This window comes from Aquarana catesbeiana, linkage group LG12, assembly GCF_042186555.1.
Source record: "Aquarana catesbeiana isolate 2022-GZ linkage group LG12, ASM4218655v1, whole genome shotgun sequence".
Classification (NCBI taxonomy): domain Eukaryota; kingdom Metazoa; phylum Chordata; class Amphibia; order Anura; family Ranidae; genus Aquarana; species Aquarana catesbeiana.
The window spans coordinates 56814284-56950777 of NC_133335.1; the positions used below are offsets into that span (position 1 = coordinate 56814284).

The following is a 136494-nucleotide window of genomic DNA, read 5'->3' on the forward strand; positions in this document are numbered from 1 at the left end:
GCTTAGAAAAGATTTTTTGGCTAGAGCTAAACACGTTAAAAATGTTCAAAATTACAAACAGATTCTACTTAACAACAAACCTACAGTCTCTGTCTTGTTTGCACCGCCTGTATACTGCTGTTCAGAGTATATAGGGCCTGGTGGCCCCACACCTTTCCTTATTTTAATTTGGGTGCGGGGTTCCCCTTAATATCCATACAAGACCCAAAGGGCCTGGTAATGGACTGGGTGGTACCCATGCCGTTTGTCTCACTGATTTTCATCCATATTGCCATGACCCGACATGACATTAAACCCGCAAGCAGTTTTAAATGAGATTTTTTCCTTTAAAAATGACATTTGGTGCAGGGACTGTTCTAAACATGGGAAACACGCGTCACTTTACAGGCATACTATAGACACCCCCCAGGTACGATATTTAAAGGAATATTTCACTTTTTTTTTTTTTTACTTTAAGCATCATTAAAATCACTGCTCCCGAAAAAACGGCCGTTTTTAAAAGTTTTTTTTGCATTGATACATGTCCCCTGGGGTAGGACCCGGGTCCCCAAACCCTTTTTAGGACAATACCATGCAAATTAGCCTTTAAAATGAGCACTTTTGATTTCGAACGTTCGAGTCCCATAGACGTCAATGGGGTTCTAACGTTCGTGCGAACTTTCGGTCCGTTCGCGGGTTCTGGTGCGAACCGAACCGGGGGGTGTTCGGCTCATCCCTAGTTGCAACATATTAAAAATGTCCATACTCCCAAAATTCCTCTACCTTATGCAAGCCTTACCTGTAAACATACCTGCAGCTTATTTTAAGAAAGTGCAGTCATTATTCACGGAATTTGTATGGGCCAAACGAAGACCACGACTTACAAACAAATTACTTGTCCTCCCCAAACAATTAGGTGGTCTGGCACTTCCAGATGTACGCGCCTACTATCAGGCAGTACATCTGAGGTGGTTGATAGATTGGTGTCGTCATCAAGACACCAAGCTTTGGACCCAACTAGAACAAAACCAAAGTATAGACCCCTTACGGAGAGCTCCATGGTGCCACTCTGCCCTACCGGTGGGGATTAAGCGCCATCGATTGATAGGAAATACCACACAAATTTGTGCCTGGCTTTTTTCTCGGGGAAATATATCCTCATCAAACTCCCCTCTATACCCTATATTGGGAAACCCGCTGTTCACACCGCGTATACAGGATGCGATCTTTGGGGGCCTGGGTGAGGCGGGTCTACACCAAGCCTCCCACTTTAGTTCTGGTGGGCGTTGGAAAACGACTACAGAACTCTCTGATCCCACGGGCCCGTTCCGCCTGGACTTCCTGAGATCGCTACAGCTGAGCCATTTCCTTACCTCTATCCAACCTCCCACAGGCAATAACCAACCGCTAACCACTCTAGAAGAGCTATGCTCGGCCTCGGGGATACTACCACATACACTCTCCCAAACCTACAAACTCTTAAATACACCCCCAACAGATTTCATGCCACCGGGCCTACTTAAGTGGGAGAGAGAACTAGACTGTAGATTTAACACATCCAGGAGACAACAAATCGTCAGATTCACGCATAAATCCTCTATATGTGCCAAAACCCAGGAGACAAATTACAAAATTTTATCAAGATGGTACAGAACCCCAGTATTGTTACACAAATTCTTCCCGACGACATCGGACCTTTGTTGGCGTTGCCACTCAGAAAATGGGACGTTATTACATATTTTTTGGACATGCCCTCGATTGACGAACTTCTGGCAAACAATCTGGAAGACAGTGCAGAATTTCACGGACCACAACATCACTGATGATCCAGCTTTCTTCCTCCTGCACGCATCAGACTCTGTGATCCGACGCCTTCTAGATGCAGCTAAAGCCTGTATCCCATTACATTGGAAATCCCCAACCCCACCAACCATAGATTTATGGATCAAAAAAGTAGAGGAAATCAAAAAGATGGAAGACCTGGGGGCAGGAGGCGGAGCCTAGCAGAGCAGACATGCATTGTTAGAGCTCCACACCGCTGAGGAGAGAAGAGAAGGACAAAGCGGAGCCTGCAGGCTCAAAAGGTATCCATTTGAACCTTTTTGCCCCAGGGAACAAACTGTGAAAGTTTGGGCAGGAAATATGGTACTGGGAGGAAACCGTGGCAGAAATAAAAATCACCTCACAAAGAGCTCACAGGCACTCACTGCAGCTGAAGCAGCTCCAGTCACCTCACAATATACAGCATCAGGGCGCTCTCACAGACAGAAAATGTCACAGCAAGACTCTCCATTTGAGTCAGATACAGAACAAATCCTCTCACAAACTTCTCCACAAGCCTCCTCAGCATCCCCAGTAATATTATTACAATTTGAAAAGATGCTTCATAAGGCTTTAAAACAAACCTCAGACCAAATAACAAAAAGCCTAACCAAAGAAATAAGAGAGCTGGGAAACCACACCGCAGCCTTAGAAATAAAAATGGATGAAATTGAAATTACAACCCAAGAAAATATAACAGAATTGGAACAATTAAAAAAAGAGAATTTAATACTTCAAACTAAGCTCGAAGATTACGAAAATAGAGCCAGACGTTCAAACTTGCGCATAAGGGGAATACCTGAAACTGTGACAGACCTGCAATCTACTATTACTGCTCTATTACAAGAACTAAAGCCAGATATCCCTATTGAACGTTTAGAACTGGACAGAGTACACAGAGCCCTCACAGCCAAAAAGAAAGATGGACCCCCACGTGATATAATCACAAAATTTCATTATTACAGAACGAAAGAACAAATACTAATTGCTGCAAGAGAAAAAAAGGAACTTAATTTTCAAGGACACAATTATCAAATTTTTGCTGACCTATCCCAACTTACTATTACTAAAAGACGATCCATGAAACCCCAACTAATGGAACTGCAACGCCACAACATTATGTATCAATGGGGCTTCCCCTTTTCAGTCAGATTTAACTACCAAGGTACAATTTACAGAAGCAGATCAGCAGATGAACTACAACAAACCCTTTTAAAATTAAATCTGACAGAACCCACAAGCAGCAACACTCCCACACGCAGAAGAATGGCATCATCTTCACCTTCAGGCAGCACCCAGAAAATTTCAGAACAAAATGGGAATCATCATTCTCACAAAAGAGGCCGTTATGCCACATCATCCATGGACCAAGAAGATTCAATGGACTGACATCCTAATTCCTGATATCTCTTCATTTATTATACTAAGAGGTGGTTCTCTATAAAAAACCTGTATTTATAACTGAATGTAACTGCATTCTGATAGTCACACACTGTGTGGGATCATGTTACATTCCAGTTATATTTCTTATTACTTCTGATTCATATAGCCTTAGAATATATAAGTGAAATAAGGAAATTCTTGTTCAGTTATATATTATCAGGTAATAACAATAGATTTATTACTTTTTAGGACAAATATGTTCAATAATCCAGAAGTAATGGAAGCTTTTTCTTTCTTTTCTTAAAACAAATATATTATTACCTAACTAGTTCCTAGAATTATGTTTTTGTTTATTCTAATCTGAAGCAACACAACTTCAATTTTATGAGTTAACATATCTAAACAGTTACATATGAATAAAATATGTAATTGTTTATTCTAAAAGGGTTAAAATCCCAAAATAATTCAAACTATCTTCATCAATACCAAAGTTATTAACAGTACCTTTCTAACTGAATTATTTAGCCTAGGGCAAGACTAACCATATACAACCACCCTGGAATAAATAATTTCAACAAAAACTATATTCTGCACTCCAATTAATGAAACATCATTTTGATGTCTTTTGACATAGCACTTCTCTCCTGTAAGCGGAAGATCCGTGTACCCCCATTAGCCCTCCTCATTCTCCCAACCATATTATGTGGGAGTGTGACGAAGGCACTTATTCCCCTGAGAGAGATATTTATTCTCTTTCACGGGTAAATTGTGATTACTTGCAAAAAATAATTTATACAATGTATCATCTAATCTCATATGTTTTTTATTTACTCTTTACTCCAGAATTCACTGGTTTCTTTTCTATCTATTCATCTCTTCAGTCCACACAGGTTGATCTGCGCAGTCAGCTCTGCATAACAAAAAGTAAGTCAAAACTATTTGATCTATTGCCATGGCACCACTGAATATACTTTCCCTGAATGTTCAGGGAATAAATGTCCCTCAAAAAAGGACCAAAGCCTTCCGTACTTTCCATAACAAAAAGGCTCACATAGTATGCCTCCAAGAAACACACTTCACCAAAGATTCTACTCCAAAATATATTTCTCCTTTTTATCAACAAATTTACACGGCTTCTGCCTGTACCAAGCAAAGGGGAACTCTAATTGCATTTCACCGATCCACACCATTCACCTTATCATCAGAAATTAAAGACCCAGAAGGTAGATACCTGATACTCATGGGTTATATAATGGATACAGCAATCACGGTGATTTCCTACTACGCTCCTAACAAACAACCTACACCATTCCTCTCACATATATTACAAGTGATTAATACACACAAAATAGGAACAGTGATAATGTGTGGGGATTCGAACCAGGTCCTCCTCCCATTTCTAGATAAATCACCTTTTACACCATCCAAAATAACCTCTAGATTACCTTTTTCTCAACTTCTTTCCAAATACAATCTGGTAGATTTGTGGAGAGAAAGTAACCCAATGAAAAAGAAATTCACTTATTTCTCGCACCCTCATCAAACCTTCACCAGAATAGATCATATTTTTCTAACAATAGGAATGATACCAGAAATTATTGCATCAGATATAATTCCGATTCCGTGGTCTGACCATAATGCAGTATACACTACTATAGCCTCAGCCATACCAAAAGCGCATGACCCAACGTGGTACTTACCGGACATAATGCTCAAACACCCACTACATCAGATGGCCATTGAACAAGCTTTAAAGGAATACATATCAATTAATAATACAACAGACATCTCCCCAATAACACTGTGGGAAGTTCATAAGCCTGTCTTGCGTGGTTCAATACAAAGACAAATGGCACTATTTAAACGGGAACGCAAAAATCTAGCAAAAAAACTAGAACTCAATTTTAATGCAGCCTACATATCATTTCAAGATAATCCATCTCAGAGTACAAAATCTCATCTGGAAAAATCTAGATTGGAATACGATCTATTTCTCACTGAGTCAGTTGATAAATCCCTCAGTTATCGTCCAATCTCCCTACTCAATACCGATCTCAAGTTATTTACCAAAATAAAAGCCTCCAGACTACAACTGCACCTTCCACACTTAATACATTTAGACCAGGTGGGATTTGTCCCAACCAGGGAAGCACGGGACAACACCACCAAAGTCCAGAACCTGCTTTACACGGCCAATCTCACAAAAACACCAAGTGTCTTCGTAAGCACCGACGCCGAAAAAGCATTTGATCGCGTGAACTGGCCCTTTATGTTTGAAACGCTTCGACACGTGGGGATAGGCAGCAATATGATGAGATGGATAATGGCAGCCTACACAACTCCGACAGGCAGGATTCGGGCCAACGCAGTGCTATCAGACCTATTCCCAATCACCAATGGAACGAGGCAGGGGTGCCCTCTCTCACCCCTCCTCTTTGCATTATCCCTTGAACCCTTTCTGTGCCACGTCAGACCAAATCCCAACATCTCCGGAATAGTGATAAACCAAACTCAATATAAGGTGTCCGCGTACGTGGATGACCTTATGTTCTCAATCACAAAACCCACAATATCCCTCCCAATCCTGCTACGGGAATTTGAAGTATACGGTGCCCTCTCTAATCTGAGGATCAACCTGTCTAAATCAGAAGCGATGAGTGTAGGAATACCACAGTCACAGCTTGCAAACCTCCAATCCAGCTTTAACCTGAAATGGACCAATACGTCCCTGAACTATCTAGGGACATGGATCCCCCAAACATTCTCAAGACTTTATGAATTACATTTTCCATCACTACTGAAGTCTGTCAAAACATTACTAAACAATTGGACCACTGGTCTACATTCCTGGTTGGGGCGTTGCAACTAGGGATGAGCTTCGTGTTCGAGTCGAACCCATGTTCGACTCGAACATCGGCTGTTCGCCCGTTCGCCGAATTGCGAACGATATGGGCCGTTCGCGCTAAATTCGTGTGGCGCGTCACGGCCCATAATTCACTGCGGCATCGCAGTGCATTGCTGGCTGACGATTGGCCAAGCATGCACTATGACCCGCATGCTTGGCCAATCACAGCGCCGTCAGTAGAGAGAGCTGTAATTGGCCAAAGCCAGGGTGGCTTTGGCCAATTATGGCTCAGGGGATTTAGTACACACCCCACACTATATAAGGCCGCCTGCACGGCGGCCCTGTGTAGTGTGTGTTCCGGTGTGCTGAGAGATAGAGAGAGAGAGAGACAGTGTCATTTGATTTGAGTTAGATAGATTAGGCAGAACAGTCAGTCAGTTAGCTGCACTTACAGTGTATTGTGTATATATATGCATCCCAGGTGTTGCATATATATATATACACTGTATTCAGTTTAGCTAGATCCGTTCCTGTTATCTTCTATCTAGACTATTTACATTTAATGCAGTGCGTCCTGCTCACAGTGTTCAGCTAGATCCGTTCCTGCTATTTACATTTAGTGCAGTGCGTCCTGCTCACAGTGTTCAGCTAGATCCGTTCCTGTTATCTTCTCGACTATTTACATTTAGTGCAGTGCGTCCTGCTCACAGTGTTCAGCTAGATCCGTTCCTGCAATTTACATTTAGTGCAGTGCGTCCTGCTCACAGTGTTCAGCTAGATCCGTTCCTGCTATTTACATTTAGTGCAGTGCGTCCTGCTTACAGTGTTCAGCTAGATCCGTTCCTGCTATTTACATTTAGTGCAGTGCGTCCTGCTCACAGTGTTCAGCTAGATCCGTTCCTGTTATTTACATTTAGTGCAGTGCGTCCTGCTCACAGTGTTCAGCTAGATCCGTTCCTGCTATTTACATTTAGTGCAGTGCGTCCTGCTCACAGTGTTCAGCTAGATCCGTTCCTGCTATTTACATTTAGTGCAGTGCGTCCTGCTCACAGTGTTCAGCTAGATCCGTTCCTGCTATTTACATTTAGTGCAGTGCGTCCTGCTCACAGTGTTCAGCTAGATCCGTTCCTGTTATCTTCTAGACTATTTACATTTAGTGCAGTGCGTCCTGCTCACAGTGTTCAGCTAGATCCGTTCCTGTTATTTACATTTAGTGCAGTGCGTCCTGCTCACAGTGTTCAGCTAGATCCGTTCCTGCTATTTACATTTAGTGCAGTGCGTCCTGCTCACAGTGTTCAGCTAGAGCCGTTCCTGCTATTTACATTTAGTGCAGTGCGTCCTGCTCACAGTGTTCAGCTAGATCCGTTCCTGTTATCTTCTAGACTATTTACATTTAGTGCAGTGCGTCCTGCTCACAGTGTTCAGCTAGATCCGTTCCTGCTATTTACATTTAGTGCAGTGCGTCCTGCTCACAGTGTTCAGCTAGATCCGTTCCTGTTATCTTCTAGACTATTTACATTTAGTGCAGTGCGTCCTGCTCACAGTGTTCAGCTAGATCCGTTCCTGTTATCTTCTAGACTATTTACATTTAGTGCAGTGCGTCCTGCTCACAGTGTTCAGCTAGATCCGTTCCTGTTATCTTCTAGACTATTTACATTTAGTGCAGTGCGTCCTGCTCACAGTGTTCAGCTAGATCCGTTCCTGTTATCTTCTAGACTATTTACATTTAGTGCAGTGCGTCCTGCTCACAGTGTTCAGCTAGATCCGTTCCTGTTATCTTCCTACTGACAGGCAGGCTTGTCTGGTTACAGTATATAAAGCTACCTGAAGAAAATTACAGGTGTTCTATTTGATCCTATTAGTACCACGGTCAGGCAGCTAGACTATTTACATTTAGTACAGTGCGTCCTGCTCACAGTGTTCAGCTAGATCCGTTCCTGTTATCTTCCTACTGACAGGCAGGCTTGTCTGGTTACAGTATATAAAGCTACCTGAAGAAAATTACAGGTGTTCTATTTGATCCTATTAGTACCACGGTCAGGCAGCTAGACTATTTACATTTAGTACAGTGCGTCCTGCTCACAGTGTTCAGCTAGATCCGTTCCTGTTATCTTCCTACTGACAGGCAGGCTTGTCTGGTTACAGTATATAAAGCTACCTGAAGAAAATTACAGGTGTTCTATCCCAGCTTAGTGCAGCTACAGGCCATTAGTATGTCTGGAAGGCCAAGAAGGAGAGGCAGACAGTCACAAGCCAATAAGAGAGGGCAAGCAGGCTCTGTGTCTAGTGCTGGTCGTGGAGACGGTGCATCCTCATCAGCACGTGGCCATGGGACACGCTTGGCCTTTTTTTCGGCAGCTGGCTGTGTTGAGCCGCAACATGCGGAAGACTTGGTCGAGTGGATGACCAAGCCGTCCTCATCCTCCTCATCCTCTCTCACCCATGCCCAGGGTGCTTTGTCTGGCAAAGCAGCGGCCTCTTCCCTCAGCTCAATGTCATCAGTGACTCCTTCCCTAGCTCCACCATGTCCTCATGAGGATTCCCTCGAACTGTTTGACCACAGTGTTGGGTACATGCTCCAGGAGGATGCCCAGCGTTTGGAAGGCTCTGATAACGATACTGAGCTCGATGAAGGCAGTAACATGAGCACGGACAGAGGGGGTGCCCAAGAAGGACAGCAATCTGGCAGTCATGCTCCCCCTGCTGCAGCATACTGCCAGGTTTGCTCCAGTGATGAGGAGGGAGGGGATGATGAGGTCACTGACTCAACGTGGGTGCCTGATAGGAGAGAGGAGGAGGAGGAGGCGGCGGCACATCACCAACGAGGCAGGATGCCCTCCAGGGGCCAGCCTAAGGGCAGCACATTGACTGCATCACACCCCAAAGCTCCACATGTGCAGGGCGCTGCAGTCTCTGCGCGTTATTCAAAAAGTTCTTTGGTGTGGGCCTTTTTTGAGACGAGTGCATCAGATCGCACCGCTGCTATTTGCAACATATGTCTCAAGCGTATCTCGCGTGGCCAAAACATCTCCTGCTTGGGTACCACATGCTTGACCAGACATATGTTGACCTGCCATGCAGTTCGTTGGCAAGCGTATCTAAAAGACCCACACCAAAGAACAAAGAGGATCTCTCCTTGCTCCTCATCAGCTGAGATTTCCAACCCCACTAGACCTTCAGTCCTCTCTGAGACCTGCAGTGAGAGGAATGAAGGTGTAGAATTAGGTGTGTCACAGCCAAGTACTTGTGGGCAATCTGCTTTTGGTACACCGACGTCAGATTGTACCAGGCAAATTTCCCTGCCCCAGCTGCTGCACCGCCGAAAGAAGTTTGCTCCCAGCCATCCACATGCCCAGCGGTTGAATGCTAGCTTGGCAAAATTGCTAGCACTTCAACTGCTGCCTTTTCAGTTGGTAGACTCTGCCCCCTTCCGTGAGTTTGTGGAATGTGCGGTTCCTCAGTGGCAGGTACCCAAACGCCACTTTTTCTCACGGAAGGCGATTCCGGCTCTCTACCGGCATGTGGAAGGCAATGTCCATGCCTCGCTGGACAGGGCGGTCAGCGGTAAGGTGCATATTACCGCTGACTCATGGTCCAGCAGGCATGGACAGGGACGTTACCTAAGTTTCACGGCGCATTGGGTGACTCTGCTGGCAGCTGGGAAGGATGCAGGACAAGGTGCAGTAGTGTTGGAGGTTGTTCCTCCACCACGCCTCCAAAATGCTGATTGTGACACACCTCTCTCCTCCACCCCCTCCTCTTCTTCCTCCATGGCCTCTTCCTCGGAACCAGCGGTGCTCCGTAGGCGTTCAAGGGGCTACGCAAGTACGCAGGCCAAAAGATGCCATGCGGTGCTTGAGCTGGTGTGCTTGGGGGACAGGAACCACACTGGGGCAGAGGTTCTGTCAGCTCTGCAGGGGCAGGTTCAGAGGTGGTTGACGCCACGCCAACTTAAGGCAGGAATGGTGGTTTGCGACAATGGCACCAACCTCCTCTCTGCCCTCCGACAGGGACAAATGACCCATGTGCCCTGTTTGGCTCAAGTCCTTAACTTGGTGGTGCAGCGGTTCTTGGGCAGGTACCCGGGCTTACAGGATGTCCTGAGGCAGGCCAGGAAAGTCTGTGTGCATTTCCGCCGGTCATATAATGCCAGTGCTCGGCTGACGGACCTCCAAAAGGAGTTTAACCTGCCCAAGAACCGCCTAATCTGTGACATGCCCACCAGGTGGAACTCAACGTTGGCCATGCTGCAGCGGCTGCACACGCAGCAGAGGGCCATCAATGAGTACCTGTGCGACTATGGCACCAGGACAGGGTCAGGGGAGCTTGTTTTTTTTTCCCCACGCCAGTGGGCCATGATCAGGGATGCATGCACTGTCCTGTCACCATTCGAGGAGGCCACGAGGATGGTGAGCAGTGACAGTGCATGCATCAGTGACACTGTCCCCCTTGTCCACCTGTTGGAGCACACGCTGCGTGGAATAATGGACAGGGCACTTGAGGCAGAACAGAGGCAGGAAGAGGAGGACTTCCTTAGCTCTCAAGGCCCCCTTTATCCAGACAGTGTTCCTGCGTGCCCGCCGATCACACAGGAAGAGGACGAGGAGGAAGAGGAGGAGGAGGAAGATTGTGTCAGTATGGAGGTGGAGCCTGGCACTCAGCATCAGCAGCAGTCTTTAAGGGATCAGTCCCAAGAAACACATGGACTTGTACGTGGCTGGGAGGAGGTGGCTGCGGACCATGTCGTTCTTAGTGACCCAGAGGACTCCGGACCGAATGCCTCAGCAAACCTACGCTGCATGGCCTCCCTGATCCTACAAAGCCTGCGTAAGGATCCTCGTATTCGTGGTATCAAGGAGAAGGACCAATACTGGCTGGCAACCCTCCTTGATCCACGTTACAAGGGTAAGGTTGCGGACCTTATCTTGCCATCGCAGAGGGAGCAGAGGATGAAACATCTTCGGGAGGCCTTGCAGAAAGGTCTGTGCAACGCGTTCCCAGAGACTGGGAGGTTACAAACTCCTGTTTCTGGACAACGTGTTGCTGAGGCTTCGGTCAGTCAAAGAAGGAGCGGTGGAGAAGGTGGCCGTCTGACCGATGCGTTCAGACAATTTTTTGGTCCGCAGCCCCAAGGTATGATCGGTTCCAGCAACCATCGCCAGCGTCTGTTTTACATGGTGCAGGAATACCTAGGGGCAAGATCAGACTTGGACACCTTTCCCACCGAAAATCCTCTGGGTTACTGGGTCTTGAGGATGGATCACTGGCCAGGGCTTGCACAGTATGCAATTGAGCTACTGGCCTGTCCTGCATCCAGCGTTCTTTCGGAACGCACATTCAGTGCTGCTGGAGGCGTGGTAACCGATCACAGGGTGCGTCTGTCCACCGACTCGGTCGATCGGCTGACCTTCATAAAAATGAATGAGTCTTGGATCACCACCAGCTACCAAGCACCTGATGCTGATGTAACCGAATAATTTTTTTTGAAATCTCAGATCCCTTCAAAGACTGCCTATGCTGATGCTGAGTGACTATCCCTGAGTAATTATCCTCTTCCTCCTCAATCATCACGCTGATAGCTTGTAAGAACATTTTTGGTTCTGGGCGCCACCACCAGTGCCTAAGGCACAATTTTTCAGCCCCTGTTTAACAGGGGCGTGTAATTACAATTTTTGATGTAATACTTTGCAGCAGGGCTCGTTCCTGCATTCCAACTAGAGTGTCTGTGAGGGGTTGCAGTGTTGTGGCACCAGCACCAGTGCCTAAGGCCCAATTTTTCTGCCCCTGTCTAACAGGGGCGTGTAATTACAATTTTTGATGCAATACTTTGCAGCAGGGCTCGTTCCTGCGTTCCAACTAGAGTGTCTGTGAGGGGTTGCAGTGTTGTGGCACCAGCACCAGTGCCTAAGGCCCAATTTTTCTGCCCCTGTCTAACAGGGGCGTGTAATTACAATTTTTGAAGCAATACTTTGCAGCAGGGCTCGTTCCTGCGTTCCAACTAGAGTGTCTGTGAGGGGTTGCAGTGTTGTGGCACCAGCACCAGTGCCTAAGGCCTAATTTTTCAGCTCCTGTTCAACAGGGGCATGTAATTACAATTCTTGATCTAATATTTCACAGCAGGGCCCTGTGAGGGCTTACAGTGTTGTGGCCACAGCAACACCTAAGGCCCAAATTTCTGCTGAGTATATAGGGCAGGACCCTACTTTCAAACATCTAACTTACAAACGACTCCTACTTGCAAACGGAAGGAGACAACAGGAAGTGAGATGAAATCTACCCCTAGGAAGGGAAATTCTCTCCTGTAAGAGTTAATATGGGAAAACAATTTCTCCTTTCCACTGATGCTTTCCAATCCTTGTTCCACAAAAAAACCCAAATTTTCAAAAAACATTTTTCATTGGGACAAAAAAGTGAGGTGAAATCTTCTGAAGAGGAGGAAAGACAGCAAAACAAATGTCACAGGGGTGATAACCCTTCCCTATGTTTTCCAAAAAGCTTAGAAAAGATTTTTTGGCTGGAGCTAAACACGTTAAAAATGTTCAAAATTACAAACAGATTCTACTTAACAACAAACCTACAGTCCCTGTCTTGTTTGCACCGCCTGTATACTGCTGTTCAGAGTATATAGGGCCTGGTGGCCCCACACCTTTCCTTATTTTAATTTGGGTGCGGGGTTCCCCTTAATATCCATACAAGACCCAAAGGGCCTGGTAATGGACTGGGGGGTACCCATGCCGTTTGTCTCACTGATTTTCATCCATATTGCCATGACCCGACATGACATTAAACCCGCAAGCAGTTTTAAATGAGATTTTTTCCTTTAAAAATGACATTTGGTGCAGGGACTGTTCTAAACATGGGAAACACGCGTCACTTTACAGGCATACTATAGACACCCCCCAGGTACGATATTTAAAGGAATATTTCACTTTTTTTTTTTTTTACTTTAAGCATCATTAAAATCACTGCTCCCGAAAAAACGGCCGTTTTTAAAAGTTTTTTTTGCATTGATACATGTCCCCTGGGGAAGGACCCGGGTCCCCAAACCCTTTTTAGGACAATACCATGCAAATTAGCCTTTAAAATGAGCACTTTTGATTTCGAACGTTCGAGTCCCATAGACGTCAATGGGGTTCTAACGTTCGTGCGAACTTTCGGTCCGTTCGCGGGTTCTGGTGCGAACCGAACCGGGGGGTGTTCGGCTCATCCCTAGTTGCAACATATTAAAAATGTCCATACTCCCAAAATTCCTCTACCTTATGCAAGCCTTACCTGTAAACATACCTGCAGCTTATTTTAAGAAAGTGCAGTCATTATTCACGGAATTTGTATGGGCCAAACGAAGACCACGACTTACAAACAAATTACTTGTCCTCCCCAAACAATTAGGTGGTCTGGCACTTCCAGATGTACGCGCCTACTATCAGGCAGTACATCTGAGGTGGTTGATAGATTGGTGTCGTCATCAAGACACCAAGCTTTGGACCCAACTAGAACAAAACCAAAGTATAGACCCCTTACGGAGAGCTCCATGGTGCCACTCTGCCCTACCGGTGGGGATTAAGCGCCATTGATTGATAGGAAATACCACACAAATTTGTGCCTGGCTTTTTTCTTGGGGAAATATATCCTCATCAAACTCCCCTCTATACCCTATATTGGGAAACCCGCTGTTCACACCGCGTATACAGGATGCGATCTTTGGGGGCCTGGGTGAGGCGGGTCTACACCAAGCCTCCCACTTTAGTTCTGGTGGGCGTTGGAAAACGACTACAGAACTCTCTGATCCCACGGGCCCGTTCCGCCTGGACTTCCTGAGATCGCTACAGCTGAGCCATTTCCTTACCTCTATCCAACCTCCCACGGGCAATAACCAACCGCTAACCACTCTAGAAGAGCTATGCTCGGCCTCGGGGATACTACCACATACACTCTCCCAAACCTACAAACTCTTAAATACACTCCCAACAGATTTCATGCCACCGGGCCTACTTAAGTGGGAGAGAGAACTAGACTGTAGATTTAACACATCCAGGAGACAACAAATCGTCAGATTCACGCATAAATCCTCTATATGTGCCAAAACCCAGGAGACAAATTACAAAATTTTATCAAGATGGTACAGAACCCCAGTATTGTTACACAAATTCTTCCCGACGACATCGGACCTTTGTTGGCGTTGCCACTCAGAAAATGGGACGTTATTACATATTTTTTGGACATGCCCTCGATTGACGAACTTCTGGCAAACAATCTGGAAGACAGTGCAGAATTTCACGGACCACAACATCACTGATGATTCAGCTTTCTTCCTCCTGCACGCATCAGACTCTGTGATCCGACGCCTTCTAGACGCAGCTAAAGCCTGTATCCCATTACATTGGAAATCCCCAACCCCACCAACCATAGCTTTATGGATCAAAAAAGTAGAGGAAATCAAAAAGATGGAAGACCTGGGGGCAGGAGGCGGAGCCTAGCAGAGCAGACATGCATTGTTAGAGCTCCACACCGCTGAGGAGAGAAGAGAAGGACAAAGCGGAGCCTGCAGGCTCAAAAGGTATCCATTTGAACCTTTTTGCCCCAGGGAACAAACTGTGAAAGTTTGGGCAGGAAATATGGTACTGGGAGGAAACCGTGGCAGAAATAAAAATCACCTCACAAAGAGCTCACAGGCACTCACTGCAGCTGAAGCAGCTCCAGTCACCTCACAATATACAGCATCAGGGCGCTCTCACAGACAGAAAATGTCACAGCAAGACTCTCCATTTGAGTCAGATACAGAACAAATCCTCTCACAAACTTCTCCACAAGCCTCCTCAGCATCCCCAGTAATATTATTACAATTTGAAAAGATGCTTCATAAGGCTTTAAAACAAACCTCAGACCAAATAACAAAAAGCCTAACCAAAGAAATAAGAGAGCTGGGAAACCACACCGCAGCCTTAGAAATAAAAATGGATGAAATTGAAATTACAACCCAAGAAAATATAACAGAATTGGAACAATTAAAAAAAGAGAATTTAATACTTCAAACTAAGCTCGAAGATTACGAAAATAGAGCCAGACGTTCAAACTTGCGCATAAGGGGAATACCTGAAACTGTGACAGACCTGCAATCTACTATTACTGCTCTATTACAAGAACTAAAGCCAGATATCCCTATTGAACGTTTAGAACTGGACAGAGTACACAGAGCCCTCACAGCCAAAAAGAAAGATGGACCCCCACGTGATATAATCACAAAATTTCATTATTACAGAACGAAAGAACAAATACTAATTGCTGCAAGAGAAAAAAAGGAACTTAATTTTCAAGGACACAATTATCAAATTTTTGCTGACCTATCCCAACTTACTATTACTAAAAGACGATCCATGAAACCCCAACTAATGGAACTGCAACGCCACAACATTATGTATCAATGGGGCTTCCCCTTTTCAGTCAGATTTAACTACCAAGGTACAATTTACAGAAGCAGATCAGCAGATGAACTACAACAAACCCTTTTAAAATTAAATCTGACAGAACCCACAAGCAGCAACACTCCCACACGCAGAAGAATGGCATCATCTTCACCTTCAGGCAGCACCCAGAAAATTTCAGAACAAAATGGGAATCATCATTCTCACAAAAGAGGCCGTTATGCCACATCATCCATGGACCAAGAAGATTCAATGGACTGACATCCTAATTCCTGATATCTCTTCATTTATTATACTAAGAGATGGTTCTCTATAAAAAACCTGTATTTATAACTGAATGTAACTGCATTCTGATAGTCACACACTGTGTGGGATCATGTTACATTCCAGTTATATTTCTTATTACTTCTGATTCATATAGCCTTAGAATATATAAGTGAAATAAGGAAATTCTTGTTCAGTTATATATTATCAGGTAATAACAATAGATTTATTACTTTTTAGGACAAATATGTTCAATAATCCAGAAGTAATGGAAGCTTTTTCTTTCTTTTCTTAAAACAAATATATTATTACCTAACTAGTTCCTAGAATTATGTTTTTGTTTATTCTAATCTGAAGCAATACAACTTCAATTTTATGAGTTAACATATCTAAACAGTTACATATGAATAAAATATGTAATTGTTTATTCTAAAAGGGTTAAAATCCCAAAATAATTCAAACTATCTTCATCAATACCAAAGTTATTAACAGTACCTTTCTAACTGAATTATTTAGCCTAGGGCAAGACTAACCATATACAACCACCCTGGAATAAATAATTTCAACAAAAACTATATTCTGCACTCCAATTAATGAAACATCATTTTGATGTCTTTTGACATAGCACTTCTCTCCTGTAAGCGGAAGATCCGTGTACCCCCATTAGCCCTCCTCATTCTCCCAACCATATTATGTGGGAGTGTGACGAAGGCACTTATTCCCCTGAGAGAGATATTTATTCTCTTTCACGGGTAAATTGTGATTACTTGCAAAAAATAATTTATACAATGTATCATCTAATCTCATATGTTTTTTATTTACTCTTTACTCCAGAATTCACTGGTTTCTTTTCTATCTATTCATCTCTTCAGTCCACACAGGTTGATCTGCGCAGTCAGCTCTGCATAACAAAAAGTAAGTCAAAACTATTTGATCTATTGCCATGGCACCACTGAATATACTTTCCCTGAATGTTCAGGGAATAAATGTCCCTCAAAAAAGGACCAAAGCCTTCCGTACTTTCCATAACAAAAAGGCTCACATAGTATGCCTCCAAGAAACACACTTCACCAAAGATTCTACTCCAAAATATATTTCTCCTTTTTATCAACAAATTTACACGGCTTCTGCCTGTACCAAGCAAAGGGGAACTCTAATTGCATTTCACCGATCCACACCATTCACCTTATCATCAGAAATTAAAGACCCAGAAGGTAGATACCTGATACTCATGGGTTATATAATGGATACAGCAATCACGGTGATTTCCTACTACGCTCCTAACAAACAACCTACACCATTCCTCTCACATATATTACAAGTGATTAATACACACAAAATAGGAACAGTGATAATGTGTGGGGATTCGAACCAGGTCCTCCTCCCATTTCTAGATAAATCACCTTTTACACCATCCAAAATAACCTCTAGATTACCTTTTTCTCAACTTCTTTCCAAATACAATCTGGTAGATTTGTGGAGAGAAAGTAACCCAATGAAAAAGAAATTCACTTATTTCTCGCACCCTCATCAAACCTTCACCAGAATAGATCATATTTTTCTAACAATAGGAATGATACCAGAAATTATTGCATCAGATATAATTCCGATTCCGTGGTCTGACCATAATGCAGTATACACTACTATAGCCTCAGCCATACCAAAAGCGCATGACCCAACGTGTCACTTACCGGACATAATGCTCAAACACCCACTACATCAGATGGCCATTGAACAAGCTTTAAAGGAATACATATCAATTAATAATACAACAGACATCTCCCCAATAACACTGTGGGAAGTTCATAAGCCTGTCTTGCGTGGTTCAATACAAAGACAAATGGCACTATTTAAATGGGAACGCAAAAATCTAGCAAAAAAACTAGAACTCAATTTTAATGCAGCCTACATATCATTTCAAGATAATCCATCTCAGAGTACAAAATCTCATCTGGAAAAATCTAGATTGGAATACGATCTATTTCTCACTGAGTCAGTTGATAAATCCCTCAAACACTCCAAACACAATTTCTACATGAATACAAACAAACCAGGTACATATTTGGCTCGGGCATTAAATTCAACTAACAAATCTTTCAAACCAATACGTTTGAAATTATCAAAAAATGTTTACACTTGTAATCCAGTTAAAATAGTCCATAAATTTCACTCACATCTCGCAACTTTATACAAGACAAACAATGAATTTAATCCTACAGAGGCTGAATCCTTCTTCTCAAAAATAACCTTACCTGAGTTATCTCAGAATCAAAAAAGCAGTTTGGATGAGCCTATAACTATAGATGAAGTTGCTAACGCCATAAAAGACCTAAAACTTAACAAAAGACCAGGCCCAGACGGCTACTCGGCTTTATACTATAAAACATTCTCAGAAATACTCTCTCCCATTCTCACTGAAGCTTTTAACAAACTTCTAGATGGACATTCTTTTCGGCAAGAAACACTAATGGCAATTGTTTGTATGATCCCAAAACCCCTTTCTGATGATACTTCCTGTGTGAATTATCGGCCTATCTCTCTGTTAAACCTCGATATTAAATTATTAGCAAAAATAATAGCAAAACGCCTCAATAGCATTATAGGAAAATTAATACATAGAGATCAAGTAGGCTTCATGCCAAATAGACAGGCAGGCGATAATATACGCAGGGCAGTGTTATTGGCACATACTGCTAAAAAACGGAAAATCCCTTTATGTTTTCTATCTCTCGATATTAAGAGGGCATTTGACACAGTATCCTGGCAATATATGCAATATTCATTACAAAAATGGGGTTTTGGACCCCACTTTTTAACATGGATCAAAGCATTATATAATAAACCCAAAGCCTATATAAAATATGCTGGATACAAATCTGAAGCCTTTAATATCGAAAGAGGTACCCGACAGGGTTGCCCATTATCTCCCTTATTATTTGCCCTTATACTCGAACCCATGGCCCAATACATCAGAACAAACCAAACTATAACTGGCATTGAAGTAGGAGGTATTACACACAAATTATGTATATTTGCAGACGATATATTACTTTTTCTATCATCACCACAGGTCTCTGGTCCTAACTTAATACCAGCTCTTGATGGATTTGCAGCCCTATCCGGCCTTATGATTAATCCTAAGAAATGCCTAGTGCTTAATATTTCACTCACAAACATGGAGTTGATCCCGGCTAGGGCTGCACTCCCATTCACATGGGCAGAAAAATCAATCCCATATCTTGGAATTCATTTAACAGCATCTCATTCTGACTTATTCTCAACCAATTATCCTCCTGTATTAAGACAGATCACAAATCTAATAAAACAATGGTCACAACTTCCTTTATCCTGGATAGGGAAGATTAATGCAATCAAAATGACTATTCTACCCAAATTGCTTTATCTATTCAGAGTCCTCCTTATTCCAATTCCTTCCTATTTTTTGAGAATAGTACAAAAAAGAGCAACTTCGTTTATATGGGGCTCTTCTAAACCACGTATACCTATACACACCCTACATCTTCCCAAAAATAAAGGAGGCCTTGGATACCCTAATTTTACCAACTACTACAGAGCAGCACATTTGGCCAGTCTGTCCAAATACCATGCAAAACAGGAAATCCCATTATGGGTATTTATAGAGGCTTCAGAAAATGACCCTCTATTAATATCAAATTTATTATGGCTTGATCCTAAAGACCGCTTTAAAATTCATAATCCCATAACTAAACACTTCTTATCTCTCTGGGATAAACTAAAAAACAAATATCAGTTACAATCTCCACACAATCCTCTCCTTTCTTTTATCAGAAATCCGGCCTTTTATCCGGCATGGATCTACCCAAATTCTTTTAAAGCTTGGACAACATCAGGCATTCAGACACTAAATGACTTCATAGCATCTAAATCATTCCTTTCATTCCCATCGCTTAGAGAAAAATATGATCTACCAAACTCTGAGATATTTAGATATCTCCAAATCAAAAATTTCTATACACCATTCCTAAAGGGGGATACACCATTATCCCAATTATCCATTTTTGAATCAATCTGTACAAAAGATCCATTTGCTAAAGGTACAATTTCATCACTTTATAATCAATTATATGGAGTAGCAAATCTTAATAGACCCTCTTACGTTCAGAGGTGGGAGGAGGACCTGGGACGAACTTTAGAAGACACGGACTGGTCTAACATATGGCTCACATCTTAGTCATCTTCACCCAACATCTTAGCACTGGAGACAAATTATAAAGTCCTAACTCGCTGGTACCTTGTACCCGCTAGAGTGGCAAAATATTCACCTAATACCTCAGCTCTTTGTTTTCGAGGATGCCCAGAAATAGGCACATATTTACACATATGGTGGACGTGCCCAGTAATCCAAACCTTCTGGAAGGAAGTCTTCGTGATTGCATCTAAAATATTTAAAAAAATAATACAACCAGATCCATATTTAACTTTACTTAATCTAAAACCGGAATGGTTAACACTCTCTCAATTCAAACTTATGATCCAACTAATAACGGCTGCAAAACAAACAGTGGCCAAAGCATGGAAATCTCCTACATTGGTACTAGCAGAAACAATTCACAGAATGAATAATACAATGTCCCACGCTAAGATGGTAGCCATCGATCAAAATCAAATTCCAAAATTTGAAAAACTTTGGCATCCTTGGATAAAACAACAGTTCCTGTCAAACTTCAATGACTCTGTCCTGTTGCCATGGTAACAGATTAAATGACTTACAGAGACACCCATTCTAAGGCTTCAAAGAGAACTAAAAAGAATAATAAACTGACGTGCGGGACAACCTTGTGGACCATACCTCTACCTTTCAACCCTTTTTCTTCTTTCTCTTTCCTTTTCTCCACCTTACGATTAAAGCTCATTATCAGAATTTATTTGACCTATATACACTCTACTTGTAAACAATATGTATAGTAGGTATAAATCATTTAAATACCTACAAAAGTAACTAAGGAAATGATATATATCTTTAATTTAGGTTTACGTGAACCCAATGTTTAATATTTGAAATTTCATGATATTTACCTCTATAATCCCTACTGTAAAACAATGAGCTTACTTTATAGATCCTTGTAAACTTACTTTATGTATCTTTATAACATTGTATACCCCTTTCATGACTAAGCCTATTTTTGAAATTTGGTGTTTACAAGTTAAAATCCATATTTTTTGCTAGAAAATTACTTAGAACCCCCAAACATTATATATATTTTTTTAGCAGAGAATCTAGAGAATAAAATGACGATTGTTGCAATATTTTTTATCACACGGTATTTGTGCAGCGGTGTTTTAAACGCAAATTTTTGGAAAAGTGACACTTTCATGAATTTTAAAAAATCCAAACAGTAAAGTTACCCCAATTTTTTTGTATAATGTGAAAGATGATGTTACGCCGAGTAAATAGATACCAAACATGTCACCCTTTATAATTGCACGCACTCGTGGAATGTCGACGAACTACGGTACCTTTGAATTTCCATAGGCGACGCTTTAAAATTTTTTTACGGTTACCAGGTTTGAGCTACAGAGGAGGTCTAGGGCTAGAATTATTGCTCTCGCTCTGACGATCGCGGCGATACCTCACATGTGTGGTTTGAACACCGTTTACATATGCGGGCGCGACTTCCATATGCGTTTTCTTCGCTGCGCGAGCTCGCGGGGACAGGGGCACTTTAAAAAATTTTTTTTTTTTTTTTATTTATTTTTGTACTTTAGAAATTGTGTTTAAATTTTTTTTTTTTTTTTTACTTTTATTGCTGTCACAAGCAATGTAAACATCCCTTGTGACAGTAATAGGTGGTGACAGGTACTCTTTATGGAGGGATGGGGGGGTCTAAAAGACCCCCCATCCCTCCTTTACACTTCAAAGTATTCAGATCGCCGAAAACGGCGATTCTGAATACTGTGTACTTTTTTAAATTCGGCGCCATTGGCAGCCGAGTAAACGGGAAGTGACGTCATGACGTCGCTTCCGCGTTTACAGCAAGAAGGCTGGAACGAAGCCGCTCGCAGCTTCGTTCCAGTCCGCCCCCAGCCGCCGAAGGCAGCGGAACGGACACCGGGCCTCCCGATCGCACGGGAGGCCCGGTAACAGCGGCGGGAGGCGGCGGGAGGGGGGGGATGTCCCCTCCCGCTCCTCCGGTATAACAACCGAGCGGCTTTTAGCCGCATCGGTTGTTATACTCGGGTAGCCGATCGCCCGCTGAAAACAACGGTACTGGGATGATGCCTGCAGCTGCGGGCATCATCCCGGTATAACCCCGGAAAGCCGAGTACGCATATATGCGTTCGGTCGGCGGGAAGGGGATACTCAATAAACTTCTTTTGACAAGGAAAGATGGAAGACCTCATTCACACAGCACAAAACAGACAAGAGAAGTTTTCCAAAACGTGGCAGCTGTGGAACATTTTCATATACTCAGCTGAAGGTCAGGCCTTACGTGAACCTATAATAAGTGGTTAAACACCCACATCACAAATTAAATTATAGATGTACTCTAATCTGTCTCCTCCACACACTCCATGATCGCGGGGACCCTCCTTCCCACCTACTTCCCTTCAGCTCCTCCTCTCATTCCCTTTCCCACCCTTTCTTCTTTCCCCTGCCGTGGGATACTCCTACGCTACTTGGGGGGGAAAAAAAAAAAAAAAAGGAAAAAAGCAGGGATGGCGCTCATGGGACCACACTACTCCAACACACCGCACTTTTAGGAGGTACAGTTGCCCTCCTCTAAAATGGAGGGTCAATTGATAATACAATACACGAATCCTAGATGTAACCACAGTACCGCCGCATAGCGAGCGAGAATTATAATTGTATAAAAACTTCAATGGTATCTAACGTGATGTAAACATATTCTAAAAACGATGTAAAAAAGTCATGTGGTTGTATTACAAATTTGTTGGATGATGGTGTGATGTGTTATGTATCACCTTGTATTATTATTTTGGTCCATGTGGGCACCTTTCTTATTATAAATAAAAAATTAAAAAATATATATATACACACACATATATATACATATATATATATAACAATTTGGATATCTAAATTTTAAAAACGCTTTTTAATTGATTGATTTTTTTGTTCCTTGACTGCTTTTATGTACATGCTATTTAGTACTGTCCATTCCCTTGAGTTATACTCCCCTTCCCCCTCCCTTGTTCACTCCCTTTAAAATGATCATGACTGGTTCCCTCATTGAAGTCCGTTGAGAAAGGAGCGCGGCTTTCCGGAATATCGCAGCGCGCATGCTCACGAAACGCGTCCATTAGTAGTGACGTCATCCATTGCTGCCATCCCTGCCTTGCGTTCCATGCCTCGTTCTGAGTTCCGAGTTCCTCCACAACAGCCGGCCTTCCATCTGCAACGGGGGATACTCACACAGACAGCGTCAGATCGTTGAAGATCGAGGGAGCAGAAAATAGGAGCGTCACCAGGACTCACCCTTGCTGGGGCCGATATGCTTGTTACCATCACTTAAATGTGAGTTCATAAATTGTATGCCTTATTAAAGTTTTAAAACGTCTACACTTAGAGGCGCTTCTCACCTTGTGTTTTTCTGAGATGATAAAAAGGCAACAGTAATTTAAATAACCATTCGTTACAACCAAGGTATGCAGAATACCATCTCTGAATGCACAACACATAAAACCTTGAAGCAGATGGGCTACAGCAGCAGAAGCCCGGGTGCCACTCCTGTCAGCTAAGGACAGGAAACTGAGGCTACAATTCGCACAGGCTCACCAAAATTGGACAATAGAAGATTGGAAAAAACATTGCCTGGTTTGCTAAGTCTCTATTTCAGCTGCGACATTCAGATGGTAGGGTCAGAATTTGGCCTAAATAACATGAAAGCATGGATCCATCCTGCCTTGTGTAATTGTGTGGGGAATATATTATTGGCACGCTTTGGGCCCCTTAGTAATAATTGAGCATCACTTAAACCCCACGGCCTACCTTGAGTATTATTGCTGACCATGTCCATCCCTTTATGTCTACAGTGCCCCCATCTTCTGATGGCTCCTTCCAGCAGGATAATGCACCATGTCACAAAGATCAGATCATCTCACCACTGGTTTCTTGAACATGACAATGAGTTCACTGTACTCCAATGGCCTCCACAGTCACCAGATCTCAATCCAAAAGAGCAGCTTTGGGATGTGGTGGAACGGGAGATTCACATCATGGATGTGCAGCCGACAAATCTGCAGCAACTGTGTGATGTTATCATATCAATATGGACCAAAATCTCTGAGGAATGTTTCCAACACCTTGTTGAATCCATGCCACAAAGAATAAGGGCAGTTCTGGAGGAAAAAGGGGGTCTAACCCGATACTAGCAAGGTGTACCTAATAAAGTGGCCAGTGAATAAATATAATTTTTACTCCCCCCCCCCTCTTTCCACCCCCCTCTCCTGCAGTCCCCCACCTGTGCTCCTGGCTCCTCCCCTTTCTATGGGGGCACACATGCAGGCTCCCTCCCAAGCTGGCTCTGTGTGTCCAGAGACACACAGAGCGGGGCTTGGCCCCACCTCCACGTCACTAGCTGTGATTGACAGCAGCAGGAACCATTGGTTTCCACTGTTATCTCCGAGCCAATGAGGAGGGAGAGAGCCTCTGCTATCGTGCACATCTCTGGATCAAGATCCGGCTCAGGTAAGTATAAGGGGGGGGGGGGTCTGGGGGAAGGGAGCTGCATGCAGAAGGTTTTTTATCTTAATGCATAGAAGGCAATAAGGTAAAAAAACCTTCAGCCCTTACAACCTCCCTTCCATCAGGATCTCCATCAGAAGAGAAGACCTGATCTGAATCCTCATTGCACTGAGTCTGAGGATATGAGGATATGTGCCACTGACCATACCTGTGGACTGGCATTGGACTATGGGTCAAAGTTTGGAGACTGCTGGTCTAGGGAACAGCTTCAACTCTTCTGGGAAGGCTGTCCACAAGGTTTAGGAGTGTGTCTATGGGAAGCTGCTGACTTTTAATTTTTCGTGGGGTGGGGGGGGGGGCTGGACCTCCTCTTTAACCACTTCAGCCCTGGAAGATTTGGCTGCTCAATGACCAGAGCATTTTTTGTGATACAGCACTGCGTCGCTTTAACTGACAATTGCGCAGTCGTGCGACATTGTACCCAAACAAAATTGACGTCCCTTTTTTTCCCACAAATAGAGCTTTCTTTTGGTGGTATTTGATCATCTCTGCGGTTTTTATTTTTTGTGCTATAAACAAAAAAAATAGCTACAATTTTGAAAAAAACAATATTTTGTACTTTTTGCTGTACTAAATATCCCCAAATTTTTTTTTTAAAAATGTTTTTTTCTCACTTTAGGATGATATATATTCTTCTACATATTTTTGGTAATAAAAATCGCAGTAAGCGTATATTGATTGGTTTGCGCAAAAGTTATAGTGACTACAAAATAGGCATTTTTATCATTATTTATTTTACTAGTAATGGCCGCGATCTGCGACATTATGGTGGACACATCGGACACTTTTGACACCTTTTTGAATGATTGACAATTATACAGCGATCGGTGCTATAAAAATGCACTGATTACTGTATAAATGTCACTGGCAGAGAAGGGGTTAACACTAGGGGGCGATCAAGGGGTTAACTGTGTTCCCTGACTGTGTGTTCTCACTGTAGGGGGAGCAATGTCCCTCTGTCCCTCATTCCTGATTATTTGTCCCTCATTTGGGTCTGATCTATATAGTTGTATATAAAATGCACTTTGTATCTATCAAAAAGTGTTTTCCAGCACTAAACCTTTCATCTGAATTCTAAATCGCTGTATTTGTAAATTCCAAAAGCCAATATAAAGGAATAGTTGTGGTAAAATAAGCACTTGTGGGTTTAACCAATCATATTTTTTTGTACAATTCTCCTTTAAGGGGGCGTGGTAAAAGGTGTGTCCTATGCCTGCATACTTTTGCTGATAGGTGTCCCTCATTCCCATCTCAGTAAGTTGGGAGGTATGCTTGTAGGGGCCCCAGTGCATTACTTTGCCCAGGGGCCCATGATGCTGTTAGAGCTCTTGCACACTGGGGCGGTTTGCAGGCGCTATTGCGCTAATAATAGCGCCTGCAAACCGCCCCGAAAGTGCCGCTGCTTTCATTCCAGTGTGGAAGCCAGGAGGGCTTGCACACTGGAGCGATGCGCTGGCAGGACGGTAAAAAAAGTCCTGCTAGCAGCATCTTCGGAGCGGTGAAGGAGCGGAGTGTATACCGCTCCTTTACCGCTCCTGCCCATTGAAATCAATGGGACGGCGCGGCTATACCGCCGGCAAAGCGCCTCTGCAGAGGCGCTTTGCGGTGGTATTTAACCCTTTCTCGGCCGCTAGCGGGGGGTAAAACCGCCCCGCTAGCGGCCGCATACCGACGGTAAAACGCCGCTAATAATAGCGGCGTTTTACCGCTGACGCCGCCCCCTGCCCCAGTGTGCAAGGGCTCTTAAGGCGGCCATGATCAGAGTGGCTAACTAGCCACTTAAATGCTATTTCAAGCAGCAGAAGTGGATGTCCCCCCCCAGCTCTCTTGGGCTCTCCCGTCTCACTGGGAGATCTGAGCTACCAGCTGGCACATCCACCGGCTGACCCATACAATGCCGGAATCGGCTTTGATTGGGTCACCGCTATGGTAATCCAGAAGTGTTGACATGCCATCACTTTCAGTTTACGTGGCTGTCAACGGCGCCACTTTTTGAAAACTCAAAGTATTCAAAAACATTGATCTTGGCGTTTTGAATGCTTTCAAGTGCAAAGGAAGGATTTGGGGTCTTATAGATCCCAGATCCAGCCATAAAGAGTACCTGTCACTTGCCTATTACTGTCACAAGGATGCTTACATTCCTTCTGACAGCAATAAAAGTGATATAAAAAAAAAGAAAATTAAAGCAACAGTGTAAAAGTAAAAAAATAAATAAATAAAATAAATTAATAATAAAAAAAATAAAAAAGAAAGAGCCCCCATCCTAGAGCACAAAGGTGAGCACGTTTGTCAGTCCCGCACGCGCGCAAACAGAGATCGTCCTACACATGTGAGGTATGGACGCGAACGTCAGATCATGAGCAGCCTGTAAAGGCTTTTACAGCATTACCTATGGAAAGTAAAATTGACATTGTTTGTTGCCGCTGCGTAGGCGTGTGCAATTTTAAAGCGTGACATGTTTGGTATCTATTTACTCGGTGTGACATCATCTTTTATATTTTAGCAAAAAAAAAAAAAAAAATTGGGTTATGTCAGTTTTTTTTGTATAAAAATTTTTAAAAGTGTATTTTTCCCCCAAAAATTGCATTTGAAAAACCGCTGCGCAAATACCGTGAGATAAAAAAAATTGCAAAATCCGCCAATTTATTCTCCAAGGCCTTTGCTTTAAAAAAAATATATAATGTTTGGGGATCTAAGTAAATTACTAGCAAAATAAAAGTGTTCACCGGTATGAGAGCTGACGCGCTCTTTACAATCTACCGTTTTTTCAACTTTAGCACAAAATTAGCAATCTGCATGTGATGGAAAAATGTTCAACCTTTTCTACACTTTCCGTGGACAGTTCCTTATGTACTTAAACTGTACTTTTTCTCCCTTTGAGCATTCTAATCCCATCATGCAACGGGCCAGGATCTCCGTAATCTGTCAGACTGGAATGTGTTCTTTCTCCTTGTGTCCCAGATAAGAACTGGAATGTGGGAATGGAGGAAACCAACCACAAAAAGGTGAGCTTCACCGTTTTATTTCATTTTACTGCCGCTCTCAGCGACTCTCGGTAGCCCTGCAAACCTTTTTATGAACCGAGAATGTTCATAAAAGGTACAAATTTACTATGAAATAGTCCTTATTGAGGATAAATGTGGTTGTGTTTAAAGTCCGGATTGGGGGAAGGGGGTGATTGATCCGATTTTTTTTTTTTTTTCTTCTTGAACTTCACAAGAGGTTTAGCAGACTTTTCGTTGTGTTAAAATGTTTTCCCGCTTGACTTGGATGTTATTTTAAAGCTTAAAAAAAAATGGGACATGTGGAGTGAACATAAAAGAAAAGAGTGGACATAAAAGTAAAGAGGCTCACTTCTGAAAAACCTGGTCCACTATATTAATTAATAATAATCATGCAATATGATTTGTATTTTATTGGTTTGTAAATGTGGGGTTTTGACCATTGTTTGCATAGGAATAAAGGTCATTTTAATATTTTTGTACATAACAATTGAATGTCTATGTTCACGAGTTGTGTATCTCTATTAAATAGTAGAAGGAAACATTACATTATTATTATTATTATTATATTATTATTATTATATTATTCATATTATTTAATAATTATTTTAAAGCTTAAATATTTCTGTTTTCATCCATTGAGACTCTTTTAATGTTATACTTTCTTTCTTTTTTTTTTTTTTTTGTATTGTTAGCTAGGTTTTCTTTGTTCTTTATAAGGTTAAACAAGACAGGCAATTTTTTATTTTTTTTTTTTACCACTTCAGCAAACTATGTCGAGAGACTTACTCAACTTTACATTCATTTACTGTCTCCATCTCGGTTTCACATCATTGTGGTATTTTTCCCAAAACTTTATTCATTGTTCAGTTTCTTCTATTATCAAACTATTCAAAAATGTATATTAAAATCTTGGTCAATAGCGTTACCCTCTATAACACAGACATTTTTTATGCCATTTTATTTTATTTTTTTAATTGATTTTATATTGTATAATATAACAACAAAAATAATATATAAAAAAATAATATATAATAATAATAAATAGTATAAAAATAATATATTATAATAGAATATAAAGATAATCTACTAAAATATAATATTAACATAATATAATAAAATATAAAAATAATGTAATATAATATAATATAAAAATATAATAATAATGTAAAACTAATGAAATATAATAAAATATAACATATAAATAATATAATTAAGTATAATATAAAAATAATATATAATATATATTATAATAAAATAAATCTTAGTTTAACATTAGTATTGTTAGCTAGGCTTTCTTTGCTCTTTATAAGGTTAAATATAAGGTTACGCCATTTTATTATTTATTTTTTATTATTATTTATTTATTTATTTTATTGATTTTATATTGTATAATATAGCAACAACAGCAACAAAATATATAAAAATAATGGAATATAATATAAATACGTATATAAATATGAAAATACACAAATACATTTGTGAGTTGTGCATCTCTATTAAATAGTAGAGAGGAACATTACATTATTATTTTAAAGCTTAAATATTTCTGTTTTCATCCATTGAGGCTCTTTTAATGTTATATATATATATATATATATATATATATATATATTTTTTTTTTTTTTTTTTTTTTTTTTTCTTTTTTTTTTTTTTTAATTTATTTTCATTTTATTATTTTTTAATTGATTTTATATTATATAATATAACAACAAAAACATAGTATAAAAATAATATAATATAATAATAATAATAATAATATAAAAAATACATTATTATTTTAAAGCTTAAATATTTCTGTTTTCATCCATTGAGGCTCTTTTAATGTTGTTTTTTTTATTTTAATTTATTTTCATTTTATTATTTTTTAATTGATTTTATATTGTATAATATAACAACAAAAAATATATATAAAAATAATGTAATATAATATAACATAAAAATACTATAATAAAATATAATATAAAAATAAAATATAAAAATAATGAAAATATATAAATTATATATATATATATATATATATATATATATATATATATATATATATATATATATATATATATATATATATATTAGTATTGCTAGCTAGGCTTTCTTTGTTTTTTTATAAGGTTAAACAAACATAAGGTTACACCATTTTATTATTTTTTTTTTATTTTATAATTTTTTTAATTGATTTTATATTGTATAATATAGCAACAACAGGGAAAAAATAATATAAAAATAATGTCTTATAATTTAAATATGAAAATAATATTATAAAATATAATATAAAAATAATAAAATATACAATTAAATGTAATATAATAATTATAAAATGAAATATAATATAAAATAAATATATAATATATTATAATAAAATAAATCTTAGTTGAAAATTAGGATTGTTAGCTAGGCTTTCTTTGTTCTTTATAAGGTTAAACAACACAGTCAGTTTTTACACCATTTTATAATTTTTTTAATTGATTTTATATAGTATAATATAACAACAACAACAACAAAATGTATCTAAAAATAATGTAGTATAATCTAATCTAAAAATAATATAATAAAATAAAACATAAACATAATATAATAAAATCTAAAAACAATGTAATATAATCTAATCTAAAAAGAATATAATAAAATCTAAAAATAATATAATAAAATATAATATAAACATAATATTATAAAATATAATCTAAAAATAATATAATAAAATATACAAATAAAGTAATATAATATAAAAATGATATAATAAAATAAATAATATATTATAATAAAATAAATCTTAGTTGAACATTTCGATTGTTAGCTAGGCTTTCTTTGTTCATTATACATATTATACATATTATACATATTACATAAACATAATATAATAACATCTAAAAACAATGTTATATAATAAAATATAAAAATAATATAATAAAATATAAAAACAATATAATAAAATATAAAAAAATAATATAATAACATATAATATAAAACTAATATATAATATTTTATAATAAAATAAATCTTAGTTGAATATTTATATGGCAATAAGGCTTTCTTCGTGTCAGCATGGGTTGGGAAAAAATCCTCTGATTTAATTGAAAATAAAAATTAAAAAAATAAAAATGTCCCACGATGTCCATTCATCTTCTTCTTCATGCAGCGACGGACAGAAAAAGAAATCCGCCACCGATCCTCCTCTATCCGTTGGCGGAGCAATATAAGAAGATGAATGGACATCGTGGGACATTTTTATTTTTTTATTTTTTAATAAAGGACTTGTCCCCAAGCTGTGTCTTGTCGTTTTTAACATTTTGACACTTTTTTTGTGAAATGGTAGGTACCATTTCACACAGGGGGGAGGCTGGGATCTGGGGGTCCCCTTGTTAAAAGGGGCTTTCAGATTCCGATAAGCCCCCCGCCCGCAGACCCCCACAACCACTGGGCAAGGTTTGTGGGAATGAGGCCCTTGTCCCCATCAACATGGGGACAAGGTGCTTTGGGGGCTACCCCAAAGCACCCTCCCCATGTTAAGGGAATGTGGCCTGGTATGGTTCAGGAGGAGGGAGCAGTCTCTCGTCCCCCCTCTTTTCCTGCGGCCTGCCAGGTTGCGTGCTCGGATAAGAGTCTCATATGGATTTTGAGGGGGGCCCCTATTCCAATTTTTTTTAAATTTTGGCACAGGGTTCCCCTTAAAATCCATACCATTCAGGTCTGGTATTGATTTGGGGGGGGGGGCTACACCATTTTTTTTTTAATTTGGCGCAGGGTTCCCCTTAATTTCCATATCAGACCCGAAGGGCCTGATATGGATTTTAGGGGGACCCCATGCAATTTTTTTTTATTTTGGTTTGGGGTTCCCCTTAATATTCCCCTTAATATTCATACCAGACCCAAAAGGCCTGGTAATGGACTTGGGGGGGGGGGGACCCATGCTGTTTTTTTCAATGAGTTTTGACTATATTGCCGAGACCCGACAATTGATTATAGCCGCGATCAGTTTTAAATGACAATTTTTCCTTTAGAAAGGTCATTTTGTTGTCGTACTGTTCTAAACATGGGAAACATGCACCACTTTACAGGCATACTATAGACACCCCCCAGGTATGAAATTTAAAGAATATTTCATTTTTATTGTTTCACTTTAAGCATTAAAAAAAGCACTGCTCCGGAAAAAACGTCCGGTTTTTAAAAATTTTTTTGCATTGATCCATGTCCCATGGGGCAGGACCCAGGTCCCCAAACACTTTTTATGACAATAACTGTCATATAAGCCTTTAAAATGAGCACTTTTGATTTTTTATGTTAGTGTCCCATTCCGGCGGCTTTCGAATTTGCCCCGAACACCGCATATTGTTTCGGTGTTCGCAGAACATCCGAACAACCAAAGTTCGGCCGAACTTATGCTCGGGCTGAGCCGTTCGCCCATCCCTAGTTGTCACCAGAACTAGCATCACCATTTGAAGATTTCTCCGCTGTTTCTGTTTTGGTGATCACTTGAAATTTGGAATTTTCTTTCATTTCACTCTCAGTGATAAAAGTAAGCAGGACAAATAGAGAGGGTGAATGTCCCTAATGGGAGCACAGACAGCAAAACTGACAGGTGTTCTAATCCCTCTGCACTCTATCCAAAACTAAAAAAAGTTTTACCTGTAGTCATACTTGCAGCTTGTTATTGCCAGGGATGAGCTTGGTTTGGTCCAAACCCAGAAGTTAGCTGTCATTATTGAGACAATGACCTGGAGGTGGAAGATTCCGCACCCTGCAGCTGCACTTATACAAAGTGACAGGAATGCTTGTAACAAAATTGACCTAATGTGGGCACTTGGCTATTTTAGGTCATAGACATTGATCTAATATGTAAATAGGAAGAACCGCGCTAACACAAAAACATATAAGCAGCAGCATATAGTGCGATCACACCAAAATCTAGAGTCCTGTAAAAAGCTGCGCTAAAATTATTAAAAGTTCATATAAATGACATCAAGGGGATTTCTCCAAGTCCTTATTTCAAAGTAAAAACACCACCACCGTGCATTGATCTAATATGTTGGCTTCCTACAGCTGGTCTTTTCCCCATTACTGACTTACCTTCTTCTGCATTGTACAGTGGGGGAAATAATTTAATCCCCTGCAGATTTCGTAAGTTTGTCTACTTACAAAGAAATGAAGGGTCTATAAATGTTATCATAGGTGTATTTTAAATGATAGAAACAGAATATCAACCAAAAATCTAGAAGAACACATGATACAAATGTTATAAATTGAGTTACAGTTTAGTGAATAGAATAAGTATTTGATCCCCAAGCAAAACATGACTTAGTACTTGGTGGAGAAACCCTTATTGGCAAGCACAGAGATAAGACGTTTCTTGTAGTTGGTTACCAGGTTTGCACACATCTCAGGAGGGATTTTGGTCCACTCTTCTTTACAGGTCTTCTTTAAATCCTTAAGGTTTCTTGGCTTGTCGCTTGGCAACTTGAAGTTTCAACTCCCTCCATACATTTAGGATTAAGGTCTGGAGCCTGGCTAGGCCACTTTATGACCTTAATGTGCTTCTTCTTGAGTGGCTCCTTTTTTGTCTTGGCAGTATGTTTTGGGTCATTGACATGCTAGAAGATCCATCCACAACCCATCTTCAGTGTTCTGGCTGAGGGAAGAAAGTTTCCATCCAAGATCTTACAATACATGGCACGTCCATTGGCCCATCAATGCGGCAAAGTCGGCCTGTACCTTTAGCAGAGAAACAGCCCCAAAGCATAATAGATGCAACTCCGTGCTTAACTGTAGGGATGGTGTTCTTAGGGTCATAGTCAGCATTTTTCTTCCTCCAAACACGGCGAGTCAAGCTAATGCCAAAGAACTCAATTTTGGTCTCATCTGACCACTGCACTTTCTCCCAATCATTCTCTGAATCATTTAGATGTTCACTGGCAAACTTCAGATGGGCCTGTACATGTGCCTTCTTGAGGAGAGAGACCTTGCAGGCGCTGCAGGATTTCCATCCATGGCAGTGTATTGTGTTACCAATGATTTGTTTGGTGACTGTGGTCCCAACTGCCTTGAGATCACTCACAAGCTTCTCATGTGTAGTTCTGGACTAATCCCTCACTTTTCTTACGATCGTCCTTACCTCATGGGGTGAAATCTTGCATGGAGATCCAGACCGAGGGCAACCGATGGTTATTTTGTATATCTTACATTTGCAAATAATCACGCCAACAGTTGTCTCCTTCTCACCAAGCTTTTTGCTGATGGTCTTGTAGCCCATTCCAGCCTTGTGCAGGCCCTGACGTCCTTTGACAGCTCTATGGTCTTGCCCATGATGGTGAGTTTTTAATGTTGTTGTGTTAAAGTCTAAAATCATGTAGTACGCGCTACCAGTCATGTCATACGAATACCAGAAATGGGCTTCTTCAGGATCCACTTAATTTTACAAGCTCTCTAGTTGGTAGATAATACAGGCAATACATTATTCCAACATAGTGTAAAGGGGGGGGGGGGCAGGAGAGTTGAGGAGGGATGAGTCTTAGGAGAGCCAAGGAGAGCTGCAGAGCTGGAGGGGGCTGGATGAGGGTGGAGATAACAGGAGACTGCAGAGATCCAGCTGTAGTCATCAAGAGAGGAGAAATATGCAGGCAAGCAGTGGTGTGAGTGTATGTGTCTGTATATGTGTGTGTCTGTAAATACAGTATATGTATGTGTGTCTGTGTGCTTCTGTGTGTCTGTGTAAATCCAGGAACTGAACAGGCAGCAGCTTCAGCTGCCCACAGTTAAAATGGCTGCAGCTCAGTGGAGGTAGATTTCTGCAGCATATTTGGCAAGTATAGAACCGCAGTATATATAAAATACTATATATATAAAATAATATGCAAAGAATGGCAGAGATGTTTTTATTACAAAATATGTGAGCAGACTGTAGTTCCTCTTTAAGGTTCATACAGTCACTTTAAAGTGGTTGTAAAGGCAGAAGGTCTGTGTACAGCACCCCCCCCTCACCCCCCCCCCCTCCCCATCCTAATACTTACCTGAGGTCCATCTAGATCCAGCGATGTTGCAGCAGTGTCTTGGCTGCCCCTGACTACCCTCCTCATTGGCGGAGACAACAGCGTGGCGACATTGGCTCGCGTTGCTGTCAATCAAAGTCAGTTAGTCAATGAGGAGAGAAAGGGGGGGTGGGGCCAGGCCGCGGTTCTGTGTCTGAATGGACGCACAGAGCTGCAACTCAGCTCGTGTGCCCCCATAGCAAGCTGCTTGCTGTGGGGGCAATCAACAGGAGGGAGGGGCCAGGAGCGCCGCAGAGGGACCAGAGAAGAGGAGGATCTGAGCTGCTCTGTGCAAATCCACTGGACAGGGCAAGTAAGTATAACATGTTTGTTATTTTTAATGAAAAAAAAAACCCAGAGACTTGGGTATCACTTTAATCACTTGTCGACCACAATACCTACAGCAGGGACGGAAAGTATTCAGACCCCCTTAAATTTTTCACTGTGTTATATTGCAGCCATTTGCTAAAATCATTTAAGTTCATTTTTTTTTTCTCATTAATGTACACACAGCACCCCATATTGACAGAAAAACACAGAATTGTTGACATTTTTGCAGATTTATTAAAAATGAAAAACTGAAATATCACATGGTCCTAAGTATTCAGACCCTTTGCTCAGTATTTAGTAGAAGCACCCTTTTGATCTAATACAGCCATGAGTCTTTTTGGGAAAGATGCAACAAGTTTTTCACACCTGGATTTGGGGATCCTCTGCCATTCCTCCTTGCAGATCCTCTCCAGTTCTGTCAGGTTGGATGGTAAACGTTGGTGAACAGCCATTTTTAGGTCTCTCCAGAGATGCTCAATTGGGTTTAAGTCAGGGCTCTGGCTGGCCCATTCAAGAACAGTCACGGAGTTGTTGTGAAGCCACTCCTTTCTTATTTTAGCTGTGTGCTTAGGGTCATTGTCTTGTTGGAAGGTAAACCTTCGGCCCAGTCTGAGGCCCTGAGCACTCTGGAGAAGGTTTTCATCCAGGATATCCCTGTACTTGGCCGCATTCATCTTTCCCTCGATTGCAACCAGTCGTCCTGTCCCTGCAGCTGAAAAACACCCCCACAGCATAATGCTGCCACCACCATGCTTCACTGTTGGGACTGTATTGGACAGGTGATGAGCAGTGCCTGGTTTTCCTCAAACATACCGCTTAGAATTAAGGCAAAAAGTTCTATCTTGGTCTCATCAGACCAGAGAATCTTATTTCTCACCATCTTGGAGTCCTTCAGGTGTTTTTTAGCAAACTCCATGCGGGCTTTCATGTGTCTTGCACTGAGGAGAGGCTTCCATCAGGCCACTCTGCCATAAGGCCCTGACTGGTGGAGGGCTGCAGTGATGGTTGACTTTCTACAACTTTCTCCCATCTCCTGACTGCATCTCTGGAGCTCAGCCACAGTGATCTTTGGGTTCTTCTTTACCTCTCTCACCAAGGCTCTTCTCCCCCGATAGCTCAGTTTGGCCGGATGGCCAGCTCTAGGAAGGGTTCTGGTCATCCCAAACGTCTTCCATTTAAGGATCATGGAGGTCACTGTGCTCTTAGGAACCTTCAGTGCAGCAGAAATTTTTTTGTAACCTTGGCCAGATCTGTGCCTTGCCACAATTCTGTCTCTGAGCTCTTTAGGCAGTTCCTTTGACCTCATGGTTCTCATTTGCTCTGACATGCACTGTGAGCTGTAAGGTCTTATATAGACAGGTGTGCGGCTTTCCTAATCAAGTCCAATCAGTATAATCAAACACAGCTGGACTCAAATGAAGGTGTAGAACCATCTCAAGGATGATCAGAAGAAATGGACAGCACCTGAGTTAAATATGAGTGTCACAGCAAAGGGTCCGAATACTTAGCACCATGTGACATTTCAGTTTTTATTTTTTAATAAATCTGCAAAAATGTCAACAGTTCTGTGTTTTTCTGTCAATACGGGGTACTGTGTGTACATTAATGAGGAAAAAAATGAACTTAAATGATTTTAGCAAATGGCTGCAATATAACAAAGAGTGAAAAATGTAAGGGGGTCTGAATACTTTCCGTCCCCACTGTATATATACGTTTATAAGTGTAGATAAGTGGCTTACTGGGATCATGGCTGAAGATATCAGCCATAACCCCAGTATCGTTTTTTGCAGCCGGCGGCTGGCTTTCTCATAAAAGCCTTTCCAGCGGCTCATGAGAATGAGAATGCTCCCCCCCCCCCCCCCGCTGCTCGCCGGTGTTTCTCGGGCTTACCGTTTCCGCCAGTTCACCCAAGAAACGATCCGATGGTGCAGCCGGCTGCTCCCATAGGTGATCAGAGAGTAGATACTTTTTGATCTCCTCTGTGGCCTTGGAGGACTGGAGCAATGTCATGATGTCACTTCCGGTCCAGGCTGAAATCTTTTTTTTGTAAAGCAAAAGATCAAAATTATATTTTTTAATCTTTTCATCTTAAATGTAAAGAGATTTGGGGTCTTTTTGACCTCAGATTTGTCCATAAAGGGGACCTGTCATCCTTATTTCTGTTACAAGGGATGTTTACATTCCTTGTAATAGAAATAAAAGTTATCAAAAAAATTAAAGAAACAGTGTAAAAATAAAAAGTAAAATAAATAGGAAAAAAAAAATGTAAAGCGCCCCCATCCGGGAAGAAGCGAACACATACGCAAGTCACGCACGCATATGTAAACGGTGTTCACACCACACATGAGGTATCGTCGTAAACGTTAGAGCAAGAGCAATCATTCTAGTGCTGAACCTCCTCTGTAACTCTGAACAAGAAACCTGTAAAGGTGTTTAAAACGTGGCCTATGGAGTCTTTTAAGTACCGTTTATCGTCATTCAACGAGCGTGTGCAGTTTTAAAGCATGACATGTTAGGTATCTATTTACTCGGTGTAATGTCATCTTTCACATTTTACAAAACAATTGGGGTGAATATTGTGTTTTTGTCTTTTTTTAATTCATTAAAATGTATTTTTCCCAAAAAATTGTGTTTGAAAAAACGCTGCGCAAATACTGTGTGACATAAAAAATTGCAACAATTTTATTTCCTAGGGCCTCTGCTTAAAAAAAAAAATGTTTGGGGGTTCCAAGTAATTTTCTAGCAAAAAATACAGACTTAAACATAAAAAAAATTAAAAAGTGCCAGAAAAAGCCTGGTGGGCACGTGGTTTTTATCTAGTCCTTCCTACTGTGTCTCATATGTTGCTTTCATACTCATGCAATACATTAATTTTAGCCACAGTATATTTGTTATGTGTGTTTGTCAAAAAATACATACTTCAATTTGAACACATGCATACAAATATATGTATACATAAATACCTCTTTAAACTTTTTCTTTCTTCTAAGTAACCCAGCTAATCTAAAACAGCAGGAATTTTAATCCTATTAAGGATTTTAACTTTCATGTGCTGGAAATTGCAGACTACATCTGCTTTATATAAAGCTATTTTAAGTTTCAGAAAGTTAACAGCATAAATATATAATTCTGTAGGCAAACTACGGTACAATATGTTCCAGGAAAATACATGATAAACCATTTTATATATTTTGTCAAAAACCTATTAGAGGTCATAAGATTAAAAAAAAAAAAAACAGCAACTTGCTAACAAAATTGCGCTTTTGTGCAATAATTAGTTTACTTCACAAAAATGAACAACAAAATACAATCCTGATAACACAAAAGTATAACAAATTATAGAATCAGTCTTAAAGACATAACAATAAAAGTCATACATTCGCTCCGGTAAATGTCAATGTGACCTTCACTTTTTTATGGGGAAAACTGTACCCATGGCGGCAGCCTGTTTTATTAACCACTTTAGCCCCGGAAGGATTTACCCCCTTCCTGACCAGAGCACTTTTTACAATTTGGCACTGCGTCGCTTTAACTGCTAATTTTGCGGTCATGCAATGCTGTACCCAAACGAAATTTGCGTCCTTTTCTTCCCACAAATAGAGCTTTCTTTTGATGGTATTTGATCACCTCTGCCGTTTTTATTTTTTGCGCTATACACGGAAAAAGACTGAAAATTTTGAAAAAAAATGATATTTTCTACTTTTTGTTCTAAAAAAATCCAATAAACTCAATTTTAGTCATACATTTAGGCCAAAATGTATTCGGCCACATGTCTTTGGTAAAAAAAATGTCAATAAGTGTATATTTATTGGTTTGCGCAAAAGTTATAGCACCTACAAACTAGGGTACATTTTCTGGAATTTACACAGCCTTTAATTTATGACTGCCTATGTCGTTTCTTGAGGTGCTAAAATGGCAGGGCAGTACAAAACCCCACAAATGACCCCATTTTGGAAAGTAGACATCCCAAGGAAATTGCTGAGAGGCATGTTGAGCCCATTGAATATTCATTTTTTTGTCCCAAGTGATTGAATAATGACAACAAAAAAAAAAATAATTACAAAAAGTTGTCATTAAATGATATATTGCTCACACAGGCCATGGGCATATGTGGAATTGCACCCCAAAATACATTTAGCTGCTTCTCCCGAGTACGGGGATACCACATGTGTGGGACTTTTTGGGAGCCCAGCCGCGTACGGGGCCCCGAAAACCAATCACTGCCTTCAGGATTTCTAAGGGCGTAAATTTTTGATTTTACTCCTCACTACCTATCACAGTTTTGAAGGCCATAAAATGCCCAGATGGCATAAAACCCCCCCAAATGACCCAATTTTGGAAAGTAGACACCCCAAGCTATTTGCTTTGAGGCATGTTGAGTCCATGGAATATTTTATATTATGACACAAGTTGCGGGAAAGTGACAATTTTTTTTTTTTTTTTTGCACAAAGTTGTCACTAAATGATATATTGCTCACACAGGCCATGGGCATATGTGGAATTGCACCCCAAAATACATTTAGCTGCTTCTCCTGAGTATGGGGATACCACATGTGTGGGACTTTTTAGGAGCCTATCCGCGTACGGGGCCCCGAAAACCAATCACCGCCTTCAGGATTTCTAAGGGTGTAAATTTTTAATATCACTCTTCACTGCTTATCACAGTTTCGGAGGCCATGGAATGCCCAGGTGGCACAAACCCCCCCAAATGACCCCATTTTGGATAGTAGACACCCCAAGCTATTTGCTGAGAGGCATGGTGAGTATTTTGCAGCTCTCATTTGTTTTTGAAAATGAAGAAAGACTAGAAAAAAATGTTTTTTTCTTTTTTCAATTTTCAAAACTTTGTGACAAAAAGTGAGGTCTGCAAAATACTCACTATACCGCTCAGCAAATAGCTTGGGGTGTCTACTTTCCAAAATGGGGTCATTTGGGGGGGGGGGGATTTGCCACCTGGGCATTCCATGACCTCCGAAACTGTGATAGGCAGTGAAGAGTGAAATCAAAAATTTACGCCCTTAGAAAGCCTGAAGGCGGTGCTTGGTTTTCGGGGTCCCATGCGCGGCTAGGCTCCCAAAAAGTACCACACATGTGGTATCCCCATACTCAGGAGAAGCAACAGAATGTATTTTGGGGTGTAATTTCACATATTCCCATGGCATGTTTGAGCAATATATCATTTAGTGACAACTTTGTGCAAAAAAAAAAAAAAAAAAAATTTGTCTCTTTCCCGCAACTTGTGTCACAATATAAAATATTCCATGGACTCGACATGCCTCTCAGCAAATAGCTTGGGGTGTCTACTTTCCAAAATGGGGTCATTTGGGGGGGTTTTGAACTGTCCTGGCATTTTATGCACAACATTTAGAAGCTTATGTCACACATCACCCACTCTTCTAACCACTTGAAGACAAAGCCCTTTCTGACACTTTTTGATTACATGAAAAAAATTTTTTTTTTTTGCAAGAAAATTACTTTGAACCCCCAAACACTATATATTTTTTTAAAGCAAATGCCCTACAGATTAAAATGGTGGGTGTTTCATTTTTTTTTTTCACACAGTATTTGCGCAGCGATTTTTCAAACGCATTTTTTGGGGAAAAAACACACTTTTTTAAATTTTAATGCACTAAAACACACTATATTGCCCAAATGTTTGATGAAATAAAAAAGATGATCTTAGGCCGAGTACATGGATACCAAACATGACATGCTTTAAAATTGCGCACAAACGTGCAGTGGCAACAAAATTAATACATTTTTAAAAGCCTTTAAAAGCCTTTAGAGGTTACCACTTTAGATTTACAGAGGAGGTCTACTGCTAAAATTACTGCCCTCGATCTGACCTTCACGGTGATACCTCACATGCATGGTGCAATTGCTGTTTACATTTGACGCCAGACCGACTTTTTTCTTTATTATTTTTTTGCTTTTTTATCTTATTTTTAAACTGTTCCTTTCATTTCATTTTTTTTAAATCATTTTTATTGTTATCTCAGGGAATGTAAATATCCCCTATGATAGCAATAGGTAGTGACAGGTACTCTTTTTTGAAAAAATTGGGGTCTATTAGACCTTTCTCCTCTGCCCTGAAATCATCTGACCACACCAAGATCGGTGTGATAAAATGCTTCCCCAATTTCCCAATGGCGCTGTTTACAGCCGGCGAAATCTAAGTCATAAAATGCTCGTAGCTTCCGGTTTCTTAGGCCATAGAGATGTTTGGAGCCACTCTGGTCTCTGATCAGCTCTATGGTCAGCTGGCTGAATCACTGGCTGCATTCTCAGGTTCCCTGTTGAGAGAGGAGAGCCAGAGAAAAACACGGAAGACGGTGGGGGGGGGGGGGGGATTCCCTCCCACTGCTTGTAAAAGCAGTCTAGAGGCCAATTAGCCACTAGGATTGCTTTTACATGAAAGCCGACCGCTGGCTAAAAAGAATGATACCAAGATGATACCTAAACCTGCAGGCATCATTCTGGTATAACCACTCAAAGTCGTGAATGGCGTACCTGAAGACAAAAAAATGGTTAACAATAAAACACAGTAAACGGTAAAGTATAAAAAAATTGCATACCTGAAAAGCAAACGTGATAAAACATAATAACAATAAAACATTGCAGAATAGAATACAGTAAAAAAGAGCAGAACAATAGAGAGACTGTCACTTTTTAAATAGCTTTTTTTTCTTTTTTTTTTTTTTTTTTTCCTCTGGTTCCTTCAGCCTATCAATTAAGGGGGGTGGTTAATTGCTCACAGGTGCCTATTTAACTGGGTGTAGAACTCAGTCTGAGCGTGCTCAGTCTTTGGCTGTGGAACTTTGTGTAAGTGGAACTTGGTAGAAGCGGGAGTTAAAAACTAGAGTTTAAAACAGGAGGTTATAACAGGGGTCATAGTACCTGTGTAGTGTGAGTATCTGAGTGTTGTCTGAGTAGTGTGTGTGGATCGTTAGTACTTGTGTATCGTGTACTGTATACTTGAGTATTGCGAGTGCACGTAGGTCTGCGACTGTTCTGCGATTGCACGTAGGTCTGTGAGTACCTGTGTATTGTCTTGTTGTGTACCTGTGTATTGTCTTGAGTATTAGTGCCAGGAAGCTAGCTGTTAGGTAATTTGGACAGGGTAAAATCCCCAAATCCTCACTAAATTTAATAGGTACGATGCCCGGCGGGTGTGGAGAGGCGACTCTTTGTACATCTTGCCGCATGTATGCGTTCCTTGATCATCCGATCGAGGGTGAATACTGCTGTGCAAAATGTAAGCACATTGTTTCCCTGGAAGCCCAGGTTCTGAATCTAGGGAAGCAACTGTCAGCACTGAGAAGTCCCTCCATACTAAAGGTGAGCCAGGAATGTACACGGCAGGTGCCGGCAGGGGCCAGCACAGAGGCGGGTGGAGACAAAGAGGCGCAGGCACTAGCAAAGAGTAGATGGGTGACAGTCAGGAGGAGTAGAGGGGAAAGTGCCAGAGAGGCCGATCCAGGACTGGAGCATCCCAATAAGTACGCTCCATTGAGTGTCATTGGTGAAACCAGTCAGGGACCAGCACTGCTGGAGATGAGGGACTCTCCTAGCTGCCAGGGGAAGAACTCCTCCAGTGAGAGTGGGGGGGCAGCAAAGGGAAAGGAAAGACAGATTCTGGTGGTAGGGGACTCAATTCTTAGAAGGACAGAGAGGGCAATCTGTAACCAAGACCTGAAGCGCCGAACAGTATGTTGTCTACCGGGCGCTCGGGTTCGGCACATCACGGATCTTGTGGACAGATTACTGGGAGGGGCTGAGGAAGACCCGGCTGTCATGGTGCACGTTGGCACCAATGACAAAGTCAGAGGCAGATGGAGTGTCCTAAAGAACGATTTTAGGGACTTGGGTGCTAAATTGAGGAAAAGGACCTCCAAGGTAGTATTCTCAGGAATACTACCGGTACATCGAGCCACACCAGAAAGGCAGAGGGAGATTAGGGAAGTAAACAAGTGGCTGAAGAGCTGGTGTAGTAAGGAGGGGTTTGGGTTCCTGGAGGACTGGGCCGACTTCTCAGTCGGTAACCGGTACTATAGAAGGGACGGACTGCACCTAAATGAGGAGGGTGCAGATCTGCTGGGAATGAAGATGGCCAAAAAGTTAGAGGGGTTTTTAAACTAGGCGATGGGGGGAGGGTCCAGAGACAGTGATAGCCAGCGCGGATGATATTCCAGAGGGTAGTGTTGGGGGCATTAGTGGTAGGTTAACCAAAGCACAAAAACACAAGGTGAGTATAGTAGCAAGTCCTAGTTGCAATTTTGAAACACCCAATAGGAGGACAATATGCGACCGGTCTAAACTATGTGGCATGTTCACCAATGCCAGGAGCATGGCAGACAAGATGGGTGAACTAGAGATACTGTTGTACAAGGAGGATTTGGATTTTGTGGGAATTTCAGAGACCTGGTTCAACAGCTCTCATGATTGGCTGGCAAACATTCAAGGGTATACCCTATACCGCAAGGATAGAGAGGGTAAAAAAGGGGGAGGGGTATGCCTATATATCAAGAATAATGTACAAGCGAATGTGAGAGATGACATCACTGAGGGAGCTAGAGAGGAGGTGGAATCCTTATGGGTAGAGCTCCAAAGGGATGAAGCTAAGGGGAAAATAATACTGGGAGTATGCTATAGGCCCCCTAACCTGAAGGAGGAAGTGGAGACGGATCTCCTATCACAAATTGGATTAGCAGCAAGGATGGGAAGTGTTATCATAATGGGGGATTTTAATTATCCAGACATAGACTGGGCGGAGGGAACCGCGCATTCATTTAAGGCTCGCCAGTTCCTTAATGTCTTGCAGGACAATTTTATGGGTCAGATGGTAGACGCACCAACTAGAAATAAAACATTACTGGATCTACTGATTACCAACAATACAGACCTGATCACAGATGTGGAAATACGGGGCAATTTAGGTAACAGCGATCACAGGTCAATTAGTTTCAGTATAAATCACACAAATAGGAAACATAAAGGGAATACAAAGACACTGAATTTCAAAAGAGCCAACTTCCCTAAACTACAAACCTTGCTAAAAGGCATAAATTGGGATAAAGTATTAGGAACAAAGAATACGGAGGAGAGATGGGTTTGCTTTAATAGCATATTAAATAAGGGCATTAGCCAATGTATCCCATTGGGTAATAAATTTAAAAGAGCGAACAAAAATCCTGGATGGCTTAACTCCAATGTAAAAATGCATATAAAAGCAAAGGAGAAGGCCTTCAAAAAATACAAGGTTGAGGGATCATCCTCAGCATTCAGACTTTTATAAAGAATGCAATAAGAAATGTAAGGGTGCAATTAGGACGGCTAAGATAGAACATGAAAGACACATAGCGGAGGAGAGCAAAAAAATCCCAAGAAATTCTTTAAGTATGTAAACAGTAAAAAAGGGAGGACAGACCATATTGGCCCCATAAAGAATGAGGAAGGACATCTGGTTACAAAGGATGGGGAGATGGCAAAGGTATTGAATTTATTCTTCTCCTCAGTCTTCACAAGTGAATCGGGGGGCTTCAGTAACCAAAACTGCAGTGTTTATCCTCATGACACAACACAGGAAGCACCTCCATGGTTAACAGAGGACGGAATTAAAATTAGACTTGAGAAACTTAACATTAATAAATCACCGGGACCAGATGGCTTGCATCCGAGGGTACTTAGGGAACTCAGTCAGGTGATTGCCAGACCGTTGTTCCTAATTTTTACAGACAGTCTATTGACTGGAATGGTACCAGCTGATTGGAGAAAAGCCAATGTAGCATCAATATTTAAAAAGGGCCCAAAAAACATCCCTGGGAATTACAGACCAGTTAGCCTAACATCAATAGTATGTAAAATCTTGGAGGGGATGATAAGGGACTATATACAAGATTTTAGTAATAAGAACGATATCATTAGCAGTAATCAGCATGGATTCATGAAGAATCGTTCTTGCCAAACCAATCTATTAACCTTCTATGAGGAGGTGAGTTGCCATCTAGATATAGGAAGTCCCGTAGACGTGGTGTATCTGGATTTTGCAAAAGCATTTGACACAGTTCCCCATAAACGTTTACTGTACAAAATAGGGTCCGTTGGCATGGACCATAGGGTGAGTACCTGGATTGAAAACTGGCTACAGGGGCGTGTTCAGAGGGTGGTGATAAATGGGGAGTACTCAGAATGGTCAGGGGTGGGTAGTGGGGTTCCCCAGGGTTCTGTGCTGGGACCAATCCTATTTAATTTGTTTATAAACGATCTGGAGGATGGGATAAACAGTTCAATCTCTGTATTTGCAGACGATACTAAACTAAGCGGGGCAATAACTTCTCTGCAGGATGTGGAAACCTTGCAAAAAGACCTGAACAAATTAATGGGGTGGGCGACTACATGGCAAATGAGGTTCAATGTAGAAAAATGTAAAATAATGCATTTGGGTGGCAATAATATGAATGCAATTTATACACTGGGGGGAGAACCTCTGGGGGAATCTAGGATGGAAAAGGACCTGGGGGTCCTAGTAGATGATAGGCTCAGCAATGGCATGCAATGCCAAGCTGCTGCTAATAAGGCAAACAGAATATTGGCATGTATTAAAAGGGGGATCAACTCCAGAGATAAAACGATAATTCTCCTGCTCTACAAGACTCTGGTCCGGCCGCACCTGGAGTATGCTGTCCAGTTCTGGGCACCAGTCCTCAGGAAGGATGTACTGGAAATGGAGCTAGTACAAAGAAGGGCAACAAAGCTAATAAAGGGTCTGGAGGATCTTAGTTATGAGGAAAGGTTGCGAGTGTTGAACTTATTCTCTCTGGAGAAGAGACGCTTGAGAGGGGATATGATTTCAATTTACAAATACTGTACTGGTGACCCCACAATAGGGATAAAACTTTTTCGCAGAAGAGAGTTTAATAAGACTCGGGGCCGCTCATTACAATTAGAAGAAAAGAGGTTTAACCTTAAACTACGCAGAGGGTTCTTTACTGTAAGAGCGGTAAGGATGTGGAATTCCCTTCCACAGGCGGTGGTCTCAGCGGGGAGCATTGATAGCTTCAAGAAACTATTAGATAATCACCTGAATGACCGCAACATACAGGGATATATAATGTAATACTGACACATAATCACACACATAGGTTGGACTTGATGGACGTGTGTCTTTTTTCAACCTCACCTACTATGTAACTATGTAACTATGTAATAGAGAGAGAGAGAACAATAAAACGACAACTATTTTTTTTTATTTTATATTTTTGTTTGTGTTTTTTTTTTTTTTTTTTTTTTTACACTTTTTTTTGTAACTATAACTTTTATAACTGTAACCGGTTCCAGGTTCGGGTCTCTCAAAATGCGATGGCATCTTGGGAGACCCTGTGAAAGTGCGCCTAGTCTGTGCAATGCTGTACCCTACGCTAATACTCAACTAGTGAATGGTAGCGTTCAAAACATTCACCAATGCAAAGACCAGGATTGTCAGGACAGGAGGGACAATAATAGTGGGTGTCACGCCTATATCCGCGCTTGCTGCAGACACAACATCTTTTTTGGGGGGGTTCGTTGGGTAGGGGTACTCGGGAGGACATAAAGAAAATGCCTCTCATGCAGCCGACTGCATTTGGTTGGGGATGTGAATGGGGAAAGTACGGGTGCTGCAGAAGTGGTGGGTTCCCAATTAGGATTGGCGAATGCAGCAGGAAGGGCATTATGGGCACGACGGGCCTGTTTGTCTTCTTGGTGGCAGCGGGACACTACTTGTGCTTGCCACCTCACCAGCTTGAACTGCACTTATGGGACTCGCCACGTCACCAAGTGTTACTGCAGTGCTGGTTTGACTACGACCGTGGTGTACTAGGCCGCTGGTGCTTGCCAGTTCACCAAAACGCTATCAAAAAAACTGTTAGTAATCGCAGGGATCAGGCCTGACTCTGCGAATGCTGCAGTTATGTGTTTAGTGTTTTGTAAGTGTCAGTGATCGATAGATCGTTACTGCACTTGGGTGGGCTGGGCTGGGCCGGGCAGAGGGGCAAAACGCAGGTGCTAGCAGGTATCTGGGCTGATCCCGATAACACTGCGTTTTTGGGAACCCTAAACTGCTGGGGACGCTAGTATAGATCTGATCGGATCAGATATTGATCCGTTCAGATACTATACCACTAAGGGAGGTGTATGCTGCGTGCGTGGGTGTTAGCGGTACTGGCACTAATCTGACGCTGCCTGGGGCTGGTGCTTGCCAGTTCACCAAAACGCTACCAAGAAAACTGTTAGCGATCGCAGGGATCAGGCCTGACTCTGCGAACGCTGCAGTTATGCGTTTAGTGTTTTGTAAGTGACAGTGATCGATCGATACTGCACTTGGGTGGGCTGGGCTGGGCTGGGCGGAGGGGCAAAACGCAGGTGCTAGCAGGTATCTGGGCTGATCCCGCTAACACTGTGTTTTTGGGAACCCTAAACTGCTGGAGACGCTAGTATAGATCTGATCGGATCAGATATTGATCCGTTCAGATACTATACCACTAAGGGAGGCGTATGCTGCGTGCGTGGGTGTTAGCGGTACTGGCGCTAATCTGACGCTGCCTGGGGCGACGCATATCACCGCAGGGCAATCAGGGGGCTAAACCTTTATTCGGTAATAAACGGCGGGTGCCCTGACACTATAAAAAATAAACAAACTAACCAGCGTCACCCGTAATGGTTATACGGTGATCAGTGGTGAAAGGGTTAACTAGGGGGCAATCAAGGGGTTAAAACATTTATTAGATAGTATATGGGGGTCCCTGTCGCTATAAAACGCTGACAGCGAACCTAAATATTTATGTTCCTAACTAGCGTCACCAGTGACACTAATACAGCGATCAGAAAAATGATCGCTTAGCGACACTGGTGACAGGGGGTGATCAAGGGGTTAAAACTTTATTAGGGGGGGTTAGGGGGGTACCCTAGACCTACAGGGGGCTAACCCTAACTGCCCTACCACTTCTAACTGTCACAAACTGACACCATGCAGTAATCAGACAAAAATACAAAACAAAAAAAGAAACCTGCTTGGTGTCAGTGTGACAGGGGGGGGGGGATTGGGGGGTGATCGGGGGGTGTAAAGTGTGCCTGGCATGTTCTACTGTATTGTGTTGTGTTTGTGCACTTACATTTCAGTCTTCTCTCCTCGGCGCCGGAACGGAAACTGACGAGCCGAGGAGAGATGACATCACATCCTCTGCCTCTGTGTACTACACAGAGGCAGGGGATGATTGTCATTGGCTGGGAGCGATCATGAGGGGGGGGGCCACGATCGGATGGCCTCCCCCTCATCTCTGAACGCTTCCAGTCACAAGCCGACCGCCGCTGGCACCGGGGGGGTCCGATCGGACCCCCCGCCCGCGGGAAGGCAATCACGTACCAGGTACGCGATTTTGCCTGCCCATGCCATTCTGTTGACGTATATCGTCGTTAGGCGGTCGGCAAGTGGTTAAAAACAGCAGCAGGAGCCAATGGCTCCTGCTGCTGTCCAACAAATGCTGTTAAGAGGGCCGGGGGCGGAGCCGCTCTGTGTGTGTCTATAGACATAGGCAGTGCGGCTTGGGAGTGAGCCCGCAGGTGTGCTTGCTATGGGGGCACACAAAGAAGAGGAGGCATTGGTGTGTGCAGCCTATTGCATTAGGGTGTACACCCCAGAGCACATGCACACATATGTGTATATCAGCAGAGCTGGTAACGGTGTCAGTAGAGCGGAGATTGCTGCCAGTAGGGCATTGGACGTTGTCAGTAGTTTTTATCTTTATTATTTTTTTAATTCGTTTTTACACTTTTATTTTTTAAATTGTTTTTTACAATATTTTTTCTTAAATTCTTTAGGAGCCTCGTTGGGGGCTTTGGTGAAATATCAAGAGTCTAAACAGAGAGAAAGAGACTGAGGAAAGAGCTTCCATAGTCCCTTTCTTTGCAGCCTTAGCTGCATTGGACAGTGAACGAATGGGAGGTGCTTTTTGCTGAGCCGCTTCCTGTTCATTCATAAACTGAAGTATAGCAAACATAGTTTACTATGCTTCAGGTAAGAATGAACACAGGAGCGAATCACTGATCATTCCCTGTGTTCATTTATTCATTTATCCTAAAATATCCCCCGCAGCAGCCGGCAGGAGAGGAGGGAAGCTGGCAGCACTGCAGGGGGGGGAGACAGGGGAGGCCAGGAAGCAGGAGGAATCGGCACTGCATAGGGTGAATAGGGTGTGCCCAGGCACACCTGGCACACCCTGTGTACACACCTATGAGAGAAGGATCCTGAAGCACTGGTGGGGGATCTCAGAGGATCAGAGCTGATCTGTACAAAACCACTGCACAGAGCAGGTTTGTTACTTTCATTTAAAAAAATGTAGACTTTACAATTTTTTAAAGCTTAGAAAAATAATAAAAAATAATGGTTAAGGGGAGAAGGAGAAGAAGCCCATTATCACTTGGGCGCTCTGCAGATGAATGAAGCAGAGTAGTTAGAAAGTCACACTACTACTTTGTATCACTCTCTTTTGCATCTGAACAATGTCAGATGATCTGTTATTTGACAGCAGCATCTACTACAGTTGTTGTATTTACATAGAAACTTCTGACTGTCCTTTTGGCAGTGTCACTAGAAGGAAGACATTTCTGTGGTGTCACTGGAAGGAAAAAATGTTCCTGCACTAGTGGTGTCACTCAGTGGAAGGAAAGAAATGTTCCTGTGTTGGTCACATCACTGAATGGAAAAAAATGTCATGCATCAGTGATTCCACTGGAAGGAAAAAATATTTCTGTGTCTGCGGTGTCATAAAAATGTCCCTGCATTGCAAATTTGTCCCTCAGCAAGATTCATACTAACTGATTCAGGAACTTTTTTCCTTCCAGTGACACCACCGATGCAGGCACATTTTTTTCTTCCATTGACACCACCGATACAGGATCAATTTTTCCTTCCAGTGACACCACAGATGCAGGGACATTTTCCATTCCACGCTCACCACAGATATTGGAGCATTTAATTCCTTCCAATGACAACACAGACACAGGGACATTTTTTTTCCAGTTACACCAAGGATACAGGTATTTTTTTTCCTTCCAGTGATACCATGGACACAGGAGCATTTTTCCTTCCAGTGACAACAAAGATGTAGGGCATTTTTCCTCTAGCCCCACTATGTCAGGTCCCAAGTCCCCTTCACAATGAGGAGGTGCCCAGATTGATCAGTGGAGGACTCTGGCCTTTGCTAGGAGATCACAGACTCCAGGGTACAGGTGGTTATTCTCTTTGGTTACAAACTGGAATTTCAGTATCGACCCCCCTAAATTTGGCTGTCAAATATGCATTCATCTTCCCTGCACAGAGCGTACTTACGGAGAAAGCTGTATCCAAACTTCAGGCTCAGGGGGTTGTGACACAGGTCCCCAAGGATGAGAGATACCAAGGGTCCTACTCTAACCTGTTTACAGTTCTCAAACTGTTTGGGGAGGTCAAACCAATTCTTGACCTTAAAGCGGAGTTCCACTTGCCCCCTGACATGCCACATTTGGCATGTCATTTTTTTTTAGGGGGGGTGTGTACCAAGTTTAAAGTGGCACTTCCTGTCCCACTTCCTCCTCTTGGCCGCCTAGGCGACCTCTCCTCTCCCCCTAGACGGCCCCTACCTCTCTGCAATCTTATGGGACACATCACAGGTCCCAGAAGATTGCCTGGCCACTAGCAGAGCACAGTGTGACTCACGCATGCACGCCTGGCCGTGTAGCTGGAAGCTGTCACGGCCGGGTGCCCACTAGGGTTGCCACATCATCCCTTTAATCCAGGACACATATTAATTACACAGGTTCTGAGGCTGATTTAATGCAGATAAGGCACCAAGTGAGTTTAATTACCACCTTAATCAGCCACAGAACCTGTGTAATTAATGTGTGTTCTGGATTAAAAGGATGATGTGGCAACCCTAGTGCCCACAGTTGCTATGATAGCACCGGCGGACAGGAGGGGGAGAGGAGTTAGGCATCGATGGACCGTGGGACAGGTAAGTTTCTGTTTATTAATAGTCAGCAGCTACACTTTTTGTAGCTGCAGACTTTTATTAAACGAAAAAAAGCGTGTGGAACTCCGCTTTAAATTGTTACATCATTTTCTAAAAGTAACAAAGTTCAGAATAAAATCTGCAGTTGAGGACAATCATTTTAGTCACGACTCCAAGTTTTTACAAAGGTCTTGGCTCCAGTTCTGGTTCTATTAGGATCAAAGAGGATTTGCACCCTAGGATAACTGGATGACCTATCTTTGAAAGAGAGTTCAGGTGTTATCTTAAGGAGGAACCTCCAATGGATAATCTAGATCTTTTCGAACTTCAGCTGAATCCTCAACCTTCAAAAATCTGTTCTAGAATTGTTCCAGCATGTGAAATGCCTGTGTAGTGCTAACCCCTGCAAGGGCCGCTGATTTGTGTTCCAGGCCCTACTCCCACGAGTGCAGCGGCAGCCAGACAAACAGCAACATTCACTCCTCTGGCTCAGAAAACAGACTACGGGTTGTCTTTTTCAAAGTTTATTGCAAATTAACTTGGGTGGGATTTAGGGAAGCTGTGGGATACTCTAGAATACCAAACAGGAATGTGAGGACACTCTTCCCTTTGCAGCTACTTCTTAACACAGTCCTTTAGCAGTAGGACATAAAATGGACAGCACTGGGACACCATTGGCAAGGTTTCAGGCCAGGCAAGCCTTTTTTTATCCAAACAAAACAGTTTTTATTTTAAATTGAGTACATACAGTCCAAAGATCAACAGTAGTCCATATACAGCAGTTACATACAATCCAATATCTGTTTAAGACATTGCATATTCATCATAGCCACCATCATCATAGATCTCACATCCTAAAACCAGAGCCCATTTCACCTTACAACCAGAGTATTAGTGACTTTGCCTCCTACCCATAATCCATCAGTTATTCATTAAAGCGGAGTTCCACCCAAAAATTGAGCTTTTCCGGTTCCTTCCAAACTCCGATGTTACATTTGGCACCTTTCAGGGGGGAGGGGGGAGCAGATACCTGTCTAATACAGGTATTTTGCTCCCCCTTCTGGGCATAGATACCCGAGCCACCCGCGGGTATCTACGCCACTTCCGGGGCCTTCTCCGCCCCCCCCCCCACTGTCTTTTGGGAGACACATGGGTCCCAGAAGACAGCAGGGACCAGTGGGATAGTGCAGCGCGAGTCGCACATGCACAGTAGGGAACCAGGAATGTGCAGAGTGTCCCCAAGGCTCTGTACTATCAGAAGATGGATTTGGGACAGTGGAAGAAAGGGAGGATCAGGGAAGACAGGATCAAACAGCCTTTTTACACAATGCAGAGGGTTAACCCCTTAGATTCCACAGTGAGTATAACAAGCATGCGTTATTGCATTTTACTTTAGTGGGTTTAGTAACACTTTAAAGAGGAAGTAAAGCCTCTGCTAAAAAAAAAAAAATTCAACATTGCAAGACAAAGGTGTCACGGAACGTCCCACACTCCGCTTGAGTGCTTCCGTCATATACCACTTCCTCCCAGTCTGTATACAGATATCAGATATTCTAACCTCTCTGAGCACAAAACAAGGCGACACTTGCTTGTTGCTAACATGAACTCACTTTATTTAGAATCTAAATTACAAGACTTTATATGCCGTTGGAACCTCCTCTAACAATACAACTGTAACCTAATTAACCTAATTAACATGAGCTAATTAACTAATCCTTTATACAGCCTAGGTGATTGAGACATGACCTTTTGCCCAGACTGAGTTAATTATCACAGGACACCTTCCCACAATAGCAGCAGCTCCAATAGGAGTCGTCCCGTCTCCTACATTGTATAGAGGACAATGTCATCAGCTCATTCAATTAACATAAACACAGGTAGTTGGAGTGGATGACACCAGCATCTCCTCACAGGATGTGTCCCAACAGAATGAATCAGTCTTATCATTCTAATATGGCATATAAAGGGTCCCCAGAGTCTGTGTGTTTTGGGGGGACATGGAGCTGTATCCAAAGTAACACCAACCCCAGGGTCCCCATGGCATATACAGCTCACAGAGAGCACCATTCCCCCAAATGCCAGGGCCCATAATCAAAAGGCAACAGGCTTGCATTCAGTCCTCTCCAACTGCCTCTGTCCCGGCTAGGTCTGTCACAAAAGGCATAATGAGCTAGTATGCATAGCATACTAGCTCATTATGAGTGACTTACCCGAGATCGAAGCCCCCGCATCGGCCCTCATTCGCCTCCTCCCGCGCCACCATCTATCCTGGAGTGACTTCCGGGTATCGCGGCACCGGCGCTGTGACTGGCCGAAGCCGCGATGACATCACTCCTGCGCATGCGCGCTGGTGCCGTCACTAACGGCATGATCGCCGTTAGAAACGGCATGCTCAGTGCGCCTACGCCCGATGTCTACGGCACATGCGCCGTAGACATCGGTGCCGCTATTTCTGCAAATATCTCCTAAACCTTTTAGGTTTGGGAGATATTTCTTGCACCTACAGGTAAGCCTTAATCTAGGCTTACCTGTAGGTTAAAGTGGTTGTAATGGGTTTACAACCACTTTAAGCTCCGGGCAGCAGGGGTTAACAGCAGTCACTAGGATTCTTGCAGGTCTGTAATCAGTGTCCTTGGGACTTGGATGTCTCCCTCCAGACTCAGGCAGAGTGTCCAGACATTAATGTATATTTTTAAAAAAATACAAAACGTTAATGCACAGTAAGATCTTAAAACCATACAAATTAAAAACACAGTAGCATTTTGCACCATGTCAAATGGGATGGTGGTTCAGCCCATAAATAGCAATAAAATGATCACAAACTGACAATCAGAGCAGTATACATAATAGAGGGCTCCACCACCCTTTCACATACAGTTTTACATGTTTAGAGTAGTTCCGCTTCTTTAGGAGCAGAAGGTGCAAACATAGAAATGCTACAACAGCGTTGGCCAGAGACAGTAGACCAGATGAAGTGTGTCACTCATCAGTAGGGGGTAAGTGAAAGGTCAGGGACCCATATAGCATCAGACATCAAATAAGTATTAAGTTTAATCTATCTATAGGTATAGAAAACTCATGAAAAAATCCGTTCATTCCCAAGTTTGAAACAAGCTAGAGTTCACAGAAGACAGCGTGAGAACAATAACTCCAGGGCCATCATTCATAGCTAACTCTGAATTGATTACCTGTAAATGGCTTTTAACCGCTTCAGCCCCGAAAGATTTGGCTGCTGAATGACCGGGCCATTTTTTGCGATTCAGCACTGGGTCGCTTTAACTGACAAGTGCGCAGTCGTGTGGTGCTGCACCCAAACAAAATTGATGTCCTTTTTTCCCCACAAATAGAGCTTCTTTTGGTGGTATTTGATCCTCTCTGCGGTTTATTTTTTGCGCTATAAACAAAAAAAGAGCGACAATTTTGAAAAAAAAACCCACTATATTTTGCACTTTTTGCTATAATAAATATCCCCATTTTTTTTTTTTAAAAAAAGCTAATTTTTTCTCTAAAAATCGCAATAAGCATATATTGATTGGTTTGCGCAAAAGTTATAGTGTCTACAAAATAGGGAATAATTTATAACATTTTTATTATGTTTTTTACTAGTAATGGCGGCGATCTGCGATTTTTATCGGGACTGTGACATTATGGTGGACACATCAGACACTTTTGACACTATTTTGGGACCATTGGCTTTTATACAGCGATCAGTGCTATAAAAATGCACTGATTACTGTAAAAAGGTTACTGGCAGGGAAGGAGGTAACACTAGGGGGCGATCAAGGGGTTAACTGTGTTCCCTTCTCTGTGTTCTAACTGAAGGGGGGAGGGGACTGTCTAGGGGAGATGACAGATCGCTGTTCATACCTTGTATGAACAGACGATCAGTCTTCTCCCCTCAGAGAACCGGGATAATTGTGAGACATAAAAAATTGCAACTGCTGCCATTTTATTCTGCAGGGCCTCTGATTTAAAAAAATATGTATTTGTTTGGGGGTTTAACCACTTGAAGACCAAGCTTTTATGTGGCACTTTTTGTTTAAATTAGTACTTTGTGCTATAAAATTACTTATGACCCCCAAATATTATACATTTTATTTTAGCAGGGACCCTAGGGAGTAAAATGGCGATTGTTGCAATTTTTTATGTCACACGGTATTTGCGCAGCGGTTTCGAAAACGCAACTTTTTGGGAAAAAATTCACTTTAATGAATGAAAGAAAAAAAAACACAATATGTATGTATACCCGTTTTTTTTTTTTGTAAAATGTGAAAGATGTTACGCTGAGTAAATAGATACCGAACATGTCACACTTTAAAATTGCGCACACTCGTGGAGTGGCGATAAACTATGGTACTTAAAAATCTCCATAGGCGATACTTTAAAATTTATTACAGGTTACCTGTTTAGAGTTACAGAGGAGGTCTAGCACTGGAATTATTGCTCTCAGTCTATCGTTCGTGGTGATACCTCACATGTGTGGTGCGAATACTGTTTACATATGCGCAAGTGATTTACATATGTGTTCACTTCTGTGCGCAAGCACGGAGAAATTGGGGCGCCTTACTTTTTTTTTCTTATTTATTTTTTTTATTTTTACACTATCCCTTTATATTTTTTTAATCACTTTTACTCCTATTACAAGGAATGTAAACATCTTTTGTAATAGAAATAAGGATGACAGGTCCTCTTTATGGAGACATCTGGGGTCAAAAAGACCTCAAATCTCTCCTTTAAAAGCAAAAGATCAAATCATTTTTTTTTGATCTTTTGCTTTTAAAAAAAAAATTGTTTACTTCCACCCTGGACCGGAAGTGACGACGTTGCTCCGGTCCTCCAAGGCCATGGAGGTGATCAAAGATGATCTACTTTTTACCAGCCGGTCGCACTGTCAAGTCAAGTTCCCGTCAAGTTCCTCCACCCCAAACGCGCTCATCCATGTCTTTATGGACCTTGCTTTGTGCACTGGTCCAAACCATTTGGTGGAGGAGGATTATGGTGTGGGGTCATTTTTCAGGGGTTGAGCTTGGCCCCTTAGTTCCAGTGTAGGGAACTTTTAAGGCGTCAGCATACCAAGACATTTTGGACAATTTCATGCTCCCAACTTTGTGGGAACAGTTTGGGGATGGCCCCTTCCTGTTCCAACATGACTGCACACCAGTGCACAAAGCAAAGTCCATAAAGACATGGATGAGAGAGAGTTTGGGGTGTAGGAACTTGACAGGCCTGCACAGAGTCCTGACCTCAACCCGATAGAACACCTTTAGAATGAATTAGAGCGCAGACTGCGAGAGCCAGGACTTCTTGTCCAACATCAGTGCCTGACCTCACAAATGCATTTCTGGAAGATTGGTCAAACATTCCCATAGACACACTCCTAAACCTTGTGGACAGCCTTCCCAGAAGAGTTGAAGCTGTTATAGCAGCAAAGGGTGAGCCAGCTCAATATTGACACAAAATATATGAGCCAATAAGTTACAAACCCGTGCAAATCAATGACCAAAAAACGAATAAACTACAATTAAGAGCTGCGTGTTGTAAAGTGTAAAAAGCACCTAAAACGTGAAAAGAAACAAAAAAAAACGCGCTCTTATATCATAAAATACATATCATAAATCACCATAGTGAATAAACAAATAAATCTTCATTTGAATTATAAACAATACATAAAAATTGTGAAGTCCATATATAGATCCCAAACGTGAATAACGTCCTCCGTGAGTATAAGAAAAGTTCCTCTCAACCCACATGCAGACACACAATGCATTCATCAGACTTAATTGACCCCTATTACCGGGAGTCAAATTAGACATATGGGAAAATCCAAGATGTCCTACTTGAGGTCACAGGAATGGATCCAAACCGCTGATGTCATCCATTCAATATTTATATAGATAGCATATTCAAAGCTCCAGTATTGCCATATAGAGAGGAAGATTCTATATAAATATTGAATGGATGACAGTAGTGGTTTGGATTCATTCCTGTGATCTCATGTACGATATCTTGGATTTTCCCATATACCTAATTTGACTCCCTGTAATACAACATAAACATTGAACCCTACAGACTGGGATGCCATCAAAGCTCATGTGAGTGTAAAGGGAGGCATCCCAATACTTTCGACAATATAGTGTGTGTGTGTGTCTATATATAACTGCCTCATTAAAAAAAGTGCTAAACTCTGCAACAATATCTCAAAATATGTGCTTAATTTACAATAAACTTAACAATTCAACCCCCTAACCCCCCGGAAGATTTGGCTGCTGAATGCATCTTTTGCCATTAGGCACTGCGTCGCTTTAACTGACAATTCCGCGGTTGTGCGACGTTGCACCCAAACAAATGCTTTTTTTCCCACAAATAGGGCTTTCTTTTGGTGGTATTTGATCATCTCTGTGGTTTTTATTTTTTGCGCTATAAACAAAAAAAAATTACAATTTTGAAAAAAAAAAACACAATAATTTTGTACTTTTTGGTATAATAAATATCCCCTTTTTTTTTTCAGTTTAGGCCGATATGTATTCTTCTACATATTTTTGGTAATAAAAATCGCAATAGGCGTGTATTGATTGGTTTGTGCAAAAGTTATAACGTCTACAAAATAGGGGATAGATTTATAGCATTTTTATTTATTTTTTTTACTAGTAATGGCAGCGATCTGCAATTTTTATCGGGACTGCGACATTATGGCGGACACACTGGACACTTCCGACACATTTTTGGGATCATTGGCATTTATACAGTGATCAGTGCTATAAAAATGCACTGATTACTGAAAAATGTCACTGGCAGGGAAGGTGTTAACACTAGGGGGCGATCAAGGGGTTAAATGTGTTCCCTGTGTGTGTTTCTAACTGTGGGAGGAGGGGACTAACCTAGAGGAAATGACAGATCATAATTCCTAGCTATTAAGAACTCAAGATCTGTCTCTCCACACAGAACAGAACAGGGATTTGTGTGTTTACACACACATATCCCTGTTCTGCCTCTCGTGCCCGCGATCGCTCATGAGCATCAGCAACCCCGCGATGCAGCGGGCGCGCACGCGCCTGCTATCCCACTTAAAGGAACTGACTTATAGCTACGACGGTTCGTGGGATCATGCCGACCTGCAGCCGTATAATGACGGCGGCTGGTCGGCAAGCGGGTAAACAAAGTATTTTTCAGGTGACCATATACATTTTTACACTGGTTTAAATACACTATACACTTAAGGCTTGGTTTGCACTGGTGCAATGCGGGAACCCTGCGAATCCAATGCCGGTTCCTGCACCGCACCTGAATCACTCACTGGTTCACACTGAGATCTGTGAACCCCTGGGGGTGTCAATGTAAAGTTAAAGTTTGTATGGCTGAAATCGCATTGCACAGACATCGCATGTGATCTGCAGAGCAATGCAGTGTGAATCACAAGCAATGTCTGGCATCGCGCACGTTGGAACTGGGCCTTAAAGAGGAAGTAAACCCTGGTGGGTTTTACTTCCTCTTTATTTCCCTGCAAAGGAATAGCATAATGGGCTACTATGCATTGCATAGTAGCCCATTATGTGTCACTTACCTGACACCGAAACCTGGAATATCTCCATTGTCCCCACTAGCAGGGAGCGTCCACCTTCGCCCCTCTTCCGGGGCTGTGAACTCCGGCTCTGTGACTGTCCAGAGTTGCGTGACGTCACTCCCACGCTTATGCGCAGGAGCCACCAGTCCCAGCATGACCCCTATTAGAAACGACGACGTCTATGAAGACGAAACGCGTCGGGTAGGACCCCACTGTCACCACTTTTCTACAGCGCTGTTTTTATACGGATCTACATGTGAGTGTATATCAAATTTTTTAAAAATTACATTTTTTATACGGATTCACATTATGTGGCCATTTCTTCTTTTTCTCCATTTGTTACCATCATCATTTGGTTTCTAACACCGCTCCGAGGGATACAACAACGTGTTGTTTGTTCCATATTTTTCGACCCTTTTGGTTCCGGCATCATTTTGAGGGACACAGCAACGTGTTCCATTAACATCGCCCCTCCGGGCCACCTACAGCCACTCACCACCTAAGCCTATCCGACCTTACTCGGCGTATGCCCCGTTGGGTCCATCCATTCTGGTAAGCCTCTTCATTTTTGGTGGTGTTGTGTATGTCTCTACTCCAGATGTTTTATATACCTACTTGAAGTGTCTAGTTCCTGAAGACTCCATTTCATTCATAAGGATGACTCTTCTTTATCAAGTACATTTGGAACTGCTGGCTTAATGTTTTTTACATTGGAAGCTTTCATATTTTCAGAGCGCTACACCTATTGTGTTTTTCTTCCTGTAACATCTTGTTGGTTGTGTTAGCTGCTTGTTTCTCCCTTGGCAGCGCAGAATTATTTTGTATGTATCTCAACCAGCAGTCTGGAGGCCCCTATCTTAACATGACATCTACATAAAACAAACATTTCTGTACTTGAATATAAAAACCAAAAAGTAAGTGAAGGAAAATATCCCATTTGGGGACAGGGGATCTAATTCTTTCCCACTCTATATAAAATGGGGGGGGGGGGGGAGGGTTTGGCTGCCCTTTTCATGAGTTCCACATTTCATTTTTTGATTGTTTTCTGCTTTTACATGTTCTTGGGTTGAAATGTCATGTCTGTGCATAAGCGTGAATCTAGTTTTGGGACCACAATGACTCCTTTATGGAGCCTTGTAGTGTCCTGGTTCTTAGAAGTCAACATCTCCTAGAACAGTGAACCTTACAAGTAGGCTGTAGCATGCTGGACAGGTGGAGCGTATGACTGATAAAGTCACGTCATAAGGCCGACATAAAACATTGTTCACGCCTCTTGATCCATTTCTGTTAATGATTTCAAAGGAAGACAAACGTAGGCAAGGAATGTTTACCCTCTTATGTATCAGTGTGAGGCCTACACGGAAGTAATTTAGACAGCGAACCTCCGTGTCTAAATCTCGGTAAGAACATGTTAATTAAACAGATATTGCCGTAAACAGGGTACCTTGGGCAAAAAAATAAAATGTTAATGGACAGGTTTGATGCAGCGGTTATAAAACTTTTCAGGATTTTTATGTGCTGTTTTATGTGTACTATGTTATGTTTTTGTTTGGCAGCAGCCGTCATAATCTTGTAAAAAATGTGATGGTTGTATACATTTATTATGAAAACTGTATCGGATATTTGTATTTTAACCGACTCTTGGGGTTAATTGCAAAAGAATCTCATATGAAAAAGTTTTGCGTTGTAACTGTTATTTTTTTCATGAATTAATATGCTTCTGTTTGTAATTAGAAATTGAGAACATATAATTTAGAAACACTTTATGCCAGCCAATGCTATGTTGTACATATCTTTTGTGTTTATAAGGTGTTTTTATACACGCCAAACACACAAAGTAAATGAAGTGGGTGCAGGTTGCTGAATCCATTAAACAAGATAACTTTTAAAGTGGGTGCATGTTGTTGATTGTTATAATATTATGCATGTGGAATGTTTAAATCCTTGAACTGAAACCATTAAATTGATTTTCCCTAGGTTCACACCTATGTGCTTTTTAATGCATTTTGCAGCTTGCAGAAAAGCACCACAGTCCATTTAACATTGGTTCCTATGGTACACGTTCACATCTATACATTTTTCAGCTGGTGCATTTTTGGAAAGGGTCAGGGACTTTTTTCCCGCAGCAGATTGCGTTTTTCATGTAATAGACTTTAATGGACCAAGTGTTGCATTTTTGATGCGTTTTTACATGCCTTTTGCATTTTTTTTCTCCATAAAAATGGTGTATAGCTGGTTGTTAAAGCCTGGGGGGAAAAAAACAAATAAAAGTCAGCAGCTACAAATACTTTTAATATAAGGACACTTACCTGTCCAGGGAGCCCGCGATGTCAGCACCCCAAGCCAATCCATCTATCGGCTTCGGGTGCAGGTGCTAGCATTGCAAGTAAGGGAAACCGACAGTGAAGCCTTCAGGTCAGCTTTCCCGGCTTTTGGTGGTGTTTAATTAGCCTGGGCAGAGAAGGGGGTAAAAGTGCCTGGTAGGCAAGTGGTTAAACATGTTTAGGATAAACACAGGTCCATACTCAAATACAAAAAGGTCAAAATAAATTGAAAAGGGAAGACTCAGTAGACCACTTGGTCTTTTTGTGCCGTCATGCCTTAAATATATTTACATTTTCTATCATATGTATGTGTTATGTAATTAAAAAGTTCTTACCAAGTCCTTAGATGTAACAACTTGGATTAAACCTTACTGAAGTAACTTGCAGGGCAATACGTACAACTAAATAGGATAGGATATCCTAGGATAGATTTTTATAAAACATAGCAGCAGGTTCCAGTTTAGATGAGCAATAACAAAGGTTGATCAGTTGTGTTGATGCTTCTCTATCAACTGTTTTTGATGTGGTGCTACATTACTTGTGATCTTTGGGCTGTGGCTGCAAGTTGCTTAGCATTCGCCGGGAAAGCAGTGTTTAGGAAATTACCACCAATGTTGCAGATCCTGATTTTGGGAATACAATACACAATTCCCCACTAAGACCAAAACATGCTTTATGGGTTACTTGAACATTGAACAAATATTTGTGTATTGGTTTGCAGTAATTCATACAGCGGGGTCCTAGGAGGCTGTTGCGCACCTGCTTAACAGATAGCATTTTCTGTAGTACCTCCAAGGCTTCTTCCACATCTGCAGGCTGAGTTCTTTTTCTTGGGGATTACACCACTCTGAAGTGACATCTCTTTCCAGAGGGTGACATTGCATTACCTTGCATTGCCTTCCTTTCTAAGACCAAAGCAACCACCACCTGTTGCACATCAGTAAGGGACTTCTGCAGCCCCGCTGGAGTTTCCACCACCTTTCCAACTGTCTTCTGAACTTCAGTGAAGGCTTGCTGTAAAGTAGATTGTGACTGGGCCATCTGTGTGATTGCCTGCTGCCTTTCCCATGACCACTGGGAGTGTTGGGTTGCTGGATTTTGGCTGAAATCAGGGCCTCTTCTTCTTGAATTGTCTTGATTATCTTGGAGTAGGTCAAAAGGTCACTTTGGTCTCTTGTCAGAAGTTTAATCATTTTGGGATCCAGAGGTTGCGCCCCATTTAGAACCTGGGTCATACATAGCGATTACGGTTAGCAACATTTAGTTGCATACATTTTAGGTGCGTTTAGGAAAAGAAGAAAAATACTGCGTCCAGGGTCAACTTTTTGTTCCTATCAGCAGCTTAACACGCAGTGAGTTTGCGAGTAGAAAATGATGCACTTCCCATTTTCTTCCTAAAATGCTGGTATTCATTCTCATGTTGGTTCTCATGAGGACATAATATCCCCTAATTAGATGCCCAGATGTTAGGGGATGTACTAATTTCCCTTCATTTTTTATATACTGTATATAGCTGGTAAGGTTGAATAAAGACATCAGTCTGTTCATGTAAAAAAAAAAAAAATCAGTCCCATATCCCTGTATATTGTGCTCACTAAGATGTTCTTAGAGCATCTCTGAGTTTTTTAAACTATCAATACTTCCCGCCACCGATTGTAGAAGTGAGTTCAACATCCTTACCGCCCTAACAATGAAAAACCCCCTACACAGTTTACGGTTAAACCACTTCTCCTCCAGTTTCATTAAGTGGCCCCGTGTCTTCTTATACTCCCTGAGACTGAATAGTTTATTCCCTATGCCAGAATCACCATTGTGATATTTGTATATCGCTATCATATCTCCCCTCAAGTGTCTCCTTTCCAGGGAGAATAATTGTGATGTTTGTAGTCGTTCCTCATAACAGAGGTCCTCCAGTCCCCATATTAAATTTATATGTGAAAATACTGAAGCGCTGCTGTGTTTATAAAGACTAATAAGGCGAAACACAGAGCAGCTGCACCATTCAAATGATCTCAAGCATGAAGGTATAAAATTCTTAGACAATGGAGCGCTTGCTCTGTGTATAATGTGCATAAAGTGACATGTGCATAATTCAATCAAAAAATAAATAGTGACAATTTCAAACATAGAATATATAAAAAAATATATGATAAAACCAAAATGATAGTCAATATATATATATATATATATATATATTAATATAAAGTGTAATAGTCGATTATTTAATCCGTGTCACCACTTCCACCACCAGGTGCGATGCCTACTCAGGAAAAGAAAAACAGCCTTTCATCGCGCAACAATGTAATTACATCAGGGCCATAGATAAAAACATATAGCGATACCCCACTCACATTTGACATCATCTTGTATATAGCTTGTATTATGTAAGGCTAATCAGGGAGACACTGCTCTCCTCCTCATCGTTACAACCGTGTAACAGACATCGGATTGACACGTCACAAACTCCTCCCAAAGCGTTGCGTCACTGATCTTGTGACTTTTTCAAGGGATAAGGAGTCTAGTGACAAGCGCTGGGGATTAAGCACAAGCTTGTTTGCATGTTACCATGGTGACGGGCAACCCATCGGATCATCAGACCTTATTTCCATAAAGTAGCAATAACTATCGCTTTTCCATAAAAACAAACAGCTTTAATCCATATTAAAAAAACGAAATGCTAAAACACTAATTGAACCATGAGACTTGATTCTAAATATATGGGCATATATTTTGTACATAGATGAACTATACAATTATAAGCTAATTTTAGAGTATATATATATAATATATTCTCCCTGCTGAGAATACATCATAAAAGATATGAGACATAAAGGAAACTAAAATTATCTAAAAATTCTCTACAGTCTAAAACAAGGAAGGGGGGATCAAAAATCCATAGAGTCCATTTCAAACATCACATATAGGGTGGAAACTAGGTATAAATATTTAGTAGTCTGATATAAAAGCAGTTTAGGTCAAATTCCACATTCATTCCATGTGGAAAAAAAGTATTTTATTTTTTTATTTCCGTTACTTATATAGCGCCGTCAATTTAAGCAGCGCTTTACATATACATTGTACATTCACATCAGTCCCTACCCTCAAGGAGCTTACAATCTAAGGTCCCTAACACACTTTCATACATACTAGGGACAATTTAGATAGGATCCAATTAACCTACCAGCAAGTCTTTGGAGTGTGGGAGGAAACCGGAGTACCCGGAGGAAACCCACGCAGGCACAGGGAGAACATGTAAACTCCAGGCAGGTAGTGTCGTGGTTGGGATTCGAACCAGCAAGCCTTCTTACTGCTAGGTGAAAGTGCTAACCACTACACCACTGTGCCGCCCAGCATTGAGTTCAAAAATCCATTTTGACTCACTTTTGCTCAACTCTCTGATTTTATGGCTCCCCCTCCAATGCGGTTTGTATTTCTCTATAGCCCAAAACTTCAAACAAGAGGGATCCTTTGCATGATACTGAGCAAAATGTTTCATGACAGTGTGTTTGAGGAAACCATTTCAGATATTTTGTACATGCTCTCTTTTTCGTTTCCACAGGTCGTTTTGTTCTTCCCACATATTACATAGAACATGAGCATTCTAAAATATAAACTACACCCTCTGTTCTACAAGAAATAAAGTATTTTATTGAATATTCTTTCTGAGTAGTGGTGGAGATAAATTGCACTTTTTTCCACTCATTTTTGTATATCTACAGGCATAGCATCTCTTGCATGGATAAAATTCCTTCCCCTGAAAAAAAGTCAGAGTGCCTGATTGAATGGGTGGATCTGGTACATTTTTTTAAATTATATGTCGTAGAGCAGGTGCTTTTCTCTAAATAAATCTTGGTTGTTGAGGTAGAATTTTTTGAAGTTGTGTATCCGCTTGGAGGATTGACCAATGTTTTTTAAATATTTTTTCAATTTGCCTGAACTGAATATTGCAGTGGAGGATAATTGGTACATCATATGGTTTCTCTGGATGTCTAAATTTATCCTTAATTAATTCCTCTCGTTTTTCGGTTGATACTTCTATTTTTTCTTTAATAAAATGCTCATTATAACCCCTTTGGACAAACCTTTCTCCATTCATCGATGCCCGCTTTGCAAAATCTTCTATCTTACTACAATTTCGCCGTAATCTGATAAGCTGTCCTTTTGGAATATTAATGAGCCATGGGTCATAATGACAGCTATCCACCGATATATAGCTATTCCTTTCCATGGGCTTTAAATATGTTTTGGTTGTAATTCTGTGTTCTTCCAACTATATAGTGAGATCTAAAAAGTGAATAGTTTTTTTTTATCATATTTAACAGACAGATGTATAATTTTTTGGTTATCATTCAATTTTTCAAATAAATTTTTTACAGACTCTTCATCTCCCCTCCACATTATAAGATAGTCTATGAATCTTCTGTATAGAACCAATTCAGTCGGTCGATTTCGAAATACCACTTCTTCTTCCCATTTTGACATAAATAGGTTTGCTACACTCAGTGCAAACTTTGCTCCCATTGCAATGCCTTGTAATTGTCTGAAATAATCAGACTGGAACCAAAAATAATTATGTTGTAAACCAAATTCCAAACATTTCAAAATATACTTCTTTTGTTTTCTCAATTGGTTTACAAAATGTTCTAATGCCCATTTTGATGCCTGAATTGCTTCTTCATGATTAATCATCGTGTATAGTGATGATACATCTGCTCTCGCTATTAAATATTTACTATTATCCAATTCAATTGTGAATGAGATGTTTTGTGTCTTTCAAATATGATACAGTGTTCTTGATGAGGGGTTGCAGAAAATAATCAATGTATTCACCCAGTCTTGCATTAATCAATTGAATCCCATTAACAATTGGCCTTCCCGGTGGGTTAGTCTGATCTTTGTGAATTTTTGGAATAGTATATATAAATCAGTACTCGGCAGTGGTCAGGTACTAAATATCTTGCTTCCTTTTCAGTCAAAATCTATCTTTGCAATCCTTTTTCAACAAGTACCTCTAATTCCTTTTTGAATTGATTTCTTGGATTTCCCATAAGCTTCAGATAAGTGACAGGATCATTGAGTTGTTCTGTTACTTCTGTAATATCCTTTGGAGAGAACCACAATGGCCCCTCCCTTGTCACCCGGTCTGACAACTATATTTTTTCTTTCCTCCAAGGCTTTTATTCCTATCTTAATATTCTGCGGGTCCTTCATTTTCGTCATTTTTAGATTTTCGAGCTCTTTTACTACCATTTGATTGAAAACTTCAACATGTTCACTATTATGTATTGCTGGATTGAACAAAGATTTATTTCTTAATTGGCTTTGTGCTGTATTTTCCTCGGTGCCTGCTCTAGTAGTTGCTGGTATTCGATTCAACATATACGGTACTTTTGAATATTAAGCTTCCTTGTGTATTTTTAGATGTCAAGATAGGTCCCAAACTTATTTAGATTCTGTTTAGGTGCAAATTTTAAGCCTTTGTCCAGAACTGCCATTTCTACCCTTGTAAGTTCTACTCCACTTAGATTAAATACCCCCTCTCCTACTGGTCTCTTTCTTTTGGACCTTGAATCCTGCTCAGCATCCCCTCCTGTGTTTGGGCTTCTTCTTCTGTCTGCTGGCCAATCCTGTCTCGGGGGTGTTCTCTCCCCTGGTCTAAAAAATGATGCGGGGTGCCATCTTCATATTGATCTCTAAGAGGTTCATACCTCTTATAAGTCGGTATGGGACTTCTTATTAACTTTGTTGCCCTTCTCTGGATTCTCTCTAGCTCCAGCACATCCTTTCTGAGGACTGGTGACTAGAACTGAGTGACATACTCCAGATGTGGCTGAACTAGAGTTTTATAAAGTGGCAGGAATATAGTTTTATCTCTTAAAGGGTAGTTGCCCACCCCTTTATTTTATTGAGGTCTTCTTGTAAAGTATCAATATCCTGCTGAGAAGTTATTGCACTGCTTAGCTTTGTATCGTCAGAAAACACTGAGATACATGCTGTTTATCACTACCCTTTGGACACGCTCCTGTAACCAATTTTCTATCCATGTACAAAGCCTATGGTCTATGCCTACAGACCTCAGTTTGTAAATAAATGTTTGTGGGGGACTGTGTCGAATACTTTTGCAAAATCCAGGTACTTCCCTTATCAAGATGGCAGGTCGCTTCCTCATAAAATGTTAACAGATTGGTTTGGCAAGAACGACCTATCATAAAGCCACGTTGACTACCACTAATAATACTGTATTCATCAGCAAAATCTTGGATATAATCCAATATCATCCCCTCCAATAGTTTACATACTATCCATGTTAGACTGACTGGCTGTAGTTTACAGCAGGGATACAAGAAAGGAAGAGTGACCCCTGGAAGTCCCCATGACTAAAGTGTGGGGGCGGAATGAAACACATTGGGGGCGTGGCCAGGTCAGAGTCAAGGCTGAGGTTGCCACTCCATCCTTTCACTACAGCAGGACACCACAGATGTGCGACTTCCAGGGGTCACACTTCCTTTCTTGTACCTTTGCAGGAGACAGGACGGGCTCCATCCTGTCAGCACTCTAGCAGAAGCTGCGGATGCACTGTCTAGATACCCCCTCTCTATCGAGCCTGAGTGGCCCACACACTTTTTCCAGGTCACTGTAGTTTCCAGGTACATGTCTCTGCCATTTTTAAATAGTGGTACCATATTGGCCTTTGCCAATCTGCTAGTACTATTCCTGTCAGTATGCTGTCCATAAAAATTAGGAGCAGCGGTCTGGCAGTGACTATAACCTGACTGAGTTCTTTGAGGACTCTCGGGTGTAAACCATCTGGTCCTGGTGATTTAAGCCACAAGGATACACTCTGTGATGCATTACTAATGAAACAGTCTTGATTGCTATACCCCTCCTTTTCCTTAGTAAAAACTGAGGAGAACAATGCATTTAGTACAGTCTCCTTGTAATTTGTAACCAACCTCCCTTCCAAGATGAATACCTGCTGTTCAGGAGCTGATGCCATCACTGCTTGGCAGATCTGTTCCTCTGTCCAGGCAGCTCTGTGGATGTCAGCCATTACACTGAACTCCAACCAGCCATTTTGCTCTTGCACCATTTGGTGGTAGCCCCGAAGGAGCTGCTGATGTATGGACTCCCAGATTCCAGATGACAACGACCATTCCAGCAACACCACACCCTCTGACATACCAAGGCTGAAAATATATTATTTATTTGGGCTACACATCTAACAAGGCAACAGTAAAGGCAGTAACCGTGAACCGCCACAATTGAAAGCAAACTTACATGTTACAATGACAGCCATGTGTAACAATGTTACAATGACAATGACAGCCTTAAAGTGGTTGTAAACCCTTCCATATACCCAGTGAAGTGAGAGGCCCCAAGTGATACACAGTTTAAACAAATCCTCCTACATATGTTGTACCTGTTTATCTGCAGTCTTCCCTTCTCTACATCCATTCAAAGTGCTAAATTTATAAGCTTGTCTGAATGTCCAAAAAAAAGGGGGGCGGAGAGCTGAAGTCACACATTGCAGAGCTCAGTGAGGGAAACTGACAGCTGATTGGAGGGAAGGAACACACCCCACTTCGCACAACACACAGAAACAAAGCTGATGCTGTCAATCAGCTGCAGCTCCCTCCTCTGTCACCTTTTTTCTCTTGGTGTCAGGAAAAATTCCACGCACAAGACTGGTCCCCGCAGTTCCTGCAACCCCGCACTCTAGCGGTCTTGAGCAATGGACTGTTCCTGACGTCATCAAGCCCAGAGCAGGCTCTATAGACTGCTGGAACAGTCCACTGCTGGATTGAAGGGGAGTGCCGTTTCCTGGTGGAGCAGAGGATCGTGTATTTATGGCTTTCTCCATTCCCCTGGACAAAACGAGCACTTAACCCTTGCTGTGCAGGCACAGTCTCAATGCAAGGGAAAACTTTGTTTGCTTGGAGTTGGGCATAAAGTATGGGCTTGTCACTGACTTACCTGCCCAACAAGTAGCTACTGTGATTTTGTTCAAGGCAGGATTGAAATTCTAGTCACACAGAATGGCAAGTGCCAATGCTACTATCAAGACCATCCTGATGTTTGAAGCTCCCTTTGCCCCCTATCTTAGAATGCAATCGTGTTTTCTAATAGGTTGCTAAGGTGTCTGCTTTGTTTTGTGGGAGGTGGATGAACATTTTTCTATGATCCGAAGCTGGAACAAATGGATAGCTGCTCCAGGTGAGTGTAATAATCCACAGATTGAAAAAACTGGGTGCTAGCCCCGGCTCGCGTTCGTAAGCGTGTGAAGAGGAAGGAAGAAATGGCTGCACACCTACGTCCATCCAACAAGAATATTGGGTATACAAAAACTGCCACCAGGACCACGACACAGACCAAGGAGGTCCTATATAATGCCCTCTCTAGCATCCACCGAGGGTATCCCCTGACTAGGAAGCGTTTGTAGAGCAGAACAGCCTCTATCTTAAAACTTGATTCGCTACTGAAAATGCATGAAATGCGCAAAAACTGTCCTACGGGGGCAACCTTTTTGGTATGCTTATAATGCCCAGATTGGGCCAAGAGTAGTGTGTTACCCAACAGGGGTTTCCTATAGAAGGCAGTCTCGGTATGTGGTGCTTTACCTGTGAGACACACATCCAGGTAACAGATCTTTCTGTTATCTACCATGCATGTGAAGGCCAGATTTTTATTGTTGGCATTAAGGTCCTTCAAAAGAGAACTGAAACGATGTATCCCCTTATCAACCACCAATAAAAGGTCATCAATGTACCTCAGGTAGCGTTTAATGTACAGTCTGAACGTGTTTTCCCCTACAAAGATGCGGTCCGCTCCCACCAACCCATTTAAAGGTTAGTGAGAGAGGAAGAAAACTTGGCTTTCATCGCAGCCCCTCATCTCTGGAGGTAAAACACATCATTGAATACAAAATAATTATGAAATAGTAAATACTCTAGTATATCTAAAATATGCATGCGATGTTCAGGTATCAGATCCATGCAAAACTTCAAGAAAGAGGACACTCTACAGCCAGATGATGGGGAATCGAGGACTACAGATTCGTGACATCACATGTGATCCACAAGAAATCTGTCTCCCAGGTGAAGTCCCCCAAGAGTTGAAGTAAATGGTTGGTGTCTTTCAAATACCTAGGAAGTTGTACTACCAACTGTAAATACCTATCCAGCCATTTTCCCAATCTCTCGTTAAGGGAGCCAATCCCAGAAATTATAGGTCTAACTCTTAGGGGTTCTAAGCCCTTATGAGTTTTCGGTAAATGGTAGAATGTTGGAATGGTAGGATATTCCGGAATAGGTGACTCCATTTCTTTCTTTTGAAAGATACCCAACCTGAAACCCCTATTGATTAATTATGTTAGTATTGATTTAAATTTTCTCGTGGGGTCTCCCTTAAGTCTCATGTATGTGTGGCTGTCCGACAACTGTTGGGCAGCTTCATCCAAATAGGACTCAACATTCATGACAACTATCATCCCTCCCTTATTGGCATTTCAAATAATTATGGACTTAGCTTCTAAACATTAAGGCCAAGCATTCGCTGTTCGAGAAGTTGTCCTGCCAGGGCTACAAACCCTCAGTGACTTGATAAGCCAATAGTCAGATCCGCTCGACCAACTTCTGAAATTGACTCATGTCAGGCGTGTGAGAACTGACAGGATAAAATTCAGATCTAGTTTTAAGGGATGCTGATTTGGCTGAACAATTACTCCCCTCCACTAGTTATTGAGACACTCTTTTGGGCTAAATCTTTTAAATCTCTAATAGCACACAACTCTCTAAATGTCAACTCTGTGTTCATATCTGTATCTTTTGGTGCAAACAAGTCTGTGTCAGTATCATTATTTGCTGCATAATAGTGTTAATAGTGAGGTTTCTGACACTTGTTTATATTTAAGATTGCGTCAAAGAGATTGAAGTGTCTATTAGGACAAAAGTTCAGTCCTTTCAATAAGAGGGAGGTTTCATGTGGAGTGAGCACTTTATCAGAGAGATTGAGGACATTGGATGTATCCCTCACTTCCTCTGTGTTTGTAACCGTAAGGGGTATCTCTTGCCCTCCTCGTGTTCTTTTTTTCCCCCTTAGAAATAGCAAGGAGTAAGAGAAGAGACGATTTGTTATGTCAGAAGAAGAATAAGATTTATGTCATGACAAACTCATTCTTTCTACTACCTTTAGTGCAGAATTCATCCAGGTTAAAGAAATCATTAACAAATATTTACCAATCCTTAATACAGACAAAACCTGTGCAGACATTCTAAGACATGGTGTCAACATAGCGTCTAAAAGAGCACCCACGTTAGGTCAGTCTTATCTCCAAGCTTCTTCAATCCCAACAAACAAGTGCAGTCATTCACTTGGCTGCATTTTAAAAGGGAATTATAAATGTGGAGCCCATGATTGCCCATGTTGTAGCCACAGTCAGGGGGGCAACACATTTGGGGCCACTGCCACTCAGAAAGGTTTTGACATTTCAGAATTTTATAACTGTAACACCAGGTATGTGGTTTACCTTATTACGTGCGACCTGTGCCACATACAGTATGTGGGCAGGACCAAGAGACAGTTGAAGGACCGCTTCTACGAACACATCTATCGTGTACAGAAAAATAAAAATACCAATGTAGCCAGACATTTTAGGGGGAATCATGGTGGGGACACCTCTGCCATGAAAGTCCAGGTCATTGAGAAAATCCGCACTACCAAGAGAGGTGGGGATATCTTCCGCACCTTATGCCACAGGGAGGTATTCTGGATCTTTATGCTCCAGACTCGTATTCACTCTGGCTTAAATTTTGAGTGGGATGTAAGTCATTATTACAATTAAAATTAAGTAACAGTGCAACTATATTGCGTTTTCCTAAGCAAATCTTTAACAAACTAGGGCCTGTAGCCCGGGTTCACACCTATGCAAATTAGATGTGCGTTTCCGCACATCTAATTCGCATAGCAGGAGAATGTGACTGGCTCCCTATGGAGCCGGTTCACATATCTCCGGGGCGGCTGCGGTGCGCACTGCACAAAAACGCTGTGCGTCTTTGGCTGCATTTCAGGGCCGAATTCAGGCATAGAATCGGCCCTGATTTGTCCCTGAAACGGTGAACAGGGACGCACAGCGCTCCTGTGCGGTCCACAGCGAATTATGGTGTGAACCCGGGCTTAAGGGTTTCTTGGCCATTCGCACACACGTATCTATCTGTCTGACAGGGGTTTGTGATTGGCTAGGCTGAGTAATATATGGATGGCATAGTTATATTATATTCAATTATTTTCCTTATTTCTGCTTTTTAACTTAAATTACTGTATTTATTGGCGTATAACACGCACTTTTTCACCCTGAAAATCGAGTTCAAACAGCGTGTGCGTGTTATACGCCGATACTTCAATTTTAGCTGTCTCGGAGGGGAACGGGACAAGTGCCATCAGATTACATACAGTGAGAATCTCCTGTTTACTTGGCGGCCTCTGTAATAGGAAGTCCAGTCTCCTGGGCCGCCTTTGGACCACTGTTCTGTCTATCATAGGATATTCTCACTGTATGTAATCTGTCAGCGCTCGTCCCGCCCCCCTCCCTGTCCCCTCTAGGCTGCAGATGGGCATCGATCAGGCTGCACTGATGGCAATGTTGAGGCTGCTGCATTGAAGGCAATGGTGAGGCTGCTGCATTGAAGGCAATGGTGAGGCTGTTGCATTGAAGGCAATGGTGAGGCTGTTGCATTGAAGGCAATGGTGAGGCTGCTGCATTGAAGGCAATGTTGAGGCTGCTGCATTGAAGGCAATGGTGAGGCTGTTGCATTGAAGGCAATGGTGAGGCTGCATTGATGTGGACTGATGAGGCTGCATTGATGGCACTTGTGAGGCAGCAGATTAGCATTGATGAAGCTACATTGATGGCAATGATGAAGCTGCAGATGGGCACTGACCCTTATTTTGCTTCAAAGTTCCTTATTTAAAATGTAAGTTTTTTTCCTGAAACTTCCCTCTTAAAATGAATGTGCGTGTTATATGCCTGTGCGTGTTATACGCCTATGCTCATTTCTACTTTTGATGTAGATCTTGATCAGCTTCTCAGGTCCCTGGACAGTATATTCGTGTCTATTTTTCCTTTTCGTTTCTCATAGATATTTTATAGATATTAGGTATCACATGTGTCTCTTTGTAATCCTTTTGTCATCACCTAATGAGATATATTTTTATGGTGTTAGTTCTTTTTCTATTCACTGTGGTATTTTATATCTATACTCATGTCTTGGGCGGCACAGTGGCGCAGTGGGTAGCATTCTCGCCTAGCAGTAAGAAGGGTCGCTGGTTCGAATCCCGACCACGACACTACCTGCCTGGAGTTTGCATGTTCTCCCTGTGTCTGCGTGGGTTTCCTCCGGGTACTCCGGTTTCCTCCCACACTCCAAAGACATGCTGGTAGGTTAATTGGATCCTGTCTAAATTGGCCCTAGTATAGGTATGAATGTGAGTTAGGGACCTTAGATTGTAAGCTCCTTGAGGGTATAGGGACTGATGTGAATGTATAATATATATATGTAAAGCGCTGCGTAAATTGACGGCGCTATATAAGTACCTGAAATAAATAAATAAATAAATAAAAATGTCTGGAATGTTTTTAGCTTTAATTCTGATTCTGCTTGTCAAGAGGTTTGGGAAGCTGATCACACTACCCAACACCTGTGTTGGGTGGGAGTGTCCTCTATTTAGAGGTGAGGTGGTTCAGTCTTCCCTTGGGTTTTGAAGAAGCACAATGTATGTGTGAAACGCATCACCTCCTTGGTCTGTGTCGTGGACCTGGTGGAAGTTTTTGTATACTCAATAAACTCGTTGGATGGACAGAGGTGTGCAGCTATGATCCGAAGTTGGCTGTACACATTACAACAACCATGTAGTGTATGAGCATCTCTGAATGGATTGCTCAGGTGGGCCCTTTGGAACATCTAAATGAGATAAATTGTGTGAATATTCTCTTCAATTATCCAATCATGATTGGCTAGTTGAAGTGAATCCTAATGCCGTGTACACACGGGCGGACTTTTCGGCATCAAAGGTCCGGCGGCCTTTCCGACGGACTTTTGATGGACTTCCGACGGACTTTCGAACGAACGGACTTGCCTCCACACGATCACACCAAAGTCCAACAGACTAAAATAAGGAAGTTGATAGCCAGTAGCCAATAGCTGCCCTTGCGTTGGTTTTCTTCCGTTGGACTAACATACAGGCGAGCAAATTTTTCGACCGGACTCGAGTCCATCGGAAAGATTTGAAACATGTTCCAAATCTAAAGTCCGTCTGATTTTCGACCAAAAAAGTCCGCTGCAGGTCCGATGAAGCCCACACACGGTCGGATTGTCCGATGGATTCATCCTGTCGGACCAGTTCGGTCGAAAAGTCTGCCCGTGTGTACACGGAATTACACATTTTTGTGTTAACATTCTCACATCCTGTAGTAAATCAGTCTCAAAAGTTTGCTAACAACAAATGGGGGGTGTGCGAACAGAATGACCCCCCTCCCTCCACTCCTGGAACTCCAACAATGGTCTCTGATTCATTGTTTTTTGTGTAACTGGCTGCTAATGAAAATTTTTACAAAAATAGCTAGGATGCTTCCTAAGCAAAGAATCCTACCAATAATCTATTCTATTTGTGCTCATGTTTCAGATGATTTAACCTCACTCCATGTGACAAGCCTGGTGACCAAGTGAAGAAATGGAGACTGTGGTCATTGTGGCCATTGGTGTCCTAGCCACTATATTTCTGGCTTCCTTTGTGGCTCTGGTTGTGGTATGTCGACAACGATATTGTCGGACCAAGAACCTTCTGACACACTACAACAACAAGTAAGAACACGTTGTCAGGGGACTAATAGACGTGAATGGTTATAATGCCACAAATTTAAAAGGGATTCTCCCCTTGATGGACCATGACATTTTAGCATTTCTTTCTTTAGTGCAATGTTTCTAGTGTGAGGATCCTTATTCTGAAGGTGTTTAATGATCCCCTAGTTGGTTTACATGTCAGAAAGAGACCAATAGGCATGTCTATGAACTATTATGAACCTCTGCTGAAACTTAAAGCAGACCATTCTTGAACGAGAAAGTAAACCATCTGGTTTGGACTTTCGCTTCTTCAGAACAAGATGGGGCATCAGGGGTATACTTAGCGCACGCAGCATACTGTAGATGTGCATACCTCCCAACTTTGTGAGATGGGAACGAGGAACACCTATTAGCAAAAGTATGTAGGCATAGAACACACACCCCTGCCACGCCCAACTTAAAGGACAATTCTACAAAAAAAAAAAAAAAAAAAAAAGAAGGATTAGTTAAACCCACAAGTACTTTTTTTACCACTACTTTTTCTTTATAACGGCTTTTGACATTTACAAATGCAGCAATTTGGAAATTGGATGAAAGGTTTAGCTCTGGGAAACACTTTTTGATAGCTAAATAGTGCACTTTATATAAAACTATACAGATCACACAAAAATGAGGGACAAATGCGGAGGAAAGAGGGACATTGTTCCAAATCAGGGACAGTCCCTCAAAATCAGAGGCAGTTGTGAGCTATGGATATGCATGCTTGCAGAAGAAACATTTTTACTATGCAGTTAGATCATTTGCAACCCTACAACAGCTGACTAGAAGTTGAGGTTTACCTTTTAGATGGTCGTAGACTTTAAAGATAACTTAGTATTTTAAGTGATCACATGTTTTCAGTTATTGCTTCCATATTTAACAAGATCTATACTTTCTTAATTGTGTTAAATACAATTACAGAATGGCCACTATAGGGAGCAGTTGGTGGCTCTATGCAATTACTCAGTCAATGGCTGGCCATAGATGATTAGTTCCTTTTCATTCAGCAATACCAAACAGATTCATCCACACAATAAAAATAGCAGACCTGAGTCTTTCATGCATCAAAAGTAGAGGGAAATGTTTTAAACAGTATTCTTGTTAAGCTCCTGCTAATCTACACATGGTTGAAGAGAATGGTCCTTTTTTCCCCACCAAAAAAGATTTCTGTCCCAGCTGGAGAACAGAGAGCGTGGATGAATCCTTTTCAGGGAGAAGATTCAGTCAAACATAATTTCAGCCCCAGGAAGCAGTTCTATTGAGCAGTTATAAGTTCTATGTGTTGGTAGAGTCTTAGCACATTGCTTGTTGAACACATCCAAAAAATAATGGTAAGTCACAGGAATTGATTGGCATAAATTGGTGTCAGAGCCTATACAAAGTACGGATGAGAATTCGGTAGATGACTCTTGAACACAGTTTAAACTGGGCACTAGAGTGGTTTTAATGCAAAAAAATATGAAACTGATGAGTGGATCACAAAACCCTATCTTACACAGTTTCTAGTTCTACTTTGTGATTCATTTAATGTCGCTCTCATGGCTTTAAGATATACCTTATCGTATTATAGTTTATGGTCAAAAACCTTGTTCTTTCACAAAAGATATTAGGGTACAAATAGGGTGACTAGTACATGCTAGCAAATATTTACAATGCTCTACTATTTAAAAGGCCAACCGTGGATTTAATTGGAGCCATGGAAACCCAGTCAGAGCCATCTGAACTAGAACTGGATGATGTTGTCATCACAAACCCCCAGATTGAAGCAATTCTGGAAGACGAAGACTGGATTGAAGATGCCTCGTAAGTTTACAGTCTTTTTAAACTCTTTATTGAAAAAGGTATAAGACATTGGCATTAATCAAAGCGTTGAACATGAGCATAGAGAACAATGAGGTACAACGCACAAAGGTTTTTCATAATTACAATTATGCAGCAATCCCCTTCAAACCAATCCAGATACATATGTTTAATAGCATAGAATCACAGAATTATAGAAAACTGCTACTTAAAACCCTAAGCGTCATTCTCAAGTGTTGGTTGCAGTAAGAGCAGAAGAACACCAAGCATCCCACACCTTGTTATACTTAGCTGGGCAACCTCTGTGTTCAAAAATAGGATTTTTATAACAGCTTACCTGTAAAATCCTTTTCTTGGAGTACATCATAGGACACAGAGCCTCAATTATTTACTTAGTGGGTTATAGCTACTTTCAGGTGTTGACACTGGCACACCCAATACAGGAAGTTGACTCCCTTATATAACCCCTCCTCCTTCCAGGAGTACCTCAGTTTTTGTAGCCAAGCAATATACTTACACCCCATTAAACAGAGGGGCGGGAGCTCTGTGTCCGATGATGTACTCCAAGAAAAGGATTTTACAGGTAAGCTGTTATAAAAATCCTATTTTCTTTATCATAGGACATAAAGCCTCAAGTACTTACTTAGTGGGACGTCCCATAGCAATGCTACTTGGGAGGGAGACACAACCTGTAGGGCACCCCCAGACCCTGAGGACTTATACTGCTGCCTGCAGCACACTGCGCCCGAAGGCGATATCCTCATTCCTTCTTACATCCACTTGATAAAATTTTGTGAATATATGGACCGAAGACCAAGTTGCGGCCTCGCAGATCTGAGCAAAGGAGGCCTGGTGACGCACTGCCCAAGAAGCACTAATCGCTCTAGTAGAGTGCGCCTTAACTTGAAAAGGGGGAATCTTACCCCTTAAATCATAAGTTTGAATTATAACTTGCCAAATCCACTTAGCAACAGTGGATTTCGACGCTGCCTGTTCTTTCTTAGGACCCTCTGGCAGAATAAATAAGACATCAGTCTTACAAATCTGAGCAGTTTTCTTTAAATAGATTTTCACTGCTCTCACTACATCAAGACAATGTAATGACTTTTCTTCCCTGGAACATGGTTTTGGGAAAAACGGTGGCAGGACAATATCTTCATTCAGATGAAACCACTTTTGGCAAAAAGCCTAGACGAGGGCATAACACCACTCTGTCCTCATGAATAATCAAATATGGTTCTTTACAAGAAAGAGCAGCCAATTCTGAAACCCTCCTTGCTGAGGATATAGCAACCAAAAATATCAGCTTCCTAGTCAGAAGGAATAAGGGAATATGCTGTAATGGTTCAAATGGGTGTTTTTGTAACACTGACAAAACTAAATTCAAGTCCCAAGGGGTTAAAGGTGATTTAACTGGCAGATTAATCCACATCACCCCTTGCATAAAACCCCGAACTAAAGAATGCGTAGCAAGCGGTCTTTGAAATAAAACCGATAAGGCTAAGACTTGGCCCTTAATAGTACTTAGGGCCAACTTCATCTCTATGCCCAATTGTAGAAAGGCAAGGATTCTGCCTATAATATATCTCCGAGGGTGCCAACCCTTGGATTTACACCAGGAAACATACATTTTCCAAACTCTATAATATATAGCTCTGGAAACTGGTTTCCTTGCATTGAGATAACTGACCTGGAAAGCCCACGTTTCTTCAGAATGTGGGTTTCAATAGCCAAGCCGTTATATTTAGCGTTCCTAAAGTAGGATGGAATATTGGCCCCTGCGAGAGCAGGTCTGGCCATAGTGGGAGAGGCCAGGGACACTCCACTGCCATCTTTACATACCATGACCTTCTGGGCCATGCTGGTACTACCAGAATTACCGGGTTTCTTTCCAGCTTGATCTTGCAAAGAAGTAGAGGCAGCAACTGAATTGGGGGAAAAGCATAGATCAGTGAAAACTGATCCCACGGGGTAACCAGCGCATCTGTTCCGTATGCGAGTGAATCCCTTGTTCTGAACACAAAGTTGACTAACTTCATGTTGAATCTGGACGCTAGAAGATCTATGTCCGGAGCCCCCCATCTTTGGCAAACAGCCCAAAAAACATCGGGGTGAAGAGACCATCCCCCTGGGAATAACTGTTGGCGACTTAGTCCGCCTGCCAATTTTCTACCCCCAGAATGAAAACTGCCGATAGGCATGGGACATTCCTTTCTGCTCAAGTTAGAATATGGTTCACCTCTCTCTGAGCTGAGAGACTCTTGGTGCCCCCTTGGTGATTGATATATGCCACAGCCGTAGCATTGTCGGATTGGATCCTGACAGGACAATTCTTTAACCTGGAGGTCCAGGTTTTCAGAGCCAGACACACTGCCCGAATCTCTAGGATGTTGATGGGCAAGGCTCTTTCGAGTTTTGACCACTGTCCCTTCTAGTAACGCTCCCCAGCCTGAGAGGCTGGAATCTGTCCTTACTACTTTCCAGATAATTGGTCTGAAGGATTTCCCTTTCAGCAGATTCTGGCTTCGTAACCACCAACTGAGGCTTTGGGATACTCTTGGGGACAGCCGCATTGGTAAGTCCATAACTTGGATCGTCTTGTTCCAAGCAGAGAGGATACTGTTTTGCAACAGTCTTGAATGGAACTGGGCATAGGGAACTGCTTCGAATGAAGCTACCATCTTTCCTAACAACCTCATGCAAAGGCGAATGGAAGGATTTGCTTTTGACCTGACCATCTGTACCAGCTCTCGTATGGAGCTGATCTTTGCTGAAGGCAAGAACACCCTTTTCTGGGCTGTATCTATGATAGAAAACACACAATAAGTGTAGCGCTAGTAGAAATGAAAAAACGTCCAATATGGAAAACGTCAAAATCACAGTTCCAAGTATGAATAATGCAGAGGGAACATCGATATGTGTATGAAGGAAAAAGTCTTTAGGAAAACATTCCAACCAAAGCTGTATAAAATCTTGAGATGAAAAACAAACACACCACCACCAATTGTGAGAAGGCTTACCGGATGGAGTGGACCCAATGGGGCATACGCCGGACTGGGTCGGATGCGCTTAGGTGATGGGTGGCTGGAGATGGCCCGGGAAGGCGATGTTGGTGGGTGGACCCACGCGTTACTCTGTCACTCTAGGTGATGCAGGAATCCAGGAGGATGCGTGGACCAGAACGCACATTGTGGTTTCGCTCAAATTGATGTTGAAGAAGGCAGGTAGAGGGTGGCAAGAAAGAAAAAGGCCATATAGTGTAAATCCGTTTAAGAAAAAATTTATTAAACAGAAGGATATACACTCACTTGTAAAATGATGTAAAAACAGCGCTGAAGATAAAATGTGGCGACAGTGGGGTCCTTCCCTGTCGCCACATTTTATCTTCAGCGCTGTTTTTACATCATTTTACAAGTGAGTGTATATCCTTCTGTTTAATAATTTTTTTCTTAAACGGATTTACACTATATGGCCTTTTTCTTTCATGACACCCTCTACCTGCCTTCTTCAACATCAATTTGAGCGAAACCACAATGTGCGTTCCGGTCCACGCATCCTCCTGGATTCCTGCATCACCTAGAGTGACAGAGTAACGCGTGGGTCCACCCACCAACATCGCCTTCCGGGCCATCTCCAGCCACCCATCACCTAAGCGCATCTGACCCAGTCCGGCGTATGCCCCATTGGGTCCACTCCATCCGGTAAGCCTTCTCACAATTGGTGGTGGTGTGTTTGTTTTTCATCTCAAGATTTTATACCGCTTTGGTTGGAATGTTTTCCTAAAGACTTTTTCCTTCATACACATATCGATGTTCCCTCTGCATTATTCATACTTGGAACTGTGATTTTGACGTTTTCCATATTGGACGTTTTTTCATTTCTACTAGCGCTACACTTATTGTGTGTTTTCTACCTGTTTTGCTTTGTTGGTTGTGTTAGCTGCTTTTTGTCGTTACGGCAGCGCAGAATTGTTTTGTTTATATCCTGTGTATCTATGATCAGGCCTAAAAATCCATCGAAAGTCTGTCGGACGGGCTGTCGGACTTTTGTAGCCGAAAAGTCCGACTGTGTGTACGCGGCATTAGAACTGTTCTATTCACTTGAACAATAGTAGGAAAAACAATGGCAGCATAGACTAATCTAATGCCAAACAATAAAGTCTTTTCCTGTACTGCAATGCCTGTGTAAACCCCTCACGTGCACCAGCGCTCCTGTGGCAGCCTTGCTTCAGCTGCTCTGATAGACACTATCTGTTTCCAGAGTATCAGCTTTTAAGCTTTTTTCAGGTGTAAGCCTGATTGTCTGTGCGCTGTGTGTTTGTAAGGATGCTAAGTCCGCACACGGCGCCGACCGCTTAAGCCACGCCCCTTCCCCGCCCTCCTTCCTATGACGTCAGCCTCGTGCATGTGCACGGCGTGTCCTGAGACACAAACCAGAGGAGGAGAGGAGGCTGCAGTCGTACTGCGGCATATCTCCTTCACTTTACAGCTTATGGCAAGTAAATGTCTTTTTGTGCTGTTTAACAAGAACCACCCCACACCTCTTGAGGGGGAGAGGGGAGACGGCCGGGCGTGCGTGCGGGGGGGGGGGGATAATACAGCAGATTTATCAGCTTTTATGCTTATTAATATAACATGTAACCCCCAGCCACTCAGTTTCCCCAATTGGGGGGGGGGAGGAGAACCCTCTCCAGCTGCTGACACACACTGTTGTTTAGCACAGATTTAATCAGGGTATATACACTCTTACTCCCTCTAGAGGAGTTTTTTAAAAGGCATTACAATATAATTGAAAGAAAAGTCATAGGTGGACTTTGCAGTTCCTATGCTTTCCTCTTACCTTTTCCTCACTGCAGGACACTGCTCTAAACAGACAGATCCAAACTTCACCCATCACGACGGGCAGCGTTGTTGAACCTTCAAAGACTGGGGCCCTTTAGTAGGGGTTCCACTCCTTTGGACCTTGTATAGCACCCCTTAGGACAACTTTAGGTAATGTAGCAAGACCAAAAAAAGCCCTGGTTCCTATAGTCCAGCCCTCAAAAGGTGCATTACAGGCAAAATCTCGTTCTTCTATGCGAGGCCCAGGTACCATCCTGGAGCCGCAATGGCGGGATAAATCCGGTTGTGGAGGTTTTTTAAATCCAGCACGGATCCCTCCTGGAGCTCCCCAGAGCACATCTTCACTCATGCCAACACCTTTAGACACTGGCAAAAAAACTGAGGTACTCCTGGAAGGAGGAGGGGTTATATAGGGGAGTCAACTTCCTGTATTGGGTGTGCCAGTGTCAACACCTGAAGGTAGCTATAACCCACTAAGTAAATACTTGAGGCTCTGTGTCCTATGATGTACGATAAAGAAAATACGTTTTTCATAAGGTAATACCTGATTTACAAACCAAAGCCACTTACGTATGGAAGGAGGGGGGACTGAATCCACTTAAGTGCTACAGCTTTACGAGCCAAAATTAGTGTTTCCATTAACATGGTCCTAGGATGTCTCAGCCACAGTGCCCCATTCAGGACCCCTAGCAAACACACCAGTAGGGTACATGGAACAGGAACTGTTAAAACTGCATTCAAGACCTCCGTCACCTGCTGCTAATACCTTGCTATGACTGGACAAAGCCACATAACATGTGCGAAGATCGCTCGTAGACAGAGGCAGGCAGACGATGCATTGCATGCAATTGAACTGGGGTCCACTATGATGGATGTAACATATAAAGGTGGATGAATTTATTATTGACAGCCGGGGATACAGATAAATGGGATGAGCATGCTTCCTCACAGTCCTCGTCAGATAAATCAGGGATAAGTTGTTGCTGTGAGTTTACACTATTAACCAGTATTTTAACTGCTTGCCGACCAGCGCACACAGATTTACGAAGGCAGAATGGCACTGGTAGGCAATAGGGCGTACAGGTAAGTCCCCTTTAATAAGCAGTGTTGCGGGCGTGCCCGCCACGGTCTTCGTAACTTTGGGTCCCGCGGACTCGATGTCCGCCAAGTGCCCGCGATCGTGTCATGGAGAGGAAGAACGGGGAAATGCTTTTGTAAACAAAGCATTTCCCCGTTCTGCCTATTGACAGGAAAGAGATCACTGCTCTCTGTCATCGAAAGCAGTGATCACTGTCCTGTGTGTTGAAGCCTATGCCCCCTAACAGTTAGAATCACTCCCTAGGACACACTTAACCCCTTCACTGCCCCTAGTGGTCAACCCCTTCACTGCCAGTGTCATTTACACCGTAATCAATGCATTATAATAGCACTGATCGCTGTATAAATGACAATGGTCCCAAAATAGTCAAAAATATCTGATGCGTCTGCCATAATGTCACAGTCCCAATAAAAAAAAATAAAAAAATCGTAGATCGCTGCCATTACTAATAAAAAAAAAAATTAAAATAAAAAATGCCATAAAACTATCCCCTATTTTGTAGATGCTATAAATTTTACACAAACAAATCAATACACACTTAATGCGATTTTTTTTTTACCAAAAATATGTAGTAAAATACATATCGGCCTAAACTGAGGAAAAAAAATGTTATATATTTTTTTGGGGATAGTTATTATAGCAAAAAGTAAAAAATATTGTGTTTTTTTCAAAATTGTCACTCTTTTTTTGTTTATAGTGCAAAAAATAAAAACTGCAGAGGTGATCAAATACCACCAAAAAAAAGCTCTATTTGTGGGGGAAAAAAAGATGTCAACTTTGTTTTGGTACAACATCGCACGACCGCGCAATTGTCAGTTAAAGCGACGCAGTGCCGAATCACAAAAAGTGCTCTGGTCAGGAAGGGAGTAAAATCTTCCAGGGCTGAAGCGGTTAAAGACAAACATTTCAAAAATAGCTGCTAATCATTTTACTATATGCTGTTTTTTTTCAAGCACCTCTCTCTATAGGAACAAACTGGCTTGATTGTAGGTCTGGATCTACTTTGTCCTCTATAAGACATTGCTTTACCATGGCATTTCTTTCTCCTTAAACAGACTCTGCACACAGAATGTACTTTTAGGCATTTAAACGGGGCTTTTTTTTCCCCTCAGAGAATAGGTACAGAAACTCCCCCCTCCCAAGTCACCCCCTTGTCTCCACCCCCTACCCACCTCCGAGCACCGTTCCTTGGTTCCACCTCCAACCCACCTTTCAGTACCGCCCTTTTAGAGAATAAAAAAACAAACCTTATTTTGTGGTGCTAAGGAATTTGGATGTAATTTGTTAATAAGAAGAAAAGCAGTAAAATAGATCCCCAGTGGCTAGCAACAAAAGACCCCCCCAGCAACAATAGATCCACCCCAGCAACAATAGACCCCCCCAGCAACAATAAATCCACCCCAGCAATAATAGATTGGATAAAAATTGGATGGCTCATCAGAGCAGTATATAGGTAATTCTGGTGACTTGTTCCAAAAGGTAAAGATGAAGAGCTAATATTGGCACGAAACGCGTCTTCCTCCTTGTCCCCTGCTCCATCTGTTAACAACCTGACCTTCAATAAAGAGCATTTTTGGATGTGCAACCGCCTGGAAGATTTGGCTTTATGTCATACAGCATGCGAGCTGGGCTAGCACCAGACTAGTATCTGTGGGGATTAAAGGATCACTAAAGATAATTTTTTTTAAAACATACATGTTATACCTACCTCCACTGTGCAGCTCGTTTTGCACAGAGTGGCCCCGAACCTGGTCTTCTGGGGTCCCTCGGCGGCTGTCTTGGCTCCCCCCCGCAAGGACTCAACACTTTCATGGTGATGAGTGCTTGCAGGCACGCTCCCGTGATACAGCCGGTGGCCACAGCCGCTCACTGTATCACTTGGCCCCGCCCCCCAGTGCGCAGCGTCATTGGATGTGATTGACAGCAGCGCGAGCCAATCCATCCACTGTAACCAGTCAACGGCCAGGCTGAGCGGCGAAGAGGATGTCGGGGGCGAGCGCAGGATTTTCGAGGGGTCAGTTAAGTAAAACAGGGGGGCTGGGGGGGCCGGTATTGTCAGATGTTTTTTCACCTTAATGCATAGAATGCATTAAGGTGAAAAAACTTTTACAACCCCTTTAACTCAAGTCTCACTCATCAGAGCGGCTTTCTTTGTTTCATCCAGCAATAATAGACTCCCAACAGACCTATAGACCCCACCTCAACAGTAGATCCCTCCCAGCAATGACTGACCCCCCAGCAACTGTAGATCCCCAGCAGCCAGTATTAATAGACCCTTCAGCACCCTTTGCCATTCCATACATTCAGTGCTGGAGCTGCATTCCCCTCGAGTTCCCTCTAAAAAAAAAAAGCCCCGCATTTACATATTTGTAACAAGCAGTAAATGAGCTTAAAACACAAATTAAAAAAAAAAAAAAACAACAACCCTCACTAACCTCTGTAGTTGCAGACACTGTGGAGCAATTAGCAACAGAAGCACTGAAATACTTTAAAGCTGAGCTCCAGGAATGAGATAAAAATCTACCCTTGTAATGCCCTTAGTCATGGGTGTGTGCTCGTGCATAGAATTACCCAGTGGCTTCTTGTACAGCTTTGAGATGCCACTGCCCATTGTTAGGCTCCATTCACACCTGAGCGTTTTGTAGCTTGAAGCATCAAGCTACAAAACGCTGGAGGGGAAAAAATCAATTATTCTCTATGGAGATAAATCGGACAGATTTGGGCGTTTTTCTGCTTTTTACATTGGTGACCTTTTGCCCTGCACAAAATCTCGGCAAATCGCGGTAAAAAACGCCGCAAATCACGGTAAAAAACGCAGTTTTCTGCCTGAAAACGCTGAGGTCAGGTGTGAATGGGGCCTTAGGGTCAGGTTTTTGTGTAGTTACCTTAGGCCATGGTCTAGGTTTGTAGGTCTCCAGAGGCAGCATATAACCAGCTCCATTTGATATTGATGATGATTAGTAACACATTCCAGCCTGCCATGCCATCCAGTCCTGTCCTCATTGTTGATGTCCCTCTATAGTTATTGAATTATTGCTGGTGGAATCATAAAATATTTTTTTTCCTTAAAAAATGTGCATGTATTTGTCATTTTTTGAAATTAAGACCATGAAAACTATGTTTTTAATAATAGTGACTTGAATTAAAAACAACCTTTTTTCTTCTCATTTTGTAGCGGTCTTGTGTCACACTGCATTTCAATTCTAAAGGTATGTATATCAAGAGCCTATTAAAGCTGAACTCAAAGTAGATAATACATACCAAATAATGCAGCTATGAATTTATTTAAAAAAAATTATTTTTAAATGCATCTGCTGTAAATACCTGAATTTTACTTGTTTTCAGGCTCTTGCAATGCCCATACAGTAGAACTCTTGGGATTAGGAGAGGTAGGGGCAGCATTTAGGGCCAATGAGGTATTGTGCTGATGCTGAGAGGAGGGGAGAGCAGAGAGATGACTTCATCAGTCTGTTCCTGTTTTGTCACTGTCCAACCCTAGAATAGAGGTAAGGAGGTGACCTAGCTGTGTTGTTTAAATGCATTATACAGTAACCAGGTCACCAGGCTGGTGTAAATCAAAGTACCGAATAGATAGAAAAACAAATCCTTTGGCTGTTAAAGCAGTTGCCAAAGGTGTATTTCAATTGTGTGTATTTACTTTTGTTGCCTGAAGATCAGCCTTTATTATCTGTTGAATGTTCTAGAAAGGACCAAGGCCAATGTAGACATGCATGGCCCTCATCTGAGTCTACAGCACATACACTACTAACCCCTGGTGCTGGACCTCTCATGTAGTTGGCCAGACCTAGTCTAATCTGTTTAAAAAGCTTCTCCTGCAGTTTTAGGCTTCAGTGTCCCTCTTAGTTTTATAGTATTAAAGGTCTGCCACAGATACTATCACTTGAGGTTGGCTCTAAAGCCTGCATTCCCATTCTGTACTGCCACAGATTTGGGCAAATCAACATTCTGGACACTGTCCCATGATATATAATGCCGTATCTGCAGCCTTGCCATCTAACCTGGTTAATGTTGACCCATTTAACGCTATGACCTCTTCCATTCTGTAGCATGAGATGTTCTAAAGCTACAAAAAGTGATTTGCTCCTCTCTGTGAGAGCCTGTTTTTTAACCACTTTCCGACATCGCTATAGCCAAAAGACAGCTACAGCGTCCAGTTCTGGGAGGGTGTCCATGGACGTCCTCCCAAAACAAACGCCCCCTGTGATCGCTGTGTCCTTCAGACACAGCTGTTCACAGATCAGGCTAAAGGCCCAATCAAAGTGACCCTTTACCATGTGATCAGCTGTGTCCAATCACAGCTGATCACATGTAAACATAATTGCTGGTTATCGGCATTCCTTTCCTCATGCGCAGTCACTGCAATTGTCATTCAAAGTGCAAGAGCCCTGAAAGCTGAAAATTGGCTTGGGCAGGAAGGGGGGGAAAGTGCCCTGTATTGAAGTGGTTAGTTGTATTAAAAACTAATATTTTTCTTACTTTGGCACGCTCAAGAAACAGGTAGGTCTCAGAACAGCCATACATTTACATACATTAAGCACACCTCCAGAATTACATCTCTCAAGAGCTTTTTTTCCAACAACACAAAGTGTTGGCAGATTCTTGGAAGTCAAAGCTGCAGAATGTTTTTCTTTGGAAAGAAATTAATAAATGTATATGGGGTAGGACAGAGAGGGCTGAGGAAATGCATAATTTTGTAGTCCAACAGACAGGGCTAATAACCCTGGTTGAGATTTCAGTGCAGACAAACATGTCATACTTACCTGCTTTGTAAAATGGTTTTGCACAAAGCAACCCCCAATTCTCCTTTTTTCGGGTCCCCTGCTGGCACTCCTGGCCCCTCCCTCCAAGCAGCTTGCTATGGGGACACCCAAGCAGGCTTGTTCCGGAGCCGCTGCTCTGTGTATCCATTCGCACATAGAGGGTGGTTCGGCCCTGCCTCCACTCTCTCACTGGCTGTAATTGACAGCAGCAGATGCCAATGGGTCCCGCTGCTGTCTCAGCCAATAAGGAGGAAGAGCCCCAGGAGAGCCGCTGCTCTTGTGCACATTGCTGGATTGAGATGGGGCTCAGGTAAGTATTTGGGGGGGCGCTGTTACATACATGTAGGTAAAAAATCCTTGAACCTTTAAAACCACTTCAATACAGGGCACTTTCACCCTCTTCCTGCCCAGGCCAATTTTCAGCTTTCAGAGCTGTCGCACTTTGAATGCCAATTGCGTGATCATGCAACACTATACCCAAATAAACTTTTTATCATTTTTTGAGACAGATAGAGCTTTCTTTTGGTGGTATTTATCATTCAGTTTTTAATTTTTTGCTAAACAAATGAAAAAGGACCAAGTTTTTCTTAGTTTCTGTTATAAAATTCTGCAAATAAGTAAGTTTTCTCCTTCACTGTTGTGCACTGAAAGGCTGCATTGATCATCAGGACACTGATGCATGCCCTGGGGGGCGCGGTTATAGGAGGATGTCCATGAACGCCCTCCCGGAACGAGAGTGCCGCACTGCAGCTGTCTTTCGTAGTTAAGCATAAGAATTTTTTATTGATGGGATATGAACTAATGGCTTATTAATCAAAGCCTTTGCATTTCTGGATATACAGCAGTACATACATGGGTAGAACAATATGTGTAATCTAATCTATGCAACAGATTTGGCCATTTGCACTACTGGATGTGGATGCAGTACAGTGTTACTATCAGAACCCTGCACACTACAATTTTGACTTCTTTCCCCCCTCCCCTCATGATCATATATCACCACATTTACAAGCCTTTTGTACTATTTGTTTGTAGATTTGCCATACCCTGACAGAAAGACTGGTGGCTATGACAATGGGATCTGGAGCTAAAATGAAATCTCCATCCAGTCTTAGCGAAATCATTATTGTTGCCAAGAGGATCAGCCCACGGTGAGTTTCTGTGCATCTAAAAAAAAAATGTGTGTATATATATATATATATATATATATATATATATATATATATATATATATATATATATATATAAAACGCACATTATGGAAGTTGTCTCCTAACTTAAAAGCGGTTGTGACAGGCTGAACAAAAAATTTAAAGCTGGACAGGTATACCCTGTGTTACTCCATGCGGCAGGAAGCACTCCTTTTCTAGACCGGGGACCGCACCGGAAGTGATCTAACAGGGCCACCAGGACTACTGGGAAGAATCTGCTGATGACCAAACACCAATGGGGCTTAGACTGCACCAAAGCACAGTGGGGATGTTGCTATGACAACCTTTATACACGGGTCCAAATCATTTGGGAGGAGGGGGGATTATGGTTTGGGGCTGTTTTTCAGGGGTTGGGCTTGGCCCCTTGGTTCCAGTGAAGAGAACTCTTAAGGCATCAGCATACCAAAACATTTTGGACAATTTCATGCTCCCAACTTTATGGGAACAGTTTGGGGATGTTCCAACATGACTGCACACCAGTGCACAAAGCAATGTCCATAAAGACATGGCTGAGTGCGTTTGTGGTGGAGGAACTTGACTGGCCTGCACAGAGTCCTGACCTCAACCCGATAGAACACCTTTGGGATGAATTAGAGCGGAGACTGCGAACCAGGCCTTCTTGTCCACATCAGTGCCTGACCTCAGAAATGCGTTTCTGGAAGAATGGTCAAACATTCCCATAGACACACTCCTAAACCTTGTGGACGGCCTTCCAAGAAGAGTTGAAGCTGTTATATCTACAGAGGGTGGGCCAACTCAACATTGAACCCTACGGACGAAGACTTGGATGCCATTAAAGTTTATGTGCGTGTAAAGTCAGGTGTCTCAATACTTTTGGTAATATAGTGTACTTGCCTGAATTGATGTATTAGGCTTCATACCAGCACCATCTTGTGGACAATCTTTTCAAGCACTCTGGGTTCTACTAAGATAAAACAACGCAACAACCTTTTTTTGGTTCTACAGGACCTCTGCATTCAGAAAATATATAATGTTTTGGGGGGGTTGAAGTCATTTTCCTACAATATAAAAGGAAGAAAAGACTGATTAATTACTTTAATATAATAAACAATGTTTGAAAGGATGATGTTCCACAGTGTTTGCCAGTTGAAATAACTTTTGCCCATTTTTATTTTTTATTTAGAGTCGATGATGTGGTCCGGTCTATGTACCCTCCTCTAGACCCAAAATTGCTTGATGCAAGGTACGTATGACAGCAGGCCAATATGCATTCCCTAACAAGCTATTCATATATGTTAATAGTTTAGCTAGACTGATGAGCAAAGAATAAACAAACAAAACAGGACTTTATACTTGTCCGTAAAATCTGTTTCTTGGAGTAGAGTTTGGGACACAGAATCCTTAGTCATTAACATGGGTCATATATGCAGATCTCCAGTTGATTGGACACTGGACAAAACGAGAAGTCTGCAGAAACATCCCCTTATATAATCCCACTTCCAGTTAGCCTCAGTTTTATTAGCAGACAATGATTGAGAGAGATCACAAGAACAGAGGGAAGGAACCTGTGTTACGGAACTGCAGTCCAAGAAATTATACTGGTCGAAAATCCTATTTTCTTAGTTGTACAGTACGGGACACAGCCTTTTAAATCATTACCATGGGACGTCCAACAGCAGTCCAATTGAGGGGTGGGTAACAAATGCTAACAAGTCAACGTAACAAGTGGGTCAAGAAAAGCTTGACAGAAAGCAGCTTGTATCACCGTACATCAAACTGGCTTCAGATGAGGCCTAAACATCCACTAGGAAAACAGAAGACCAGATGCCTGATGCTGAAAAGCCAGTAAAGCACTAATAGCTCTAGTAGAATGCACCTTAACATGGAAGGGAAGAACCATATCCTTTTAACCATAGGCTTAAATGACAACTTGTGCGATCCACCTAGCAATGGTAGAAAGACGAAAGCAGGAAGGCCTCTGCAGGAACCCTCTGTAAGTATTAAGGGGGAATCTGATTGCCCAAAAAGGGCAGTACCTGAAAAGGTAGAGACTGTGCGGTGCATACCTTGTCAAGACAGTGGAGAGAAATTTCTTTAGGGTGTTTGAAGGACATAAAGCAGGAAGGACAATGTCCCGGTTGAGGTGGAAAGAAGATCACATTAGGGAGACAGGAGGCTTTAGGCCTTAAGAAAATCCTGTCTTTGTACAAAACTAGGAACTTATGGCATAAGATTGATAATTTAGAAATGCTCCGTGCAGAGGTGATAGCAACGAGGAAAGGGTGGCCCTTGCAGGGTCGAGAGAAATAGATTAACGGTCCCATGGAGGCACAGGAGGGAAACTGTACGACACCTTGTAAGAAAATATTAGCTAGGGTGTGAGAGGCCAAATGTAAATAAACAAAGTCGAGATTTGCCCTTGTTGGTACTCAAAGCCAGTTACTGATCCAAACAAGACTGGAGGAAGGACAAATAAGTTCCATTGTGTATTTGCTAAGTTAACATTCCTTGACACGCATCAAACAAGCCAGACTGTCAATGACATCTTTTGGAAAAAAAAAAAAAAGACTGTCAATGCCAGCGACCGAGAAGAAAGCCTTCTAGATGCAATGGTACACTTTGCAAGAAGTTGATTTCATAGCCTGCAAAAAAGAGTAGGGCGGACTAGGCTTGATAGGCCTATTTCTCTCCGGATCTTGGCTTTAGCGGCCATGCTGCTAAAGCCAGTGACCAAGAAGCAGAATGGAGCACTGGTCCTTGTGACAGAAGATCCAAACAATCCAGGAGGGAGAATGTCAAGTCCCAAGTGTGTCAGATTACCATGTCCTCCTAGGCTAATTTGGTGCAATGAGAATCACTGAAGACTCTCCACTTTGACACTGCAGATCACACAAGGGAGAATCTGGGCACGTAGATTAGATTGAACCGATCCCATGGCATCATCAGAGCTTTCACTGCAATTGCAAGAGGGCACACAGACCTGATAACAAACCTGTACTGTTTTTTGTTGAATCTGAATGCCAGTTGATCCACATTCCGTGTCTTCCATCTCAGGCAAAGGGCTTGCTTGAGCCCATATCTCTGAATCCAGACACTGATGTCTGAGAAAGTCAGACAATCAAGACAATAGTAGAAGCAACCATAGGCATCATGGCAGGGCCCACTAAGGAAAAGAGGGCTTAAAAGAGGGCATGTAACTTCTTATCTACAGGGTCTTCCACAGGAGCCATGGGGGACTGGTTAAAGACAAGAAAAGGAAGGAACTACGACAGGAACCACCCATTTTCACAGGAAAAAATTTCCTCAATGGGATATTGCTGTGCAAAGCATTCTGGAGACGTAAATACCTTCCCCAGGTGAGCCAAGCAGACTGGTAATTGCAGACTGCCACAAAAATCACCGGAATGTCCTCTGAGTTACCAGAGCGTCTACTGCAAAGGCTTGAGGATCTCTGGACCTAGCAGTAAACTTCCCCAGTCTGTTGTTGCACCAAGATACTAACAGGTCCACATCTGGTGTCCCCCACCTGCTACAAACATATTGAAAATACCTCTGGCTGAAGGCACTACTTGGTCCAGTCGCTGATGGCTGAGGAAGTCGACCTGCAAATTCTCTATACCTGAAATGTGCATTGTGATCAGGGCCAGAATGTAATGCTCTGCCCAGGTCAGAATTAAGTCAGTTTCTTTTAGGCAGTGCAACTGCTTCTGCCTTCTTGAAAGTCGATATAGGCCACAGCCACAGTGTTATCTGACTAAACCTATGTCAGAAGTACTCAAAGTTGAGACATCCAGTGCTGAAGAGACAGACGAATGGCTCTGAGCTCCAGAACGTCTATCTGAAGTTTTGATACCGCTGCCGATCAGCTTCCCAGAACCGTCAACATCCCGAAGACTCCCCAGCCTGACAGACTGGCATCTGAGAATTCCCCAAGCCATTGGAAAAAACTTCTTCCAACTCCAACGCTGGAAAAGAAATCCGCCAAGTTAGGGAGAAGTGGGCTGAGGAAGACAGACTTATGGAACTGTCCAGAGTCTGCTTGTCCCACACAGACAGGATGCAGAGTTGCAGCGGCCTGGAGTGGAATGGGGCTTAGGACACTGCCTCGAATGAGGCTACCATCAGACCCAGTACAGTACAAAAGCGCACCGAGGGATGTTGACTAGATAGGACTATCCATACTTGAGAACAGAAGTACCTGATCTTTTCCGAAGGAACAAAGACCCAGGCATGGAGATGGTAATTTGGATCCAGCGCAGACTTCCGAGGGTTGAGGATCCACTAAAACTTCTGCAGAGTCCGCACAGTCCATTTGAAGCCTGGACAGGGAGAAGTCGTTCACTAGCTAGTCCTAGTAGCCCACAATGTGGACATCCTGAAAACAAGGAAGAACCAGAACAGGGGCAAATAGATCCGTGAAGACTGGAGGAGCAGTGGATAGGCCACATGGCAGAGCCACAAACTGAAAATGACTGCAAAATGTAAAAATCACTAGTGCGGGGGAAACAGAATATGTAACTAGGTGTCCTTGATGTCCATTGACGCAAGTAGTTCCCCCTGCTGCAGAGATATAATGACTGACCTGGCTAATTCCATTCAAAATGTCTAATTCCAAAGAAGGACTTTATGTCAGTTTACATCCAGGATAGGATGAATGCTACCCATGGCTCTCGGGACTGAATAGGTTGAAAAGAAAAACCCCTAAAACTTTTCACCTGCAGACATAGGAAAATGTCCCAGGAGGTGAGCAGATGCTGAAGAGTAGCATGCACATCCTCCAACATTTGAGGAGAAGAAGGCAGATTAGAAGACATAAATCAGGGAGGAGGGAAAAAGAGAAACTCCAGCTTGTGCCCCCTTGGGACAACATATCTGACCCAGAAGTCAGCGTGGAAGGGGGCAGTAACAACTGTCAGTAAGCTGCTCGCTGAAGCCAGAGTAAAAAACAGTAATATAATCATGGCTACAGGCTGCCATAAGCAAAATAAAATGCATCATAGGGAGAGAGAGTTGCAGCCCCAAATAGGCATTCCAAAATCAGTGCGCCTCAATACTCCCCTAAGGTATTTCTCTCTGTGAAGAACAAAACTGTTTCACCTTTGCTCTGTTCATTATTTCTTTTGTAAACTAGCACCAACATTAGAAAAAGTATAAATAGCCATTTCCCAATTGGCAAAGGGACAGGAAAGGGCAGATTCTTATGAAAACAGGTTCCTTACCATCCTGTGAAAACCATTGCCACAATATTTAAGGGCGAATGCGTCCTATAACCCCCCCCATTTGGATGAGAACATTGCCAAGGGCTTCTTGATTGACTGACTGGATCATACCAGTCTGGATCGCCACTGCCCTGGATCTGAATAGCACCTGCAGCTGCACAACATAACAAGGAGGAGCACTCAATATAGGATCCCATGCCATTATTTTGGAGCGGTCTGGGTACAGTCCCAGTTTCGTGCCTAGGGTACCTATCAGGAGCTGTGTAAGTAGCTAGAAGGGCTTGTACATAGCCAAGTTGGAGCAGAAACAAGAAAAAAAAAGTCAAAAAAGTAAAACCTCAGAGAGAGAAAAAAGCATCCATCATCTAAGGACACAGGGTTTAACTGTCAGTGGGGGGTATTATATGCGGGTCCTAACAGCTCTGTTTGCCAGTGTCAAATCACCTGAAGGTAGCAATATATAACCATATAACTTAGTTAATGAAGAATATCAAGAAAAACCCTTAAACTCCAATTATGTATTCATCAAAAAAATTATTAAGGGAATATGTCACCCTTTAAAAACCAAAGACTAAAAGCCCCCATTTAAGAGCAAAGGATGCACATTGCTATGGAGGGTTCAGCTTTGGACCTGAACTTCTCCCCTGCAAAGTTCCACCATTCAGTGAGAGAGCCTTAGTGGCTGGTACTGCGATTGGTGTCTAACCTTTTCACTGGCTGTCTCACTATCCAAAGTCTGGGAAGTTGATAAAAGTCAGAAATGCCTTTGGGAGCCTGCATGCCTATAGAATATTATGAACCCTCTTTTTCCATGTAATAAAACAGCTGTCAATAGCTAACCAATTTCCAACCTGGCCAGATGACTGTCCTATCAAGGATTAACCCTTTCATGACTAAGCCTATTTTTGAAATTTGGTGTTTACAAGTTAAAATCCATATTTTTTGCTAGAAAATTACTTAGAACCCCCAAACATTATATATATTTTTTTAGCAGAGAATCTAGAGAATAAAATAGAGATTGTTGCAATATTTTATATCACACGGTATTTGTGCAGCAGTGTTTTAAACGCAAATTTTTGGAAAAGGGACACTTCCACGAATTTAAAAAAAATCCAAACAGTAAAGTTACCCCATTTTTTTTGTATAATGTGAAAGATGATGTTACGCTGAGTAAATAGATACCAAACATGTCAGGCTTTATAATTGCACACACTCGTGGAATGGTGACAAACTATGGTAGCTATGAATTTCCATAGGCGACGCTTTAAATTTTTTTTTTACGGTTACCAGGTTAGAGTTACAGAGGAGGTCTAGGGCTAGAATTATTGCTCTCGCTCTGACGATCACGGCGATATCTCACATGTGTTATTTGAACACCATTTACATATGCGTGCGCGACTTCCGTATGCGTTTTCTTTGCTGCGCGAGCTCGTGGGGACGGGGGCGCTTTAAAAATTTTTAATTTTTTTTTAATATTTATTTTATTTATTTTTATACTTAAAAATTGTGTTTAAAAAAAAATGTTTTTTTTTTACTTTTATTGCTGTCACAAGGAATGTAAACATCCCTTGTGACAGTAATAGGTGGTGACAGGTACTCTTTATGGAGGGATGGGGGGTCTAAAAGACCCCCCATCCCTCCTTTACACTTCAAAGTATTCAGATCGCCGAAAACGGCGATTCTGAATACTGTGTACTTTTTTAAATTCGGCGCCATTGGCAGCCGAGTAAACGGGAAGTGACGTCATGACGTCGCTTCCGCGTTTACAACAAGGAGGCTGGAACGAAGCTGCTCACAGCTTCGTTCCAGCCCGCCCCCAGCCGCCAAAGAGTCCGGATTGGACACCGGGCCTCCCGATCGCACAAGAGGCCCGGTAACAGTGGCGGGAGGCGGCGGGAGGGGGGGTAATCCCCTCCCGCTCCTCCGGTATAACAGCCGAGCGGCTTTTAGCCGCATCGGTTGTTATATACGGGTAGCCGATCGCCCGCTCTGAACAACGGTACCGGGATGATGCCTGCAGCTGCGGGCATCATCCCGGTATAACTCCCGAAAGCCGAGTACGCAGATGTGCGTACGGTCGGTGGGAAGGGGTTAAACCCCTAGTGCATTATTTCCCAGACCTGTAATTTCCACCTACAGTTTGTGTCAATGTGGATATCCACAAAAGGTAGCAAAGATCATCTTCCTGAGATATGTAACTTTTGGTGGTACTTGACATGAATGGGAGTAACCACTGCTATGACCAAAAACCACAAATGTGTAGTATGTCAGTGGTCATCAACTCTGTCCTCAGGGCCCATGAACAGGCCAGGTTTTATGTATTACCTTGGGGAGATGCAGACTAGAATACTGCAATCACTGAGCAGCAAATGATATCACCTGTGATGTATTTCAGTTATCTTGCAAACCTGGCCTGTTAGTGGGCCTTGAGGACAGGGTTGATGACCACTGTAGTATGTGATGTAGAAATAAATCTCGGTGGAGCTGCTGGTTTAAAGCGGGCTGTTACCGTCACCTTCATTACCTCAATTTCACCAGAACCGGGTCTAGGGTCCCGTTGAGTTTAATACCAGACAATGTAGGCACCGGACACTTGAGTATCTTTTCCAATGCTTTAATAAATGTAATTGAAAGAAGTAGCAGGACAGAGGTAGAAGAAGAGTTGCAGGGAAGTTCAAATACCTTTTCTTAGTGTAGTATTAGTAATTGGAATCTTGTAGATGAATGTACTCTCTTTTGGAGCTGAATCTTTGCCCGCCTGGATAGGTTTCTCTCACTAACCTAGCAGCCAGTACGCAGCACGAACAAAAGTCTCTGCCACAGACTTGAATAGAATAGAAACCCATACGATCCTCTGCCACAGGATGTAATGGTTTATGATGAATAGCAAACACAGCACTAAAACCTTTAAGCCGACCCGGCAGTACTATGCGATAGGATTACTTTAGGATACGTCCTCCAACTGAGTCACCAAGCTCCTCTCCAGACCAGCACTCTGCATGATCCTTCCATGGCGGGTCCTCCCCTGGGATCTTCTCAGTTGTCCAGCTTCTTCCCTCTAGGACAGACAGCCCAGGACCATTCCCTTGCCGCTGTGGTAGGCCCCAGACAGGCTTCTGGGCCCACCCACATGCTGCAGCAACGTGGGCCTCCCGGTCAGAGGACCACAAGGTAGTACTCCTAGCACATACCTGTCGGCCAGGAGGGCCAGCAGGCGGAACGAAAACGATCCCTAAAACATGGCGTCTGTCCCATAAATACCCTCTCCCAGAATGCAACTCGGAGGACCACCTCCACCGAGTTATCTCCGGGACAGAGGAACACTCATACGCTTTAACGTGTTACCTTTCCAACACCGACCCATGGTGACAACGACACCCACAGGCACAGTGTGAAACTACATGCAACTCAGCCAAGCTGGAACAGAGGCAAATCTGACTATGTATAAACAGATAACCCACTAAATTTACCTATAAGCAGTAGATTGAAAAATCTACCAGCGCTACATACTCCCCCCACTACAATAGACGTTGTCCTCAACGTCTGTCAAAATAACTCCCAAGCCTGAGAGTAGGTATTTGAACTTAAAAAAAACTTGGATGAAGGGGAAGAAAAGACAGTATAGAAATATGACAGTTTTAACATTTATAGAACAACATATTCACATCCGTAAAAGAAATCACATTTAGAACTGTTACAAGTCCCACTATCTAGCTGAAAAGCCTAACAGCTTGATAGGAGATCCAATTGTTCCTGAAAAAAAAAACAAAGTTAGACACACACTAAATATGTACAGTATCCTCGCTAAACAGTTTAGGAGCAAAGCCTCATTCCAAAAGAAGAATGACACTCTCTTCCCATATACTTTTACTTTTAATGGAAACGAACTAAAGTAACTTGAAAAGTCCATCCCTATCTTTGAGTGAAACACATACTTTCAATAAAGAAAATCCAGCTAGCAAAGAGTCTTTGGATTTGAAAACGCTGGGATGAATATCACTTCTTGACCACGGAGATCTCTATACACTGACACTCTAACTATATACCCCAAAGTTCTTATCCATAATCACCAATAAAACCAGGGATCTGGCAATGTCAGTTTCTTTCCCAGTTTATCCACGGTAGTGATAAAGTACACAATGTCATCTTTTTCCGGGTCTGCAAATGACCACTTTGTCAGCATAGATGTGCCGACCATAGTTCCAGTGTAGGAAACATCCACTGAAGCGTTCATCCATGGCAACAGAATATCCAGTTTTCCGGAAAGGTTTTGGCACAGACAAATAGTCCCAAACAGCTTCACTGTACCAGTTCCCGGTTGGCCTCAATTCCCTGCATAATTTCCTGAGTAACATAGGGAAATTCCAGACCATATTCTGTGGCAACACCTTTGGTGAGCACTCTCTGTAAACGTGCAAGTTTAGGCAAAGATCTATTTTTCCCCAAACCAGGGGGCACACAAGAGTTCCTGTGACATTGTTTAAAACAAATCATCATCACTGGAGAGATCTGACATAGAATCTATCTCCGAGTCTCTCAACTCTTCTGCTTGCAAATATTTACAAAGAGTCCCAGATACATTCCCGTTTGATCTCTCACCCGTTCCTGACGTGGACTTCTCCGGATCCATATATTTCTCCGGCTCCGTTTCGGGTAGTCTCTGGGGTAGGCCTCGACCATGGCCGCAGGAAGCCTTCACATATCCCACCTTTCCTCTGGACAGGTGCAACGGGGATAGGTGTAGTAGACGTAGACATAATGGTGATATCCGCTGAGGAAGCTATAACAGCGGCATCTTCCTCGGAAGCACTCACGGTAGCAGACGAAATTACGGCCTGTTGCTCTCCAGCAGCAATGGCAGTAGTTTCCACTGTGGCAATTCCTGTAGCCCAATCCACACAATAAGCACAGGGCGACATGGTAGGTTGCTCCACTGTGAACAAATATTCTCCGCACTGCAAACAACGGACAAATGGACGGAGATGTATGGCCAGTCCTTCACACTTGTGGCAAAGCATGCCCAGCCCTTCAATATCTGCAACTGTGTATAGCACAAACCTCCCCTGCGGTTTTAAACGAATGCCGGTATCTGTCAGCAGGGTTCCGGTAAGCATAGCACCCGCAGCGGTACTCATAGGGAACATCTTAGGTCCCATAGTTGGCGGTACCAACGGAAAAGAAGACATGGCTGCACTCTGATCTTCTCAGCACGATCACGAGGCCTCTCTTCTCTTCTGGCGCCAAACACACACACGTGTCCCACACGGTAACAGGTAGGTTAGGCTCCTCCCACTTGTTCCTCTGCTCACGTAGCTCCCGAGTTTTTACTTCTCACCCGCAGCCTACGCAGTCAGAAATAAAGTCCTGCACTTTAACCCCTTCTTCTCCTAAAAAAAATGACAAAGTCCAGAAACTTATTCCAACGTAAACTCCCGGTGAAATACTTCTCAGGGTTGCGGGAGGTTGACGGCTAACAATCCCGGACGACACCCCCACATGTAGCAATAATTCTCGGTGGAGCTGCTGGTTTAAAGTGGGCTGTTACCGTCACCTTCCTTACCTCAATTTCACCAGAACCGGGTCTAGGGTCCCGTTGAGTTTAATACCGGACAATGTAGGCACCGGACACTTGAGTATCTTTTCCAATGCTTTAATAAACGTAATTGAAAGAAGTAGCAGGAAAAAGGTAGAAAAAGAGTTGCAGGGAAGTTCAAATACCTTTTCTTAGTGTAGTATTAGTAATTGGAATCTTGTAGATGAATGTACTCTCTTTTGGAGCTGAATCTTTGCCCGCCTGGATAGGTTTCTCTCACTAACCTAGCAGCCAGTACGCAGCACGAACAAAAGTCTCTGCCACAGACTTGAATAGAATAGAAACCCATACGATCCTCTGCCACAGGATGTAATGGTTTATGATGAATAGCAAACACAGCACTAAAACCTTTAAGCCGACCCGGCAGTACTATGCGATAGGATTACTTTAGGATACGTCCTCCAACTGAGTCACCAAGCTCCTCTCCAGACCAGCACTCTGCATGATCCTTCCATGACGGGTCCTCCCCTGGGATCTTCTCAGTTGTCCAGCTTCTTCCCTCTAGGACAGACAGCCCAGGACCATTCCCTTGCCGCTGTGGTAGGCCCCAGACAGGCTTCTGGGCCCACCCACATGCTGCAGCAACGTGGGCCTCCCGGTCAGAGGACCACAAGGTAGTACTCCTAGCACATACCTGTCGGCCAGGAGGGCCAGCAGGCGGAACAAAAACGATCCCTAAAACATGGCGTCTGTCCCATAAATACCCTCTCCCAGAATGCAACTCGGAGGACCACCTCCACCGAGTTATCTCCGGGACAGAGGAACACTCATACGCTTTAACGTGTTACCTTTCCAACACCGACCCATGGTGACAACGACACCCACAGGCACAGTGTGAAACTACATGCAACTCAGCCAAGCTGGAACAGAGGCAAATCTGACTATGTATAAACAGATAACCCACTAAATTTACCTATAAGCAGTAGATTGAAAAATCTACCAGCGCTACATACTCCCCCCACTACAATAGACGTTGTCCTCAACGTCTGTCAAAATAACTCCCAAGCCTGAGAGTAGGTATTTGAACTTAAAAAAAACTTGGATGAAGGGGAAGAAAAGACAGTATAGAAATATGACAGTTTTAACATTTATAGAACAACATATTCACATCCGTAAAAGAAATCACATTTAGAACTGTTACAAGTCCCACTATCTAGCTGAAAAGCCTAACAGCTTGATAGGAGATCCAATTGTTCCTGAAAAAAAAAACAAAGTTAGACACACACTAAATATGTACAGTATCCTCGCTAAACAGTTTAGGAGCAAAGCCTCATTCCAAAAGAAGAATGACACTCTCTTCCCATATACTTTTACTTTTAATGGAAACGAACTAAAGTAACTTGAAAAGTCCATCCCTATCTTTGAGTGAAACACATACTTTCAATAAAGAAAATCCAGCTAGCAAAGAGTCTTTGGATTTGAAAACGCTGGGATGAATATCACTTCTTGACCACGGAGATCTCTATACACTGACACTCTAACTATATACCCCAAAGTTCTTATCCATAATCACCAATAAAACCAGGGATCTGGCAATGTCAGTTTCTTTCCCAGTTTATCCACGGTAGTGATAAAGTACACAATGTCATCTTTTTCCGGGTCTGCAAATGACCACTTTGTCAGCATAGATGTGCCGACCATAGTTCCAGTGTAGGAAACATCCACTGAAGCGTTCATCCATGGCAACAGAATATCCAGTTTTCCGGAAAGGTTTTGGCACAGACAAATAGTCCCAAACAGCTTCACTGTACCAGTTCCCGGTTGGCCTCAATTCCCTGCATAATTTCCTGAGTAACATAGGGAAATTCCAGACCATATTCTGTGGCAACACCTTTGGTGAGCACTCTCTGTAAACGTGCAAGTTTAGGCAAAGATCTATTTTTCCCCAAACCAGGGGGCACACAAGAGTTCCTGTGACATTGTTTAAAACAAATCATCATCACTGGAGAGATCTGACATAGAATCTATCTCCGAGTCTCTCAACTCTTCTGCTTGCAAATATTTACAAAGAGTCCCAGATACATTCCCGTTTGATCTCTCACCCGTTCCTGACGTGGACTTCTCCGGATCCATATATTTCTCCGGCTCCGTTTCGGGTAGTCTCTGGGGTAGGCCTCGACCATGGCCGCAGGAAGCCTTCACATATCCCACCTTTCCTCTGGACAGGTGCAACGGGGATAGGTGTAGTAGACGTAGACATAATGGTGATATCCGCTGAGGAAGCTATAACAGCGGCATCTTCCTCGGAAGCACTCACGGTAGCAGACGAAATTACGGCCTGTTGCTCTCCAGCAGCAATGGCAGTAGTTTCCACTGTGGCAATTCCTGTAGCCCAATCCACACAATAAGCACAGGGCGACATGGTAGGTTGCTCCACTGTGAACAAATATTCTCCGCACTGCAAACAACGGACAAATGGACGGAGATGTATGGCCAGTCCTTCACACTTGTGGCAAAGCATGCCCAGCCCTTCAATATCTGCAACTGTGTATAGCACAAACCTCCCCTGCGGTTTTAAACGAATGCCGGTATCTGTCAGCAGGGTTCCGGTAAGCATAGCACCCGCAGCGGTACTCATAGGGAACATCTTAGGTCCCATAGTTGGCGGTACCAACGGAAAAGAAGACATGGCTGCACTCTGATCTTCTCAGCACGATCACGAGGCCTCTCTTCTCTTCTGGCGCCAAACACACACACGTGTCCCACACGGTAACAGGTAGGTTAGGCTCCTCCCACTTGTTCCTCTGCTCACGTAGCTCCCGAGTTTTTACTTCTCACCCGCAGCCTACGCAGTCAGAAATAAAGTCCTGCACTTTAACCCCTTCTTCTCCTAAAAAAAATGACAAAGTCCAGAAACTTATTCCAACGTAAACTCCCGGTGAAATACTTCTCAGGGTTGCGGGAGGTTGACGGCTAACAATCCCGGACGACACCCCCACATGTAGCAATAATTCTCGGTGGAGCCGCTGGTTTAAAGTGGGCTGTTACCGTCACCTTCCTTACCTCAATTTCACCAGAACCGGGTCTAGGGTCCCGTTGAGTTTAATACCGGACAATGTAGGCACCGGACACTTGAGTATCTTTTCCAATGCTTTAATAAACGTAATTGAAAGAAGTAGCAGGAAAAAGGTAGAAAAAGAGTTGCAGGGAAGTTCAAATACCTTTTCTTAGTGTAGTATTAGTAATTGGAATCTTGTAGATGAATGTACTCTCTTTTGGAGCTGAATCTTTGCCCGCCTGGATAGGTTTCTCTCACTAACCTAGCAGCCAGTACGTAGCACGAACAAAAGTCTCTGCCACAGACTTGAATAGAATAGAAACCCGTACGATCCTCTGCCACAGGATGTAATGGTTTACGATGAATAGCAAACACAGCACTAGAACCTTTAAACCGACCCGGCAGTACTATGCGATAGGATTACTTTAGGATACGTCCTCCAACTGAGTCACCAGGCCCCTCTCCAGACCAGCACTCTGCATGATCCTTCCATGACGGGTTATCCCCTGGGATCTTCTCAGTTGTCCAGCTTCTTCCCTCTAGGACAGACAGCCCAGGACCATTCCCTTGCCGCTGCGGTAGGCCCCAGACAGGCTTCTGGGCCCACCCACACGCTGCAGCAACGTGGGCCTCCCGGTCGGAGGACCACGAGGTAGTACTCCTAGCACATACCTGTCAGCCAGGAGGGCCAGCAGGCGGAACGAAAATGAACCCTAAAACATGGAGTCTGTTCCATAAATACCCTCTCCCAGAATGCAACTCGGAGGACCACCTCCACCGAGTTAACTCCGGGACAGAGGAACACTCATACGCTTTAACGTATTGCCTTTCCAACACCGACCCATGGTGACAACGACACCCACAGGCACAGTGTGAAACTACATGCAACTCAGCCAAGCTGGAACAGAGGCAAATCTGACTATGTATAAACAGATAACCCACTAAATTTACCTATCAGTAGATTGAAAAATTTACCAGCGCTACATGATATTTAATTTTCTTTTTGCAGAACCACTGCTCTTCTCTTGTCTGTCAGCCATCTTGTATTGGTGACCAAAAATGCATGCCACTTGTCAGTTGGGCTAGACTGGATAGACCAATCATTGTCAGCTGCAGAGGAGCACATGCAAGTTCTTCGAGAAGCCGCTATGGCCACAGAACCAGAAAGAATCATCCCAGGAACGGAAAACTTTCTGCAAGAGCAGTCAACAATATAACACTTACGATTATACTCATGCTGACATCAGATGGAACCAAGCACATACAGATACTTGTATTTGAGAATTTACATTTTTTTTACTCATTGTAATTTTGTTTACCTATGGGACTTGTAGCAAATTTTTCTGGTCAGTGTCTATGTTAATGCCACATAGTACAAGTTTTTTTGTTGTACTCTAGGCTTTGGGTCACATTTCTGCATGATGGAGTTATATTTCTAAAATCCAGTCCTCAGAGAATATCGATTATGCTTATACAACTAAAAAGTAAAACAAAGGTTTTGCATAGAGCGTGAATGGTGTACAACCTCTGAGAATTCTAATGTTATATTGGGAAGATTACACTTAATTTTTTTTCTCCCAATGACACAGCAGGAAATTAGAAAACCTTAACAGAGTTGCTCATAAGAACAAAAACCATGAGAGTGTTCTGACACTTCCTCTGTCTACTGACATGATAGAATTGCTGTGACCCTACCTAATGTTGTGCCACCAATTCTTGTCCAGGTGTCTCAAAAGTGAAGTGCATCGGCCCAAATTGGACATACAGAGGTTTCAACCCTTCTTTGTTCTCATCAAAAGTTCCAAATTGAGAATTTAAAATTTAGAATTTAAATTTAGGTATTAAAATGGAGATTAAGGTGAACTGTATGGGGATACAAAACAACCAGGATGAGTAGACAGCTGACAGGATAAGATGTTAGCACTTACCATAATAGTCTTCTCTCGTGTACCACCCCAAGAATTCCACAAAAGAATATGCAAACAACTTTGATGATGGTCATGGTTAGAATAAACACAGTACCTGGGGTTTAGACCCTTTACATTGCATTATTGCATATTTTCCCCACTACCACAAAATGTAGTTGGTCAGCTGCTCCAAGAAGCAGCACTACACAGCTGTCTGGCTGTACCACTTATCTTAAAAGATATCTAAAGTTGTTTACCCCACCAAAACCTGTTTGACTTAAAGCCAAACTCCAGGTTAATTTATAAAAACTTCAGGGTTGTCACTTGGCCAGAAGACTGAGCCCCTAGGACAGAAACCCACACTCACAAAGGACCCCTGGTTGTTCCAAGACCAGCCTGGTAAACACTACGATTTTTTTTTCTGTTCAAAAAAACAAACAAACAGATGGCTCAGGAGGAGCCACTGTACTAACTACCTGATGTTAGTACATCGATCTCCCCTGCTGTGCTGTTGTATTCTGATGGGGGGGGGGATTGGTGACACCCCCCCCCCCCCCCCAGAACACTCCAGGCAGTGCTCTCCGCCATCAGGAGCCGATTGGCAAACCTTTTTCTGTCATGCCCACAGGCCAAATGTCAGCCAGTTTCTATTGAAGCTGATGCCGCTCGACATTCGGCTCATGTGTACTAAGCCTAAGGCATCTGAAAAAGGTGAAAAAAAGGAAGAAAAATACTCAGGAGTTGGGAAGCTTTCAGGATCCAGATCTATCAGGGCTGCAGAATGAAAAGCCCTTGTAATAATTTTCTTTCGTCCAGCTTTCATAAGCAAGGGTGCACTTTTAAAAAGAGCTGAGTTGACGTAGAGACATCGACTTGTAAATACTCACAGAATTAGTAACTACAGCACTTCCGTTTTTCCTAATGAATAAGGTAGAACACGGTTTTCATTTGCTTTGCTTTAAGTGCTTTTCTTTGTATGTTGTTTTCTTGTTCGTATAAATATATATTTTATGTAACTTCCGTTTCTATTTCTTGGTTTTACTTTAATGTTGCATCTTCAATGTTCACGTTCTTTATTAGATGTAAACCTTTTCACAACTCTACATTGTACAGAATTAAAATAAATTATGCATTTCAAGACCACGCTGTTGAATTCACACCAGATGCATGAATCCAGTTATTAGCTTTTAGGATTAGTACGGCCTTATTTAAACTAGCTCATGGCCGGTATGTTTACATTTACCCCACCCACACTCCAGATAACGACTGTTTGACCTTCTCCAGACAGCAAGAAAACAAGATTTTTGTCTTGCCTATAAAATCCATTTCTTGGAGTACAGGACATAGAGAGAGTCTTAAACCTAGAACACATAAATCAGAAAATTGTACGAAAAATACTGCTTTTGAAGCGATCGTACAATAATCTGCTTGTTAATACACAGCTTTCAGAAGCCGACCACAAAAGTTCATTCGAAATTATCTGAAGGGACAAAAAAAAAAATTCTCGTACAATACCAGATTGTACGATTTTAGTTTATTCAGTACAGTTTTCACCTGAAAATACAATACAAATACAATACATTGCAGCACTTCCGAAGCTGTATTCCGTCGTACGAGAATTTTCATAAGTTGGGTAACCGCTTCATTTTTCGATACGAGACTAGCATGCAAAAAAAAAAAAAAAAAAAAAAAAGACGATCATTCGTTTTATATTCTTATCATGTATACGAGGCTTTAGATGACTGGGTTACAAGATGATAGCGTCAAGTGATTAAAGACTGGCAAAAGTAGGGCTCAAGGACCCCATATAACTCATTATATACTGTACATTACTCCAAGAAACAGATTTTACTGGCAAGACAAAAATCTAGTTTTCTTTCTCGTACAGTGCAGGACACAGGCAGTCTTAAATAACTGGGAGATCCAAAAGCAATACAACATGAGGGGTGGACAACACAGCAAAAACCAACAGGCCCAACACAAAACCAAAGGTCAAGAGACCCAATGTTAGAAATCAGTCAGGAGGAATCTGGGCCCAAAGCAGGCATTGCAGAGGCCTGAGCACCCATCTGGTAAATCTTATAAGATGAGTGAACAGAACACCAGGTGGAGGACTTGTAATTCTGTGAAACAGATAATTGTAGCACACGAGGCACCCAAGAACCTGGTGGAGGTGATTGTGACAAGGAAAACCAACTTGTGTGTAAGGTTAGCCAAGAGATCTCCCTAATATACTTAAGGGAAGGCCCCTGGAGAGCTGACAGGACCAGATTAAAATCCCACAGTTGTCACCAGAGTGACCCCTTGTACAAAAGGCCATCCCCAGGGAGTGAGAGGTCAGGAGTCACTAAAAGAGGATAGTCAGGGACAAGATTTGTGCCTTGATGGTGCCTAAGGCCAAACATTGATCCAGACCCAACTGGATAAAGGCCAGAACATGTTCCACAAAGTATCGACCAGGATGGAGTTTCCTCTGCTCCTCCCTTACAGACAGGAAACTGAGCTGCAGCAGCTTGGAGTGAAACTGGACAAAAGGCATGGCCTCAGTGAGGCTACCATCAGGTACAGGACTATAATACAAAAGAGAACTGGGGGGCACTTTCTGGATAAAAGAGTCCACACTTGAGTGCAAGGGGAAAATAAAGACCCGAGTCTGGCTCATGTCCAGGACCAATTTCCACATATTCCAGATGGTGAGTGAGATCCATTGTAGACTTCTGAAAGTTGAGGATCCACCCAGAGTTTTGCAGTGTTTACACTATCTCCTTAGGGGGATGGCAGCAGCAGCTGCCCCCTTTGCTGAAACCTCAGTTTACAAAGAGGATATAGCCTCTTTCTCTTCATTCATATACTCCACTTCCTCCTCCGGAAGGCCGCAGCCCTCCTTTAGAGGACAGTAATCTTTCCTATGATTGTTGCTATGGTTGCGGAAAACTCCTTCCTGCTCAGGAAGGAGAAATGGGGGACACCTGAGAGACCTGGGGGAGGCATAAGAGGTAGGGAGGGATCCCGACAGAAGAAAAGATACCCTGGCTATCCAATACAGGGTCCCTGGAGAGTGTGAAGAACCTCCCAAGTGACCCACTAGCTGAGAGGGTGTATGACACTCTTTTGTCACATCCCCCTTCACATGTGAGTCGCTGTGAGGGGTAACCAAAGGTTTACTCCTAACTTGCTGTGGTGGAAAGGGTTTACAGCTGTTCAGTGTATCATCTCAGGCTGTAGGTGCCCAGCCATTTAGCCCAAGCCTATGTTACCAGTCCTGTAGGGAGCAGGGAGCCCAGAAAATGCATAGAGGCTCAGTAAAGATGGCACAGAGCCTGCCCAATGACCCAGAGAAGTGAGGGAGGCCACCCACAGAAGTGCCTGTTGAGAGAGAGGTGCAGATGCTTAAACAGTTGTGGCCATTACTAGGGCTGTGACGCATACAACTTTTGCAGTGCCAAATCCCATCACTTTCAACAAAGGATACTGTTTGCAGGTAAGGCTACTCTCCAAGCTTCTCCAAGCAATGCCCCTGTAGGGGAGGGAAACAGCAGCACAGGGGACACCAATAAGGCCTTTAAAGGCTCGGGTCCAACTCACCAGAGTAAGGGGGGACAAGGTACACCTACTTCGGAAAGGCATATGACTTGCGGTATTTAGGGACTGGGTCACACCATTGCAGATTGCCAATGTCCTGGACCTGAATAGCACCCTGGTTAACTCCATATGTTCCACTACGTGCCAAAGAGGAGCACCAAATGCAGGATCCAGTGCCTAAAGGGACTTTACAGGCCAGCCCCACATGGCCCCAGTGGTGTGCCTAAGGTACCAATCCAGAAGCTGTGCCATTAGCTTGTGTTGCCAATGCAAATCTGGGAACTCAGACAATCTAGAAAGGGAAAACATTTCAGTAAGTGCCATTTAACTTCCTCAGTAGACAAGAGACATCCATCACCTAAAGACACAAGCAAAAAAACTGAAGATTGCTGTGAATGGTAGGGGTCCTCACAACTCTGCTTTGCCAGTGTCCAATCACCTGAAGGTACCAGTATATAACTAAACCATCTGCCTATGTTCATATACTGTATGAGCAGAAAACAGCTTTTACTACTTCCTGTGACATTACCAGGCTTGTAACATTTTTGCAGTGGTAGCTGCTGGGAGATCAGCTTCTACTGATGTAAGGCACACCCCTTGGAACATCTCCTAACAAAGTGTGTGGAACACAGAAATCAAGGCAGCAGTGGTATTTTTCTGGGTAATAAATATATGATGGTGGAGTGGGACAGGGTATACAGGTGCATCTAAAAAAAATTAGAATATTATCAAAAAGTTAATTTATTTCAGTAATTCAATTCAAAAAGTGAAACTCCTGTATTGTTAAGAAAATCCCTTCAATAAAAATCTATTGTTAAAAAAAAAACAAAAAGTGAAACTCATATTTTATACTGATGCATTACACACAGAGTAATATATTTCAAGCATTTCTTTTTTTTTATATAATTATGGCTTACAGCTAAGGAAAACCCAAACTTCAGTATCTCCGAAAATTAGAATATTACACAAGACCAATAAAAAAAAAAAAAAATTTAAAAAAAGGATTTTTTTTAACTCTTTTTATTGACAAGGTATAAAAGACAAGTTGGTATAGCAGCTATTGCGCTCAACATGAGCATTAAGGAATACAACATTCGGCACACAAATGCCAAGTGAAATCCATGTTACATATAAATTGTTTGAACTGAACATTTGGCAAAGAAAAAAAATTAAAAAATACAGAAATTTTGGCCTACCGAAAAGTATGTCCATGTACAGTGTAGTATGCACTATACCAATACTTGGTTGGGGTTCCTTTTGCATGAATTACTGCATCAATGCAGTATAGCATGGAGGCGCTGCCTGTGGCACTGCTGAGGTGGAAGCCCAGGTTGCTTTGAAAGCAGCCTTCAGCTTGTCTGCATTGCTGGGTCTGGTGTATCTCATCTTCCTCTTGGCAATACCTCACAGATTCTCTATGGGGTTTAGGTCAGGAGAGTTTGTTGGCCAATCAAGCACAGTGATACCATGATAAATAAACCAGGTATTGGTACTTTTGGTAGTGTGGGTAGGTACAAAGTCCTGCTGGAAAGTGAAATCGGCATCTCCATAAAGCTTGTCAGCAAAGGGAAGCATGACGTGCTCTAGAATTCCCTGGTAGAGGGCTGCGCTGACTGTTGACTTGGTAAAACACAGTGGACCAACACTAGCAGATGACATGGCTTCCCAAATCATCACTTACTGTGGAAACTTCACATTGGACCTCATGCAACTTGGATTCTGTGCCTCTCCACTCTTCCTCCAGACAATGGGACCTTGATTGCCAAACGAAATGCAAAATTTTCCACAATTTTCCATATTATCTGCTGGCGTTAGTCCACTGTGTATTATCAACTCCATAGTCAGCGTAGCCCTCTACCAGTAAATTCTAGAGCACTTTATGCTTCCCTCCGCTGACCAGCTTTATGGAGATGCTGATTTAATTTCCAGCAGGACTTGTCACCTGCCCACACTGCAGAGGTCCTATGTGTCCAAGAGACCCACTTTGCTCAAAATAAGACCCCTAAATGCTCACACAAAATATTCCCTCACTGCTTTTTTGTCAACGAAGATCGTAAATCCAAAGGAGTGATGATTGCTGTCCGCTCCTCGTGCTCATTCCAAATAGATCATGTCATACAAGACTCTTCCGGGAGATTCATAATACTCTGCCTCATTCAATAACCATCCACTCGTAATAGTTAATATTTATGCTCCTAACAGCCGCCAATCATCCCTTTATAAAATTGGTCCTCTGCAAATTGCAGGCCTATCCAAATTCTCATCTGTGGAGATTTCAATGAAATAAGATCCCTCCCTAGACTCTTCTAGGAAACGATCCACGGCCCTCTCCTTGCTCCTTAAAGAAAACTTATATGACATATGGCGATGTATGCATGGGACGGAGAAAGACTACACCTATTTCTCACAAAGCCATTCATCCTATTCCAGAATTGATCTGTTCCTAGCGACCCCTGCCCTACTTCAAAATTCCACTTCCTCCACTATTGGGCTGATCACGTGGACTGACCACGCACCCGTAACCATTGCTTTATCCTTATCCACCTTTCCCAAATCTAACACCACATGGGAAGATGAATACCTCCCTCCTTAATCACCCAAGCTATGGACCACAGATCAAATCTGGAATTGAACAATATTTTCTAACCAAAGTTGGTTCTGTCTCTAACCCTTCCACATTATGGAACGCCCATAAATCAGTGGTTCGAGGTCTTTTCCTGAAACTCGGTGCCCAGGTGAAAAGATGCAATGTGACGGAAACCACGCGCCTCTTAGACGATATCCGCACACTTGAACCTTCACCACTGACCTCAGATGAACTTGGACAACCCCAACTAGAACTTAGCTCTTATTTAAGTAAAAATTTTGACTTTAACGCTGCGCGCCTTAAGCTTAACTGGTACTCAAAAGGCAATAAATCTGGCAAGCTACTAAATACCAACCCAAACTTACCCAAAATAAGTTCTCTTACATGACAAACTTCAAAAGGCAACAGACTGACCAATCCTCTCGACATTGCCACCAGCTTCCATGATTTCTATGCCACCTTGTATAACCTGAACCAAATAACCAACCCACCGACCACACAATCCACTCTTTCCTGTCCACAGTCCACCTTCCAACGTTATCACCCGATCAGATCGACACTCTTTCACAACCCTTCACGACCCAGGAAATTCTTAAACACATAGGTACCCTACCTTTACATAAAGCCCCTGGCCCTGATGGATTCTGCAACAAATATTACAGAGAGTTCCGACAACTCCTTGTCCCACACCTTTCTGCAATAATTTTCTCTCCAGTGGTGACATACCCAAGGAATCCTTAGAGGCCTTAATCGTCACTATTCCTAAACCAAATAAAACCCCTGACAACCCAGCCCACTACAGGCCAATATCCCTACTTTACATAGACATCAAGCTCTATGCTAAACTATTGGCTTCATGCCTAGCAACTTTCCTTCCAAATCTCATACACAACGACCAAGTGGGATTCGTTCCTCACAGGCAAACATCCGACGGCACCCGTCGCTTCCTGAACCTTATCCAATGGGCTGAACATCACAGAACACCTTCTCTGTTGGTCTTTTTTAGATGCAGAAAAGGCGTTTGACAGAGTCCACTGATGCTATCTGGAGGGAGTTCTTCAGAAATTCGGCCTCTCTGGCAATATCCTAAAAGCCATCATGGGACTATATTCTAACCCCAGCGCCAAAGTGTGGACCTCGTGGACCTCAGGCTATTTGTCATCCCACCAACGGAACCCAACAGGGGTGCCCCATCACCCCTAATTTTTGCTATGGTAATTGAACCCCTAGCTGCAGCCATAAGGTTTGACCGTAGGAAATAACACTCATAAACTGGGTCTATATGCGGATGACATCATCATATCTCTCACCAACCCATTTGATTCTCTTCCCTACCTACTACGTACACTGGACATCTTCAGTAAAGCTTCTCTATATAAATCACTCCAAGTCATCCATGCTAGGTATCCCCCTCTCCTCAGTCCTCAAACGCCAGATCTTCCACGCTGCTACATTCCCCTGAGCACCGACTGACTCTCTCAGCTATTTAGGTATTCAATTGGTTGTACCTTCTGCTACTGTATGCCGTACCAACCTCAACAGCCTTATGAGGAAACTGCAAATCATCACTGAAGACTTACGGCCAGTCAAAACATTGTGGGCTGGTCGTATCGCTCTCACTAAAATGTTCCTCCTCCCTCATGTCCTGTACCTTTTCAGGACCCTTCCAGTTCCTCCCTGCCTACATATGCAAAATTCAGCACACCTTCAACAACTTCTTCTGGGAACGCAAGAAACCAGACATAAAACAAACTCTCCTTTACTGGCCCTCCTCCCATTCCAGAATGGGAGCGCCGGACGTAAAATCATATTACAGACCTACTCTATTAGACCAAGCAAAAAAGCTGGTGGAATACCACAACAACCCCACTTTGGAAGCAGATCGAGCAAACAGTTGCACAGCAAAACTTGAAGCTACTCCTCTGCACCTTGTGGCTCAACCCTCGCTCTAAGCACTATTATCTTGATACCCTAAACGCTACCTTGAAAGTCTGGTGCTCCATCCCGCAAATCTCCAACGGCCTCTCAACTCAAACCTTGTCCTACCTACCTTTACAATCCTTGCACCTTATCACTAAGGATTTGCCTATAGCTCACTGGACTAATAAAGGGATACACCCCATTGGAGACTTATATACCCCACAAGGGTTCTCATCCTTCCAATATCACATTGACTCCTATCACATTCCACACAACGAACTCTACATCTATCTACGGATCCGTCACGCCTTATCCTCACTTTCCTGGTCTTCCCTCTCCATCTCTCGGGATTTGCTACATTACTACGACTCTAAACTAAAAGGCATGTCTCTAACATACAGATGGCTGACCAAACCCAAACTAGACGAAAAAACCTCACCCAGCTTTCACCCAGCAATGGCACTCAGCACTCAGTAAACCACGGCAGTTCTCCAAATCATCTCGCATTGGGAATCTGCAATGAAAATATACCTAGGATGGTACTACACCCCCAACATACTAGCTAAGATGAACAACTCCTTGTCGCCTAAATGCTGGCTGTCGTGTAGTGCAATTGCCACCCCCAAACATATCTGGTGGGACTGCCCAAACATCCACTCCTTCTGGTCACTAGGGATGAGCCGAACACACCCCTGTTCCGTTCGCACAAGAACTTGCGAACAGGCAAAAAATTTGTTCGAACAGGCGAACACCGTTAAAGTCTATGGGACACGAACATGAATAATCAAAAGTGCTAATTTTAAAGGCTTATATGCAAGTTATTGTCATAAAAAGTGTTTGGGGACCTGGGTCCTGCCCCAGGGGACATGGATCAATGCAAATAAAAGAGTTTTAAAGACGTCCGTTTTTACGGGAGCAGTGATTTTAATAATGCTTAAAGTGAAACAATAAAAGTGTAATATCCCTTTAAATTTCATACCTTGGGGGGTGTCTATAGTATGCCTGTAAAGGGGTGCATGTTTAGAACAGTCTGACAGCAAAATGACATTTCAAAGGAAAAAAAGTCATTTAAAACTACTCGCGGCTATTAATGAATTGCCGGTCCGACAATACACATAAAAGTTCATTGATAAAAACGGCATGGGAATTCCCCACAGGGGAACCCCGAACCAAATTTTTTTTAAAAAAAATGACGTGGGGGGGCCCCCTAAATTCCATACCAGGCCCTTCAGGTCAAGAGATAGTTTTTGACAATTCCTTTATTTAAATAATTCTTCTATCTTCTATCTTCCTTCGGTTTCTTCCTCCATCTTCTTCTTCTTCTGGTTCTTCCTCTGGTGTTCTCGTCCGGCATCTTCCTCCGTGGCGTCGGAGTCTTCTTCCCTTCTTCTGCTCGGGCCGCTTTGCATCCATGATGGCATGGAGGGAGGCTCCCGCTGTGTGACGCTTCTCTCTTCATCTTCTTGTCTTCATCTTCTTCTCATCTTCTTGTCTTCATCTTCTTTTCGGGCCGCTCCGCATCCATGATGGCATGGAGGGAGGCTCCCGCTGTGTGACGCTTCTCCTCTTCTGACGGTTCTTGAATAACGGAGGGCAGAGCCACCCGGTGACTCCGCCCCCCTCTGACGCACGGGGACTTCCCTGTGGCATTACCTGTGACATCAGAAGGGGGCAGGGTTACGTAACGGGTGACCTCGCCCCCCTCTGACATCACAGGGAATGCCACAGGGAAGTCCCTGTCAAGTCCCTGTGCGTCAGAGGGGGCGGGGTCACCGGGTGGCTCCGCCCCCCGTTATTTAAGAACCATCAGAAGAGGAGAAGCGTCACACAGCGGGAGCCTCCCTCCATGCCATCATGGATGCGGAGCGGCCAGAAAAGAAGATGAAGACAAGAAGATAAAGAGAAGAAGATGAAGAGAAAAAGATTAAGAGAAAAAGATGAAGAGAGAAGTGTCACACAGCGGGAGCCTCCCTCCATGCCATCATGGATGCGGAGCGGCCCGAGGAGAAGAAGGGAAGAAGACGCCGACACCGCAGAGGAAGATGCCGGACGAGAACTCCGGAGGAAGAACCAGAACCAGAAGAAGAAGATGGAGGAAGAAACTGAAGGAAGATAGAAGAAAGGAGATAGAAGATAGAAGAAAGAAGAAGCATTTAAAGGAATTGTCAAAAACTGTCTCTTGTCATTTTTAACATTTTTGACACTTTTTTAGTGAAATGGTAGGGGTACTTACCATTTCACACAGAAGGGAGGGCCGGGATCTGGGGGTCCCCTTGTTAAAGGGGGATTCCAGATTCCGATAAGCCCCCCGCCCGCAGACCCCCACAACCACCGGGCAAGGGTTGTGGGGATGAGGCCCTTGTCCTCATCAACATGGGGACAAGGTGTTTTGGGGGGCTACCTCAAAGCACCCTCCCAATGTTGAGGGCATGTGGCCTGGTACGGTTCGGGGTGGCGCTCTCTCGTCCCCCCCTCTTTTCCTGCGGCCTGCCAGGTTGCGTGCTCGGATAAGGGTCTGGTATGGATTTTTAGGGGGACCCCACGCCATTTTTTTTTTAAATTTTGGCTGGGGTTCCCCTTAATATCCATACCAGACCTAAAGGGCCTGGTATGGAATTTAGGGGGACCCCCCATGTCATTTTTGTTTAAATTTTGGATCGGGGTTCCCCTGTGGGGAATTCCCATGCCGTTTTTATCAATTAACTTTTATGTGTATTGTCGGACCGGCAATTCATTAATAGCCGCGAGTTTTAAATTACTTTTTTCCTTTGAAATGTCATTTTGCTGTCAGACTGTTCTAAACACGGGAAACATGCGCCCCTTTACAGGCATACTATAGACACCCCCCAGGTACGAAATTTAAAAGAATATTACACTTTTATTGTTTCACTTTAAGCATTATTAAAATCACTGCTCCCGAAAAAACGTCAGTTTTTAAAACTTATTTTTGCATTGATCCATGCCCCCTGGGGCAGGACCCAGGTCCCCAAACACTTTTTATGACAATACCACGAATATAAGCCTTTAAAATTAGCACTTTTGATTTCTCCCATAGACTTTTAATTCGAATTTGCCGCGAACACCCCAAATTGTTCGCTGTTCGGCGAACTGGCGAACAGCCGATGTTCGAGTCGAACATGAGTTCGACTCGAACTCAAAGCTCATCCCTACTGGTCACAAGTAAACACTCATTGCTAACCTAACCAACAACAAAGTCACTCTTACTCCGCAGTAGCCCTCCTAGGCATTGGGCTGGACAATTGGCCTCCAGATACACATGCCATTATTACACATGTTCTCATAGCAGCTAGACCATCGCACGTCAACGGAAATCTACAACTTCTCCTGTCCTACAAGGCGTGATCAACAACCTCAATGAACATTGCAAGATGGAGTGGCTCTTTGCCAAAGCCCACCTATCCACTCGTCAATATCACAAACTTTGGCACCATTGGCTCCAAAACCCCAGATGTATCCCACCTTCCTAACTGCAAACATTTAGGATCTACGTGTTAATCTCACTCAGACTTTAACTCCTGCCCACTCTGCACTCCTTTACAGGCTTCCCTCATCCGAACGTTTTACACTCTTCTGTTTAGAAACTTCTGTAACTCTATACGATTCTGTATCACCCCTTTGATCTACTACTCATGGACTGATCAATATCTCCTGTTTTTTGTTGTTGCTATATAGGCATTCAACTTGCAACTGGATATGCAGTTTACTATGTTTGTACTATGCAAAAGCCTTCAATAAAAAAAATGTAAATTAAAAAAAAAAAAAAAAAAATGATTCCCTTCTACTGAGCTGCCCTCTTCAATGCCTTTTCACTTTCTCAATGCCCCAAAATCTGAATGTACTGAAATCTTTATTGTGGGTCAGTTTAAAGTGCTTGGATATACTGTGTGTAGTAACCCCTTTCTTAAGGTTTTTAATGTGTGTTCTCCTGTAGGCTTCAAAAGGTACGCCCGATATACTGCAAGCCACATCCACATTCAAGTACATATATCACTCCAACAGTGGAGCAAGTATTGAGGCCTTTTATTGTATATTGTTTCCCTGTGCTATTGGAAACAAACTCCTTTCTCGTTCCTTCTCGTATACTCCTGGCATGGCTGCATGTTGTGCATCTCCCACATGCGTGGAACCCAGATAGAAAACTGAACAATGTGTTATTCTTTGTCTTAGGGGGATCTATTACTCCCGGGACTTATTGATCTTTCAATATAGGTGCCCTTTTATAAATAAATCCAGGATTCATAGGTAAATGTGGCCCTAATATTCTATTCTTGAGAAGTATGTTCCAATGTTTTTGACCACAGTGTATCCAAGCACTTTAAATTGGTCCACAATAATGATTTGAGTACATTCAGATTTTGGGGCATTGTTAAAGTGGAAAGGCATTGGAGGGGGGCAACTATATTAGGCAGTTCAGTAGAAGGGAATCCTTTACGATTTTTGAGGCAAGGGTCCTTGCTCCTGAAGGCCTCAATATAGAGTTTGAACTTAACAGTTTATTAGTGATCTGTAAGTTTTAGGCAATATTTAGTTACTTTGTACCCTAATGTGGAAAGACCTCCCCCTTTGACATGCTATTGTTATTATATGGGGTTTTAACAGTTGGTTGTACCACATACTATTTGTGGAGTTTTTTTGTAGAGTATATCAAAGTTAACAGGACATTTATGTCAGATTTATAGGAGGATTTTAAATTTTGATGGTTAGTGGTGGGTAATGATATTTAAGAGTATTTATAAAAAGTAAGTGATCTCAATGTTTTTAGATACATAATCGTCGCACTTATATTTACACGTATTCACTAATGATTTTGCTAGTTTGTTGAGCTGCACATTATATATATATATATATATATATATATATATATAAAAAATGTGTATGTATACAGTATATGGTCTATTTTAGGTTGGAGTGAGAACACTTTTGTGATAAGCAGCAATGCTATTTATATTCACTTAGATTGATATATGTTAGTGCTGCACGATTCTGGCTAAATTGAGAATCACAATTTTTTTGCTTAGAATAAAGATCACGATGCTCAGGGCATAACATCATCTTTCATATTACACAACAAAATTGGGCTAACTTTACTGTTTTTTTTTTAAATTTAATTCATTAAAGTGTATTTTTTCCAAAAATATTGCATTTGAAAGACTGCTGCGCAAGAACCGTGTGACTAAAATATTGCAACAACCACCTTTTTTTTTCTCTAGGGTCTCTGCTAAAAAAAATATATAATATTGGGGGTTCTAAGTAACTTTCTAGCAAAAAATACTGATTTTAACTTGTTAGCAACAAGTGTCAGAAAAAGGTTTAGTCTTTAACCACTTGTCTACAAGGGAAATTCTGACATTTCTCTCCTACATGTAAAAAATCATATTTTTTTGCTAGAAAATTACACAGAACCCCCAAACATTATATGTGTTTTTAGCAGAGACCCTAGAGAAAAAAATGTCCGTCGTTGCAACTCTTCATCTCGCATGGTATTTGTGCAGCGGTTTTTCAAATTTTTTTTTTTTTTTTTTTTAACTACTGGAGTCGCAGAAGATTTTACCTCCTTCCTGACTAGAGCACTTTTTACAATTTAGCACTGCGTCGCTTTAACTGACAATTGCACGGTTATGCAATGCTGTACCCAAGAGAAATTTGCATCCTTTTTTCCCACAAATAGAGCTTTCTTTTGGTGGTATTTGATCACCTCTGCGATTTTAAGTTTATGCGCTATAAACAAAAAAACGAGCGACAATTTTGAAAAAAAAAAACCCACAATATTTTTTACTTTTGCTATAATAAATATCCCCAAATTCTTAAAAAAAAAAAAAAAAAAATTTCTTCATCATTTTAGGCCAATATATATTCTTCTACATATTTTTTGGTAAACAAAAAAAAAAAAAAATCGCAATAAGCGTATATTGATTGGTTTGAGCAAAAGTTACAGCGTCTACAAAATATGGGGAAGATTTATGGCATTTTTTATTTTATTTTTTTACTGGTAATGGCAGTGATCTGCGATTTTTAGTGGTAGGGCGACATTGCGACAGACAGATCGGACACTTTTGACACATTTTTGGGACCATTGACATTTATACAGAGATCAGTGCTATAAATATGCACCGATAAATGTCACTGGTAGGGAAGGTGTTAACACTAGGGGGCGATCAAGGGGTTAAATGTGTGTTCCCTAGATGTATTCTAACTGTATGGGGATAGGACTGACTGGGGGAGGAGACCTATCGTTGTTCCTTATTAGGAACAAACTATATGTCTCCTCTTCCCTGACAGAACAGGGATTTTTGTGTGCTGGCTCTCGTGAATGCGATTGTGCCAGCCAGCCACGCGCATCAGGTCCCCCGTCTCTTAAAGGGAAAGACGCACCCATACGGAGTTTCGCCCAGTGGTGCCATTCTGCCGCAGTATATATACACACATGAGCCAGTCGGGAACCGGTTAAACAAAAACAGTTTCATGCATTTAAAAATAAAAAAAAAAAAACCCAGTAAAGTTAGCCCAATTTTTTTGCATAATGTGAAAGGTATATATTTACTCGGCGTAACATCATCTAACAGGTCACGCTTCAAAATTGCACACGCTCGTGGAATGGTGCCATGCTTCGGTACTTAAAAATTCCCATAGGCGACGCTTTATTTCTCTTGCGCCAACGTTCACAGCAATACCTCACGTGTGGTTTAAACGTCATTTACATGTGGGCACGAATTATGTATGTGTTCGCTTCTGCAAGCGAGCACGCGGGGACAGGGGCGCTTTATAAAAACATTTTGTTTGTTAATTTTACTTTTATTTTTCTAGTTTGATGCTTTCTTTTTACATTTTTTTTTATCACATTTATTCCTATTACAAGGAATGTAAACATCCCTTGTAATAGGAATAGTGCGTGACAGGTCCTCTTTACAGTGAGATTTAGGGGTCAATAAGTCCCCAGATCTCACCTCTAGGCAGGGAAGCCTGAAAAAAAAAAGAAAAAAGGAAGATCCTGGCTTCCCAGCCGAGGCGGCGGCATTTTTTTCAAACTCAGTGGCCGGGCATGACGTCAGAACATCGTGCCCAGCCTACGGAACGATCACGGAGACTCCAGGGATCATCTGGCCCATCAGAAATCTCTATGGTCAACAGCCAGCGCCAAACTGTTCATTCTCTGGTTCGCCGATCACAGGGGTGAGCCAGGAGAAGCTCCAGAGGTCCCCTCCCGCTGCCTATAAGAACGATCAAACCTCTGAACAGCTGCTATGATTATTCTTATGGTGAAGGGAATTGCTGGCTCTAAAAGAAGATATCCGAATGATGCCTGTAACTACAGGCATCATTCAGATATCACCGCTCAAAGTCGACGACGATATAGGACATTGGGCCGGAAGCGGTTAAACTGCCCTCATCTACAGACAGAAGTTCAGTTCTGTGATCTGAAATAACAAAATGTTACAATGTTTCTCTTTTTTGACAGCTGTCGGCATGAACATAGAACTGTAAAGCTCTAATATATTATATATATTTTTTGTAGATTGTGTTATTAGTTTGTGCTGATTTAGTTTTAGTTCATCTAGAAATGATATTGTCCTAATTACAAATTGTGCCTCCCATACCAAAGTGTCTATATCAATAATGGGGATCTCAATAAATCCAACTGTAAAGCCCCCAAACACTCAGGCTGGGTTCACAGCTATGCGAATTGGATGCGAAGTTCTCTGCATCCAATTCGCATAGCAGTAGAATGTGACCGGCTCTCTATGGCGGCTGCGGAGCACACTGCACAGAAACGCTGTGCATCTTTGGCTCCGTTTCAGGGCCAAATTTAGGCAAAGATTTGACCCCGATTCATCCCTGAACTGGAGAAAAGGGACACACAGTGTTACTGTGCGATCGGCAGCTGGTTCCAGTGGGAACCAAGCCTTATGCCGCGTACACACGATCGGAAATGCTGCCAGCAAAACTCCGATAAGAGCTTTTTGTCGTAAAATACAACCCTGTGTATGCTCCATCGGTCTTTTGCTGGCGGAATTCCAGCCAGCAAAAGATTGGAAGCATGTTCTCTATTTTTCGGTCTGGAAAAGTTCCTATCCGAAAATAAGCTTGTCTGTATGCAATTCGGACGCGCAAAAAATCACGCATGCTCGGAAACAATTCGACGCATGCTCGGAAGCTTTGAACTTAGTTTTCTCGGCTCGTCATAGTGTTGTATGTCACCGTGTTCTTGACGGTCAAAAGTTCAGAGAACTTTTGTGTGACCGTGTGTATGCAAGGCAAGCTTGAGCAGAATTCCGTTGGAAAAACCATCCAAGTTTTTTCTGACAGAAATTCCGATCCTGTGTACGCAGCATTAGGGTTAACATTCACCAGAGATTAGGACCTCACTTCATAAAGAGGTCAATACACATCTGTACCCATATAAAGAAAACAGATTACGTTGTGGTCTTTACTTTTAAAAAATAGTTTTAGTGTCCTGACATTTTTAATTTGATTTATGACAGAAATTGAGAGATTTATTTTCTAAATACATTTTTGATTTTTCTATCTTTATATAGCATAAAAAAAAAAAAACACAAGTAGTTAAATGCTTCCAGAAGAAAGCTCTGTCTCAAAAACAGTTATATAAATTAGGGTTGCACCGCATTTGCATGGGTATCGGTACTCGTGCAAATGCACAGATACCTTCTGGCTTGGTTCTTTCAGCTGTCAGCAGGAATTCCCCGCTAACAGTTGAAATGTAAAGAAAAGAATGCCGGCAATTATTGGTTGTTAAAGAGAGGAGCCGCTGTGCCCATAACAACCAATCACATTTCATCGGTCACCAGCTGTAACCCTCCTGTCCTGAAGAACAGAGAACAGTGCCATCTACATGCAGTATGGCTGTGTCCCTGAGTTTACCAGGAAGCACTGGGAGTGCCCCTGGACCTCTGGCCACCGATACACCAGTGGCTACCACCCCAAAGTAGAGTGGATGAACACCACATTCATCATTTATGCAGGAATTGTTTTTAAACTTGTTAGTGTATTTCTTACCTTTTATACGTTAAATTGAGTCCATACTGCACTCCCCCCCCAAACCACCCCTCTACCTACTCTTCCTAGACGATAGGTATCGGCAAGTACCCAAAAGAAAAGTATTGGTACCCGTATTCGGTGTTTAAAAAAAGGGCATTGGTGCATCCCTAATATAAATGCTGCATGACTAACTGTCCATCAAACTATCAGAGCGCGGAAAAAAGGCCTGATCATGAAGGGCTATTCGTAATTAAAGTGGTTGTAACCCTAAAAAAAAAAAAAAAAAGGATCCTGTGCCTTTAAAGCAGGTTATACAGCACAGTGCTTGTGCTGTGTAATTTGGCCCCTTCTATCACCTAAAATACTTGGCTGATCCTGCCCCCCCCCCGTAAACTGACCACGTTTATCATGACTGCTGAGCCCGATACAGTTCTCAGATTACGTGCTTCCATCATCTGCTGTCTCTCCCCCTTCCTCCCTGCCTGTTAGCTGTGTCAGTGCCTGCCCATCCCCTCCTGCCGCAAAAATGACTGTTTTTTTGCTATAATCCCAAGTATTAGATTACATTATGTGCCGCTGTATACCTTTTCAGAGCGCCGCTCGCATGACCACCTGTCTCTCTCTTACTGGGTGACGTCAGCGGGGGATTCTCAGCCCCTCCCGCTGTAGTTGTCAGATCGAGGAGAGCAGCGGGCAGTCACGTGAGCACCGCTCTGAAATAAGGTCTACAGCGGCACTTTAAGTGGTTAAATAGACTACAGAGTCATAGGAACCCATCTGCCTAGAAACAACACTTTTGACAGCAATCAGCATATAGAGGTGAACCTCCGTTCACTTCTACAGCAGGGGTGTCCAACCTGTGCCCCAACGCAAAATCCTAAACTTATTTAAAAATTGCAATTTTTTGGGATTTGTAAAAATGCGTTTACACTTAGTGAATACATGTGGGCGAAGAAAAAATAAGTCACAGCGTTTCTTTACTGGAATTTGTAAGTTATCTTCCTAAGGAGGAACTCTCCCACTCTTCACAATTGCACCTTATTCATGTCAGTTTTTGGCAGCACCTATATTTGAAAGGAACTATTTTCAAGGATGAAGCGCATAATGGGCAAAATTAGAACCAAAATATCTGATGAGCACCTTAAGAAATGCTATTACAGTACATCCATCGAACCAGATATCGATGTGTTAGTTTAGTAAAAACAGAGGTTGATTTATTGAAACTGGAGAGTGTAAAATATGGAGAAGCTGTGCATGGTAGCCAATCCGCTGTTCAATTAAGCGTTAACAGAAAAAAAAAAAAAAAAAACCTGGAAGCGGATTGGTTTCTTTGCAGAGTTGCACCAGATTTTGCACTCTGGTTTTAGTAAATCAACCCCAAGGTGTCAAATATCACACTAGTTTTAATGTTGCCCTCTTTTACAATAAAAAAATATTACAAATAAAATGAAGTTTAATTACTTAGACAGGTACATTATCTATATCAGTGGGCAATTAACTTGTGACCTGCCTGACTTTTTCTGCTCATCAGCTCAACATGTATTCCATTTGTGGCCCAAGACTAATCCTCCTTTTTCCAATGTGGCCCAGGGAGATGAAAAGGTTGGACACCCTGCTTTAGAGGGAGCAAAGATTGCTACATATTTAGCAAAGGTCTGTCTTTTGATGTTGCTAGTAGACATGCAGTTATGTTCCCATATATAAAGTGAGATGCGCAAGCAAAAAAAAGCTAGCTAGCCTCCTTTCCCCATTGATGCCTAGTACGGAGAAACGCAGCATCGGGCGGAGCTAGAGGACTGGACGTCACCGCGCACCAGCCAGCTGGCGGGAGCCGCGGTTGTGTCTTTCGTTTTGAAGTGCCTGCCTTCTGTTTGCATGTCATAGATGTTAGTGATGCAGTGCTGTTTTAATAAAGGAACTGTGATTTTTAAACTCACTACACTATGAAGCCCTCCTTGCTTCCATGATTTACCCCTTGAAAGCCCCTATTCCTGCTCGCAAACGCGGGTCCCATGAAGCACATTGGAGTCTGGACTTACCAGTGGAGGAGAGGATCCGGGTGGATGTTTGAAATTGCTGCCCCTGCCTGAGTGATCCCTCCTGTCTGTGCCCATTAGACCTCCATAACAGAGATCCTACGGTTCTGGTAAGCGGCCATCTGGCATTTTATTATTCCTTGGCTGTCGTGCTATGAAAAGGATTTGTTTGATCTACTTCTCATGAACTGTATTGAACACTCTATGGATTTTTTTCCTGTGTCCTTTTTTTAGCACAGGGTTTTTTTTCCCCTTTTTTACAGCACAGGTTGAATTTATGTATGCTGATGGACATTTATTTTGTCGTTTTTTGTTCACATTTGTTTGAGTTGGTTTATAGGTGCACATACAGCACAGGTGTTGCAAATATATTTGTGTGTTTTTGCACTCATTGGTACCCCTTTTTTGGTTGCGCATCTAACTCTAATATTAGCTGAATATTTTCTTAGATTGCAGCACCATCACATATTTTTATTAGCATTTATCACATATTTTTGGTATATTTATTTTCATGAGTACCCCCTGGGGGTAGCGTGGATTATACAGTTATGTTCCCATACCCATCTACAGTGAGGGGGGAAAAAAAAGCATTTGATCCTCTTCTGATTTTGTACGTTTGCCCACTGACAAAGAAATGATCAGTCTAGAATTTTAATGATAGCTTTAGGTTAACAGTGAGAGACAGAACAAAAAAAATCCAGAAAAACAAGGCCAGCGACACATGGAAGTGAGGGGTGAAAAAGAACTGCAGCTGTGCATGGTGCTGGAGGGGTGATGCTGATGACTAAACATTTTTTTTACCTTAATGCAAGCAATGCAATAATTAAAAAAAATGTTTAGGCTTTAGAACCACTTTAAGGCACTTCCTAGTTGGGGGAAAAAAAAAAAAAAAAACAGTGCTTTTTAAATGAATATTTGGCTGCATTAATTGGCTCTTATTTCACATCTATTTACAGTGCCTTGCAAACATATTCACCCCCCCCCCCCTTGTCTTTTTACCTAGTTTTGTTACATTACAGCCTTTAGTTCAATGTTTATTTAATCTGCATTATATGTGATGGATCTGAACACAATAGTCTAAGTTGGTGAAATAAAATTAGAAAATATATACATAAAACTATTTTTTAGAAATAAAAAACTGGTAATTGGCATGTGCGTATGTATTCACCTCCTTTGTTATGAAGCCCATAAAAAGCTCTGGTGCAACCAATTACCTTCAGAAGTCACATACTGTATTTATTGGCGTATAATACTCACTTTTTCACCATGAAAATCAGGTGCAAATAGCGTGTGCGTGTTATACGCCAATAATTCAGTTTCAGCTGCCTCTGAGGCAACGGGGGGGGGGGGGACGAGTGCCATCAGATTACATACAGTGAGAATCTCCTGTTTACTTGGCGGCCTCTGTAATAGGAAGTCAATAGATGGCAATGGTGAGGCTGTATTGATGTTGACTAATAAGGCTGCATTGATGGCACTTGTGAGGCTGCAGGTGGGCATTAATCAGGCTGCATTGATGGCAATGGTGGGTCTGCAGATGGGCACTGACCCTTATTTTGCTTCGATTTCCTTATTTAAAATTTAAGTTTTTCCCTGAAACTTCCCTCTTAAAATAAATGTGCGTGTTATAGGCCTGTGCGTGTTATATGCTGATAAATACGGTAATTAGTGAAATTATGTCCACCGGTGTGCAATCTGAGTGTCACATGATCTGTCATTACATATACACACCTTTTTGAAAGGCCCCAGAGGCTGCAACACCGAAGCAAGAGGCACCACTAACCAAACACTGCCATGAAGACCAAGGAACTCTCCAAACAAGTAAGGGACAGTGTTGTTGAGAAGTACAAGTCAGGGTTAGGTTATAAAAACAATATCCAAATCTTTGATGATCCCTAGGAGTACCATCAAATCTATCATAACCAAAAGGAAAGAACATGGCACAACAGCAAACCTGCCAAGAGATGACCACACACCAAAACTCACGGACCAGGCAAGGAGGGCATTAATCATATAGGCAGCACAGAACCCTGGATGAGCTGCAGAGTTCCACAGCAGAGACTGGGGTATCTGTACATAGGACGACAATAAGCCGTACGCTCCATAGAGTTGGGCTTTATGGCAGAGTGGCCAGAAGAAAGCCATTACTTTCAGCAAAACACAAAATGCCATGTTTTGAGTTTGCGAAAAGGCATGTGGGAGACTCCCAAAATGTATGGAGGAAGGTGCTCTGGTCTAATGAAGCTAAAAATAGGATTTTTATAACAGCTTACCTGTAAAATCCTTTTCTTGGAGTACATCACGGGACACAGAGCCACAGTAATTACTGTCTGGGTTATATGGCACCTTTAAGTGATGAACACTGGCACACCCTAAACAGGAAGTTAAATTCCCCATATAACCCCTCCCCTTACCGGGAGTACCTCAGTTTTGTAGCAAAGCAACACACGTGTAACCAGAAAGAGGGGAGGGACCTCTGTGTCCCGTGATGTACATCAAGAAAAGGATTTTACAGGTAATCTGTTATAAAAATCCTATTTTCTTTATCCTACATCACGGAACACAGAGCCACAGTAATTACTGTCTGGGATGTCCCAGAGCAATGCCACCTGAGGGGAGGGGGACACGACAAAAGTAGGGTGCAATCAGACCTGAGGACCTATACTGCAGCCTGCAGCACACTGCGCCCAAAGGAGACATCCTCATGGCTTCTTACATCCATCTGATAGAATCTGGTGAATGTATGGACTAAAGACCAGGTTGCAGCCTTGCAGATTTGAGCCATGGAGGCTTGGTGATGCACTGCCCAGGAAGCACTAACAGCCCTGGTGGAGTGTGCTTTGACCTGAAAAGGTGGAACCTTCCTCTTCAAGCCATAAGCTTGAATAATTACCTGCCAAATCCATTTGGGAATAGGGGATTTTGATGCTGCCTGTCCTTTCCTAGGACCTTCCGGCAACACGAACAAAACATGTTTTCCGAATCTGAGCAGTGGCCTTCAAATAGATCTTGACCGCTCTCACTACATCCAAAGAGTGTAGTAATTTTTCTTCCTAAGAACATGGTTCTGGAAAAAATGAAGGTAAAACAATATCCTGGTTTAGGTGAAAACCTGAAACCACCTTTGGCAGAAAGCTAGGATGAGGACGCAATACCACTCTATCCCTGTGAACGATTAACCACTTCAGCCTGGACCATTTGGCTGGCTTAAGACCAGTGCACTTTTTGCGATTCGGCACTGCGTCGCTTTAACTGACATTTGCACAGTCGTGCGACAAGGCCTCCAAACAAAATTGACGTCCTTTTTTCCCCACAAATAGAGCTTTCTTTTGGTGGTATTTGATCACCTATTTTTTGCGCTATAAACAAAAAAATAGTGACAATTTAAAAAAAAAAAAAAATGCATTATTTTTTACTTTTTGCTCTAATAAATATCCCCAAAAAATATGTAAAAACATTTTTTTCCTCAGTTTAGGCCAATACGTATTCTTCTACATATTTTTGGTTAAAAAAAAAAAAAAAAAAAAAACGCAATAAGCGTTTATTGATTGGTTTGCCCAAAAGGTAGGGGATAGTTTTTTGGCATTTCTATTAATATTTTTTTTTTTTTTACTAGTAATGGTGGGAAACAGCGATTTTTATGGTGACTGCAACATTATGGTGGACAGATCGGACACTTTTGGTGCTATTTTGGGACCATTCACATTTATACAGTGATCAGTGCGATTAAAGATGCATTGATTACTGTGTAAATGTGACTGGCAGTGAAGGGGTTAACCACTAGGGGACGCTGTAGGGGTTAAGTGTGTCCTAGGGAGTGATTGTAAATGTGGGGGGGATGGGCTATGTGTGACACAACACTGATCACCGCTTCCAATTCCAGGGAGCTGTGATCAGTGTCACTAGGCAGAACGGGGAAATGCTTGTTTACATAATTACCCCGTTCTACTTCTCCGTGAGTCGATCGCGGGTATCCCCACAGACATAGAGTCCGAGGGACCCGCGATCACACTCACGGAGCTCGTGGCGGGCAACGTACAGGTACGTTAATATGCCTGTACGTGCCCTTCTGCCGACGTATATTGGTGTGAGCCGGTCGGCAAGCAGTTAAATATGGCTATTTACAAGAAAGAGCCGCCAGCTCTGATACCCTTCTTGCAGAAGAAATGGCTACCAGAAAAACTAGTTTCCTTGTCAAAAGGACCAAAGGAACATGTTGTATCAGCTCAAAAGGCTGTTTCTGTAATGCCGACAGAACTAAATTCAAGTCCCAAGGGTTCAGGGGTGCTTTAACTGGAGGATTAGGCCTCGTTACCCCCTGTATAAAGCTTATGATCAAAGAATGCGAAGCCAGTGGACGTTAAAACAACACTGATAAGGCCGAGACCTGGCCCTTGATAGTACCCAAGGCCAGCTTCATCTCTAGCCCCATTTGCAGAAAGGCAAGAATTCTACCTATGACATAGTTCCTAGGATGCCAACCCCTGGATACACAACAAGAAACATATTATGCCTTCCAGACTCTATAATAAATGACTCTGGAAGCTGGCTTCCTTGCATGAATCAAGGTAGGTATCACTGAGCCTGAAAGTCCACTATTCTTTAGAATGTGGGTTTCAAAAGCCAAACCGTTAAATTTAGCGTTTGTAAGTAGGATGGAACACTGGTCCCTGCGATAGCAGGTCTGGACGTGGTGGTAGGGTCTATGGGTTTCCTACCGCCAACTTTACTATTTCTGCATACCAAGATCTTCTGGGCCACAAGAACTACAGACTTCCTTTCCTGCTTGATCCAGCGAAGAAGTTGAGGTAGCAGCAGAATAGGAGGGAACACATAAATCAGTGAGAACTGATCCCAAGGAGTCACCAACGCATCTGTCTTGCATGTGAGTGGATCCCTTGTTCTTGACACAAAGTTGTCGACTTTGTTGTTGAACCTGGACGCAAACAGATCTACATCCGGGATCCCCCATCTTTGGCATATAGCCAGGAAGATGTTGGGGTGAAGGGACCATTCCCCCGGGAACAACTGCTGGCGACTTAGGTAGTCTGCCTGCCAGTTCTCTACCCCTGGAATGAAGATTGCCGAAATGCATGGCACATGTTCTTCTACCTAGGTTAAGATATGGTTTACCTCTGCCTGGGCTGCCTCACTTCTGGTGCCCCCTTGGTGATTGATATAAGCCACTGCTGTGGCATTGTCGGATTGAATCCTGACAGGAGAATTCTGCAACCTGAATGTCCAGGCCTTTAGGGCTAGACGCGCTGCCTGAATCTCTAGAATGTTGATGGGCAAGGTCCTTTCGGTTCTGGACCATTTCCCTTGGACAGACGCTTCTTCCAGGACTGTTCCCCAACCTGAAAGGCTGGCATCTGTTAACACCTTCTTTACTGTAAGAGCGGCAAGGATGTGGAATTCCCTTCCACAGGCGGTGGTCTCAGCGGGGAGCATCGATAGCTTCAAGAAACTATTAGATAAGCACCTGAATGACCACAACATACAAGGATATATAATGTGATACTGAAGCATAATCACACGCATAGGTTGGACTTGATGGACTTGTGTCTTTTTTCAACCTCACCTATGTAACCTTTCAGGTAACCGGTAAGAAGGATTTCCCCTTCTGCGGATTCTCGGACATCCCCACCAACTGATGCTCTGGCGCACTTTTGGCGACAAACGCATTGGAAAATCTAGTGCCTGAATCTTTTTGTTTCAGGCCAATAGGATACTGTTTTGCAGCAGTCTCAAATGAAACTGAGTATAGGGACCTGCCTCGAATTAAGCCACCATCTTCCCCAATAACCCCATACAAAAGGCGAATGGAAGGACCTTTCTTTGCCCTGACCCCTTGGACCAGGTCCTTTATGGCGCTGATCTTTGCCTGGGGTAAAAACACCTTCTTTTGGGCTGTATCTATGACCAGACTAAAGTACTCTAATCTTCTTACTGGCTTTAAAGAAGATTTCTCTAGGTTGATAACCCAACCTAGGTATTCCAGGTAGTTGATTGTGGTGACTACACTTTGATTCAAGCGGACTACCGACCGGTCTATTAAGAGCAGGTCGTCCAGGTATGCTATTATTGTTATATTGTTGATATGTTGTATTGTTGAGTCCTTAATTTGGCCAGAGGAAGGTCCAAAAGTTTTGTAAAACACCCGAGGTGCAGTAGCTAGACCGAAAGGCAAGGCTACAAACTGAAAATTAAGTTTTTCTACTTCGAAATGCAGATACTTCTGGTGAGTGGGGAAAAAAATTTACATGCAGGTATGCATCCTTGATGTCGATTGATGCCAAAAGCTCTCCCCCTTGTAGGATGGAGACTACTGATCGAATTGATTCCATGCGAAAAGAGCAAATCTTCAGGAACTGGTTTAGATCTTTGAGATCTAGAATGGGTCTGACATCCCCATTTGGTTTTGGTACCGTGAAAAGGTTTGAATAAAACCCTGACCCCTGGTCCTCCACAGGGACCACCATGATCACTTTTTGCGTCAAAAGTCGGTCTAACGTTAGAAAGAGACTTCTTTTTCTCTGGATCTTTGGGGACATTTGACCTGAGGAAACGAGTAGACGGGAATTCTTGGAACTCTAGTTTGTAATCTAGAGCTATTGTGGAGACCACCCATTTGTCCCGAAATTCTTCCTGCCAGACCTTTGAGAACTGCAGAAGTCTTCCCCACCACTCGAGCGAGCGGGGGCGCCCCTTCATAAAGAGGCTTTAGCGTTCTGTCTTGCTGGTTTCTTCCGCAGGACCTCTTTTGTCCCTGGGATTGACCCTGAGGTTTACCTCTTAAACCTGGTGATGACGGCCGTCGCGACTGCCTGGAGGCCTATGTCCCTGGTACCGGAGAAAGAGCCCATTCAAATAAGGGATGTTTACTCTTTTTCTTATCTGGCAAAACTTGATATTCTTTGGATATATTTGTCCAAATCCTCCCCAAACAGCTTTTCACCACGGAAAGGAAAACCAGCCAGGAGCTTTGGTGCTTCAGCTGACCAACCTTTCAACCATAAGATTCTACGCCTATGCACCAACCCAAGCGTGAGGTGAGAGGTTTGAAGAATAGAATCTCTAATTGCGTCAACTGCAAAGCACAAAGCCGCTGGCAGCTCAGCTAATTCCTGGGCCTGCTGTTCAGGGAACATCTTGAGTACCTATTTCAACTGGTCTCTCAAGGACTGACATACCCCAATTGCCGCTGAACCTGCCAGGGAAAAAAATGTTTTTTTAACAGGAATTCCAATTTTTTATCACTTTGATCCCTAAGCATTTGCGCATAGTCAACTGGACAAGTCAAATTTTTATTCACAGAGGATATAGCGGCGTCAATTGCTGGTATACTCGACATCTTAGTACATTTTTCCTCCATAGGATAAAGTGTTGAAAACGTTTTAGGAGGGAAAAAGTGCTTATCTGGGTGATCCCACTCAGAATACATAAGCTTTTCTAGTAATGAATGGACAGGAAAGGCACGCAGGGCTTGAGGAGGCTTTAGTGAACCCAAACAGGAAGTGGGCTCTTCAACCAACTCCATTAAGGGTAGCTTAAATGTGGAGCAGACCATTTCAGTAAGAAAATGTACCAGCAACTTGTGAAGCTGAAGAAGATCCTTCCCCACTTGACTCCTCGGAAGAGGAATCATCAGCCTGTTCATGGTCCCCTGAGGGGGATTCATCTTCTTCCTCCCACAGTTCCTCCATTTGGAGATCCTGGGTGGTAGAAGGGGACCTAATGCGTTTTCTTCCACTCTGCAAAGACGTGATTAAAGCCACTAATCTTTCCTCTAAGCCACTCATAGCTGAGGAGAAAACCTGCTCAGTTATATAGACAGGGGCTGAAGTATCGGAAGCAATTGCACCCCTGCTGACCCTGATGGCTCACTCTGACCAGCCTCCTTAGATCGGGATGGGGTTGCAGAGGGAGGGTCCTTAGGACCTGAGGGTGACCTTTTGTGTCCTTGGTCTTTGTGGCATTTGAAGCAACTCCTCTGGTCATAGTGCTGAGCACAAACGCAGAGGTACCACCAAAAAAAAAATGCCCCCACTGTTGAGCAATAGTCCAGCAACTGCCGTTGCTATTAAGCTCAGCCTGATGCCTTAAAGTAAATGTGCCTGGAAATGCCTGTGTCACCAGCTCACATGCCCCCCGTCCGCTCTGTGTCCCTCCTATCTGTATGCACCTGAAAAAGGTGCATTTTATAGCTATGCAGCCCGCGTTGTGGACGCGCAATTCGTGCCAACGCTGCTAAGCCCCGCCCCTTCCTCCGAACACCCACCGCGCCCCCCCATCTATTTAAAAATAGAGTGATTTCCCGCGCGAGCAGGCTTCGATCCTGCCCGGACGGCATGGAGGAGGGCTGGGGGAGGAGGAGAGCTGCCGAAGGAGGACCGCTGTAATGGGGGCGTGAGCGGTGCGGCACACCGCCGTCTCCCCCTGCCTGGAGGAAGCTATGGAAGGGAACATAACTAGGAGAAGAAAACCCCCCTTTCCCATGACTTTACCTGGAGCCTGGGCTGGAGGAAGTGTGCAGCTTGAGACACAGAGGCAAGACTGACAAGCATGGAACAGGTACGTGCTCTTGCCAGTCCCCGGTGATGACTATAGGCATAGCAACATTTACTTTAAAGGAGAAAGCCCACAAGAATTCGAAAAATTCCTCAGGAATCTCCCTTACTTTATCCAGCTGCAGGGTTCTGTGGTAACAGACCCAATCTTCTCAAAACCTCTCATGGTGGGCTCCGTTAGAAAACCTTCAGGGACTGGGGCCCCCTTTTTATCGGGGGATCCACAGCCCTGGGCCTGTAAAAAGCAACCCACCAGGAATATGGCTGAAAAAAAACAAATACTGGGGTCCAGCTCTCTAAAAAGAAGCGTTACAGGTAAAACCTTGTTTCTTCGGACAAGAGGCCTGGGTACCATTCAATTTGGCCTGGAAAAGACACTTTGAATGGATCCGGTTGCATGGCTTGCCCCAGTAAGGAATATTCCAGCAGAGCTCAGCACAGCACTTCTTTACTCGTGACCAACACCTAAGACACTGGCGAAAAAACTGAGGTACTCCTGGTAAAGGGAGGGGTTATATGGGGAACTGAACTTCCTTTTTAGGGTGTGCCAGTGTCCATCACCTAAAGGTGCCATATAACCCAGACAGTAATTACTGTGGCTCTGTGTCCCGTGATGTATGATAAAGAAATTGAACTTTTTGGCCAAAGAAAACGCTATGTCTGGCGCAAACCCAACACAACACATCACATCACCCAAAGAACACCATCCTCACAGTGAAACATGGTGGTGGCAGCATCATGCTGTGGGGATGTTTTTCAGCAGTCAGGACTGGGAAACTGGTCAGAGTTGAGGGAAAGATGGATGGTGCTAAATACAGGGATATTCTTGAGCAAAACCTGTACCACTCTGTCTGTGATTTGAGGCTAGGACAGAGGTTCACCTTCCAGCAGGGCACTGACCCCAAACACACTGCTAAAGCAACACTTGAGTGGTTTAAGGGGAAACATGTAAATGTGTTGAAATGGCCTAGTCAAAGCCCAGACCTCAATCCAATAGAAAATCTGTGGTCAGACTCAAAGATTGCTGTTCACAAGCGCAAACCATCCAACTTGAAGGAGCTGGAGCAGTTTTGCAAGGAGGAATGGGCAAAAATCCCAGTGGTACGATGTGGCAAGCTCATAGAGACTTAGCCAAAGCGACTTGGAGCTGTGATAGCCGCAAAAGGTGGCGCTACAAAGTATTGACTTTAGGGGGTGTCACGGAACGTCCCTCACTCCGCTTGAGTGCTTCCGTCATATACCACTTCCTCCCAGTCTGTATACAGATATCCCAACCTCTCTGAGCACAACACAAGGGGACACTTGCTTGTTGCTACCAAGAACTCACTTTATTCAGAACCAGAATACAGTCTTATATACACAGGAGAAGATTACTCTAACAATACAAACGTAACCTAATTAATATGAGCTAATTATCTAATCCTTTATACAGCCTAGGTGACTGAGACATGACCTTTCGCCCAGACTTGTGGTCACCGAGCTTCACACAGTTAAAGCAGTCGTCCCGTCTCCTACATTGTTTAGAGGACAATGTCATTAGCTCATTCAATTAACATAAACACAGGTTGATGACACCAGCATCTCCTCACAGGATGTGTCCCAACAGAATGAATCCATTGAAAATCCAGGGCCCATAATCAAAAGGCAACAGGCTTGCATACAGTCCTCTCCAACAGCCTCTGTTCTGGCTAGGTCTGTGACATTTCTCCCCTTTCGGCAGGAGACTAACACAGGAGGAGACCCCAGACGGGTTGACTCCGAAGTTAGTCCATAGTTCCAGTCCTCTACTGCCTGTACCCACACAGTACCCCAAACAAATTGGTCCAGAGTATTACTCACCCAGCCAACCTCTGCCTCTCTCAGAGAACATATCTGCCGCTGGGGAGAGGCCTGGACTGGCTCTTCTCCCTGGAATCCTTTCTGCCGCTGGAGAGAAAACAGGGTGTCTGGGCTCACTCTGTCATGCTGTTGGGGATCGGGGCCCACTGCCCAGCATCCCTGGGGTATACAGGTGGAGACTGAAGTCCCATCCACCTTCACAGGAAATCCATCCTCTGTTAGTTGAGGGCAGGGTCCAGCAGTCCTCGGCCCTGTTGCCAGCCCTTCTGCTGGAAAACCCACACCATCTGCTCTGGCTACCTGTTGGGGAGGGAGGCCGACTGCCCCACCTCCCTGGAACTCTGTAGTTGTTGCAGGTGATGGCCAGAGGTTGGTAGCACTCTGCCCGGTTGCCGGTGCTTCAACTGGGGAAGTTCCCTGTAACTCCACAGATACTGCTGTTGGTGCGGGGCAGAGCACCGTGAAGTTTGGCCCCAATAGCAGCTCTTCTGCTGGAGGCTCATCAGGTTGTTCTTCCTCAGCAGAAAAGTCTATTAAATCCCCTACCTCTATAACTGGTGTCTGTGGATAGAGGTTCACCATCTCCTGTCCGTGGAACTCAGAAGATGCCATCAGTGCTGAGCAGAGCGCAATGAAGTTTGGCCCTAATCCCAACTCTTCTGCTGGGAGCTCACCCGATGGTTCTTCCTCAGCAGAAAAGTCTATCAAATCCCCTGTCTCTGCAACTGGTGTCTGGGGATGGAGGTTCACCATCTCCTGTCCATGGAACCCAGAAGATGTTATCAGTGCTGGGCAGAGGTTAGCAGAGCTCTGCCCTGTTGTCAGCACTTCAGCTTTGGGGATGGCAATCTCCAGATTTTCCACTGCAGATTCTCTGGCATGCTGCTGGACAGGCACATTCCTCCATCCAAGATCATCCCATGCAGAAACAGGATCATCAAGGTCAGTCAGCACTTGCTGCATCCGCCATAAGACCTCCGCCTCCATAGCTGTGGGGGCAGGTTGGCAAAGCACACTATTGCTCTGCCACATTGCCGACTCTTCAGCCAGGATTTCAGGGCTGTCAGCTGGTATTTCCTGATAGTCCCAGGCAAAGGGAGCCCAGCCCTGGCACTGAGCAATGTCTAGCAGCCGTCTGTAGGCGATCTCTAGCTCCCATTCCTGAACGGCCAGAAACTCCAAATCTTCCTGTGCCCAGTGCACTTCCGAAATGTTCAGTAGCCCTTCTCTGAAATCCATGATTTCGTCCACCCGCCGCTCCAAATCACTCCCAAAGTTAGGGTCCCCTGTCAGCTTCACAAACAACAGTCCCAAGCCGCTGTAGCTTAAGCCTTCCGTTGGGCTGTCATCCGCTATCCAGGGACATGCTTGGGATACATGCCATCGGAGGGCTCTGTAGCTCTCATCCAGCTTTATCTCTGCCCAGATCAGCCTGCTTAATTCAGCTGTCTGCTTCTTGTGTGGTTTTTCTCCCAAAAACCGCACCCGCAGTCCGTACTGCGACCAGTACCTTTCCTCGATGGAGGGGAGAACTTTTCCCTGGTGTCGCTGCTCACGGGCTAGCGCTTCCTTCCAGAGTTTGCAGCGAATAGAATCACACCATCCCAGCAGGACCTGCTCCGATACTGGTCCTCTGTGCTGTATCTGCATCTCTCGCAACCTCCTTCTGAATTCCTCATCCATGGCGGCTGGTATCTGTACCTCGGATCCAGATGGAAGTTTGGATGTCCCAGACTTCAGGAAGCTTTCCCGCTGCTTGCCACCAATGTCACGGAACGTCCCTCACTCCGCTTGAGTGCTTCCGTCATATACCACTTCCTCCCAGTCTGTATACAGATATCCCAACCTCTCTGAGCACAACACAAGGCGACACTTGCTTGTTGCTACCAAGAACTCACTTTATTCAGAACCAGAATACAGTCTTATATACACAGGAGAAGATTACTCTAACAATACAAATGTAACCTAATTAACATGAGCTAATTATCTAATCCTTTATACAGCCTGGGTGACTGAGACATGACCTTTCGCCCAGACTTGTGGTCACCGAGCTTCACACAGTTATAGCAGTCGTCCTGTCTCCTACATTGTATAGAGGACAATGTCATTAGCTCATTCAATTAACATAAACACAGGTTGATGACACCAGCATCTCCTCACAGGATGTGTCCCAACAGAATGAATCCATTGAAAATCCAGGGCCCATAATCAAAAGTCAACAGGCTTGCATACAGTCCTCTCCAACAGCCTCTGTTCTGGCTAGGTCTGTGACAGGGGGGTGAATAGTTATGGACATTGACTTTTTCTGTTATTTTGTCCTATTTGTTGTTTGCTTCACAATAAAAAGAAAAACAAACACATCTTGTGGGCATGTTCTGTAAATTAAATGATGCAAATCCCCAAACAATCCATGTTAATTCCAGGTTGTGAGGCAACAAAACAAGAAAAATGCCAAGGGGGTGAATACTTTTGCAAGGCACTGTGTGCCACCGGCGGAAAAATAATTTCAATTATTTTATACTGTACTGCAGCTAATATTCACCACTAGATCAGTGAAGAAAAATGTTAAAAAAAACCAAACTATTGTTTGTGTAGTGGTGCTGGCCCTTTAAATGCATAAATCAAACAGTGTGCTAATGGTTTGCCATAAAAAAAAAAAACCTATTATACAAATGTGGAAAATCCCATAACACAAACATATGTTGAAATATGAACCAAACAATAAGTTGATCCACCGTGTTGAACAAATGGTGACAAACGGGGCTTGAACCGCACACCGGCTCCTAGTAGTATACAGCCGTTATAGGCAAACACCGGAAGGCTGGAGAGACCTAGTGCCGGTCTAAGGCACACATACACGTGAGTGCAAATCTTTCATATGACCTTTTTAACCACTTCAATACCAGGCACTTTCCACCCCTTCTGCCCAAGCCAATTTTC

The 136494-nt window shown here is 42.7% G+C and overlaps 1 protein-coding gene across 2 annotated transcripts; it reads left to right on the forward strand.

Annotated features, from left to right (window-relative positions):
* Positions 1-27324: 27324 nt before the first annotated feature.
* TMEM98 (transmembrane protein 98) lies at positions 27325-105143 on the forward strand. Of its 2 annotated transcripts, none has more exons than XM_073607848.1 (7): positions 27325-27468; positions 74399-74577; positions 76267-76398; positions 85511-85544; positions 88152-88267; positions 89472-89531; positions 103108-105143. In XM_073607848.1, exons 2-7 carry the CDS (start codon positions 74447-74449, stop codon positions 103313-103315), a joined length of 681 nt encoding a protein of 226 aa, XP_073463949.1. In that variant the 5' UTR covers positions 27325-27468; positions 74399-74446; the 3' UTR covers positions 103316-105143. The 2 variants fall into 2 exon arrangements, with proteins under 2 accessions (XP_073463949.1, XP_073463948.1); XM_073607847.1 differs by lacking the exon at positions 27325-27468 and adding an exon at positions 59645-59797.
* Positions 105144-136494: the final 31351 nt, after the last annotated feature.

Excerpts from the sequence above, each read along its gene's own strand:
- TMEM98 (XM_073607848.1), top strand. The coding sequence starts at position 74,447 with ATGGAGACTGTGGTCATTGTGGCCATTGGTGTCCTAGCCACTATATTT. Across the intron at positions 76,399-85,510 it reads GACTGGATTGAAGATGCCTC|CGGTCTTGTGTCACACTGCA; the intron begins GTAAGTTTACAG and ends CTCATTTTGTAG. Across the intron at positions 89,532-103,107 it reads CCAAAATTGCTTGATGCAAG|AACCACTGCTCTTCTCTTGT; the intron begins GTACGTATGACA and ends TTCTTTTTGCAG.